General features: G+C 38.3%; 1 protein-coding gene and 3 long non-coding RNA genes across 4 annotated transcripts; 1 reads left to right on the forward strand and 3 right to left on the reverse strand.

Annotated features, from left to right (window-relative positions):
• Nucleotides 1-1248: 1248 nt before the first annotated feature.
• LOC135209038 (uncharacterized) lies at nucleotides 1249-79515 on the forward strand. Its single transcript, XR_010313284.1, has 3 exons — nucleotides 1249-1355; nucleotides 17179-17252; nucleotides 79149-79515. It is a non-coding gene; the product is annotated as an uncharacterized LOC135209038 (long non-coding RNA).
• On the reverse strand, nucleotides 45480-66245 carry LOC135209037 (uncharacterized). The gene is made up of 3 exons (XR_010313283.1): nucleotides 66133-66245; nucleotides 47756-47799; nucleotides 45480-46590 (listed from the first exon to the last, which is right to left on the reverse strand). It is a non-coding gene; the product is annotated as an uncharacterized LOC135209037 (long non-coding RNA).
• Nucleotides 79516-85913: 6398 nt separating the features above from the next.
• On the reverse strand, nucleotides 85914-95669 carry LOC135209036 (uncharacterized). Its single transcript, XR_010313282.1, has 3 exons — nucleotides 95518-95669; nucleotides 87933-87976; nucleotides 85914-86710 (listed from the first exon to the last, which is right to left on the reverse strand). It is a non-coding gene; the product is annotated as an uncharacterized LOC135209036 (long non-coding RNA).
• Nucleotides 95670-121445: 25776 nt separating this feature from the next.
• LOC135209289 (myosin-9-like) lies at nucleotides 121446-122141 on the reverse strand. The gene has a single exon (XM_064241997.1). The coding sequence runs from the start codon at nucleotides 122139-122141 to the stop codon at nucleotides 121446-121448; it is 696 nt and encodes a 231-aa protein (XP_064098067.1).
• Nucleotides 122142-122646: the final 505 nt, after the last annotated feature.

Below are 122646 nucleotides of genomic sequence, written 5' to 3' on the forward strand. Positions count from 1 at the left end.
ATAATTATACATCATGTAGTTATTACATGTGAGGAGAACATATTTTTGGTAAGTCTTGATCCATGTTGGTCTTGACCAGTCTTGCGTGAAAACTAGATTACGTACTTTGTAATTAATTGGTCACATACACTTAATTCATGCGTAAAAAGATCTCTTACACTAAAATTAAATTCACTTGCTATCAGTATTATCAAAAGGATGGAAGACGATGTAGCTTCAACTTTTTGTTTGAGCATTTCGATTGTCCTTTCTTTTCGTCTTTTAGCTGTTGGGACGTTTCTAATAATTTCCAGAGGTTCACTGAAAGACTAAATTGGTGCAAGATGAAGTACCATTTTATTCTCCAGTTAATTTCGGGGAACTTATAAGAAATAACCTGATGGAAGGACAAATAAGATCATTAAAATGTTATTGTAATAAGTGAATTACTTCTTTTGGACATGTCAAGATTAGCGAACCCACTATTTTTCAAACAATGTCATACTACTTTGATTTATATATAGCCTATATATGCATTATATATATATATATATATATATATATATATATATATATATGTGTGTGTGTGTGTGTGTGTGTGTGTGTGTGGTGTGTGTGTGTGTGGTATAACTGAATCACGAAAGTTAGAACGTGATAAATCCATAAAATAAACAACGGATGCTCCGTTGTTTATTTTCCCTCGTGGCATATACCTTTATATATATATATATATATATATATATATATATATATATATATATATATATAATATATATATATTATATATATAAATCCAAGTGGTATAATACTGTCTTGAAAAATAGTGGGTTTACTCATTTTAACACGATCCCTTCTTTTGCAGTTACTTCTGATGAAGTTTGTTTACAAGGACTTCTTGCAAATTAAATTTATTTGTATTAGTACTCTAATTAATTCATTGTTTACTCACTTGGTTTCTTCTGTCTCCATAATTACTATACAGTCGGTTAAACTATCCCCTAACGAGCAAGACAATTACTCGAAAACACGTCCAAGTTCTCCCAAGAACCTTCCCTCATTTGCATAGCCACCTCACCAATTGTTATACGTATTGAAACTACTGAAAAAGACACATTTTGATTGGAAATTTAGTGTTATTTCGCGTTTAGTTGCAAATTCATCAAACATGTTTTTATAACTAGACCGAGCAATCACGAAGGAAAGATTAAACAAAATAATTAAGCCTGAACAGAGGGACAAAAGCCGTACAGCTGGAAATATTGGAATGAACCGTGGGGAAAAGCGGGAGTGGGTCAGACTCAAACGGTCAGACCCTGGCCGGGCCGGCAGTCATCCATAGAACTTGAGTGTGTGAGAAGCAAGAGATACGTGAAACGGTAGGCTTATGTTTTTGGAAATTTCTGCTATTATGGTTCAAAGTAGTTGTGTTTTATTGTTATAGATAAAGCAGCGATTTACAGTTTACATAGATTACTTGCAGTTTAATGGAAATAAATTAGTTGGAAAGCAGCCGGTTATGAATAGTCTAGCTGAAGCAAAAATTGTCGGAAGTTAGGTGGCCTACCATTAGGCTATGTCCCGGTAAGCAGGTTAAATCCAATGACCTTAAAGCCTTTTGCCCTAAGACTTTGTCTTGGGATGTAAAACTTCTTTTATTATAGTTTCACCTTGAATTTAGTTTTAAAAATTTCGGATGTTACAGGCATTCTTGCTTATCGGTAACTTAGCCATCAACGGTGGTTACAGCGCTCTCGTGGTATAGTCTAGTAACCGTAGCCTATCTTCAACTTGAAAAGCTCATAGGTGCTTTTTGTCACTGTTTGGTGAAAATTAGTTGGTTTATTATCAGCTGACTTTGAATACAAAAATTTTAATTAATCTATATATAAATCATGTTTATAAAGCTTACAATTCAGATCTTTTTATGCCTTCTTTTTGTATAATCATTTTAAAGCTATATCTATGCAAACTTATGCTTGTTTGATGTAATTACGTGTATTGTTAACTCTTTGTAGCTATTAGGCTCATTGCTATAAACTAAAATATCTATAGGCTTACAGCATATAGGCGCTTAGGTCTAGCCTAGATTTTTTTTACGGGACAATGAAAATTTATGACAATTTCTCTCTCTCTCTCTCTCTCTCTCTCTCTCTCTCTCTCTCTCTCTCTCTCTCTCTCTCTCTGTATTTTTGTCAATTCGTGGGTTTATAGTACATTCACTTAAGCTAGATTCCTCCTCCTGAAGAGCCTTTTTTTCTCTTTCTTTTTTTTCTCTTTCTTTTTTTAGACAATTATGAGAGTCCTTTTTTGGGGAGCCCTTCTGGCAGATATATATAGCCTAATATTATGGCCAAAACCCTTCATGATTTTCAGTTGGCATATACAAAATTATATATCGATATAGGCCTAGGTCTTTATTAGGTTGAGTAAAACTCACGACTGAATTCTTTTTCTCTCTTCTTATTCATACTCAAGTAATATATTATTTTATCCTGGTCGTATTTCTTAACAGTAGATCCAGACCAATGCAAGATGTTGGTTAAAAAGCTAAAAATGTGAGAAAAAAAGCCCTGTTTAATCAACTTCCAGCTTCATGAAATGAGACCAAACAATTCGTTCAAAATACTAACAAATAATCATATTATAAGTAGCTGAAAGGATAAGAAATAGGAAAGGGTGACGTTCTCGTTTAAGTCTATTTCATGTTTTTTTTTTTTTTTTTTTTTTTTTTCTCAAGAAAAACCTACTGCTTTAATCAAGGGTTGCTCTTTGACGCTACAGGGTGTAACACGAGTGTAGCACATATTTTTGTGGAATGAAGATAAAGTTTCTTTGAACAGAAAATATTTTATAAACATGTATTTTTTAGGCGTCCGTTGTCGGTGCGGGGACTTTTAAAATAACCGTTATCATTATGCTGGGGTCACACATTCACGTATCACGACGGGCGTATGCCCACGTATGTGGATCTTGGGCATCATCGCGGTGAAATGACCTTGAACAGCTGGTAAACAGGACACGGGCTACCGGACGTAAAGCCAGCGACGTAAATTGCGCCGCAAATGTACGCGCAAAAGAGAAAGCAAGGTCGGACGTCTACCTGGAACTTACGCCGATCAACTTCATGTCAAGACCACGCCCCACCGTTGTGGGCTGTGCTGTTGCCAGGGGTATGAGCACATTACTACAGTTTTTATTTTTTTTTTTATTTTTATTCTGTTTTGAATCCGCGAAAGACATCTACAACAGCTGAATATTACAGTTGAAAATTATATGCACACAAAATCGAGATTTACTATCATTGAGAGAGAGAGAGAGAGAGAGAGAGAGAGAGAGAGAGAGAGAGAGAGAGAGGAGATTTTACCAAGATCCCAATATACTTTCTAATTGTACAACAAAAACATTTCAGTAGACGCAATTAGAATAATGGTTGTAAATGAGCACATCACTGATTATATATTAACCCCATTTCTGAATTATATTTATAGCAATAACCAAGTAACCATTCGACAGGGAATACAATCGTAGTTTTAGGAATTATGATTTATGAACGCTTTGGGAGCTCTTATATAAGATTAGCACTAGAATTGTCTTGCTTCGATTTTACCATTCAGACATACACTAAGACTTATAAAACTGTTGACTATGGGCGATTTATATTTAAGCGATATAGAATAACATCTAATTACTTATCAAACATTCTTAAAAATAAATAGAATTCTACGTATTCAAGAATAATATTTTTTTAGATGTATATAGGATTCCTCTTAGATATTTACATTATTTGTTACACCATTATTGTAAGACTGCTATTCAGAAGAAATAAAATATCTTCGACACTTCCATAATCTGAGAATACCGTGTTACCGGGAAAGTGTTCGTGTGTGTGTGTGTGTGTGTGTGTGAAAGTTATTCTAGCAGATTATACTATACGTTTGCTGTCTACAAGTGAAGTCTTTTGTTATTTTTGGCCTAAGCAGTAAAGGTTATTTCAAAAAGGTCTACTAGACATCCTAACAGTTGTCTGTGTCAGAAATTTCCCCAGTATTTTTATATTCGTTATCATTTCCCACTCGCCTTTTATTGAAACCTTGTCTCCATATTCTGAATCGTGATCAGCCACCTGAGACACAGAGAAACAGCCCCAGGGCTATGAAGCCATTAGTCCTGCTCCCACACAAATGGTTCGCACTGCATGGGTCCATAATAAGTACTCGTCCAACCCGGGATTATTCATGGCCTAAAGGAAACCTTACCAATAACACCAGGCCCCAACTCCTCTACTGTTCCTGCGTTGCTAATCATAAATTAATTTCTTACTGAGCAGGTGTGACAGACGACGTATAGGCGGTAGATGCCGGAATCCTGTTGACGAAAATGACCCGGTTGTTGATTTCTGGTTGAGATTTGTGTACCGGAACGCTGGAATACTACCTTGGGAATAGAGCCTGGATTACCCTGTATCCCTCTGACAGATTCCAATTCATTGTTTGATTGATGATAGCGGTCAAAAGTCAGGAGAAAGTGGAAATCGTATTAGGAGCCAGTGCTAAAGGATTATTCCAAAATCCGCCATTGTCAATGAAAGAAATAACTGAGACCGTCAGGTCTTGGGATAATCCTGTGGCCAATATTTTTCAAGTTGATTTTCCACAGATGACCCGAGGGCGCCGACCTGACCTTTTATACCACGCTACAGCGTTGCCATGTCGTACAGGGTTGTAAATGTGTGAATCCTGGTTTTCGCCGTAGGCTTGCAGCGCAATTAGGAGGCCCACGTGCGTTGACGCGGCGGAAAGAAAACGAACGACGGCCGAACAATGCAGGCGTGACCCTGGAGCGCGTACCCCGCAGCAGTCAACCGTGGGTCCCACGTTGCAATGCCTGGAGCTACGTCAGGAGACATTTGGCGTGACCAACCCACGACGTTGTTTGGAACATTTACAAAACTGGAGTGGGAGCTACGCGCCCTAGTGGGCGGAGCTTGAGCACCCGGCACGACACGTCCCGCCGTTCGTTTTACGATTTTACGTGTGTTTTTATACGTTACCATTTAGCGGTTTACTGACGTTGAGCTTGCTTAGCCGAACTACCAATTTCCGCTCAGGCGGGTGGCCGTGCGTGTCGTTTGATACGTGAAATGTTGTGACACTTAGCATTTATGCTGGGGTCACCACATTCACGTATCAACGACGGCGTATGCCCACGTATGTGGAATCTTGGCATCATCGCGGGTGAATGACCTTGAACAGCTGGTAAACGGAGGACCCGGGCTACCGGACGTTAAAGCCAGCGAACGTAAATTGGCGCCCGCTAAATTCCGTACGCGCAAAGAAACAAGCAGGTCGGACGTCCTACCTTGGAACTTACGCTGGAACGTGGGCAGAGTTGTTAATTGAGACTTCATTGGTGGACCAATCAACTTCAGTCCAAGACCACGCCCACCGGTTTGGGGAAATGGGCGGTGCTGTTGCCATAGGGGTGTATGAGAAAGCATTATTACCGTTTTTATTTTCTTTTTTTTGTTTTTTATTTTTTTTTTTTATTTTTATTCTGTTTGAATCCGCGAAAGACCATCTACAACAGCTGAATATTACAGTTGAAAATTATATGCAACCGACAAAAATCGAGATTTTACTATCATTGAGAGAGGAGAAGAGAGCGGAGAGAGCGAGAAGAGAAGAGAGAGAGAGAGAGAAGAGAGAAGAGATTTACCAAGATATTATATTTTCTCAATTGTACCAAAAACAAAAACATTTCAGTAGAACGCAATTAGAACTAATGGTTGTAAATGAGTCAACGATCACTGATTAAGAAAAAATAATATTAACCCCCACCATTTCTGAATTCTTTTATTTATAGCAATAACCAAGCTAACGCAAGGTTCGACAGGGAAAATTACAATAACGTAGTTTTTAGGAAATTTCTATGATTTATTGAAACGCTTTGGGAGCTCTTATTATAGAATTAGCAACTAGAATTTTGTCTTGCTTTCGATTTTACATTCAGACCATACACTAACGACTTTAAAATAAAACTGTTGACTATGGGGCGATTTTCTAATTTAAGCGATATAGAAATAACATCTAATTACTTATCAACAATTCTTAAAAATAAAATAGGAATTCTACGTATTCAAGATAATATTTTTTTTAGATGTTATATAGGCAATTCCTCTTAGATATTTAACATTTTTTTATTTGTTACAAAACCATTATTGGTAAGACCTTGCTATTGCATAAGAAAATAAATATCTTCGACACTTCCCATAAGATCTGAGAATACCGTGTTACCGGGAAAGTGTTCGTTGGTGTGTGTTGGTGTGTGTTGTGTGTGAAAGTTGATTCTAAAGCAAGATTATACTATACGTTTTGCTGTCTACCAAGTGAAGCTCTTTTGTTATTTTTTGGCCTAAGCAGTAAAGGTTTATTTTCAAAAAGGTCTACTAGACATCCCTAACAATTTGTCTTCGTCCAAAGAAATTTCCCCATTAATTTTTATATTCGTTATCCATTTATTCCCAACTCGCCTTTTATTTGAAACCTTGTCCTCCATATTCTGAATTCGGTGATCAGACCACCTGGAGACACAGAGAAACAGCCCCTACGGGCTATGAAGCCATTAGTCCTGCTCCCACTCACAAATGGTTCCGCACTGGGGGGGCATGGGATCCATATAAGTACTCGTCCAACCCGGGATTCTTCATGGCCTAAAGAAGAAACCTTACCAATAACAACAGGCCCCAACTCCTCTACTGTTCCTTGCGTTGCTAATTCATAAATTAATTTCTTACTGGTAGCATGGTGTGAACAGACGACGTATATGGCGGTAGATGCCGGAATCCTGTTGAACGAAAATGACCCGGTTGTTGATTTCTGGGTTTTGAGATTTTGTGGTACCGGAACGCTGGGAATACTACCTTGGGGAATAGAAAGCCTGGGATTAACCCTTGTAGCCCTCTGGACAGATTGCCAATTCATTGTTTGTTTGTTGATGATAGCGGTCCAAAGTCAGGTAAGGAAAGTGGAAATCGTAATTAGGAGCCAGTGCCTAAAGGATTATTCCAAAAGCCTCCGCCCATTGTCAATGAAAATAAAATAAACCTGAGACCGTCAGGTCCTTGGGATAATCCTGTGGCCCATATTTTCAAGTTGATTTTCAACAGATTGACCCGGGGATGGCGCCGACCTGACCCTTTTAATACCACGCTGACCAGCATTGGCCATGTCCCGTACAGGGTTGTAAAGTGTGGTGAATCGGTTTTCGCCCGTAGGCTGCAGCGCAATTATGGAGGCCCACGTTGCTTCGCGGCGGAAAGAAAGAAAACACGGACGGCGAACAATTGGCCAGGTGACCCTAGCGCGTACCCCGCAGCCAGTCCTACCGTGGGTCCCCCACGTGCAATGCCTGGAGCTACGTCAGGAGACATTTGGCGTGACCACCCACGACTTGTTTTGAACCATTTCCAAAACACCTGGAGTGGGCTACTGCGCCCTAGTGGGCGGAAGCTTAGCACCCGGGACGACACGGTCGCCGCGTACGTTTTACGATTTTAACGTGTGTTTTTTACGGTACATTAACGGTTTACTGACCGTTGAGCTGTTGCCAACTAACGAATTTTCCGCTCATGCGTTGGCCGTGCGTGCGTTTGATACGTGAACATGTGGTGACCTTAGCATTAGTGATGGTTTCACAAGGGGGTGGAGTTCGCAGGTGAGAAGTTCGGATCTAGTATTTCTAGTCGCCGCTGGAGATGTAGAAGAGAGCGGAGGTGGGCGTCATAGGGAGTGGATGGAAGAATTATGCCGATGTTTAATAAAGTATCTCCCAATAAAATGTATTCGTTTAGGTTTTTGAAGAAAAAAAAAAAAATGCATGCATCCTTTGAAACCGTTTCCCTCCCTATTGTTGGGGTATTCACTGGCCACCGATAAAAAACAAAACAGAAAAGAGTAAGCCTAACTGAATCTCCTCATACCCATCAAAGATAAGTTTTGCTTATTCCATTAGACAACTATTAAAGACTTCAGTGTTTAAGATTAAAAATCTCTTCCTCTCCATCTAAAGTTTCATTCAACAGACACCAGTCATAACGCCGTATATGCTACGTTATATGATTCCTGGTTCAGCATGTCCGTGACGAGGCACTAGAATTCGAAAGTTCCCAAACAATGAATTGTTGCTCAGCAAACATTTCAACATACCTGTATTGTCTTGCTCTCATGTGGTGCGTCAGAGGTATTGACCCCTCTAGGGCTAGGCCCATGTTTCTAAACTTTGCCGTTCGTTAAACAATTTTATTAATTCATCTATGTATGGATTTCTTTCCGGTTTATTAAAGCACCGAATGCAGTGCAATAATTCCTTTCGCTCATCGAAGGATGTTTCTTAAGACCGAATAACATGACACATTTGACATTAGATATCCCGTGCACATAAATCAAAATCTAATCAAAAGCAATAAGTGCGGTCCCGCACTGGTTCACATTGTTTAAGATATTCGTTTTTTTTTTTCTTTTTGTTTTAAAATTTTGTGATAGCATTTTGTGAGATTCTAATGTTTTTCCTGTAAAATTTAAACAAATGGCAAGTTCAACTACCTTCAAACTTAATATTGAAATGATAATCTAATGTGGACTATGTTTATACTAATACTACCTGACTACCAGGGTGATAGGTGTCTCCTATCTATTTCGTAACTGTATATCTATGGTTTTATGATATGACGTTTTTTGTAATCCACTTCGTTTCGTTTCAACGTCAATTTTGCTATATGGAAAATAAGTTTTAACACAATAACATAACTATAATGTTTCTAAAGATTATCAGTGACTGTTTTTTAACGTCATTACACATGATTTCTTCCAATATTTGAAAAGAAAAATAAGAATAAATAACGGCATGAAATCGTGCGTCAGGCTAGGTGAACGAAAAATTAATGAACCTCTGCCACGAGTTTTTTTTGGCCGACAGTACATTCACTTAAGTTAAGCTAGATTCCCTCCTCCTGAAGAGCCCTTTTTTTCTCTTTCTTTTTTTTTAGAACAATTAATGAGAGTCCTTTTTTTGGGAGCCCTTCTGGCGCAGATATATATAGCCTTAATATTATGGCCAAAACCCTCATGATTTTTCATTGTTTGCATATACGTTAACTTATATTCGTATATAAGGCCTGTAGGTCTTTATTAGGTTGAGTGCAACCTCACGACTGAATGCTTTTTTCTCTCTTCTTATTCATACTCAAAGTAATATATTATTTTATCCTTGGTCGGTATTTCTTAAACAGTAGATCCCAGACCAAACGCACAGATGTTGGTTAAAAAGCTAAAAATTGTGGAAAAAAAAGCCCTGTTTAATTAAAGCTTCCAGCTTCCAATGCAAATGAAGACCAAACAATTCGGTTCAAAATACTAAACAAATTAATCCTAATGCATATAAGGGCCTTGGTAGTCTCAAAGCTTTTGGGGTTTAAATTTCTTGACCCCTAAGATTACTTACACACATTTAAATCGGTGATAATTTTTAATTTTGCAACTAATTTATTCTGCTTCACTTTGGGGGTGGGTCTGGAAATGTAAGAGGGTTGTTAAATCCTATAGCTACCTTTAGAGTTCAAGTGTTAAAGACGGTAAAACTAGGCCTATTAGGCTAGTTTGTTTCCTGACCCAACAAGGAATTGGAGGCTGAAATAATTGCTGCAAATGATCTACTATAGTAATGATTTCCAAATTTGCCAAAAAAAAAAGACACTGAACTAGTCCCTATATTGACGTAAAATGATATTTATTATAGGCATTTATTATTTCGCAATACCTTTGCCTTTTTTTTATTTTCTGAATCATAGGGGAAAAAAATGTTTCCCAGAAACCGCTGTTGAGTTTATTCAGTACCTTAGTATTTTCCTTCTTGTAATGGTAATATTCATTTCTTTGATCATATTATAACTAACTTAATAATAGAACTAATTTGTAACTATAAACCCATGGCAATGTGGGTAGGAAATGCATTGCAACAATATTTGGGTTCCGTTTGACGTCACTGACTCGTTACGAATTGCGCTTGGTTCTACTTGTTCTTCAACTGTAGAGCCTCTATAGGTGGCCGTGATTGTATGCGTTAAAATAGTTAGACGGTTGATTGATTCGTGGACATTAAAACTAGAGGCAAGGTATATCGGGGTCTGCTCAACTGGGCAGTGGGGGACGGAGCTAATAATTGTCGACGTGACCAAGCGTAACTCGTCCATCGCTTATCCATTGAAGTTACTTAGAAGAAACCCATAGTTTTTATAATACATTTAATCCCATATCGCATGGTTTTTTTGTTTTTTTCTTTAATAAAACTCTGTAAAGGATGGTCCCACGGTGCTTTGGATGGTTTTTTTCTAATACCCATTTGTCCCTCAATTAGGTCAACCAAGCCTTGGTTTTGTTAATTTCATATAAAATATTGCCAGTTTTCAACCCCGCACATAGCATAATCTCCAAGCTTTCTTGATATTTGCTTTTTCTTTATTTATTTGCTTACCTATATAATGGTAATGCTGTATTCCTCTTAAAACTCCAATTTTTACCAGCATGACAATTCTTCTCTCTCCTCTCGTCCTCCCTCCCCAGTCGTCTCTTCGTCTCTCTCTCTCAGGTAGTGCTATCAAGATTATAAAATAATTGGATATGAAATGTTTTAGTTTATGTTCACTGTCCTGTTTTCCATATCTCACTTTGGGAAAGCAACCTTTTTTTTTACTTTTTTTTTTTTGTATGCAAAGGTTAGAATGATAGATTGTTATTAATTGTTTTCCCAAATCTTATTTATGAATACTAATTGTTATGCAATAAATACATAGAAAATATGGATACAGGCAGTGTAAAAAAAAAGAAAGAATTAAAAGTATAAGACTCACATCATATATCGATATAAGGTATCAAAGGAATAAGTAATGAAGACGATGATACAGAGGATGTAACTGAAGGGGCGGGGCTAAGATTTCAGCTCTGCAACGAACGCTTATAATTTTTTTTATAATTTTTGCGTGCGCGCTTAATTGTAATTGTGATGTGTCATATACCAATTGAAAGGGCATTCTTTGTACTTTTACGTGGTATATGGCATGATGTAATAAGTTGAAAATTTATGTAAAAATTTTTTGGCAAGTATAGTTACGTAAAATTTAAACATTTATGGTCAGTCTTTGACCTAGAATTCATCGAAAATTTCTGCGAACACCAATCAGTTTTATTTATGCATTATATAGTAAATTTATCAGCTTTATAATATATTTTTCAGTTTATCATCAACCCTTAGTCAGATAAGCTATGAAACGTGAACGTATGTAGGTTGACGGATGAAGTAATTGCACATTTTTGTGCGCGTAGATAATTTTTTCTGTGCGTGCTTGTGGGTTTGAAAGTAATCGTAATTGTAACTTTGTGTCCGTTTATCATTTGAAAGGGCCATTCTTTGTCTTTACCCTAGTAATAGTACGAACAACTGGTAATAAGATAAAAAAATATAAAAATGTCCATCGTAAAAAATAATATAAAAATGTTTTATCCATTAAATAATAGTTTTTCATAAAGATACAGGTCCTTTTGGTCAACAAGGAAGTTTCACAACGGTCGGGGATAGGTTTTAGTACTGAGCGGACCCGATATAGGTACGTACCTTGACTCTGATTAAACCTATTAGTTTTCCCTTAAAAACTGCTGTATCCTGAAGTTGACCCGAAGCAGGAAATGCATTAAGATTTTGCATCCAGGGAACGGGTAATGTATGATCTAAGAAAAATTTTTCACGCCATGTGGGCTAAGTATGCAGAGGTCTACGTCAGACCTTGAAACTCCGGGAGTCTTACTATAGTAAAACCGAAATCGACTGGCAGAAAGGAGGGAAGGTAGATTAATACAGTAGTATCAAATGATATGAAATTCATAGTATATAAATTGTACTGAATAGGGAGCTTTAAAGAATTCTTATATTGGTTTGCCCCGATTCTGTTTTTTTCCAACTGAAAAGTTGTCCATTCTGATAATGTTAAACTATTTGATAATGCTTAACTTTTTACGTAGGCCTGTTTCGTCTTAAAAAAATAGGTGCCTGAAGGCAGTTGGTTATTTAAATTTATGGAATTTATCATAGAGGCCTGGGTATTTTTTTTTTATTAAAAGAATAAAGATCTTCCAGGAAGTTTTACCTCAGTCCTTTTGTGATCCATAAAATCGACTCCCACTCCACCCCCCGACAAAATGTTGGCAACATCTGATTCATTACGTCATTTTGCCTTATATACACTACCTTATCTTGACTATTAAAACTTCGTATATCAACCTGGAAGTAAAAATATGAATTAAGTATTTTCATATGATTGGAAATTCCAAGCAATTACCGAAAAATGGCTGAATGTAATGAATGGAAGCGGTAAGGAAATCGTTATTCATGAATAATTCTGTTTGTTCACAATGACGTCGCTGGGAAATCTTTTCACAGTCTTCCGTAATACTGACACCGAATTTTACCCGAAATATTTCAGTTGAAGTTGAGTTGTGTGAGCATTTCACCGTCGATTATTAAGATACAATCGTCAATCTGAAACATGTTATTATGCTGTGAGTGTTTGACAGAAACAAATGAAACTCAAAAAACGCAGCATAAAATATAAACTGAAATCAGTCACCACTTAAGTCCTATTTTGAGTGTCAGTTTTGGGGAGGAAATTATATCGAGTAGTTATTCCTTCTTTCATTACATACCAATCTACTTATTTCTAAGGCACAAAATTTAACTTGAACAATGACTGAAATCATGCGCTCTCGTTACTTTTTGGTGTACGTATATTATTCATACAGGATTTGTTCCCCATTATGGAAGATAATCGTCTTGGACGGTTAGAATCACTTATTCCTTGTGACATTGAAGATTTCATAATTTACTAAATTAATGATTCTGTATAAATAGTAGCATGGAATAAAAAATTAAATAATTACTTTAATTAAAACGAGTTACTTTGGCTGTTCGGTGAATAGTACGTGGAATATAATTATTATTTTAACTTGTGGAGTAAGCCCGAAAACTACTATTTGTCGTTGTTTTGGGGGTGGGGGGTAGGAAAGCCTAAAAAGGCCTGGATAATGTGTTGCACGTTGATTTAAAGGTACAGGAATTTTAGGATAGAATGTTTATGATTTATTAATTAGAATCAGGATATAAAAATGTGCATGTTAATAGTACAGAAAAATTATTTCTAATAAAATATAACTTATCTTAATTTTCGTTGATGAAACTACGCTCTATTTGACTGTAGATTTTAGCACGCTCCTCGAGTAAGCTTTTGGTCGGATCATGCCTTGTTTTTTTCGGTATTCATTGAGTTTGTGGAATTTTCTATTGAAAAAAAAAAACGTCTACTTCCAGTGTCCTCGATCCAGTGAGACTTAATGTTACAACATGTAATAGGACGAAAATAATTTATATTTTAATTGCCGAAACTTTCATATATGAATGTCATTGGTACTAATTGTTCAATGGATGATAATTTGATTTAGCACAGTTTCATAATTTCCCACTGACCTTGATCATAAATTTGTTCTTTTGTGACTTGTTTTATGGCTAAGAACTTGGGTATCTGTAGTTAAGTACTGCCCTTTGGCCTTTGGTCGGTCTTGTAATTTGTGGCTGGTTTGTTTCAATAGTTTTCCTACTTGCAAGAGACTCTGGTTAATTATAAATTTAGTTGTCGGCCATTCTCGAAGGTTTTCTAGATAACTATTTAATGAATTCATATAATAGCAAAGCATTAAGTAATGGAAATATTTTGGAAAATCCATTTTTCAACACGTATTTCATACTAGCCAAATGTTGCTTGAAAATGCAGTTAGTGTAAAACATACAGAAGAAATGCCTTAGCTCGTTTGATTTCATATCAAACTAAATATTTAACCGTTTAACTTTTTATTGATTTGACTGAGGGAAGTCTGCTCTCGAAACCCAGATTTTTTTCCCCTTAAAGTTCATACTGGTAATAAGTGGCACCAAGGGACCTCGAATATAAGCACCCACTCCAAGTCAAGTTTTTCGAATCTCAGGGATGATAGTACTACGCGGTTGGAAAATGTACTGATAATGCTAATAGCCCAAGTAATGACAAGGAAATTTCGCCTTTATGATCTTATTGAGTGCCAGTAGTTTATTTAACATATAATAGTTATTGTAAACATTGTGAACCCAAGGTGTTTATTTTCATTTTTTAATATTTAACATAATTTCTCATTGTAAGAAATTTTCTGGTTTCATTAACCCCAGAGTTTATCTATATATATATATAATATATGTATATATATATATAATTATATATATTATATTTTTATATTCTATATATATTAGTATTATATATATATATATATTAATATATATATATATATCTATATTATATTAATTTGTTGCCATTTCAGTAGCTTTTTATTTCCACTGGATGACAATATTATGAATAAGGCACAACAGAAACCATGAGCTATTTTGCTGGTTTTAGTGTTTTTTTTTTGTCAGCGTCAACTACCTTCGCATTTAATTTCCGTTGATAGGATGGAAGTCAGAGCTCTAGTATACTTTGGTTCCTAGGCATCTTAGCATTTACTTAACTTTTTGTAGGCTGCTTCGCCGGCAAAGTACCAATATTTAAAAGGTTAATCCAGTCCCAACCACCGTTCATTTTTCTTTCTAGCCAAGTTAAATCTCCCGAAATTTATTTATTGGAAAATATTAAGAAATTGTGGAACATGAAAACTATAATCAATCTTACCATTCCATGAACCAACACTTACCAAACCACCATTTCAAGGTTTATCATAAAAGCTCAGTGGACAACTTGGGTTTTGCTTTAGGGCATTCCCAAGGGCCAAAGCCAACCTGGAACCGGAGATGAGTGTGATATTAACACCAACTTGCAAAAAATTGGGTTTCAAAGCTGTACAATATTTCCTTATCATAATTGTTTAAAACCCCAAAACCTTCCCCTTTTCACCTTGTGGAATGTCCATTATTTTGTTTTGGCATATGTAAAAATTTAGAAGCTATCTTGTCTTGCATCCAAACTGGTTCATGGCATTTGTGAACTTGCATGGCGGTGCCCAACCGAACCTCTTCCATCAGTGCTTTTAACCTCTTGTGAATTCATAAAGTGAAGTCCATTTAGTTTAAGAAAGGAAGTTATAAATTTATAAATTATATTTTTCATAATTATATCTTAGAACTCAAAATAACATTCTTTTTTTTTTAGGCGGAAAAATCTTTAAACATATGACAATCTGATATATATATTATTCTAATTATATATATATTATATATTGTATAAAAAAAATCAATAATTTAATTTTTAAATATATATATATATTATATATATTATATATATACTTATATTATATATATATATATGCCAAACTTTATTACCCCACTTATGTTTTAGTTTACGTTAAATATTATTTCAACTGAAATCTCATTATACAGGTGATACTGGATAATTACGGTTGGTAAGATTTTTCGTTCGTATCTAACAAAATGAAATATTTCATAAATGATTCGGACGAAACCCTTAAAGAAAGCCTGCATAAAAACCAAACAGTTTGCTTTGCATTTTTTATTTTTATTTTACTTTTAGATGATTCTACCTTTCTATAGTTATGAAAAATCCCAACTAATTATTTATTTTAAAGGAAAATAGCGAAGAGAGAGAGAGCGAGAGATAGAGAGAGAGAAGAGAGAGGAGGACGGAGAGAGAGAGAGAGAGAGAGAGGAGAGAAACATAGGATCCCGAAACGATATATTTCGTTAAGTGATGCAGTGTTACGTATCGTGAATGTTAGTTTAGTACACAAGGTAGTTTTCGCGTGGCCTTTCAAAGTTCCGGTCTTAGACTTGTCGTCGTGACGATAAAATTAAGTTAGTCTTCCGCTATCATGTGAATAAGGAGAATCACAAATTACGGTTCACGATCTTGTGCTACGAAAAGATTTTGTGAGTTGGTAATTCCCATTCGTTTTTGTTTAGAACTAGATACCGAAAATTTGTTCGTTTGTAGAGTGTGCGGGCTCCAGTATATTATATTATTATATCAATAAATCTAAGTTTTACCCAACCGATTCCACTTTAAACGTTTGTGTCTGAGTTGTTCAGCGTTGTCATAGTTTCAAAATTTTTTCTTCTCTAGTCAAGTATTTTCAAAATGGATGCTAATGGTTAACATTTTAATAACTGTTTTTGCCCTACCCAGTTTGCCTAAACGGGTTAAGTGAAATTTGATTGTGTGAACGGGGTTATTTGGTTGGCCAACGGCGTTGACAACGGTGTAATGGAAGTCCAGCTCGACTTGACTTTTGTATGCAGTCAGTTATCACAAAGAAAAAAAACCTGCCTGCTTGGGTGAACGATCGGCAAACTGTTGCCACGCGTAGGGGGATTCCCCTACCGTAGGGGAAATCTGGTGTCTAGTGGGTAAGGGAAACCTACGGGGAAAATGATCTTTGTGATTGTGGGGGAGAGGGGAGTGTAGGGGAATTTCACTTATTTCCCTTGTAAATGCCCTTTCTTAAAAATTTTTAGCAGGAAACAAGATGAAATATTAGTATCCGTGAAAAATATTAAACACCCCACTATATCAATGACTTGTGACTTTGAATCGGTTTGGTTTCATTCTAGCCAGTTCCTGATAAGGCTTGTGAGAGGAGCTTTGATTATCAAAGTTGACAATAGGACGTTGTTTTTGGATTTTTGTAATCATACTAAAGTTTACTGAAAAAGGTTACCGGTGTGTTCCCTAAATGATAAAGGATGGAATGTGGATAAGGAGAGCTGGGCCTTTGAAGGGATGGCTATCCAGGGTGGAAGTGACGACATGAAGGAGGCGCCTTGCTTAGAGTATGTTGGATAAGGAAGTGGCGGCAGGAAAATTGTAACTCATTGGTCCATACGAAAATGGTCCTTCCTTCGAACATAACGCTTTTGCTTCAGGAGTGACTGCAAATCTGCTGATTAATAAGTTTGTTGAACGAAAGGATTACTTGTAGGATTAAAGGCAGAATTGAAGATGTTGTTTGCAATGGTAAGATAGACCAAGTTCTTTCTTTAATATTGCCCTTGCAAGGTGAAAGGAACTTTGAAAAATACCACAGGCAGGTAAATTCGAATTCGTTTTACGTTTTTTATTTTCAGAAAAGTGAAAGAATCCGGACTTCTTTCTCTCTGCCTTGAGGCGGCAACTGGAATTGACGTCAGAAGAAAACTGGGTAAGTAGATTTTCTTCCAGTTTTCATTCCATTTGGTCATCCCGCTGTTCACGTCCACTAGAAGTTAATTCGATTGTATGGCCTTTATTGTTACCATATCTAAACATTTGTGGATATTAAAAAAATGTATTGCCATTTTTGTACATGAAAACTTACCCAGGAGTATATAGACTTAAGCTATAGACTCGGTCGTCCCCGACAGAATTTCAAAACTCGCGGCAACACGCGACAGGTAGGATCAGGTAGGATCCACCTTCCTTCCCTCCCGCCGCTGGGGTGGTCGGGGTCTGGAACCATTCCCGTTTTTTTCTAAGGCCCTACTTTAATTTCTGTCGGTCGTTGAACTGGACAACACCTATTGGTTCGTTCCTCCATCTTGGATTTCCTACTCGTTTGCCGAGAATTTTGGATTGGTTTTTTTTGGTGACGTTTATTCTGGTTTTTTCTCTGGCTTGGGCCATACGCTTATTGTGGACTGTTTTTCTCGCTTTGGTTTTGGAACTAAACTCTTTCACGATGTCCTGATGCTAAGGCTTCACCTATGTTTTAGAGTTTTGGTAGTAGGGAAGGTTGCAAGGTTAAGGTTGGCTTGCCTAAATCGGGCACGTATATCTTCATAGTCATTTGCGCTAAATGCAGAGGAGAATGAATGTTCCTTTGCAATAATACCTGTGTTGAGTGCGAGCAACCTTACCAGAGCTTGAAATGGAAAGGAGTTATCTTTCATTGTTTTAGGAAGCCTTGAGAGAGATAGAGTTAAGAAAGGCTTCAGCTAAGGTCTTCTAGTAGAATCTTGTTTCTATAGAACAAGAACGTTAACCTCTCCTACTAACGATTTTATTTTCCCTTCTTAGCCTCAGCCTGCTTCTTTCCCTTTGTTCTGAATCCAAAGATTCTTCTTCAGGAGGGAAAGGAAAATGTAAAGGCTTCAATCAAGAAACTTCAGCTCACGCTATCGGAGCCTCTAAATGAAGGTAAGAGTGGTGATAGTGACTTGTGCAGGTGGTTCCATCATTGCTCCTAGACCTAGACCGCTTCCAAACTTCCCGAGGACCAGGGAAGGAGGAATGTCGAAAGCCGCAGGGAGGATTGTAGAACATCCCCGAACGGTCAGGAGCGTCCCCCTTCGGTAGATCCATGTTGTAAAGTCCCAGGGCTGCCTCGGAATTGCCCAGCAAAAAGGCGGATCCTAAGGGAGTGTTTTTCAGCCTCAGACTCTTCCTCCTCCTAAACGGGAGGATGGAGTTTTCGGCCTCTCTTTCGCGCCCTTTGAAGAGAGCCTGGCAAGGCGCCTAAAGGAAGACGCTGGCTGATTCCAGCTCAGAAAAGCGTTTTCCCGCGGATTGGCCTTCGGTACCTAAGAAGACGAAACAATAGGGAGCCCTTCTCTTCAGGATCCTAACGAAGAAGTTTTTTGATTTAATCTGCAAGAGCAGTTTATCTTCTTTCGTAGGCTCCTTTGCTAAGGAGACTCGACGCAAGGAGGAAAGATGATTCGCTCCCGCCTGTTTAATAGTTCCGCTAAGCGCCCCTCTTTTTGTATAGGAGGAGAAGAACCCTCACAATCTCCATGGGCGTTTTATCGCCTTCGTTCGTCGAGAGAAAAAGAAAGAAAAAAAGAACTCGTCCGATAGGAGTTGTTCTCCTGAGAGGAAGAGTTTCCTTTCGGCCCTTAGTAGGCTTTCTTCTACAAAGCGCCACCTATTGACGGGTAAGGCTTTGTTGAAATCCTTGGTAGACCAGGTAAAGATCCGTAGCCTCCTCTCCTATGATACCGCTGGCGAATCGAGCATGAAGTCTCGATCGGATTTATAGGTTCAAGGAACCGGAGGATAGACAAAACCGCTTTTAAGTATCAGGATTCCTTTGGGTGGGTTCTGCAGGACAGGAGCCAGGCAGGACCGCAAAGAGGTCAACAAGACGCAAGAAAGGGCGTCAAGAGCCTCTCAAGACTACAGGATTCAACCCCCAACAAAAAAAAAAGGGGGAGGGGGGACGTTCATAGTCCTGCTAAGAAGGCAGGTAATCATGGACCGCATGAGTCAGGAGGACGCCCAGCATTCATTCAGGGCGCCATGAGTCATGGACCCGCCATGAGTCAGGGCCGCCCAGGGAGTCAAGGGCTCCGCAGGAGATTAGGACGCCAGGATGGCAGGACCGCCAGGAGTACGTTTAGGCGTCAAGAGTTAGGGCGCCAAGAGCCTGTTAAGCGTTCAGGAATCAGGACAACGGGGATCCTTTTTTCAAGCCGCCCACCTGAATCAGGGCCCGCCAGGAGCTTAGCAAGCGCCGCGAAGACCTGGCGAAACCGCGCAATAACCTAGACAACAAGAGTTCTAGTTAGGCGCAAGAGTGTTTTCGGACAGGCGGAGCCTCCACTCTTCGTATAAAGAAGTTCTAAAACGCTTTCAGCGCTCCCCTTCTCGGGAAAGGAGTTCTTCTCCCACGGGAAGAGGCCAAGATCACTCCCAAACGGTCTCCTTCGGTGGGAATCCGTTGGAACAGGTATCGGAAGAGGAGGAGCCCGTAGATGTAGCAGTTTCTGACTACAAGAGACTTTCACTTTTGCTGCTAAAGGAGTTCGGAGACTCCCTTCATCCTGCTGACCCTCCTTCACCAGGATCTTTGATGTCAAGCACAAAAGCTCTCAAGTCGTCTTCCTTCGTCAAGATGCGCCCTGCTCTTAGTATGAAAAAGGCCTTAAAGACCTTTTCAGAGTGGTTGACTTCCAGAAGGGAAGCGGGCAAAACAGTTTTTTCCTGCCCTCCTTCCAGTTAACAGTAAACCAGAAGGTGGTACGAGACCCAAGGAACCTATGGGGTTAGGCCTCCCTTCATCCGCAGATGCGGATTTTGCTTCCTTAGTGGACTCTTCCAGAGGAAGTCTTTGCTTTCTGCTAAGGCAACATGGGGCATGTGTGAGCTAGACCACCTTCTAAAGGGCCTCTTTAAGACCCTGGAAGTCTTCAACTTTATGGACTCCGGGCTTTGGGAGCGTTAGCTAAGAGAGCTCAGGACACTGACTTTGTCTCCATGGAGGAACTTTCAAGTGTCCTGGCTTGCTTGGACAGAGCAGTTATGGACGGTTCTGTAGAAGGTTGCCTCGCTTTTCGGAACGGGAGTCTTAAAGAAGAGATCGGTCTTTAGCTCTTTTCTAGCAAGAGCCGTATCACCTTTACAAAGAACATCTCTTCTTTTTGCACCGTTATCCCCGCATCTGTTTCCACAGGAGACTGTTAGAGAGGTTTCTAAATCTCTTACGGAGAAGGCAACTCAGGATCTCCTCACTCACTCAGCCAAGAAGTTTAGGCCGGCCGTCCTATAGAGAAAAAAAGAGAGACCCTCTTTTTGTACAGCCCTTTCGAGGTGCCTCCTCTTCTAGGGCCCCTCTTAGAGGTAGCAGACCAGATAGAAGGAGGTAGACCATCTAGAAGGTCCTTCGGGAAGTCTAGATGACAGGGAGGGAGTCCTCCAGACGAAAAGTAGGCGCCAGACTACTCCACTTTGCAAAAGTCTGGGCGCAGAAGGAGCGGACTCTTGGTCCCTCTCGATCCTGAAAAAAAGGATACTTGATCCCCTTCAGGGAAAATCCTCCCTTGACGACAACTCCAAGGGAGTTGACTGCAAGATACTCGGATCCGGTCCGAAAGCTTGCTATTTTGCAAGCAGTGGAACAGAGGATTTCCAAGGAAGCGGTAGAACTGGTTCAAGATCTCCAGTCTCCAGGATTTTACAATCGGCTATTCCTGGTACCGGAAAGCATCGGGGGGATGGAGACCGTTCTAGACGTCAGTGCCCTGAATTTCTTTGTCTTGAAGAAGAAATTTTCGATGGAGACGTCTTCCTCTTTTCTGTCTGCTCTTCGTCCAGGGGACTGGATTGTGTCCCTGGACCTTCAGGATGCGTATTTCCATGTGCCAATTCATCCGGCAGCAAGGAAATATCTGATATTCATGTTCCAAGGGAAAGTGTTCCAGTTCCGAGCGATGTGTTTCGGACTTTCGACTGCCCCTCAAGTCTTCACGGACATCATGAAGAATGTAGCTTATTGGCTACATCTGGAAGGGATCAGGATCTCTTTATATCTGGACGATTGGCTAATAAGAGCCCAATCGGAGAAAAATGTCTGGAGGACCTTATAGTTACTCTAAATTTGACAAAGTCCCTAGGACTTTTAGTCAATCGCGAGAAATCCATGCTGACTCCCCAGCAGAGTATTGTCTATCTGGGGATTCAGATGGATTCTCGGGATTTTCTAGCGTATCCTTCGCAGGAAAGGAGAGAACGCTGCTTAGAAAAGGTGGCAGTCTTCTAAGGAAAGAACATTGTTCCGCGAGGGAAGGATGAGCTTACTGACTCTCCTCGATCGGGAACAGTTCGTGTTTCCTTAGGAAGACTACACCTACGACCCCTTCAATTTTTATCTGAAGGAGAAATGGGATTGGAAGTCCAACATCTGGGAGAAACATTTCCAATCTCGAAGGGATCAAAGAGAATATCCGCGGTGGTTAGATCCACAGAAGCTAAGCAAGGGAATCTCCCTTCTCTTCAGAACCTCGCCTAGCGTTATTTGCAGACGCCTCAGATTCAGGGTGGGGAGCGACCCTAGGTTCGGAAGAAGTGTCAGGCACTTGGGAAGGAGAACAAGTGTCCTGGCACATAAACAAGAAAGAACTAACAGCCATTCATCTAGCTTTAGTTCATTTCGAGGAACAGGTCTCAGGTCTGGGGATTCAGATTCATCGGACAACACAACAGCCCTCGCTTATATAAAGAAACAAGGGGGGACGCATTCCTTTTCTTTTCCCTTTACGAATCAGCAAAGGATCTGCTGATTTGGGCTCAGGAAAGGAAGATCTCTCTTCTCACAACGGTTTGTGCAGGGAGAGAAAAATGTCCGGGCAGATCTGTTGAGCAGAAAAGAACAAGTCCTACCCACAGAATGGACTCTCAATCCTCAGATTGCCAGCAACTATGGCATCTGTGGGGAAGGCCCAATATAGACCTGTTCGCGACCAACAAGAATCACAGATTAGAGAACTATTGCTCCCCGATCTCGGATCCACAAGCAGTAGCAGTAGACAGCTTTCTGCTAGATTGGACGGGCTTGGAGCATACGCCTTCCTCCTTTCAAGATAGTAGGGGAAGTATTGAGGAAGTTCGCTTGCTCGGAAGGAACAAGAATGACCCTCATCGCTCCCTTCTGGCCAGCTCTCGATTGGTTCACAGAGGTGCTGGAGTGGTTAGTAGATTTTCCAAGATCGCTTCCACTAAGGAACGATCTTCTCAAACAACCCCACTTCGACAGGTTTCACAAAAATCTCTCCGCTCTAAGTCTGACCGCCTTCAGACTGTCGAAGGACTTGTCAGAGCAAGGGGCTTTTCACGAGAAGTGGCGAAGGCTATTGCAAGAGCCAGAAGAGTCTCCACATCTCAAAGTATATCAGTCGAAGTGGGAGTTGTTTAGAAGATGGTGTAAGGGAAAGAAAAATATCCTCTCCAGTACCTCTGTAACTGAAATCGCAGTTTATTTTCTCCTATATTTGAGAAAAGACTGTAACCTGGCAGTATCAACAGTGAAGGGTTACAGAAGTATGCTGGCCTCAGTCTTTCGACATAGAGGAATAGATCTGACTAATAATAAAGATCTACATGACCTTATAAGGTCTTTCGAAACCACGAAAGACCATGTAATCAAGAAGCCTAGCTGGAACTTGGATGTGGTCCTCAAGTTCCTAATGTCGGAAAAATTTGTACCGTCTCACGCAGCTTCGTTTAGAGACTTAACGAGAAAGTCATTATTCCTCTTTGCGTTAGCAACAGCTAAGAGAATTAGCGAGTTGCAAGCTTTGGAAGGTAAAGTGGGTTTTAAGAAGGATTCAGCGATTTGCTCCTTTAAACCATTTTTTCTAGCAAAAAATGAAAATCCCTCAAAGCCTTGGCCAAGAAGCTTTGAGATAAGAGGACTATCTTCATTAACAGGAAGAGAACTAGAAAGGACTTTGTGTCCAGTCAGGGTGCACTCAAGTTCTACCTGCAGAAGAAAAAGTTGCTGGGAGGTACAGAAGAAAGTCTTTGGTGCTCTGTAAGAGATCCGAAAAGATCGATTCCAAGAACGCCCTTACATTCTTCATAAAGGATGTAATAAGGGAAGCTCACCTTAAGTGCAATGAAGAGCACCTCAAGGTTCTCAGAGTAGAGCTCATGAGTGAGAGCCATAGCTTACGTCAATGGCATTTCACCAAACGGTCTCCTTCAGCTCTTATAGAGTCTACGTTTTGGAGATGTAATCTGTGTTTGCTCGAATTACCTAAGAGACGTTAAATTTCGTACGAAAAGTGCTTTGCTCTGGGAGCGTATGTTTCGGCGAATTCAGTGCTGGGAGAAGGGGCTGAGGCTAATCCTTCCTAATTTAGTTTAGTGTTTAAATTATCTTTTATTGGTGGTTGTTTTTTATTGGTTAATTGTCAGAGGGAATAGGGAACCCTCTTGCAATTCATAGATTATAACAGTACTAACATGGTCAGGTGATCGGGATTGGCTTCAGTGCTCCTTGTGATTATTTTTAGTAACCTTAACTCTGTCATGTAAGAGGGCGAGTCTCCATTGATATGACAAAAGGTCAAGGCTCTACCATAGCCCATTGGTACGATCCAGAATAGGCTCTGTCGCATAAGCGGGCTAGCCCCCATTGACACATTCAAAGAGTTATTCAACCATAGTTCATTCCTCGTTGAAACTCTTGAGGCAGGCAGACTCATCGACAGTAGTCATGAAGTCTTCAGCCCAATCAGGTAGGAACCATGGATTATTTTATCCAAGAACATAGGTTGTTTTTTCCCTGTTTTTTAATGTATTTAGTTTAAGTATTATTTTGTTTTTAGCTGTCTCTTGCCCGCCACCAAGGGTGCCAATCAGCTAAGTATATATCTGCTGGGTAAGTTTTCATGTACAAAAATGATATTGTTAAGATACAATAAAGTTTTGTACATACTTACCTGGCAGATATATACGATTAATGGCCCACCCATCCTCCCCTCAGGAGACAGGTGGAAGAGAAATTATGGCTTAGAAAACGGGAATAGTTCCAGACCCCGCCACCCAGCGGCGGGAATGGTGGATCACCTGACCTACCTGTCGCGTGTGACGCGAGTTTTGAAATTCTGTCGGGACGACCGAGTCTATAGCTAAGTATATATCTGCCAGGTAAGTATGTACAAAACTTTATTGTATCTTAACAATATCATTTTTATTGCCATATCAAAACATGTCAGCAAGGGCTGAGATGATTTCATACATAGCAAAGACGAAACAACGGTTAGCCAATTTGACGTAAACGGCTCTCTCTCTCTCTCTCTCTCTCTCTCTCTCTCTCTCTCTCTCTCTCTCTCTCTCTCTCTCTCTCTCTCTCTCGAATTCATTGTACCTTCTCCGCATTTTACATCGTTTGCTCTCTTTCTCTCTCTCTCTCTCTTAGTGGACTTTTTTTATACCTAGTTATACTTCACCCACGGGACCATTGTGGATATACAAATAATATATATATATATATATATATATATATATATATATATATACATATATATATATATATATATATATATATATATATATATATATATATATATATATATATATATATATATATTATTACGTATTAGCCGGGTCTTGGGAGAGGCTATATACGTAAAACGGAAATAATTGAGGGGGGACAGAAGAAATTATCGAACTTACCGTAAAACTGATAGTTAGTGATAATTTCTTTAGAGGGAAAGGTCGCCAGAAAACTCAGCTCGTTACTTTACAGCTATTTATTTACAAAAAGGCCCTTGCTGGCCTGGAGAAAGGTAAATGCAGCGTCCACACGTTGGGACTTATGCATCTCTCACAAATGGATAATAGCTGGCTCAAAATGGATTCGTGAAGCTGGTTTCATAAACTTGGGTAATGCAACACTTGCGGGCAGAGAGACATGACACGTGGCTCATGGAATCTGGAAAAGAATCCCAGATTAGACGAGATAAAAGGAAAAAAATGACTTCTTGTTTTGATTAATTAATTCTCTAACACTGGGAGGAAGGAACTTTTAATGTTTCACTGAGGTATGCAATGACTTCATTGGTCTGGGACGATCACACAAGGGAAGCATGCGGCCATGAGGCAGTGAGAGGGAACAAAGGATGAGTTCCCTTTGGGTTGGAAATTTAATTGGGAGAATGAGGATCAAAATGATAATAGGATGGGAGAGACTGGCAATATGCTGTTCCACAAGACGTACCTGGATGTTGTGTTCAGTGTGGACCTTTGTAGAAAAACGTGGCCTCGCTTTGTCGATCGGCGCACCACTCACGCCCTGGATAGGCCTAACAGGAAGGCAGGTGGTTGGACATCCGTCCGAGGGTCACGTCCTGCAGCTGACTGAGGAAGAACCAGGTGTTTTGCTTGGGTGTTGGAAGTCAGCTTAACCCCCCCCACGAGCAAGGCAAATCCTGGAAACAAAGCATACAGCCAGCAGAGGGGTCACAGGAAAGAGCTTAAGATATAGGTCTAAGAAGTACCAATCTGCCTACATCCTTCCCTTTTGAGATACGTCCCTAAAGCTGGCAAAAGACTTTTTCCCCCAACTGGGGAACCCCCTACCTCTGGCTGGCGGGTTTTGGTTCCCGCGTTTCCTAAAAATCAGCTGATATTTGGAGGAAATGGCTGCCATTTTCCAAATCAAATTAATTAATTAATATCTGGGTACGGAACGATCTATAAAACGTCACAGCTCCCCCTGTTAAGAAGGCATTCCACTCCCTTTCGGGCGTGAAGGTCTTGGCTTAAATAAATTGATCGTCTCGACTACCCAGTTCTCCTACTCCAACTTGAAGTTTTTTGAGCAGCGATACAGCTAACTACAGTGGCCTACCTAACTTATAGGTGGAGATGCTAAGTGTACCTAACTTAATTTAGTAATATAGTCTAGCCTTAGTAATAACTACGGGTTGTCTGTGACGACAGTCTACTCTACCCCTATATAATGGTTACTTGAATTCTACTTGCTACTAACCTAATGCCCTGGTACTAAATCATTAGCCTAACCTACTCAATACAGTTAAATGGAGATGCAATCATTCCAGAGTGTGGTACGCACCGCAGTAGTTCAGCGACGGAATTGTTAAAATACATGATGAGAGGTAATGATGCGTGGGGATGATGAGTGGTTAGTGCATTACCAGGATGGAAATGTAATGAGGTAATTATATTTAAGTGAGGGTTAGTATCACCATTTCTAGGGGTTAGAAAGTTAGTTCTGCTGGCAGAGATCAGGCTGGCTACCTTCTCTGGGTAGGTGCCAGGATCACTCTGCAATTGAATGCGACACACTGGTACCTCGGGCACAGGTGTCAAGGAGAGCATGTGGCTCTTTGGTCAGTGTGTTAATGATTTGCTACGTCCCTTCTTCTTCTTCTTATTCCTCCAGGACCTGGCTATACCAGTCCTAGGAGTAGACGGAGGCACCGACTCTGGGGAAAGGCCAGAAACGCCGGCAGGAACAGAGGCAGTGGTAGCCTGAGGGATTTCAGGAGAACACCCTACTTCGGTATCTGCAGCAACCGTCGTAGAGGTGGAACCTACTGCAGGGGAGGCCCTCGCTTCAGCTGCTGCGACAGCCGTCGTAAGGGAAAACTCCAGGCTGACTCCTGGTCGGGCCGTTTTTTCCTGGTTTTCCAGAGGAGGTATGAAGGTTAGGTCTGCCGGAGGTTCATCCTCGGGCGTCAGTGGTGAGGGTGAAGAAGACTCATGGACTTTGGATTGGCCATGGGCTGCGGTAAGCTCCATGCCTGTTGGAGGATCTCCTGTAGGAGGATCCTTGGTTAGGTTAGGCGCCGGCACTAGCTCGGGGCCAGGCGCAGAAGTCAAGTTCTGTGGTGTCTCTACGTCCAGGCTGGACGGAGCTTGGCACTGCCCAGTGCTGCCAAGTGGCACTGGCAGAGAGTTGAGGTCGACTGGACCTGTGGCAGGTACCAGAGGTGCAATACCTCTCAGCGTGCCCTTGGAAATGGGAGACAGAGGCTCCTGTTTCTTGTTGAAGGCTAAGCCTTGTGGAAAATGGACATTGTCCACTGCTGGTAGTCGGCTAGGGCACCTAGGCCAATTAGTAGAGTGCCCTATTACGTTGCAGGTTTTGCAACGGAACTGTGAATGGTCAATCTCCCTCCTTGGTAATGGGGGAGACTGTTGGTGGACGTACTTCTTGGAGGAAGTAGAATTTCGATGACTCCTTGCCTTGGAGTGGTTTGTTGTGGGGTTAGGACCCCTAGGCTTTTTGAAATGTGAGGGAGACTTCATGTCTTGCCCTAGGAGGAGATCGTAACCTCCTGGAATGTAGCTTGCAACTGCAAGGGTACAAATTCTGGAAAAATGAGGTCTGGTGACCCTCAATAGGACAGTCGGAAGGATCAGCTTGATATGGTTGATACCTTCAATGGTTATTAAATGACGTCTATCGACGTTAGCCCCTCGGGGAATTCGATCTCCCCGTATCAGGGAGATTTGAGCGCCAGAGTCGTCATAGGCTCTGACGTGGCTTGGGTGATAATGGCTTTGGAGGGGTGCGATGGTTATAGGGCCCTTAGCTGGGGGTCCTAGGGAAGAAGGATTTGTAACAGCCATTGCGATGGCAGGAATATTAAAATTTGCGCACCCTCCATAGTTGGCAGACATGTGACCCTTGCGGCCACAGTCTCGGCAGAACTTGTTCCAGAACCTCTTCCGTGGCACTGGACGGTAAGGCCGAGATGGCCCCACAGGTTGCGAATCTGTGGAGTCACCAAGGCTGGCAGTGTGCTCTGGCACAGGTGAAGAGTCCTCTCTGGCAGTGATGTGAGGTAGGGAGGTTAAGGAAACCTCCGTTGAATCATCCTCGGAAGCAAGTCCGGGGTTAACTGGTGGGCTTACCTCTTCCAAAGTGGAGGAGGTAGGCGGTAAGATGGTAAGAGGCTGAGATGATGCGGAAGAAACGTCTGGCTCTGACACTGGGTCAGGGCCAGGTTCACAAATAAAAGGGATGTCTGGGACATCGGAGGCACTAGCCTCTGAATCTAAATTGAGGTTTGATTATGAGGCATGCTGCAGGGATCCAGTGCCATCTGGTAGTGGGAGCTGCGTCCAGGGGAGATACGGCTTAAGTAGATCTCGGCCCAATATCACCTGATAAACATCATGAAATTGGTCAACTATGCCCAGGCGGCACAATGTGGTTTCCTTGGTCTCCTGGTCCAGAAAGGGTATTTTTACATTCAGAAGGACCGAAGGAACAGAATAGAGGTTACTGTCAATCCATTCAAACTGAATTTCTTCGCCCGTCTGGATTTTGGCACCCCTAGGCAATGCCTTTTCTTGAAATAAGGGAGACCTGGGCTTTCGGTGTCGGCCATGACTTGCACCCATGATAGGCCGTAGGAGACTGTTCATCAGGCAGGGCTACATGGTAGCCTTGGAGAAGTTCACCCTGGAAGCTCTCCTCCCAAGGTAGAGACCGACTTGGGCACTGGTCGGAATCCACAGCATGCCCACGCACACAACAAGTGGTGCAGAACCTCCGCAACCACCTCTTACCGGGAGTCCAGCTCATGGTCTGGGGCTTAGAAACTAGCCGAGAGATTTCGTCATCTCGGAGAGCTAGCTCATGCTTTCTCTCTTCTTCTCTTTCCTTTCTCTCTGCTTCTCTGGCTTTCCTCTCTGCTTCTCTTTCTTTCTCTTTTCTTGCAGGCGTGCAGCAGCCTGCTGCGCCTTTATCCACTGTCAAGTGCTGGTCCAGTGTAACCAGCCTCCTTGCCCAGAGTTATGAGGGCTCCGAGCTTCTCTAGCTCTCTGGCGAAAGAAAGTCCGGAAGAAAGCAGGGAAGACATTTCCCTTAGGCTGCAGTAGAGGCTCGGAGGAAAATGAAAATAATGGCCAGGAAAGGGTACTGAATGGAATGGGAGTGCCTACTGTGGAAAGTAGCACTCACTTGGAAATGGGTTCTGCGATAATGGTAATGAAAAGTCTGAAAAGACTGGGTGCTCGGTGGCACTTTGTGAATGGCACCTTCTGATGAGTGAAAAAATCGAATGAAGTGTGCGGCGTACGTCACACTTACGGGCGTTCCCAACTTGGGAGACGTTGGAATGGGCTACCTGTAGGTCCAATACAGTGCACGGCACTTATGAGAGGCGTTCCTTGGACAGCACTAGTAGTGCTGGTATTGCGGCACTTTGGGAGGCGTTCCCTTGTTGAGTGTTCCGAAGGATCACTGACCCTTGTACATGGACACTAATGAATTGGGCACTCCGTAAGGACGGACACGCAGGTTTGACAGCACTTAGGGCTGGTATTGCGGCACTTTGGGAGGCGTTCCCTTGGAATGGTCCGAAAGATCAATGATCCTCGTACATGGACACACTAAAGAATAGGGCGTTCCGTAAGGACGGACACGCAGGTTTACTTGGGCGTTCCGTAAGGACGGACACGCAGGTATAATGGCTACCTGTACTGGCCTGTACAGGTGGCAATGGCACTTATGAGGAGGCGTTCCTTGGAGCACTGGTATCGTGCTGGGTGTGTCCGGACACTAAATGCAGTATACTTAAATATACTGAAGTGAAATGGCACTGTTCATGGCAGAGTGTAATGGTGGAGAAGAGAAAGTAAAAGGTGGGAGTACTTCAGCAGCCAGTCGATGGACAGTGTCAAGAATTAGTGGCACTGTAAAATGGTAAGACCTGACGTGCACTGGTGGTGGCCAGTCCTAAACTGGTAACGACTTCCCTGTCTGGAAGTAATGAATTTGCGTGGCACACTGTGCGAATTGTGCTTGCGGTATCGCAAAAGTCTTTTGTGATAAAAGAAAATGAAAGACCACTCGTCGGGCAACGACAGGTAATGATAATTGAAAATGCTCAGTCCCTCGCTGAAGTACTAGGTAAAGGAAATAAATGCTTGCAAACTGCAATGGACACAGGCACGTACGTATCACGCTCAGTGTAAATGAAGACACAAGAGACTAAAATAATGTTAATTCTGCATGCTATAATTAATGGTAAGATGTAGTACTCTTGGCTTCGTAAATACTGGGTTCTGGTTCTCTCTCTCTCTCTCTCTCTCTCGGAGAGGGTGAAAAATGATATATGAATGAACTCCCTTATATTGAATTGAACTACTAATGTTAGTTTAATATGACGCAACTTGCGTTAAATTATCTACTTACGTTAACGTTTAATGAAAGAATTGCTTTTGATAAAGTTTTATGAAAATGATAACGCGCTCGCGGTGAACGATTTTTACGTTAATAGTAGCGGCTTGCGCTTATGAAATGATTTGTGTTTCAATATGAATTTTACAAAGACGCGTTTTACGTTAACAATTCTTGTAATTTATTCTACTTGAAGATTTACGTTAACTTTATGTAAGATTACTAGGTCCCTGTGAACAGTGAAATGACGGTAAGGATTTTAAGATGAAATGTTAGCAAACATTTGTAAAAGAGGTTACGTTAAGTACGAAAGGAAATGAAACTTTCGCTCAGCGAGCGAGTGAGCGATGCGAGGTGAAACACATGAGCGAGAAGAGCGGGTTAGCAGCACGGTGTGCTAGCAGTGATGGCGAATCGCTGATTCTCTGTAAAATGCAAAAGCAATTTAAACAAACACAAAAATTCTAATTTCTTATTCAAGGCGAATTACGTTGAATTTCTCTGCAGAACGATAGATACTAGTACCAAGATTGATATTATTTACGTTAAAACTTCGAGACTTACGTTACTTTGCTTAAATTGTTTAGGTAATGCTTAAAGAGATAACAAACATGGCTGCCGCTGTGAGTGAACCGAGGGCTGGCTGTCAGGCTTGAGAGTGCGCGTGCGCGAAGCTGAATTAAGCTGGGAGGTAAGCGGTTACCAACACTTGGAATGAAAACTAAGTTAAAATGAATTCCCTAACATATCACAGACAAAAGAATTGTACACTTCTTTTGCCGTAACTATTAGCTAGGCTTTCTAATACAGCAATAAACCCTGGCAAAGCACTTCCTAGTTTGATCTGGTTCTTTCTGGCATCTATTCTACACATGTGCTCTGTCCCGTCTGACGAGGACAGCACAAAGTAACAGAGAATTCGCGGGGCAAATTGTTTGCTCGCCGCTAAAATAAAGCTCTGGCGCGTTCGCCGTTACAATAAAATAACATTTCTCACTTCACACTTGTTTAAACACTACGACAATAAAAATACTTAAACGTACCTTAAGCTAACATTGGTTATAGAATAATCATATTAATGAATGGAATACCTTACCGTGAGCCAGTGTGTCTTTCCCTGCAAGTGTGCATTGTTTTGCGCTTTGAAAAACATTTACATTCGTTTTTCAAGGGATAACGCGATTTACAAGCTTTTTATTTTTTTTTAAAAGCAAGCTAGGTTCAAATCCTCGGCGAAGGTCGACAATGTTAGTCGATTTACAAGCCAGGAGACTGGCAAGGTTCGCCAATATTACGTATTAGCCGGGCCTTGGGAGAGGCTATATACGTAAACGGAAATAATTGAGGGAGGACAGAAGGAAATTAATCGAACTTACCGTAAAACTGATAGTTAGTGATAATTTCTTTAGAGGGAAAGGTCGCCAGAAAACTCAGCTCGTTACTTTACAGCTATTTATTTACAAAAAGGCCCTTGCTGGCCTGGAGAAAAGGTAAATGCAGCGTCCACACGTTGGGACTTCTGTATCTCTCACAAATGGATAATAGCTGGCTCAAAATGGATTCGTGAAGCTGGTTTCATAAACTTGGGTAATGCAACACTTGCGGGCAGAGAGACATGACACGTGGCTCATGGAATCTGGAAAAGAATCCCAGATTAGACGAGATAAAAGGAAAAAAATGACTTCTTGTTTTGATTAATTAATTCTCTAACACTGGGGAGAAGGAACTTTTAATGTTTCACTGAGGTATGCAATGACTTCATTGGTCTGGGACGATCACACAAGGGAAGCATGCGGCCCATGAGGCAGTGAGAGGGAACAAAAGGATGAGTTCCCTTTGGGTTGGAAATTTAATTGGGAGAATGAGGATCAAAATAATAATAGGATGGGAGAGACTGGCAATATGCTGTTCCACAAGATGTACCTGGATGTTGTGTTCAGTGTGGACCTTTGTAGAAAAACGTGGCCTCGCTTTGTCGATCGGCGCGCCACTCACGCCCTGGATAGGCCTAACAGGAAGGCAGGTGGTTGGACATCCGTCCGAGGTCACGTCCTGCAGCTGACTAAGGAAGAACCCAGGTGTTTTGCTTGGGTGTTGGAAGTCAGCTTAACCCCCCACGAGCAAGGCAAATCCTGGAAACAAAGCATACAGCCAGCAGAGGTCACAGGAAAGAGAGCTTAAGATATAGTCTAAGAAGTACCAATCTGCCTACATCCTTCCCTTTTGAGATACGTCCCTAAAGCTGACAAAAGACACTTTTCCCCCAACTGGGGAACCCCCTACCTCTGGCTGGCGGGTTTTGGTTCCCGCGTTTCCTAAAAATCAGCTGATATTTGGAGGAAATGGCTGCCATTTTCCAAATCAAAATTAATTGATTAATATCGGGTAGACGGAACGATCTATAAACGTCACAATATATATATATATAATATATATATAATCAATTTCTGACACATCAGGATCGAACCCAGGTCTTTCATAGAAAGGCAGTGGCGCCTCCAAGTGAACCACAAGTCCTGAAATTAGTTGTAACCTAAGTAATACTGTACTGGCAGCATTTATCTTGAATTATCCCGTCTTATGCTAGGCAGGAATCCTGCTTGGGTAAAAGCCTTAGGTAACAGTGGTACCTACTATGGGATTCACAGCCTATGTCCCGGTGTTTTTCCGGAATAAAATTTGATCAACGTACATGACAAAGGTGACACTTGTCACAGGATATCTCACATCCCTACCTAATTTTTTACTGTATTCTGTTTTACGAAAGTTTTATAATTCTGGTAATTATAAGAGTAAAACCGACTTCTTGTTGCCATCGCCAGCAAACTCAGAGGAATGGCTTTCGAAGGTATAATGACGTAACTTATGACGTCATTAATTTGCCTCCACCTCGATGGATAATTGGCTATTCGTGAAAAAGTCTCCACCTCTGGCAACAGTGAACTACAACCAATACTCCTTGTTTACTTTGTAGTAGTGGTAATCTATATAGGATTTATGCCATGAGGTCGAGTACTGAAATCCTTCAAAAAAAGGGTTTCCACAAGTGATCCGAGAAATTACTTTCTATCATTATTTCTCTATTAAAAATTATATAATTATAAATAGATTAACAAAGTCAAGAAAACATTGGAATTTATCGTAACTCCTTTGATATTTTTCCTAATATGACTGTGACGATCATTGTAATAAAGACAATTGCATAGGATTAGATTGGATTATACATAGAATTTAGACTTCCAGCCAAGCACTGGGACAATGACTTATCATAGCGGCCATTCTTGAAGCCTTGACAAGGTACGAATATTTATTCATTTTTTGTTTGTATGGTGCTTTTACGTTGCATGGAACCAGTGGTTATTCAGCAACGGGACCAACGGCTTTACGTGACTTCCGAACCACGTCGAGAGTGAACTTCTATCACCAGAAATACACATCTCTCGCTCCTCAATGGAATGGCCGAGAATCGAACCCGCGACCACCGAGATGGGACGCAAACACCATATCAACCACGCCACTGAGGCGTTGAATAATTATTCAGAATATCAGAGACAGCTGTTTGTCGTCATCACCTTTTTAGTGTTTTCCGCCAGTGGCTTCGGCTTCTTTATTTTGCTCTTATGAATATAATTTATAATGAATACTGCTGAAAATTAGGTAGGGATGTAAAGTATACTATGGCTAAGTAATATCTGTATCAAATGCACAGAAAAGAAGTTATTCCGGAAAACACCGGGACAAAAGCTCTGAATCTCATGTAAGTTCCAACTACATTTATGACTTGTGTGGTTCAGTTGGTAGCGCCCTTGTCTTGCAATTAAGAGACCTGGGTTACAACCCCATGTGAGTCAGTAATGTATTTTTCTACTCGTGATTGTTTTGATTACCTTTATAATGTATAACACACACACACACACACAGCGATTTAAGAAGGATGCAAATTCGTTGTTTCGATGTGCAAGTTTAGCGTCAACCTTTTATGGGGTATAAGGAGAATTCCATCTCCGGAAAAGAAGGAATTGTGCAAAATTTTATGGCCTGGGTATTGGCACGCAAGATTGCCACACTGAGACAGGCGCTAATACCATAACTCGGAGTCAAGTTATATTTAACCGAGTCAAGTTATATTTAACCCTAAGGGGCTTTGTCAGTAGGTTGTATGAAAATTTAAAGCTAACAAGTATCTGAGCTTGGGTATGTAAACGCTCGAACCTTCTTTGGGCAGGGATGTTAGTCAGTCAGTAATTTCAACGATTTTGTCATGAACTGAACTCTTCTGACTTGTATCTCTATAATCATTAGCTCTACCTGCGCCAGTAGCTTGTTGAGTTTGGATGACAAAAAGCGTCTTTAATTTCCGTGCAATCTCATTGTTCAAGAATCTAACAATTCACAGCACAGTGAACGTGATTCTCCTCACACGTACTTTTATGTAAGTTTCAGGATTCCAGAAAATATTGAAGTACACCAAAAGAATTTTGTCCAGCTCTCCGAAGTAACGGAGACTATGGGCATTATCAGCAGAAGGTATTCGTAAGTGGAATCGGCCTTTAGAGGACATTTACATAATCTGGATAAATAATAATTGTTCCAGAAAAAAATCATCACCTTACCCCACTTTGATCAAGGGTCCGTGCTGGTTTGATGCAAGATTAATCAAAGGTACCCAACCAGCATTTTAATAGATGACTTCTGAAACCGTCCCCCTTGTTTTTATCATCTCTGATTGAAAAAAAAGGTATTGCAAAGAAATAGGTGTTTATCAGCATACTTTTGGGAACCTGAACTGACAACTGGGAGGTCTGACAGCTACATAACTATCTAGTTTGTAGGTGTTAATCCTATTTGCCATCAGCTGCAGATCTTAAAGAACAAAATTGTGAAACACTTTTGCGAAACGAAATTGCCCATTTGGTAAGCATGGGCGCTGTTTAAATTGCCTGACATTAAGACTTCAACTACTTTTATGCCAACAGATAATTATCTGATTGACCAAAGTTTACATAGAATGAGAAAATGAAATGATATAGTAGATGTCTGAAGAAAATTATAATCATCAAAGCATTCCACTCTAAACAATGATAAAGAAAAAATTCGTAACCTCTTGGAATTGAGTATAGTCAATGTATTTCTTTGCCAGGATCCCGTAGTCATGAGAAATATATTCTTGAAGTAAATAGCAGCTTTATGTTAAAAGACCCAATGATGGGTTTCCTTCTTCCACTTCAGATATTCATCCTCGTGTATTGGTCATCAAATTTAGTTTAGAAACACATGACATTATATATCTATATATACAAAAATGGATGTATGTATGATTTAGCATCTGGGAAAGAATGCTGTGGGGTTATGACATCACTGGTACCAAAGGCTGTTGTGTGTGGAGTGGGGTAGGAAAGGGTGAAAAGTAAAAGTAACTGAAAACGACAGATATTAGTGTCTAATCCATGGTTTTTGACGTTGCACAGATGAATAGTGACATTCCCGATGCCCTTCAAGTCCACGTTCAGCCTCAATAGAGAGGGAGTTGGAAAGGGGTAGGAAGGGGGTGACAAAAATAACCTAAAATGACAGATATCAGTGTCTACTTCATAGTTTTTGGGCTACTGAGATGAGTAGTGACTCCTAATGCCATGTAAGTCCAAGTTTAACCCTGATAGGCAGGGGTTGAGAAAATTACAAATATTAGTGACTAATCCAAAGTTTTTGAGGTCGCCGAGATGAATAGTGACACTCCCAATGATCTTCAAGTCCAAGTTCAGCCACAATAGGAATGGAGGGCGGGAGGGGAATGACGTAATGGTAACTGAAAGCAACAGGTATTAGTGTTTAACTTATAGTTTTCAAGGTTGCTGAGATGAATAGTGGCACTTCCCGTGCCCTTTAAGTCCAAGTTCAGCCCTGATAGGAAAACGGGGTGGGGTGTGTGAGAATGGATGAAAAATAAATTTGTTCATGAAACTTACCTGACAGATATATATATAGCTGTATTCTCCGAAGTCCGACAGAATTTCAAAACTCGCGGCACACGCAGTGGGCGCAGGTGGTAGTACCCATTCCCGCCGCTGGGAGGCGGATATCAGGAACCATTCCCATTTTCTTCTATTCAATATTTTTTCTGTCGCCGGTCGGTAAACACCTGTTTACAGACCTCCGCCCAGGATTTTTTGGATTGACTCGTTCTAAGTATCTGGATTGACTTTTGGTTTTGACTCTGATTGTTGGATTGGCATACGCGATAGTGGACTGTTTTTTGATTTTGGATTGGCTTTTCTGTGAACGTGATGTCGGGATCAAGTTCAGTGAAGCTTCAGAGTGTGTGTGAGGAGTGATTGCAAGGTGAGGCTACCGAAATCATCGGTAGACCCCCACACAGATATGTATGTGGTGTAGGGGGCATGTTTGTTTGTTGGATGATCGATGCATTGAATGCAAAAGTTTGACTGATGATGGATGGAAGGTGTATGAGTCCATCGGCGTAAGTTGGGAGGCGAGATAGGATCAGGAGGTCTTCCTCCAAGAGCGGTTCTACGAAAGGTAAGGGAAGTAACGTTTCTCCTATTTTAACACCAGTAGAATTTGCTTCACCTAATCCTGTGTTGTTGCCTGAGGGCCCTGGTTCTGTGTCTGGAGAAGGTAATGCCCTTTCTCTGATTCTAGAGTCGTTACGCACTCTAAGAGTCCAAAGTGTTGGCCCTAGAAAACGGCTCACAGTAAGTGTGTGATCGTGCCCCTAGTGTTTGTGGAGGGGGGCGTCAGATCGGCCCCATAATGCCTCTAGGCCTAGCCTCTATCGGACTCCCAGACTCAGGGAGTGGGTATGTCGAAATCCGCAAGCAAGGGAGGGTTACGGGGGCCTCCCCACCGATCTGGCGTCCCTTCGGCAGGACCTGTTGTTAGTTCCCAGGCTGCCAAGGAGCGTGCTCAGGCTCGCATCCTTAGGACTGTTTTTTCGTCCTCCGAGGCGCCCTCCCCGCGCAAGGGGTGGAGCGCTCGGAGAGACTTGCGTCCGTTGAAAAGGACTTTTCCGAGGGAGGACGCTTTACGTCCCCTCTCTCCGTTATCGTTGCGGTCTTCGCCTGCGTCGTATGTCGCGTTTCCTCCACAGAAGAGAGGTAGGACGTCGTCCGAGGACGACGCTGAGAAGCGCTTCTCTCGCGCCTCGGAGAGGCAGGTTGCTGTACCTGTGAGAAGGAAGGAGGCGTCCCCTCGCCCCTCGTCTTCTCGCAGGCGCAGCCCTTCACCTCCTCTTTGTTTCTTCGCCAACGAAGAATATTCTTGTGTCTCTTCAAGACCAATTGTCGGCTTTAATGGCTCAGAAGACTCGCCCAGCAGCAGTTGAGCCTAAACGTAGGAAGGACACTAGACTGCCGGTCAAGAGACGAGGCAGTCCCCTTCTCCGCCTCCTGCGTTTCTGGTTCCTCTGTTCCTCCGCTTGCTTCTCCTTCGGAGCTTCCTCGTTCTCGTTATACGGGTAGGAAGTCTCGTGGACAGGACGCTTTTCTTCCCTCTCGACGTCCTGGTCAGGACGCCTTTGAGGACGCTCGGCAGGACGCCTTGGAGGACGCTTTTGAGGACGCTCGGCAGGACGCTTTTGAAGACGCTCGTCGGGATGTTTTGCTTGACGCTTTGCCTGTTGAGAAGGCTTTCGAGAGCGCCCAGAAGGACGCTTTGAAAGCGAAAGCTGGACGCTTGAGCGGAAAGCGTAAGGACGCTCCTCTAGAGCGAGTAAGAGTAGCCTCTCTTGACGCTCAGCGCGGTCAAGACGCTCTTCGTTCTTCGAGCTCTAAGGATCGACAGAAGGTCGGTCGCTTTGAAGAGGCTGATATCAGTCATCCTCGAAAGCCTTTGTTGAAGGCTCGACCGTTGGGGCGCACGCCCTCTCCAGAGGTGCAATCTCCTTTGCCTCTTAGGGAGGAAGGAGAGCTTAGTAGTCCGGCGGACTCAGTTGAGGAGGAACAGCCTTCAGTTTCGTCTGGGTCCGATTACAAGGTGCTGGTTCGACTGTTACGCTCTTCTTTTGGTGAGAAGTTCCAGCCTGCAGCTCCCAAGTCTCCACCCTCTCAGTTTTCGTCATCTAAGTCGTGCAAGGTCCGGAGTTTGTGGAAATGAAAACTTCTTTGTCCACTAAGAGAGCGTTCAAGAAGTTGCAGGATTGGATGGAACGTCGGAAGGATCAGGGCAAGTCGACTTTCGCCCTTCCTCCTTCAAGACTCAGTGGGAAAGGCGGCATCTGGTATGAGACCAAAGGAGAAGTAGGAGTTAAGATCCCGTCGTCTTCCCAAGGGGACTTTGCTAGTCTGGTCGATGCACAGAAGAGGTCTCTTTTATCGACCGCTAAGATTTCGTGGACGCCAACGGAGATTGACCATCACATGAAAGGTCTGTTAAGGACTCTGGAAGTCTTTAACTTTCTAGACTGGTGCTTGGGAGTCCTGGATCTTCAATTCTAGGAGTCCTGACTCGTTGAGTCTGGGGGAGCTGGTCCAATGTGTTATCCTGCATGGACAGGCCGTCAGGGATGGTTCGGAAGAGTTAGTGTCTCATTTCGGCACTGCTTTTCTCAAGAAGAGACGCTTTTCTGCAACTTTACAGCTAGGTCTGTTTCTACATCGCAGAAAGCGCGGAGCTTCTCTTTGCGCCTCTTTCGAGCCATCTCTTCCCCCAGGCTATGGTAAAGGACCTGGCAGTGAAGCCTACAGGAGAAGGCTACCCAGACCTCTTGGCCCAGTCTTCAAGACGTCCCGCAGTCCCCTCCACGTCGTCTTTTGGACGACCACCTAGGAAGGTTAAACCCTTTCGTGGCGCTCCTCCCTCGAGAGCTGCTCCTCGAGGGAGATGGCTTGCAAGAGGAAGTGGTTCCTTCAAACCTAAATCCTCTAGTGAGAAGATAGTCCTTCAGATGCCGGTCGGAGCCAGGCTAAAGTTCTTTGCGGGGGCGTCGGAGAGAGAGAGATACAGATGCGTGGTCCCTCAGATAGTGGAACAGGGGTACAAGATCCCTTTTTGACCCTCCTCCTCTATCCACAATCTCCAGAGATCTTTCAACGTCATACCAAGGGGAGAAACGTCAGGTTCTTTTAGATCTTTTAGATCAAATGATCAAGAAAAGAGCGGTGGAACAGGTCTTAGACCTGGGGTCACCAGGATATTACAACAGACTTTTCCTGGTACCAAAGCAGTCGTCGGGTGGGCGTCCAGTCTTGGACGTAAGCAGCCTGAATCTTTCATAGAAAGAAAAAATTCAAGATGGAAACGCCTCAGTCGGTTCTAGGAGCCTTGAAGACCGGGCGACTGGATGGTTGTGCCTTGGACCTACAGGACGCATACTTTCACGTGCCTATCCACCCTCTTTCAAGAAAGTTTTCTGAGGTTTATGTTAAGGGACAAAGTTTGGCAATTCCGAGCCCTTTGTTTCGGTTTAAGCACGCTCCGATGGTATTTACCATGCTCATGAGAACGTAGCGAGATGGTTACATTCTGCAGGAATAAGAGTGTCCCTGTATCTCGACGATTGGCTTATCAGAGCATCGTCAGAAGAGAGGTGTGCTGAAGGACCTTCACTTCACGTTAGCCTTGGCGAGGTCCCTGGACTTCTGGTCAACCTCGAAAAGTCGCATCTGACCTCAACACTCCATCGTGTATCTGGGGATTCAGATGATTCAGTGGCTTTTCGAGCGTTTCCGTCCCAGGAACGACAGCTGCAAGGCTTAGAGAGAGTTTCAGCCTTCCTGGGGAAGGAAGCTTGCTCGGCGAGGGAGTGGATTGCAGTCTGCTGGGGACCATTTCCTCCGCTTGGAAAACGTTTGTTTCCCTGGGGAAGACCTACACCTCAGGCCTCTCCAGTTTTTCTAAGCAGAAGAATGGAGAGTCAAAGAGGATCTGGATGCGACCTTTTTGATCACAAATCGGTGAAGAACCATCTAAGATGGTGGTTAGATCCTCGGAAGTTTCGAGAGGGGTTGTCCTAAAGCTTCTGAGCCCCGACCTAGTGTTGTTTTCCGATGCCTCGGTGTGTCGGGATGGGGAGCAAACACTAGGAGGGAGGAAGTGTCAGGCACCTGGAGGGGGGAACAGGTGTCCTGGCACATCAATGTGAAGGAACTAGCGGCTGGTTTTCCTGGCGCTACAGTTCTTCCAGCAAAAGGTTGCAGAGAAAGTTGTCCAAGTCAACTCGGACAACACCACGGCCCTTGCGTACCTAAAGAATCAGGGAGGTACACACTCCCGTCCTCTATTTTACTTAAGCGAGGGAGATTCTGCTGTGGGCAGATGCGAGGCGAATCAGGATCCTGACGAGATTTATCGCAGGAGTCCAGAACGTCAGAGCGACCTTCTCAGCCGACAGGAATCAGATCCTGCCGACGGAATGGACGTTGCACCAGGACGTCTGTCGAGAGCTATGGAGACTGTGGGGACGTCCGTTAGTCGACCTATTTGCGACGTCGAGACGAAGAGGTTGCTCTTTATTGCTCCCCTGTGTTGGATCCGGGAGCAGCCGCTATAGACGCTCTGCTCTGGGACTGGACGAACCTGGACTTGTATGCCTTCCCGCCATTCAAGATCATGGGGGAAGTAGTAAGGAATGTTCGCGGCATCGGAGGGGACGAGGTTGACCCTGATCGCCCCGATGTGGCCCACGCGAAGGAATGGTTCACGGAGGTGATGTCCTTCATCATAGAACTTTCGAGGACTTGTTGCCTGGAGGAAAAAGATCTACTCAGACAGCCCCACACTTGCAAGATATCACCGAAACTCTCCGCTCTGGGTCTGACTGCGTTCAGACTATCGAAAAGTTGGCCAGAGCGAGAGGTTTTTCTAAAGCAGCTGCGAAAGCGATCACCAACGCAAGGAGGACTTCCTCGAGAGCTGTTTACCAGTCGAAGTGGGCTTCCTTCAGGGCATGGTGTAGAAAGGAGGGTGAATTTCTTTCCTTCCCACTACCTCTGTGAGCCATAGCCGATTTCCTGCTATTTTTAAGAAATGTGCAGAAGCTGGCAGTCCCGACCATAAAGGGATATAAGAGTATGCTGTCAGCAGTCTTCCGACACAGAGGCTAGACCTTACTGACAACAGAGATCTTCACGATCTCCTGAGATCATTTGAGACTACCAAGATACCTCAGGCGAGGCCTCCTTCTTGGAACTTAGATTTAGTCCTTAGACTGTTGATGTCGAGTCCTTTCGAGCCTCTCCATGAAGCGTCTCTTAGGAACTTGACGAAGAAGGCTCTTTTCCTAACTGCTCTGGCGACGGCGAAGAGAGTTAGCTAAATTCAAGCCATTTGTAAGCGAGTGGGCTTCAAAGGTGACAATGCGGTCTGCTCTTTGAGTCCCACTTTCTTAGCAAAAAAATGAAAACCCGTCTAACCCTTGGCCAAGGAGCTTTGAAATTAAGGGTATGACAAGCCTTGTGGGCCAAGAACCTGAGAGAGCCCTGTGCCCTGTCAGGGCTCTAAGTTTTATGTCACACGACAAAGGAGGTACGAGGTCCCTCAGATAATCTGTGGTGTTCGGTTAAACGGCCCGATATACCATTATCCAAGAATGCTTTGGCGTTCTTTTCTGAGGGACGTGATTAAAGAGGCTCATTCGTCTTACCAGAAGACCAATTTGAGCCTCTTGCGAGTGAAAGCTCACGAGGTCAGAGCTGTCGCACCTCGCTTGCCTTCCAAAGGAACATGTCGATCAAGGGACATCCTTGACGCCACCTTTTGGAGGAGCAATTCAGTATTCGCCTCACACTACTTGAGAGATGTGAGAACGATATACAAGGACTGTTGTTCTCTTGGGCCATACGTTTCTGCAGACACAGTCTTGGGGGCTGAGGTAGCTCTCTCCCTATCCCTTAGTTAGGTTTAGGTTAGTTTTTTAGTTGTTGTGTTTTTTGTTGTGGTAGTCTTTGGTGAAGACCTCCCATCTCTTAGCTTAGTGTTCAGGGGGTCTTGGATAGTTGGTCAGGTGGTGGTCAGTTGCTTCGTTGCCCTCATATGTATGGCTCTATGCTCTTGTCACGTTGAGGTCACGTCCCCGTTGACAGAGCATCCAGAGCGCACCAGCACTACAGGTCTCCACCTGGCTGGCAACTCTGATTAAGCACAAGCAGGCTTAAGTGACAGTAATCACAGAGTCTACTTTGCTAACAGGTGAGGAACCAAGGTGTACATCATCTACTTAATTTAAGTTTCCTACAAATCTATTCTGTCTCTTCCCACCATCCGAAGGTGGGATTCAGCTATATATATATCTGTCAGGTAAGTTTCATGAACAAAAGTGTTATTGTTTATAATACAATTAAGTTTGTTCATACTTACCTGGCAGATATATATAATTAAGTGCCACCCAGCTCCCCTCAGGAGACAGTGGCACTGATAAAATATGAATAGAAAATGGGAATGGTTCCTGATATCCAGCCTCCCAGCGGCGGGAATGGGTACTACCACCAGGCCGCCCACTGCGTGTGCCGCGAGTTTTGAAATTCTGTCGGACTTCGGAGAATACAGCTATATATATATATCTGCCAGGTAAGTATGAACAAACTTAATTGTATTATAACAATAACATATTTAAAAAATGGATGGATATTAGTGTCTAATCCATAGTTTTTGAGGTTGCTGGAATGTTGGGCAATGTAACTGAAGCAACTATGTTAACAGGAAAGGAGAGATTGAGGGGAAAGAGAGTGAGAAGTGAGTGAGTTCATTGGTTGCCATCCAGAGTTTTTCCTGGGCAGCGCTGGGTTTGGTCAACATAGTATATATATATATATTATATATATATATATATATATATATATGTGTGTGTGTATATATATATATATAGTATAATATGTGTGTGTGTGTACATATATATATATATATATATATATATATATAGTATGTATGTATGTAGTATATATATACTTCACATACATACATACACATATATACAATACAAATGTGTCCACTAAACATGCATATACATATGTATTAAATCACACAAATGTATGTCGACCTTGTATAAAACACTAAGAAGTGTGAGGGATATTGTAAAGAGAGGAGTCTGATCTTTCCTAGATAGTGACCCACAACAAAGTTCGAGGATCGTTATCTAGGACTAATATTACTTGAGGGTCATAATCTTAATGATGTTTACAGTCTCTTATTTTGTTTTTCTGGTAATCCCCAATGGACTTGTACCAAACACGCTGCAAAAGTATGTCGGGTTCAAACCCTTGGGGGTCACTTATCCAGGAAAGATTTGAGGCATCAGATCATTCAACCAGGACAACGTCCAGTTGACATTCTATATCAGTGTCTATTCTATATATATATATATTATTAAAATATAATATATATATAATATATAATATATAATATATTATATATATATATTATATATGTAAATAGATGCATGTATGGATGTGTATGTGTGTTTATGTTCCAGCGTAACTTTGAAATGTATTGAGCAATTTTAACCAAACTTGGTATACATATGACTTACTATCTCGAAAATAATACTATGGGGTAAGATATCACTAACACCAAAGTGCACCAAAGGGGGTTAGGTGGGGTGGGAAGGGCATCCCTGAAATGAGGCTGGTTCTGCACATAGATGTAGTAACCTAATACACTCTATGGAATTATCACACCTCATTTCAGTGTACATATGACTTACTACCTGAAAAAAGATACCGTGGGTTTAAGACATCACTGGCACCGTAGGGGGTGTCCAAGTTCAGCCCTAGAGTAAAGGGGGGTTGAGAAGGGGTGAAATGTAGAATATAAAAAAATGTTGGACAATGTAACTGAAGCAACTATCTGAACAGGAGCTTTTTAACCAAGTAAAGGAAATACCCCAAGTGAGAAAACTAGCAACTTGGGAAGGGCTGGTGTGTTATTCACTTGTAAAATTGGTCAGAAAGGAAGTTGTGGAATGGAATATAGAATTTAGGCCAAAAGCCAAGCACTGTGACCCATGAGGTCATTCGGCACTGAAAGGAGTATTGATTAAGAGGTTTGAAAGGTGTAATAGGAGAAAACCTCGCGGTTGCCCTATGAAATGTTGTTAGGAGAGAGTGGAAGTAAGACGGAAGAAAGAATATGAATGGAGATATAGCAATGGGAATGAAAGAGGTTGCAGCTATGGGCCGAAGGGACGTTGCAAAGACCCTTAAGTAATACTTGCAGTCCACCGCATGAGGTGCACTGTTGGCACTACCTCTGTACGATGAGAAAGGAGATTGTAATTACCACTATGTTCTTGACTTCTTGATTTCCCACTTGTTTGTGGCCATGCTTTTCACTTGAAGCTTTGAAATCCAAAAGGAAACCAATGAAGAAATTCTGCTTGGTAGGAAGGAGTTGAATCCAGTCTGGTTAGAAGATGGAGGTAATCACTAACCATCGCACAGCAGATGAGGTAAGATTTCCCAGAGGCAAAATATAATTTTTTCTTGATACTGACATCATGGGCCATAATATAGAGACTTAGGGTCATATTGACAAGATGAGGAGGTTAAGAAATCATTATAGCATCTGTAATTTATAATAATGGTCATGTCCAGGGTGACCCATTAATTTTTCAGTCTCGACATTTTTGTATATTTTTCCACTGAAAGCCTTAAATCCATAAGGAAATAAAGGAATAACTCTCCGTTCTATATGAGATTCAAAACCAGGCTAGTTTGAAGACGGAGGGATTGAGTTACTGGTGTAGACACATACCCATCCTCACCATGATTGAATGTGAGAGACGGTTTTTTTTTCATTATTAAGGCAGTGATCAATCATCTCAATTTCCTAGTATTCTTAAAAGGCTTTTCTCTGGAAACCTGGACATCCAAAAGGATGTAAATGAAGAAATCATTGGCCGTGTGTGTCGACTACTGATTTTAGTTCCTGTGGTCATTTTTGTAATATAAGAAGTTTATGTTGAGTCTGAAATTCCATATTCATAGTTGCTTTGACAACGGATCTCTGCGATACTTCCCAACACTTCGGAATGGACTTCGAGTAAAATGATACAAACCGTCAAGATTGCAAATAATTTTATTTAATCAAAAGGTAGGTACATAGCTCTTGGAAGAAAACATTTCAGATTTAGTGCTAAATTTGGAAGATAAAATTTCAGATTTAGTGCTGAAAATCAAACAAAAATGTCAGATTTAGTGCTAAATTTCAAGTAAGCTATAGTGCTGATGCTGATGAAGGAAAAAGAGCTTCGAAAAATGTATTCCTGAAGAAGATGGTGAGCCAGGTTGCCGATATTACCATTTGGTGAAGTTGGGCTTCATCCTGTAGGTGGGCTACATTGATCAGTGGATCCTTGTGTGGTGGTCTTTATCCAGTCGACGAATCAGTGGCGACAGTTGTTAGGCCAAGTAAAGAAACTATCATCAGTGGCGGCAGTTGTCATGCCAAGTAAAGTACTATCATCAGTGGCGGAAGTTGTTAGGCCAAGTAAAGTACTATCATCAGTGGCGGAAGTTGTTAGGCCAAGTTAAGTACTATCATCAGTGGCGGAAGTTGTTAGGCCAAGTAAAGTACTATCATCAGTGGCAGAAGTTGTTAGGCCAAGTTAAGTACTATCATCAGTGGCGGAAGTTATCAGGCCAAGTAAAGTACTATCATCAGTGGCATTAGTTGTCAGGCCAAGTAAAGTACTATCATCAGTGGCATTAGTAATCAAGGCCAAGTAAAGTACTATCATCAATGGAGGTAGTTGTCAGGCCAAGTAAAGTACTATCATCAGTGGAGGTAGTTGTCAGGCCAAGTAAAGTACTATCATCAGTGGCATTAATAATCAAGGCCAAGTAAAGTACTATCATCAATGGAGGTAGTTGTCAGGTCAAGTAAAGTACTATCATCAGTGACATTAGTTGTCAGGCCAAGTAAAGTACTATAATCAGTGACATTAGTTGTCAGGTCAAGTAAAGTACTATAATCAGTGACATTAGTTGTCAGGGGAAGTAAAGTACTATCATCAGTGGCATTAGTTGTCAGGGGAAGTAAAGTACTATCATCAGTGGCATTAGTTGTCAGGGGAAGTAAAGTACTATCATCAGTGACATTAGTTGTCAGGCCAAGTAAAGTACTATCTTCAGTGGCGGCAGTTGTTGACCGAGTTGTCGTCGAAACCTCCCTGGATGGAAGAAGGAAATAATATTGTAAAAAGGAGTCATAATCATGGAACAGAAAAAGCGCAAGAATTGGCATCGATAATGACATGATAAACTTTTGGTTCAAAGATGCAAATTTGTGACTTAGAATAAACTTTTTGTTTGGTGAAATAAGGATTATTTCAAAATCCATTGACGAAAATACTCTTGTTCTGTTGCAAGGTGCAAATGTCAGTTTACACTCTGTATTTCTTAAAATATGATTATTAATACAAATAGTAAGAATGAATTAATCTCACTTATTAGTCCTTCCCCTTCAGAAAATTCGACCTAAGCTGTTCGCACTTTCCGTTATTAAGCCGTGAAGTCTTGTACAAGGGGTGAGGCTGCTAGGCCTCCCTCACGGGCACATTGGCCCTCAAGGAAGTTGCGCTTGTTTTCAACAGATGCTATTTGGGGAAGTGTGCCTCTGAAAGCTCAGAGATCAGCAATTGCGGGATTTCCTCGTTTAGTGGCGGCTTTCTCCTCCCCTCAAACGATTCTTGGAATTCATGTCCAGCTTGTGTGTTCCATAGTTACTGTATCTTGTTCTCCTTTTAGAAATTGATCAGACTTCCCTGAGACACTCGCTCCCATTTCAATTCTTCCTTCCTAACGCCTGCGCCACCAACCCCCTCCGCCACCCCCCTATTTTTTACCCTGGACTCCATCCCAGGGAGCTTCCGCCATGTTTAATACTAGCGCCTCGGAGGTGACGCGTAAGTGAATACATACCGGGTTAATATCGATGCTGTCTTAGTGATTATGTTTAAACCTGATTTGTTTTAGATTTTTGTGTAACAATATTGCAGAAATATTGACATTTAGTTATCAAACAAGAGATCAACTAGAGATCAACTAGACACCTTCACATAGGAAGGGAGGAAAACTATTCTTTAGAGGACTGAAAGACGACTTTTCACGGAAAATCCTGGACTCGGTGAATTTAGTCGGCTGAGTTCAAAAATGCAGCCAGTACCAAATAAGATGTGGGTTTTAATTTATTGACATCAACAATGCGAGTGTAGAAAAACAAAAGACAGAGGTATCTGGGCATATATTATATTATAATAAAAGGCTAGCAGAGAACTTCAGAAATAATTGATTCTTATCTGGTGATAATACTTTTTACATAAAAGAAAATCTTACCAAGGGATGGTCATTCCTGATGTTTCACTGCTACCCCACAGGCTCTATAAAAGAAAGAGAAACTGCCGTGAGAAGAGAAAAAGCTTTCAGTATATAACTATTTATTACATTATTTATCACTATATATCATTCGAGCTACAAATGTCCTTTAATATCTAATTCGCTCCAAATGTCCTTTAATATCTAATCAGGACCGACAGTGACATACCGATTCGGTATGGCACTGTCAGTCCTGATTTCGTGCCTCTCCGCAGGACGGTGGTTCGATCCCATGAGGGGACGAAATTATTATCAACTAAAAAATTCCCCTTTGGTACATATATGAAAATATATCAATTCCGAGGTAGAGCGAATTAGATATTAAAGGACATTTGTGTCTCGAATAATTTATATGAATCACGTTGATGTGATAATTATTCATCACTATTATATATATGTATATATATATATATATATATATATATTTATATATATATATATATATATATATATATATATATATATATATATATATATATATATATATACACAATTAAATCAACACAGAATTTGCCAATAGAGGTGGAATGTTAGTAACACAAGATAGCAGAAAGGGTGGAAGGTTTGTTCATATTTCCCAAAAGTCATATACCGTAAATCGTAAAAGTATCAACCAGACAATCAAGAAAACATCATCATCCTCTAGTCAGGACTCGGAAACAATTGTGGAAAGGAAAAGGATTTTGAATGATGACTGATATTGAGAGGCGAGTGCCGGTGGGTTCAAACTGGGATGATCTTATGAATAAAATTATAATCTGATAGCAATAGCATGGAGCAGACCCATTTGCCAACACAGTGTTACATTTTTTGAGTCTAGTTTCACCCCATATATGTTTTGAGCCAAGAAAACCCTAGACTTAGCGCATCTCTTTCCTCACGTGATGCTTCTTGTACTTGTAGTTCGAAGTGGAACAGCTGAGCTGTCGTTTTATCCAGTCAACGTTTTTTGTAACTCACAAATTGTGTTAGTACAAAACTCAGATCCAAGAAGAGACGATAATTTCCATTCGTAAATAATTTTTTCATGCATTCGTAATGTTACTTCACTGCTGTCATTCCTCTTTTAGGCACCAATTTTCAGTTTGCTGTATTCATCGAAATCGTGCCCTGACTCTTTCTTGCGTGGTGGTCACACTGACGCTTTGTCAATGGAAATCAATGAGGTAATCAACGGTTGCAAGTGTGTATTTTCATATGCAAGTGGATGGGAATTAGCGTCAATCTATTCTAGACGGCTCATTCTCTCAACTTTGTCTATTTCTACTTTGATGACAACAAATAACTTCATGATGCATCATTTGATAAAAACTTCCTAATTTGTGTGTACCCAAACAAAACACTGTTTTGCCTATTCAGTACACAATTTCAAGACTCCGAGTTTTGATCATATAATAAATAAGTTTGATGAAATCCACCTGTTTAAAATTAATTTGATCTCCCTTAAATTTACGAACATGAGATATAATAGCAAAAAAAAAAAAAAAAAAAAAAAACTCTTAACCCAAATGCAGTGTCATTGAAAATACACAAGAGAAATATTGAAGTATAGCAATTGATTCATAGAGGAAATATCGTTCATAAAAACTTTTTATGTCCGGCAAAAACTTTTGAGGATAACATTTTTTTTTTTTTTTTTTTTTTTTTTAATTCCTTAAAAAGACGCCCACCCCCCCCCCCTCCCCCCCCCCCCCCCCCCCCGGCTTTTTTTTTATCCGGGGCGATGTTTGTTTTTTCCCCTTTTTTGTTTTTTTGGGGTTAACAAAAAAAAAATTGGGTTATAAAACCCTGTGAACGTTTACCACATCACATTTTTGAATAAGGGAGGGCCATTTTCTTTTCCTAATTTGCTCTTTACAACTTCGCTCTTTAACTTTCTGTAAAGAGTTTTCCGGGGAGTAGCCAACGTATTTTTGAAATGAATAATAATTTTGTTAAATTTCAGGGAGAGTTTTTTTCGGTATTTCAGCTGCTCTAACAGAACTGCTGCGAAAGTTTGTAATCAAAAAGAAATCGGAGGGATTAAATTCCTTTTTTTTTGTTTTTTTGATTTTCCTTTTCATCGTAATGTCAGGTGTACTACGGCAACTGCAATCTATAATCCACACACATCCACCAACAATATTTATTTCAATAATTTGTTTCTTTTAACGGACTAAACAGACCTTATTTTTTTTCAATAAAATCATCCACATTTTTTTCGGTCCTGAATATATATTAGGTGCCAATACTTTTTATTTGTTATTTCAAAATCAAAAAATATAGGCTTATAAGACAATGGCTGTCAATTTCTATATATATATATATATATTAATATTCGTATAATATATATATATATATTATATAATTATCAATATTATAATATATAATATATCTGAGGGTATATAATATATATTCGTTATATCCATTATAGATATATAGATATAATATTATATATATCTTTAATATATTATCTAATAATTATCGAATATCTATATATATCTATATATAAATATATCTTCTAATATATCATATATATATTATATATAATATAGTATCTATATATATATATATATATTATATAGATATCCTACTATATATATATATATAATATTCTAGTTATATTTATATATAGATATATATTATACTATATATATAGATTCTCTTATATATATAATTATATATATATATATTATTATATATGGATATATATATATATAACTATATATATAATCATACTATTATCTAATTATATATTATATATATATCTCTATAATATTAATATATTATGATATGATAGAGAGAGAAGAGAGAGAGAGGGAGTAGAGAGAGAGACGATAGAGAGAGAGAGAGAGAAATTGAAATTGTTACAATGAAAAATATTGCCTAGTAAAACCCTGTAAAATGGCTATTATTCGCCTTACTAGTGGTAAAGCAAATGTAAATATTGGCCACGAACCTTTTCCTTTTTCCTAAAAAGCCATCAGTACGAAAGTAAGAATGGTCGATAACAATAAAATACGAAAAAGAACACGGACAAGCAGAAAGGGGTCACTGTTGAGAGGTTAATAATTCCTGAAACTAAGAACAGGACGGCCTATCGGCAGAAGTAATTCTCATACCAGGCACATCCCCAAAAGAAAACAAAGCAGAGTTGACAGGCTTCATCTTGGCTTCTGCCACTGGGACGATCTTCAGCTGGATTTCTAAGAGCGGACCTAAGCTTTGGTGCTCGATTCATGAAACCCCACCGAAGAAATGCCGAACGCTGAGCTTGGGACCCGCTCCCGTAATATATAGCGAGATTCGCTCGTGTTTTGCCCTCGTTCCCTAATTGTTCTTGACTATCGTCAGCAAAACACTTGTTTGGCTCATAGTGTTTAAAATGTTGCACGTGATCGTGAACCAACGTGACTTTGGCTGGTTTACATGCAAAAAAGCCGGTATGATTTTTTATGTAATGAGGAAGTGGTCTTGGTTATGATTAAATGGTTTGGCCTTGGTACGGGCCCACACCAATGAACAATTTGTAATTTTATTTAACTTCCCGCGAATATAGATTTTGCTCGACATAACCTTCTTGAACCAGTTAGATAAATAGAAACAAAGAAGACAATTCCGGGTATTCGAAATTTTAGGGCCCAAACCTTATTCTTTAGTAAGACGGGTGGATGCAAATTAACTCATGAAGCTTTAAAAAAGCACATTTGACGCTTTGGCGCCCCTGAACCCCCCCCCCCCCCAAACCCCCCACCACTCCCGGGCAAAAGGGACGATTTAATAGGGACTCCCTCCTTATCAAATAATAATCTGATTCTAAGAGTTTGTCAATTGAAATTGATTCAATATAAAGTAAAAAATTTTCAAATAGTTTACCATCAGTTTCTCACAGTTATAATAATTATGGAAGTCAACAATCACTGAGTCCTAAGGAAATTCTACGTTTACAGCCACTTCTGTCAATATTTGTAGTCCTACTTATTGTTTGCCATAATTTCGACGTCACAGTCATTCCCAGAAAAACATTTTTTTTCAAACTTCGATGGTCACAATCAATCCAGGTTATCATTTTGTTAATTTCGATCTCACAATCATTCCATGTTATAATTTTCTTAATTTCGATGTCACAATTATTCCGGGTTATCATTTTTGCTAATTTTCGATGTCACGATCAGAACAGGTTATAATTTTCCTAATATCGATGTTACATTCATTCCAGGTAATCATTTACTTAATTTCGACGTCACAATCACTCCAGGGTATCATGTTCCTATTTTTGATGTAACAATCAGAGCAGGTTAGAATTTTCTTTATTTCGATGTCACAATTATTCCAGGTTATTTTCTTATTTTCGATGTCACAATCAGAGCGTATTATCATTTTCTTAATTTCGATGTCGCAATCATTCTAGTTTATCATTTTCTCAATTTTGATGTTACAATTATTCCAGATTATAATTTTTTAAATTTCGATGGTTACAAATCATTATCCAAGGCCTATTATTTTAGTTCATTTCGATGTTCCAACAAATCGTTTTAGGTTAACCATTTTCTTAATTTCGATGTCACAATCATTGCAAGTTACAATTTTCTTATTTTCGATGTCACAGTCAGAAAAGGTTATAATTTTCTTAATTTCGATGTCACCATCACTCAAGGTAACCATTTTCTTAATTTCGATGTCACAATATTTCTAGGTTATCATTTTCTTAATTTTGATGTCACAATCCATTGGCATGGTAGTCATTTAGTTTAATTTTGATGTCAGCCAAGATAACTCTAGGGGCTTCTAGGTTATCATTTTTTTAATTTTGATGTTAAAATCATTCCAGGCTATAATTTAGTTAATTTCGATGTCACAATCGTTCTAGGTTACCATTTTCTTATTTTCGATTTCACAATCATTGTAGGTTATAGTATTCTTAATTTTGATATCACAATTATTCCAGGATATCATTTTCTTAATCTCTATGTCACATTCATTCAAGGTTATAATTTTTTAAAACTTTGATGTCACAATCATTTCATGGCATCATTTTCTGTTTCTGTTACAATCAATCCTGGTTATCATTTTGTTGTTAATTTTTTTGGTGGTCCACAATTACTCCTGGTTATCATTTTCCCCAATAGGCGGATGTTACAATCATTCCAGGTTTTTCTTCTTAATTTGTATGTTATAATCTCTCCAGGTTATCATTTTCTCAATGTCGATGTCACAACATTCCAGGTTATCATTTTCTTAATTTCGATGTCTCAATAATTTCATGTTATTTTCTTAATTACGATGTCACACTTAGCCTACTCTCGGTTATCATTTTCTTAATTGCAATGCCTCAATCACTCTAGGTTATCTTTTTTTTTTTTCAATTTTGATGTTACAATCATTCTAGGTTATTATTTTGTTAATTTCATTGTCACAATAATTTTAGGTTATTATTTTATTTCGATTTCACAAGCACTCCAGGTTATCATTTTCTTAATTCGATATCACAATCACTCCAGGTTATCATTTTCTTAATTTTTTGTAAAATTTTTTGATGATACGATAGCTTACCTTGTAAATTTCATTGGCTCAGTCACTGTCACTTATAAATTTCGATAATATAATCAATCCAACTAATGAAGTTTGATTACATAGCCACTGAGGCTTGTAAATTTTGGAAAGGCAATGTGTCCAGCTTGTAAATTTCGATGATGCATCACTCCAGCTTTTGTAAAGTTTGATTACATAGCCACTGTAGCTTGTAAATTTTGACAGGGCATTATCTCCAGCTTATAAATTTTTAATTTTGTTGCAATCCCCACGCCATCTTTTTTATTTTAAGAGAACAATACTTTTGGTCTTTAAAATCTTTAACATCGAAGTACTGCAGCCTATAAACTTAGTTAGAAAGTTTATTCAGCCTCCATGAAGACTAAGCCCATTATGTAACTATTCACAAATTCGAACGCCACTGGTCATGAATGGATACTTTTTGAACCCAAGAGTGGACAGTAATGGATTTATTTACAAAATCATCTTTAAATATATCTTGTCACTTAGTAATGAGCAATCTCTAGTTTATTCGCAGCGAATAACCAGTTTAAATTGAATGAACAGATGGTTTGAGGTAAAGAACGGTAAAAGATTTACTTATTTTTAATTTAGTTTCTTATGTACAATTAAAATTTTTCGTTTGGACCAAAGGTGAGTTTCCAGGGGACATGATTTTTTTTTTTATCAATAGCTTAATTTTCCAAAATAAGAATAAATTAACAGGATATTTCCATTGAGTGTCCGTTATTCTCTCTCTCCTCTCTCATCTCTCCTCTTCTCCTCTCTCATCTCTCTCTCCTGTTGTGTGTGTGTGTGGTGTGTGTGTGTGTGTGTGTGGTGTTGTGGTGTAATAACAAGCAGCAGTTACAGTTAATTCTTTCTACGATAATGTCGGTTTTTCAAGGGCCATTTCTTTCAGTTAGAATATTGTAAAACATAATGGGCTATATTGATTTCCTGAAACTCTGGGGGTGGGGTTGTTTGGGGAAGGTTGGGGGTGGGATGGGACCCTTAACCCCTTCACTGGTAGAACTTCCTCATACACAGCGCAATCCGGTAAGTGACGAGACTTCAAATATATCAAGGTTATAATACACATATGGGGAAAGAATATGTTATAATAGGATTTATTTTTTGTGTGATTTGACTTCTTATGGATTAGTTCCCCATTCCGTGTAAATGCTATCCCAAAGAAAAAGATCTATATTTCTAATCGTTCTCCAGCGTCCCTTGAAGTTCATTATATAAATTCACCACTCCTTTTTATAAAAAAAAAAAAAAACTTTCCATGTATCACATAGGGTCCTACTTCCCTTTTTCCTTACCATGCCGGGATAACTCAGTACGACATAGTACATTTTATTATTTTGTTAATATACCTACCAAACAAATTCAAGTATAAAGTAAATATATAAAACATAATTTCCTCCAATATTTTTTATTTCGTCTTTAAATTCAATCGAAGGTCCAAAATTGGGTGGAAAACAACCACAATTTTTTTATGAGGATTTGAATACAAACTATTTAAATTTTTCACTGTGTCGCCTCAGGTAAGGGGGGTTAGTGGTGTCAGTGTAACTCCAAATTGGTGCACTGTAGGCCATTGCCTAAGGTTCTTTGTAGCGTCTCTTTGGGGGCCCCTTTTAGCTGCAGGCTCTTTGCATTCCTTTTTCTGAACTCTCCGTTTCATGTTTCTTCCTTCCTTCCATTGTGACTTTCCAACTCTCCTCGAACAATTGTCCTCATTTCATAGCTGAATAGACCTCGTAGGTTCCCAGCGGTTTGGCCTTTGGCCTGAATTTTATAATCCCAATCCAATCGAATTCATATTGCCGCTGACCCCCAGTGGTTACTTCGTACCCCGCTGTTTGGTCCACCCCTGAATTGTAAATGCTCAGCCAAAGTCGAAACAACTGTTAGTCGATTTTGATTTGAACGGGTTTTTTCTTGTGATTTTCGTTCTAGTTGCCCCCCCCCCCCCCCACCCCCCCCCCTCTCTCCTCTCTCTCTCTCTCGTCTCTCGAGTGGTACCTGTTTTTTATGCTTGCCTAATCATTAGAAAATACATAATAAATAGTTCTAACCAGATTGCTATGATGAATTGCTTACTTTCATGAATTAGGAGTTTTAAGAAAGAAATATGAACCATCCAAAGTCTTCAATTTAAAACTTATTCTTTGTCAACTCTCAGTGTGTTCCGTACATGGTTTCTTAGCACTTGTTTCCCAATGAACATTTGTGCTTTATTGTATGGAATCCCGAAGAATGTTTCCTTAAAAAATAGGCCAGTAAAAAGATAAACTATAGGCCTATTAAACTTTGCTAGAGGCCTCAGTTTCACTGGTTTACTAGAGAAATTGAGGCAAGCATAAAAATAGCTTTTAGGTCTTAGCCTAATTTTGGGGTGCTGATGTCCAGATTCGAATCAAGTTTTTCAGTCATCACCCTCTAGACTTTGAGATATACATTTATATATGCAACATAACTATATGTAACCATGGATAGTTCGATTGCTACCAAAGATTGAGTCCCTATATAGGACATTGTGTGCTTTTCTAATTAGAAATTTTAGGAATTGTGGTCTTTTTAGAAAATTGACATGCCGTATTTTTTACTAAAGGCATCTTTCAACCCTGTCAATGCAATTCTGGCCTATCCCAGATCGCCTAGGGGGGGTGGGGGTGAGAGCAAGACGGTTCGTATCGTGCCTGGTGGAACACAGTGTCCAAGAAAATAATTCCCTCTGTTTGGACATGGAACAAGGTTGCTTATCTTCTTCCTCTTCATGTCAAGCTTGGTTTAATGAAGAATTTCGTGAAGGCCATGGACAGAAATGGCGCTGCCTTCCAACACTTGTTCACAGCTCTGAGTTCTGCTAAACTCAAGGAGGGCATCTTCGTCAGTCCTCAGATCCGGGAGGTGCTGCAGGATATGGACTTTGAGGAGCTTCTTACCTTAAAGGAAGTGAGAGCATGGAAGCATTTGAGTCAGTCTGCAATGACTTCCTCGGTAACAAACGGGTACCAGATTACCAAGAGTGTAGCGAGAAGTTGTTGCAGTCTTATGAGGATATGGGATGCCGAATGTCACTCAAAATTCACTTTCTCCACTCCCACCTCATCTTCTTCCCTGCAGTGAGTGATGAGCTTGAAGAAAGGTTCCACCAAGATAATACTAAGATGAAGAGCAACTAACTACCAAGGCAAGTGGAAACCCAGCGTGATGGGGACTTCTGCTTGATGCTTTTGCGTGACAACCCGGAGGCAAAGTACACAAAATCATTCCCCCCTAGAAAAAACAGAAAAAGAAAAAAAACACTTTTGTCCGCTGTATTATGATTTGTGTGTATTGTATTATCCAAATAGATTTAGTTCCATCGGTGTTCTATATCTATGTTTTTTTTCTGTAATATGCCTTTGTAATAAATGTAATATACACATTATATTTTGAATTTATATGCGTTATAATTAAAAGGAGATGTGTGAGAGCGAAAACACTAGAGGTGACAGAGCAAAACTGTACAGAAATTTGAATTCACCCGATCAAAATTAGTCAAAGAACACCTATTCACATCCTTGCCTCAGAGTAAAAAAATAAAAATAAAATTTTAACCAGTGATTATTAAATTAATAGACATGAAACAATCTTATAGGGTTAAGTCGAGGAGTTTGAGTCAAATAATTAACAAGGAATTGGTGTTGGTATGTGGGTGCGAGAGAGGGAGAGGGAGAAAGATTGTTTATGAAACCTGTCTAGTTATGCTTTCTCCAAGGACTATTGTGGAATTACAATATATATATATATATATATATATATATATATATATATATATATATATATGTAGGCCTAGGGTTTTTTGATTAATAATATATTGCCAATATGTTCGCTGTGACCTATGGAATGTGAAGAACAGTGGAGAAGCAACGACCCGAGAAAGCTGAACAATGGGTTTCTATGGATGGCGTGAGATAAAACTGCTTAGTTAGACAAGTCAATGTACGATAGTTTATTAACTCTTCTCAAAGTGCCCTTGTGAGGCGCTAACGAAGCGTGCATTCGTATGTGCGTGTGTGCCTCTTCTATTCATAATGTATTTCTAGCCAAGTCTATGGGAAGACTTGCACAAAGATTCGTGGGAGGAAGGAAGGGCCACGATGGCGGTGCCTAAGTGTTTTTTGGAATAGTGAGTGAGATATTCCGGCTGCATGGGTGAGTTAAATCACTTTAGCCAAAGGGATGGCTTGTTGTCTGTTTGACATTTTTTGTAATATTCAATCTTTAATCTCTGATTGTTAAACTTGTGTGTGTACTTACGGGATGTGTTCTGTGTCTTTGAAACAGACGGTTCTGGCAAAGGGGGGACCGAGAGTCTTAGGGGGACAGAGAGTCCCAGATGGGACAGACATTTTGGTGTGACTACATTTACTGTTTAGACATTTTGATAGTGGGGTAACTTGAAGTAAGTTAGTCTGTAAGACTTGATTAATTCATTATTTATTCATTGTTAATAAATTTATTTTCTTATGATGCAACTCTCTCATTTTAATTACCTGTTAGAGTGGAGAGAGAGAGAGAGAGAGAGAGAGAGAGAGAGAGAGAGAGAGAGAGAGAGGGGGCTGTGTGTATTAGTTTGCCTTGGACGCTCGAGTTACAAACGTTTTACCAAATGAATAATGGGAATATCCCCCCATTACATATATATATATATATATATATATATATATATATATATATATATATATATATATATATATATGCATGTATATATATATGCCATATCACACCACCGTGACTCATATATACGCACTAAGCTACAAAGGTTCCTTAATAGCTAATGTGTTCTACCTCTGAATTAACATATATTTTCGTATATGTTAACCGAAGGGGAATTTTTAAGTTGATAAGAAATTCGTCGGCTCATGGGTGCGAACCCTGAACCAAGATTTCAGGAGGTACAGTGAAGGTCATTTACTCACAAGGCTATCACAAGAGGTATAAGTTAACGCCACTTCTCACCTACAAGTCCTTGTTCCCGTAGGTGGACCTCATGTGGTGCACTCTAGGCATTACTCTTTGGCTCTTAGCTGCAACCAAGTTCGTTCCTTTTACAATACTTCCTTTCATATTCTTTCTTCATCTTACTTTCCACCCTCTCCTAATATTTGATTCAGAGTGCAACTGCGAGGTTTTCCTCCTGCTTCACCTTTCTAATCTTTCACTGTCAATTTCCATTTCAGCATTGAATGACTTCATAGGTCCCAGTGCTTGGCCTTTGGACTAAATTCTATATTCTAAATTCCAAATCTCTGTTTCGCTCAGGTATTCTTTGTTTTAGAGTCGGCATCAACCCACCTTTATCTTGATAACTTTGTATTGCTTTTATTGCATGTAGCCTTATTATGAGTCTTATCACATCATCGTGATTCATATATACGTCTCATGATAGCCTTGTGGGTAAACAGAGCTTCACTGTAGGCCCTGAATTCTTTGTTCCGTGGTTCGCGCACATGAGCCGCCGCTGCAAAGGCCCTCAAGTAATTCTTCCACTCCACCACATAAGGTGCACTGTCACCACTAACCCCCTTACGGTGAAAAAGGAGGATGTAATTACCATTATGCTCTTGACTTCTTGATTTCCTGCTGTTTTTGGCTGTGCTTTTCACTTGAAGCTTTGAAATCCAAAAGGACACCAATGAAGAAATTCTGGTTAGAAGATGGAGGTAAACGGTAACCATCTCACCGGAGATCAGCTAAGATTTCCCAGAGGCAAAATGAAACCATTCTCAACACACTAGCACAATGGATCAAAATATAAAGACTGTTAAGGTCACATTCACAAGATGTGGCATCTGTAATGTACAATAATTGTCATGTCTATAGTGACCCATTAATTCGTCAGTTTTTGTATATTTTTCCACTGAAAGCCTTAAAATCCATAAGGAAATAAAGGAATAACATCTCAATTCTATACGAGATTCAAAACCAGGCTAGTTTGAAAACCGAGGGTTTGAGTTACTGGTGTAGACACATACCCATCCTCACCATGATTATGTGGATGTGCGAGACGGTCTTTTTTTCTTCTTTTTTTTGCATTGTTAAGGCAGTGATCATTTGTCTCCTCGATTTCCTAGTATTGTTAAAAGGCTTTTCTTGAGAAACCTGGACATCCAAAAGAATGTAAATGAAGAAATCATTCTGGCTTGTGTGTTGACTACTGATTTCAGTTCCTGTGGTCATTTTTGTAATATAAGAAGTTCATGTTGAGTATAAGATTAAATATCCAAAGTTGTCATCTCAGAATGATAAAGCTAAGAGTTTTACCTATGGTTATTTATAATTACATGGAAAAGATGGATGAAGAATCAGGTGTGAAGCCACTGCATGGAACGTGAAGGTCCAGCAGTTTGCTTTGACAATGGATCTCTGCGATACATCCCAACAATTCGGAATGGACTTCGAGTAAAATGATACAATATGCTTGCAAGTAATTTTCATTAATTAAAAGGTACATAGCTTTTGGAAGATAACATTTCAGATTTAGTGCTACATTTGGAAGATAAAGTTTCAGATTTAGTGCTGAAAATCAAACAAAAATGTCAGATTTAATGTTAAATTTCAAATAAGTTTTAGTGATGATGCTGATGAAGGAAAAAGAACTTCAAAAAATTCATTCCTGCAGAAGATGATGAGCCAGGTTACCGGTATTACCATTTGGTGAAGGTGGGCTTCATCCTTTTGGTGGGCTACATTGATCAGTGGATCCTTGTGCAGTGGTCTTTATCCAGTTGACGAATCAGTGGCGCCAGTTGTTTGGTCAGGTGAAGTACTATCCTCATTGGCGGCAGTTTTTCAGACAAGTAAAATACTTGCATCAGTGACGGGAGTTGTTGGGCTAGGTGAAGTACTTGTATCAGTGGTGGGAGTTATTAGGTCAGTTGTATCCATTGCGGCTGTTGTTGCCAAGTTGTCGATGAAGCCTCCCTGGAAGAGGAAGGAAATAATATTTAAAAAGCAGCCATAATTATGGAACAGAATAAGCGCAAGAATTAGCATCAATAATAACATGATAAACTTTTGGTTCAAAGGTGCAATTTTGTAACTGAGAATGAACTTTTTGATTTGTGAAATAAGGATTAATTTCAAAATACATTTAGGAAAGTACTGTTGTTCTGATGCAAGGTGCAAATGTCAGTTTACATTCTGTATTTCTTGAAATATGATTATCAATAGTTATAGTAAAAATGAATTCATTTCACTTATCAGTCCTTTCCCTTCAGAAAATCAGACATATGCTGTTCGCACTTTCCGTTATTAAGCTGTGAAGTCTTGTACATGGGGTGAGGCTGCTAGCCCTTCCTCACGGGCACAGTGGCCCACAAGGAAGTTGTGCTCGTTTTCAACAGATGCTATTTGGGGAAGTGTGCCTCTGAAAGCTCAGAGATCAGCAATTCCGGGATTTCCTCGTTTAGTGGCGGGTTTCTCCTCCCCTCAAACAATTCTTGGAATTCACCTCCATCTTGTGTGTTCCATGGTTACTGTAGCTTGTTCTCCTTTTAGAAATTGATCAGACTTCACTGAGATACTCGCTCCCATTTCAATTCTTCCTTCCTAACCCCTGCGCCACCCCTCCTTTTTATACTCTGGACTAAGCAAGGTCAATCGTTTGAGAATAAAATTCAATGAAGAGAAAATTGCTGATTTGATTGCAGGTAAAATCGAGCTCTTACGAGGATGGGAAACGTCACGAGTCTCAGCGTTTGAGGTCGTCTCTCATTAATCGGTCGAATTCAGTGGGAGATTTTGGGTGCAATATTTTACAACCTTTGGAAAATCTGCCACTGGATTGTTTTAGGAAGGTTCGAAAAACTTTACTGTTTAGTGACTGCGACTTTTCAAAACAACCTAACATGAGTGAATATATTTCTTTGTTAGATACAGCCATAAGAAGCGTCTCTTTAATAAGGCGAACTTGACAGTCATACAAAAAACAAGCGAGTAACTGAGACGAGACTGTCATATGAAAAAGAGGACGTGAGCCTGTTTTAGGGCAAATGATTTTTTCCTCGTGTTTTGGTTGTGGGAGCTTAGTTGGGGGAAAGGGTAGTGTTGTTTGGTTAGGGGAAAGGGTAGCTCTGTTTAGGGGAAAGGGTAGTGTTGTTGGGGGAAGGGTAACGTTGTTTTGTTGGGGAAAGGGTAGCGTTGTTGGGGAAAGGGTAGCTCTGTTGAGGGGAAAGGGTACCGTTGTTCGGGAAAGGGGTAGAGTTTATTGTGGCACCACTGATGGGGAAATGCAGCGTTGATTGTGGTAACGTTGTTTGGTGAAGGGGCAGCGGTTTGTGGTGTGGGCATGAGTGGCAACACTTGATGTAAGGTATTTTGCTTGCACTTTAGCTTTATATCGATTTTTATTTACTGTTGAATGACGTAATTACAATATTTTTTCTGCTTTCATGACTTCGACCAGAGATTTTGTTGCAACACAAAACTTGAAAGTCCTGAGTGGGAGGCATGACATAGGTTCACGTTTCATTGTTTTGGTTTAAATCTTTAGTGTCTCGGCTTTCATCAGAAAAGAATCGCTGTAGATCAACGATAATCAGACTTTTCTTGCATTAAAAAAAATTTAAATCGGGATTTTTTTTTCGGAAGGAACTGTTAAAATTTAGGCCCATGATATTTATCATTATTTTAAAGAAAATTGGCTTAGCTTTCAATGAAAAAAATATATGTTTCTGATCTCTGTAGTTGTACAAATAATAACCGACAGCATTTTTAAAATTTAAAAACGGTGCGATGCCTTCTTCTTGTATGAATTAGAATCCTGGAGATTTTGTCTCCTCGATTCACTTATTTGTCGAAAAAACAGAGAAAATGGCAAGAAATGTGTCATTGATTTAGGACATAAGTATAGAGACCATGATATTGAAGGAAGTTAGAGTAGTTGGAGTGATTAAAAGGAAAGGACCAAAGAGGGCCATTGTAAACTCCGAAACGGACTAATTTTTATATTAATGCGTTGAAAAACTGAATCATTTACGTTCAATTTGCGTTTATTTCAATTAAGAGTAGTGTAACTAAAGAAACGTTATAATGATGACAGCAGATTGATAAATCATATGAGGCAACCCAGTGCAATGTAACCCTTTTCACCATTTATGACAAATAGACTTGTTTTTATGACCTTTGATGCGCCCTGTAACCTCTGATGCGCCCTGTGAACTTTGATGTGCCCAGTTACCTTTGATGTGCCCTGCGCAATCATCAGGAGCAAGTGAGCGCATACAGGAAGTTAGTGATTGAACTTTTGAAAAGTGCTATATGTGGGGTGAATGAAGAAACTTGCAACAGACTGTGGAATCTGGTGTTTAATGCTCTACTGGTCACGATAGTGGCTGTAGAGACCAACAAAGTGACTAAGTGTATGTTTCATTATACTGTTTTAGAAACTGTTTAAGAAATAACTTCAGCTAAACGTGAGCTAAACGTGACTTAGTTTGTAGCTTTTTAAGGTCAGAAAAAGTATTTCTGCAGTATTGCTAAACAAAAATCTAAAACCAAATCAGGTTTAAACAAAATCACTAGCACAACATCGGTATTAACCCGGTATGTATCCACCTACGCATCACCTCCGAAGTGCTGGTATTAAACATGACAAAAGCTGAATGGTACACCGTGTTTAGTACTAACCTATGTGGGATTAAAGATATCGTTTATTAATATATAGAAATCGATGTATATAATACTTTGATCCTCGAGGGGCTAGTACTAATGACTTCATCCCATGGAACTTCCGCCATGTTTAATAGTAGCACCTTGGAGGTGATGTGTAAGTGGATACATACCGGGTAATACCGATGCTGTCTTAGTGATTATGTTTAAACCTGATTTGTCTTATATTTTTGACTAGCAATATTGCAGAAATATAGACATTTAATTTTCAAACGAGATAAACTAGATAACTTAACATAGGAAGGAGGAAAACTATTCTTTAGTGGACTGAAAGATGACTTTTCACGGAATATCCTGGAAAGATCGGAGGTGCCTCAAAGGTACACTTTGGTACTCCGGCAATAGTGTCGACATCTGCACTAGACTTCGTGAATTGAATCAGCGGAGTTAAAAAACGCAGTCAATACCAAATAAGATGTGTTTTAATTTATTGACAACAACAATGCGAGTGTAGAAAAACAAAAGACAGAGGTATCTGAGCATATATTATATTATAATAAAAGGCTAGTAGAGAACTTCAGAAATAATTGATTCTTAGCTGGTGATAATACTTTTTACGTAAAAGAAAATCTTACCAAGGGATGGTCATTCCAGATGTTTCACTGCTACTCCACAGGCTCTATAAAAAGAAAAAGAAACTGTCGTGAGAAGAGAAAAAGCTATCAGTATATAACTATCACTATCTATATATATATATATATATATATATATATATATATATATATATATATATATATATATATATATATATATATATATATATATATATATATACATACATAACATATATGTATACATATATATATATATATATATATATATATATATATATATTATATATATATATATATATATATATATATATATATATATATATATATATATATATATATATTTATATTCATAAATTAACACAATTTGCCAATAGTGGTGGAATATTAGTAACACAAGATAGCAAAAAGGGTGGAAGGTTTGTTCATATTTCCCAAAAGCCATATAATGTAAATCGTAAAAAGCATCAACCAGACAATCAATAAAACATCATCATCCTCTAGACAGGATTTTGAATCATGAATGAACACTCAAATATTGAGAGGGGAGCGCGGGAGGGTTCAAACTGAGATGATCTTATGAATAAAATTATAATCTGATAGCAATAGCATTGAGCAGACCCATTTGCCATCACAGTGTGATATGTTTTATCTTCTTCCATCATTTGGTGATTTCCAGGGAAACACACTTTAAATGGAGTCTAGTTTCACCCCAAATTTGTTTTGAGCCAAGGAAAACCTTAGGCTTCTGCATCTCTTTCCTCACATGATGTTTCATGTACCTGTATTAGTTTGTAGTTGAACAGCTGATCTGTCGTTTTATCTAGTCAACGTTTTTTGTAAAACACAAATTAGGTTAGTACAAAATTCAGATACGTTCAAAATTCAGATCCAAGAAGAGACGATAATTTCCATTCGTAATCTTTTTTTCATGCATTCGTAATGTTACTTCACTGCAGTCATTCCTCTTTTAGGCACCAATTTTCAGTTTGCTGTATTCATCGAACACGTGCCCTGACTCTTTGTTGCGTGGTGGTCACACTGACGCTTAGTCAATGGAAATCAATCGGGTAATCAACCGTTGCAAGCGTGTATTTTCATATGCAAGTGGATGGGGATTAACGTCAGTCTATTCTAGACGGCTCATTCTCTCAATTTTGTTTATTTCTCATTATGATGAAAACAAATAACTTCATGATGTATCATTCGATGAAAACTTCCTAATTTGTGTTTACCCAAAGAAAATAAACCACGATCAACTGTACATAGAATTGTTTAGCCTGTTCAGTTCACAATTTCAAGACTTCGAGTGTTGATCATATAATAAATGAGTTTGATGCATTCCACCTGTTTAAAATGAATTTGATCTCCCTTTAAAATTAGGAACCACTTAACCGCGTTTTGTCTCTGTGCTCTGCTTCTGATCATCTGTAATTCTACAGCTATACTGGACATCTTCATAGGTCTATTGCAGGAAATATAGCATATAAGGAAGATTGGAAATTTTTAATATATGGTACCAGGAAGGTATAACTGACAGAATCTCATGAGTTTGAGGGAGATTCATTGTCTGAAACGATGCACAGGACTTTTAATGTAGAATTTGCTGAGGGAAAATTTCATGAGAGGAAATTGCAAAAAATAAATTCTTAGCCAAAATGCCGTGTCATGGAAAACACAAGAAAAATACTGAAATGTAGCAATTGATTCATAGAGGAAATGTCATTCATAAAAACTTTGTCGAAAAAATTTGAGAATACATTTAATCTAAAGACGCTCTATGCGATGTTTCTTCGTGTTGTTATAAAAACTATGAACTTTAAACTCACATTTTTTAATGAGGGAATTTTATTATCCTAATCTGTACAACTCGCTCTAAAATGCTATAAAGAGTTTCGGGAGTAGCCAACGTATTTTTTAAATGAAATAATCATTTTAAATTTCAGAACAGTTTTTTGATATTTCGGCTCCTCTAACAGAAATGCTGCGAAAGGTGTAGAAATCGAGCGAGAAATTCCATTCGATTTTATTTCCTTTCATCGTAATGTCAACTACTACGGCTACTGAATTTATCAACACACACACAAAGTATTTATGGCATTTCTTATTCTTTTACTGCAAAACAGATCTTATTTTAAGAGAATCAACCACACTTTTCCTCTAAATACATATTAGCTACTCCTATATTTAGTAAAAAATATATCTTTTAAGACATAGCTGTTGATTTCTATATTTTATATATATATATATATATATATATATATATATATATATATATATATACTATATACATATATATAGAATTAAAACTGTTAAAATAAAGATACTGCCAGGTAAAGCTTGTAAAATCGCTATATTTGCCGTACTTGTGAAAAGAATATAATATTGCCAGCAACGCTTCCCCAAAAAGCCATCATTACGAAAGTAAGAATACCGATAAGAATAAAATACAAAAAAAGACGCGGACAAGCAGAAAGGGGTCACATTGAGAGGAATAAGTCTGAACTAAGAACAGGACGTCTATCGGTAGAAGTAGTCTCATACCAGGCACAGCAGAAACAAAGCAGAGCTGACAGACATCATCTTGGCTTCTGCACTGGGACACTCTTCAGCTGTGCTTCTAAAGCGACTAAGCTTTGGTGCTCGATTCAGGAACCACCGAAGAAATGAGATGCTGAGCTTGGGACCGGCTCCCGTATATATAGCGAGATTCGCTCGTGTTTGCCCTCGTTCCTAATTCCCTGACGATCGTCAGTAAAACACGTGTTGAATGCGCACGTGATCGAACAACGTGACTTGGCTGCCTGCATGCAGAAAAACCGGATGATTTTTATGTAATGAGGAAGTGGTCTGTTATGACAAAGTGTTGGCCTTGGTACATGGCACACAGTGAACATTGTAATTTAATTAACTTCCCGGATATAGATTTTGCTTGACATAACCTTGAACCAGGTAGATAAGAGAAAACAACGAGGCAATTCGGTATTCAAAATTTAGGCCAAAACTTATTTTTCAGTAGAGACGTTGATGCAGATAACTCATGAAGTTTTAAAAAAGCACATTTGACGTTTGGCGCCCTAACCCCTTCCCCCTCCCCCCCAAAAAAAGGGACGATTTATAGGGATTCCCTATCAAATATAATCTGGTTCTAAGTTGTCAATAAAAATTTCAATTGTTCACCATCAGTTCTCACTTTATGATAGTTATGGAAGTCATAATCACTGAGTCTAGAGAAATTCGGTGTTACAATCACTCTTTCAATATCGAAGTCACTGTTATTTGGTTAATTTCTATGTCACAATCATTCCAGATTATCATTTCCTCAAATTCGATGTCACAATCATTCTGTTATAATTTTCTTAATTTCGATGTCACAATTATTCCAGGTTATCGTTTTCTTAATTTCTACGTCACCATCATTTAAGTTTCTCATTTTATAATTTGATGTTACAGTCAGAACAAGTTATCATGTTCCCAATTTCGATGTCGCAATCATCCCAGGTTATCATTTTCTTAATCTCGATGTCACAATAATTCTAAGTTATCCATTTCTTAATATCCATGTCATAATCATTCCACGTTATTTTGTTATTATTTCGATGTCACAATGACTCCTGGTTATCATTTTCATAATTTCGATGTCAAACTCATTCCAGGATATCATTTTTGGTAATCTCGGTGTCACATTCTTCAAGGTTATCATTTTTTTAACGTCGATGTCACCATCATCTTGTGTATCATTTTCTCAGTTTCGATGTTACAATCATTTCTGGTTATTATTTGGTTAATTTTGATGTCACAACTACTCCTGGTTATCATTTTCCCAATAGCAATGTTACAATCATTCCAGGTTTTTTCTTTATTTCGAGGTTACACTCACTCCAGGTTAACATTTTCTTAATGTCGATTTCACAACATTCCAGGTTGTCACTTTCTTAATTTTAATGTCACAGCCATTCCAGGAAATTTTCTTAATTTCGATGTCACAATCACTCCAGGTTATCATTTTCTTAAATCGATATCACAATCGCTCCAGGTTATAATTTTCTTAATTCTTTATATTTTTTGATGACACGATAGCTTACCTTGTAAATTTCGTTGGTGCAGTCACTGTTGTTTATAAATTCCGATAATATAATCATTCCAACCAATGAAGTTTGATTACATAGCCACTGAGGCTTGTAAATTTTGACAGGGCATTATCTCCAGCTTATAAATTTTAATGATGCAATCACTCTATCTTTTTTATTTAGAGACACTACTTTTGTCTTTAATTAAAATCTTTACATCGAAAGTACTGCAGCCTATAAATTAGTTAAAATTATTCACCTCATGAAGACTAAGCTCATTAAATTCGATCGCCACTGGTCATGAATGATACTTTTGACCAAGATTGTACAGATAATGATTTATTTTCAAAATCAACTTAAATATATCTTCACTTCACGACCTTTCACTTTGCAGAGCGTCACTAGTTTCAAAGCAACATAGTTTACATTGAATGAACAGAGGTTTGCGGTAAAGAACTGTAAAAGAATTAATATTTTTATCAGTTTATTGTATAATTAAAAGTCTTATTTTCCAGTGAGTTTTCAGGGTATATAAAATATTTTTTTGCCAATAGCTAATTTTCCAAAGTAAGAATAATGACAAGATATTACACGAGTGTCGGTATCTCTCTCTCTCTCTCTCTCTCTCTCTCTCTCTCTCTCTCTCTGTGTGTGTATGTTTGTGTGAATGTAATGAAAAGCAGCAGTTACAATAATTATTTCTCGATAATGTCGATTTCAAGGGCATTTCTTCATATAGATTATGGAAACATAATGTGTATATAATTTCCTGAAACCTTGGGGTTGTTGGTGGGGATGTTGGTGGGGGTGGGGGGGGCGGATGGGACCCTTACCCCTTCAGCTGGTAGAACTTCCTCATACACAGCATTCAAAAGTGACACGTATAGAAAGAATATGTGTAGGATTTATTTTTTGTGTGAATTTGATAATTATGGATTAGTCATATGTAAAGGCTATCACTAGAAAGATCTATATTTTTATTGTTCTCCATTGTCCTTGAGTTCATTATATTAATTCACCATTCCTTCTAGCAAACAGAAAAAAAGAAAACTAAGAAAAAAAAACATTCTTCGTAGTCACATAGGCCTCCTTCCTTTCCATTGCCATATCGGGATATCGAGTACAACGTGGTACATTTAATATTTTGCATATTCCTGCACAAACTAAGTATAAGTAAATATATAAAACTATTTTCAATATTTTTTTATTGCTTTAAATTCAATACAAAGTCAAACTGGTGAAAACAGCCACAATCTTTTTCAGGAGTTGAAAAAATATTAAATTTTTCATTGTGTCGCCTCGGTAGGGGGGTTAGTGCTGTCAGTGCACCTCCGTTCATATTCTTCTTCCATCTGACTTTCCACCCTCTCTAACAACTATGAGATTTTCTCCTGTTACGCCCTTCAGACCTTCTTACTGTCCATTTACTTTTCAGAGCTGAATGACCTCGTAGGTCACAGCGCTTGGCCTTTAGCCTGAAATCTATAATCCAATCCAATCATTGTGTCGCGGATCTCCTGGAGCCTTTTGGACCCCCATGGTTCTTTGGACCCCAGTTTAAGAACCAGTGAATTGTAGTGCTTACCAAAGACGAAACAATTGTTAGTCAATTTGATGTAAACGTGTTTCTTATGATTTCTTTTGAGTTGCCTCGTACTCTCTCTCTCTCTCTCTCTCTATCTCTCATTGTACAGTAAGTTCCAGAAGTGAAGCGACAAATCTCAGAATTGATCGTACTTCTTTTGAAACTCATGGGGTTGCCAGTTAGTATATTTTATTCCAATTATTGTCATCCTATTTATCTGATAATACGTATCAGTGAATTAACTGTATAAGCACACAAAGTATTTCCCCAGTGAATGATCAATGTTAGTTCAGTAATTGTTTGTTAAAAAAAAAAAAAAAAAAGAATTTCCCCAAAGAAACTTGTGCGGCTTTCAAAGTGTGATATGAAGTGTTCACCATAGAGTGGCAGCAGGAAACCGTGCATAAGCATTGGCCTAATATTTGTAAATTAACTTTCTACTTTTATGGCGTTATTATGATTCCTTTTGATAAAGCACAGAGAAGTTTAGCATCTGATTAAATGAAATATAAATAAGACAAGTTGGCGTAAAAAAAAAAAAAAAAAAAAAAAAAAAAAAAAAAAAAAAACAAAAAAAAAAAAAAAAAAAAAAAAAACGAAATCCAAGTTATGTGCGCGTTTAGCGTTGGTTACAGGGTTAGGCCTATTTCAAGAATCAAGGAAATATATTTTTCAGCTTGTTAGTAATAATTTCATGGAATTTCTCGATTGAGCAAATTTTTGCATGCAGAATTGCGTTCAGGGTCGCACCAAACAAGTATTTTCGTAGGTTTCCCAACCTTTTTTTTTTTTTTTCAGTGCATAAGTGAGACTATTCTTGAACATACGATCCGGAGTGTGAATATGCTTGGCGAGCATTATTTTAATTAGAGTATCCCCTGTTAAGCCTCTCTCTCTCTCTCTCTCTCTATCTCTCTCTCTCTCTCTCTCTCTCAGGGACGTTTTTATCTATAAGGAATAACCAGAGGTCTGTTTTAAGAATCGAGCACAGGCCTATTGGTCATGCTCGGGTGCTTCTTATACTATATATATATATAATATATATATATATATATATATATATTATATAATATATATATGCAGTCAAGTATTATTGATAACAGAAATTTATGAGTTTTTTTGTAGATATATATATATATATATATATATATATATATTATATATATATATATATATATATATATATATATATATATATATCTACAAAAAACTCATAAATTTCGTTATGCAATAATACTTGACTGCATGGATCGAACGGATTACTGGTTGTCAGTGGAAGTATGAATTTGGGTGATATCACTCCCTTATGATACGCCCACTTACGCAAATTCAGTCTTAAATTTCACGGTTGGGGATATGATTCGAAGATTTGAGGTAGTAGGTTGAAGTGAAAAAGGTGGAGTTAGTATTGTGGGGTAGAGGTAGAAAGGTGGGGGGGGGGGGGGGGGGGGGGTCTGTCTGTCGTCTCCCTACTTAACCAGATTTTTTTTTGGTGGATTTTACGGATGTTCTGGTTGCTTGCGACCGACTTTCTTATTTTTTATATAGCGAGTCTGTTTCCCAGGTGCAAGGACAGGTTCTGGTGTCGGTCCTGAAGGGTTCTATCTTTGCCTAAAATAAACAGACAGTGGCCCTGCATTGTAAGCCTTGCAATGCCCGGAACTAGGCCTAGTCACCTGAAGGTAGCAGCAGAGGTTAGAGCCTTTCTCGAAGATGGTGTTTTATGCTCGGTCCCAGAAGCTAGAATCAGAACTACCAACCTCCCCCAACTTCTCCATTGAATCTAGGTGCATTCATGGTTGATTATGTTTAATGTCGCGGAGATTTTCCTTTCACATTTCTATTGATAATTGCCATGGTTTTATGCATCTTCGCTAAAATAATTGATAATAAACACTATAATATTAAATATTTGTTTCCACATTGCTCGAAATATACATTGGTAATGTTGGGTAATTCGTGTTGAACGAGAATTTCAAATTGTTTCGTTTCTATAGTTTGAAGTAATTGCTATACTTTAAAATAATTACTATTACCATAATTTTTTCTTATGATTGTTATAAATATCATAGATTTGATATTTGTGCATCATATGTTAGCTTTATTTTGCTTGATAGAGGTTTCACTGTAGAAAAAAAAAATATTTTTTAGCTACGAGTTCTAGTTGCCAGTTAGTGAATTTCGAACGAAATTCTCTGAAATTTGTCGCTTCAGTTTTGGAACTTACTGTACCACTGCATATAAAGGCCGGATTGTATATCGTATGCCTATAACAATAATTGATTCTCTGATGAGAAATTTAAAAAAATGTAAGATAAAATTTCATCTCTCTCTCTCTCTCTCTCTCTCTCTCTCTCTCTCTCTCTCTCAGTGGACCTGTTTTATGCTTGCCGTATCATTAGAAATACATAATAGTTAATCCAACCAAAGCGCTATGATGACAACTACTGTCATGAATAGGACTAAGAATATGAACCATCCAACGCCCTCACTAAACTTATTCTTTATCACTTTCAGTGCGTTACTTACGCGTTCCTTACACTTGTTCCCATGAGCAATTTGTGCTTTATGGAGGAATGCCAAGAATTTTCCTGAAAAATAGGTTAGTAAAAATGAACTATAGACCTACTAAATATGCTAGTAGAATTGATATGGGGGTCGCCTCAGTTTTACTAGTTTTCAGAGAAATTGAGGTAAACATAAAAATAGTTGTAGCTATAGCCTAATTTTGGAGTGCTGACTTCAGATTCAGAATCAGTTTTCACTCATCACCTCTAGATTTTGAGATACACATGTATATATGTTCATAAATATGTACATGTATTCATTGCTACCAGATGAGTCCTATATAGGACATTATGTGCTTTTCTAATTAGAAATTTTAGGAATTGTGGTCTTTTTAGAAAGTTGGCATGCCCTATTTTTTACTAAAAGCATCTGTCAACCCTGACATGCAATTCGCCTATTGACCAGTAGCCTACTGGGGGTGAGAGCAGATGGTTCGTATCGTGCCTGGTGAACACAGTGTCCAAGAAAATCCTCTGTTGGACACGAACAAGGTGCTTCTTCCTCATCTTCATATCAAGCTTGGTTTAATGAAGAATTTCTTCGTGAACGGCCCATGGGACAGAAATGGCGGGCGCCTTAGCCTTCCAACACTTGTTCACAGCTCTGGGTTCTGCTAAACTCAAGGAAGGCATCTTCATCAGACCTTAGGTCCGGGAGGCGCTGCAGGATATGGACTTTGAGGAGGTTCTTACCTTAAAGGACCTGAGAGCATGGGAAGCATTTGAGTCAGTGTGCAATGGCTTCCTTGGTAACACACTGGTACCAGATTACCAAGAGTGTAGCGAGAAGTTGTTGCAGTCTTATGAGGATATGGGATGCCGAATGTCACTCAAAATTCACTTTCTCCACTCCCACCTCAACTTCTTCCCTCTGAAAAACTCTGGGCAGTGAGTGATGGGCATGAAGAAAGGTTCCACCAAGATAATACCAAGATGAAGAGCAACTAACTACCAAGGCAAGTGGAAACCCAGCGTGATGGGAACTTCTGGTTGATGCTCTTGCGTGACAACCCGGAGTCAAAGTACACAAAATCATTCCCCCCAAAAATAAATAAATAAATAAATAAATAAATAAAAATAAATAAAATTAAAAAATAAAACGAAAAAGAAAAACCTCACTTCTGTCTGCTATATCAGAATTTGTGTGTATTGTATTATCCAAATAAATTTAGTTCCATCAGTGTTCTGTATCTATGTTGTTTTTTTCTGTAATATGCCTTTGTAATAAATGTAATAAACACATTAGATTTGGAATTTATCTGCGGTATGATTAAAAGGAGATGTGTGAAAGCAAAAAAACTAGAGGTGATAGAGCAGAGCTGTAAAGAAATGTAAGGTGGAAAAACGCCTATTCACATCCTTGCCTCAGAGTAAAAATTTTTTTTTTTTTTTTGTTTTTTTTTTTTTTGAACTAGTGATTATGAAATTAATATTCATGAAACAACTTTATAGGGTTAAAGTTGAGGAGTTTGAGTAAAATAATTAACAAGGAATTGGTGTTGGTATGTGGGTGCGAGAGAGGGAGAGGGAGAAAGAGTTTATGAAACCTGTCCAATTATACTTTCTCCACGGACTAATGTAGAATTACAATATATATATATATATATATATATATATATATATATATATATATATCTATATATATATATATATATATAGATATATATATATATATATATATATATATATATATATATATATATATATATATATATATATAAGTATGGAGACAGGAGCAATTACTCAGGGGATAGACCATATTGGAGTAGGGAGACGCGTTCTGTCTTTCATCCATTTATTAGCGCCGACGTTTTCGTATCAGCTTGATACATTTTCCAGGCTGAAAACGATTACACATCAATTGCGTATAAGTAAAAAGATACACACAATGTTTACCAACACCAAAATTAAAAAACCTTTTAATAAATTAAGAATAAAAACAGAGTAAAAACAGAAACACAGAATACAGTGAAAGGGCTAGGAGCGAATACAGAGAAACAACAAATTAATTAAAAAATAATAATATATAGAAAAATATATAATAATAATAATAATAATAATAATAATAATAATAATAATAATAATAATAAATAATAATAATAATAATAGAACGAACAAGACACCTACCCACAGCGGTAGCGTAAGGAGAACTGACACGAAAAATTGTTATGGAAGGAAGTGTAAACAAAACAACAACTAATTAGGCAATAAACAGTTGGGTGGAAGACGATTGGTGGTTAAGAGAAGGTACAGTTAGCTTAATCATTATTGATTCAAGGGTGGTTAGTTCGTCTATATGTCGGGTTCTTCCTACAATATTAAAATGACTGGCATCTATGTGTGTTTTGCAACTTTTACTGTGATTTCTTATGTTAGATTGTTCTGGATTTGATAGTCGACAACCCGTTCTATAGCTAATCTTGATGAGAGGAAAATTCGGACTTTTAGCAGCCTCCTGGTGCAACCGATGTAAGTGCCGAGATCACATCTGGGACAATTATACTATAAACGACACCGGAGGCAAATAGGGGGCTGATCTTATCCTTGACTTGAAGAGTGAGCCGATAGTTCGGGGGTTTGGTATGGGAATTAGTTTCAAATTAAGGGCAGGCAATTGCTCATTGAATACGTTGATGCATTTTTTCCTAAATTTATTATTATGGAGAAAGGGAAATCTAGCAAACATACTGAGCTTAGGGACACTATGGACTATTGGGGGTGGATTGAATTTCAGATTAAGTAGCTTATTAAGGGATCTAGGAAAAATTGCTGGAGGGAAATAATTATCCTTAAAGTAATCAGCAAGGAAAGTCACTTCAGTATGAAAAGTAGACCAGCTTGATGTCAGATTAATGGCTCTATGGAGGAGAGTTGACACGGAATTCATTTTAAAGTGAAAAAAGCATGAGCTATAAAAATTGGTCCCCCAGGCCAGTAAAGGTGCTCTTTCTATAAATACCAGTATGAAAGCCAGACTCGTCCTTGGATATCCTCACATCAAGGAACGGAAGTGAATTCTGTGTTTTTGTTTCAACGGTAAATCTAATGTTATGGTGTTGGTTGTTTAAATACTCAAGAAAGGTATCAGCATGGTAATTACATCTGAACAAGGCGAAAGTGTCATCTAAGCAGCGTCTATAAAAGAGTGGGCGGAAATTAGGTGGGCATACATTTAGAGCTCGCTCCTCCAGGGAGCACATAAATATGTTAGCAAAAGTAGGACCCAGAGGGCTTCCCATGGCCATCCCCTCAGTCTGCTCAAAAACCGTATTATTAAAAACAAAGGGCGTATCCAGCACGGCTAATTCTAAAAGCAACTTGAATTGAGTTCTATTGAAATTGTTGAACAAGCAATCGTCGGTGGGAAATAGCCTGTCTAAAATGATGTTGATAGTCTCGACAACGGGAACATTTGTAAACAGAGATTCCACGTCAAAGCTCGCCATGTACAGATCTGAGTCCTGCGTGATAATGTCATCTTTAAAGGAGGCCGAGTTTATTAATGTATATTTGTTGTGAGTCAGTGGTTGGATTAAAGGGACAAGAAATTTGGCGAGTTTATAGCTAGCAGTGTTAATGGAAGAAATGATGGGTCTCAAAGGAATTCCTTCTTTGTGTATCTTTGGCAGTCCGTACATAAGTCCATATGTAGATCCTGTTACAAAAAGGTCCTGATACATATTTTCATCTATTGCTTTGGTTTGTTTTAGTTCTAAGAAATCTGTTGATTTTATCTTCGGATTTAGTAATATTGTAAAGGTCTGGGTCACCAACTTTGGTAAATTTTGAAGAGTCGTTTAAAATGTCATTCATTTTTTGTATGTAGTCATGTCTGTCAAGGATAACTGTACCTTTACCTTTGTCTGGACGAGTAATTATTACATTTTTATCTTTGGCTAGGTTTTTCAAAATGTCATAATCATTCTTGGTAAAAAAAAGGAGCCCATCTAGTTTTAAGATTATTAAAAGAGCTGTGGGTAAGGGCTGAGAATTGTGATCTTAAAAACTCTATATTTTTGCAAAAGGGAAGTTTAATTATTCTCTGAAAAAGTATCTCGAGAGGCAAAAAGAATTGCTGATAATTTGGGGGATAGTTGGGGAGGCAAAAGTCTAACCATAAGGACAGTAGTAATTCCTCTCTCTTCGAAAGTATTCGTTTGGAAAAATTGAACCCAGAATGAATTTTATTATTAAATAAAGGAACGGTAATGCCTAAATTTCGAAGTTTTGTGAAATGTCTATCTTCAACGGTCCGAACAAAGGAGGAAATAGCCTTATTAAATAAATGGTTAAAAATGATAGAGTCCAACAATGTCAGCGAATTGAGTACACCAGTCCTGAATCTCGTCATTTGGTCATGAGCGCGATGAAGTTCCTTGGTCTATGAACGTATTTCCAGCTCAAGGAGGTTCCTAGTAGCATCAGTGTAAAACTCAGAGCTGTACAGGGAGGCTTTGTAAACTTTGAACTTTATAAAATTAGGCACTATATTATTGAATTGACAATATCTCAAAAAGTTGAGGTCGAGGTTGATTTTGTTGTATTTCTTGGTGTTTCTCCAAGGAACGGCAGTTGGCTAAACGCTGTGGATCGTATCTCGTTCGTATTAGCGAGTGGAAATCCTCCACTCTGGAACGAAGACGGAGATGAAACTGGCTGTAAAGAGGAAGCTTGCGAAAGTCATGGTGCCAGCGAATCGTAGTCCAGCAGGTCAATCCAGCATAGAAGTATGGAGACAGGAGCAATTACTCAGGGATAAACATATTGGAGTAGGGATACGCGTTCTGTCTTTCATCCATTTATTAGCGCCGACGTTTCGTATCAGCTTGATACATTTTCCAGAATGAAACGATTACACATCAATTGCGTATAAGATAAAAGATACAGACAATGTTTACCAACACCAAAATTAAAAACATTTTTAATAAATTAAAAATAAAAACAGAGTAAAAACAGAAACACAGAATAACAGTGAAATAATAATAATAATAATAATATAATAATAATAATAATAATAATAATAATAATAATAATAATAATAATAATATATTAGCACGAACAAGACACCTACCCACAGCGGTAGCGTAAGGAGAACTGACACGAAAAATTGTTATGGAAGGGAGTGTAAACAAAACAACAGGTAATTAGGCAATAAACAGTTGGGTGGAAGACGACTGGTGGTTAAGAGAAGGTACAGTTAGCTTAATCAATATTGATTCAAGGGTGGTTAGTTGTTCTATATGTCGGGTTCTTCCTACAATATTAAAATGACTGGCATCTATGTGTGTTTTGCAACTTTTACTGTGATTTCTTATGTTAGATTGTTCTGGATTTGATAGTCGACAACCCGTTCTATAGCTAATTCCTTGATGAGAGGAAATTCGGACTTTTAGCAGCCTCCTGGTGCAACCGATGTAAGTGCCGAGATCACATCTGGGACAGTTATACTTATAAACGACACCTGAGTAATTGCTCCTGTCTCCATACTACTTATATATATATATATATATATATATATATATATATATATATATATATATATATATATATATATATATATTAATGAAAAAGAAGCACCTAAACATGTACTTGGCTTGCCTTACTTTTGTGAATTTGAAACCATAAATTTAATCAATATTTAGATTTTTTAATGCAAATGATGTGTTCTCTTATAACAATACCATTAAAGGTATGCTAATCAAGAATAGTCCGGTAAGAAATAACATCATTATTTACAAAATTCCTTGTAAGGAGTGCCCGTCTTTTTATGTCGGTCAATCAAGCAAAGATTTAGATGTACGAATAAAGCAGCATATGTATTCAATTAGAGCAGCCCAGACTTCAAATGCTTTTTTTGTCCATCTGTGCAAAAAATCTCATTGTATAAATTTGGGCAATAGCTCTGTAATTGCTAGGTCTAATGATTATATTTCAAGAAATTTACTGGAATCAGCAATTATATCTGACTTCTCATCTGGAAAAAATCCGGTGGGGGTAAGACATCACTGGCACCATAGGGGGTGTGGGTGGGAGTGTGTGACATGTAAAAACAAGTAAGAATGATAGATATTAATGTTTAATCCATAGGTTTTAGGTCGCTGAGATAAATTGTCATACTCCCGATGCCCTTTAAGTCCAAGTTCAGCCCCAGAGGAATGGGTGGCTCAGAAGAGGTGAAATATAGAAGATAAGAAATGTTGGGCAATGTAACTGAAGCAACTATCTGAACAGGAGCTTTTTAACCAAGTAAAGGAAAATACCCCAAGTGAGAAAACTAGCAACTTGGGAAGGGCTGGTGTGTCATTCACTTGTAAAATTGGTCAGAAAGGAAGTTGTGGAATGGAATATAGAATTTAGGCCAAAAGCCAAGCACTGGGACCCATGAGGTCATTCAGCATGAAAGGAGACGATTAATGAGAGTAACTCACACCCTTGGGAAATCCAACCCTTTTGCATTTACCTACCCAAATACCTTAGCCAAATCCCTGATTAACGTCCTTCCAACAAAAGACATCGCCCAAAGACTCTGGGGTATATGAGATCCCATGCCAGGACTGTGACCAATCTTACATCGGATTTACAGGTAAATCACTTCCCCAGAGATTAATACAACACAAACGGTCAGTTAGGTATGGACAACAGAACTCGGCTATTTTCAATCATATAAATGAACATAACCATAGAATAAACTGAATATGTCACGTGTAATTTTTATAGCAGCAACTGCCGGTACAAGAGTCAAATGATGGAATCGGCCTTAATAAAAGAGAAGCAGGTAATGAACATCTCAAAAGGGAATTGGACATCCGACATCGTCGACGCAGTGTTCATTCAACCAACGCTTAAGAAGATTAAAGGAAGATTATCAGCGGGGTGACCTAAATTGGCTTACTTGTGGACGAATCTCTTGGTATAAATACCACCTTTTCTGTAAACTTTTCTCATTATATACCTGAGAGAGAGACAGCAGTCTCTGAAATATAGTACTTTTCTCTCTACATTTTGGTGTTTTTATGGGCTCCTTTTATTAGATATATATATATATATATATATATATATATATATATATATATATATATATATATATATATATATATTGTAGGAAGATATAATCGTGAATTGAAGCCAACCAACTGCTTGGAGGCTTCCAGGGTTCGGTCTTATTCGTCCGCTGTCAGTTTTTTTTTTTTTTTTTTTTTTTTAATTCGTTGAAAACACACACACACAGAGTTGAGTTTGTGTTCTGGAGGAGAGAGAGAGAGAGAGAGAGAGAGAGAGAGAGAGAGAGAGAGAGACATACTTTGTGTTTATAATAATGGCTGTTTACGTTATTTTCAGAAAAGTGATGGAATCCGGACTTCTCTCTGCCTTGACGTGGCAACTGGAGCGACCCCAAAAGAAAACTGGGTAATTAGATTCCTTCCAGTTTTCATTCCTTTTGGTCATCCTGCTGCTCACCGCCCACTATTAGCTAATTCGATTATATTACCTTTATTGTTACCATATCTAAACATTTGTAAGTATTCGAATGTATTGCCATTGTTGTAAGGGATGAGATTTCATACATAGCATAAACGAAACAACCGTTGGCCAATTTGATGTAAACTGCTCTCTTTCTCTCTCTCTCTGTCTTTCTCAGTGGACTTGTTTTAAACCTGTTATACTTCATCTGCGGGACCATTGTGGAAATACAATATATATATATATATATCTTATATATATATATATATATATATATATATATATATATATATATATAGATATAATGTGTGTGTGTGTGTATATACATATTGGAGTGGGGGGACGCGTTCTGTCTTTCATCCATTTATTAGCGCCGACGTTTCGTATCAGGTTGATACAGTTTCCAGGCTGAAACGATTACACATCAGTTGCGTATAAGTAAAAAGATACACACAATTTTTACCAACACCAAAATTAAAAATCTTTTTAATTAATTAAGAATAAAAACAGAGTAAAAATAGAAACACAGAATAACAGTGAAAGGGCTAGGAGCGAATACAGAGAAAAAAAAATATAATAAATAATAATAATAGAACAAACAAGACCTACCCACAGCTGTAGCGTAAGGAGAACTGACACGAAAAATTGTTATGGAAGGGAGTGTAAACAAAAACAACAGGTAATTAGGCCAAATAACAAGTTTGGTGGAAGACGACTGGTGGTTAGAGAAGGTAACAGTTAGCTTAATAAATATTGATTCAAGGGTGGTTAGTTGTTCTATATGTCGGGTTCTTCCTACAATATTAAAATGACTGGCATCTATGTGTGTTTTGCAAATTTACTGTGATTTCTTATGTTAGATTGTTCTGGATTTGATAGTCGACAACCCGTATATAGCTAATTCCTTGATGAGAGGAAATTCGGACTTTTAGCAGCCTCCTGGTGCAACCGATGTAAGTGCCGAGATCACATCTGGGACAATTATACCTGTAAACGACACCGGAGGCATACAGGGGGCTGATCTTATCCTTGACTTGGAAGAGTGAGCCTATAGTTCGGGGGTTTATGGGAATTAGTTTTAAATTATGGGCAGGCAATTGCTCATTGAATAGGTTGATGCATTTTTTCCTAATTTCAGATTAAGTAGCTTATTAAGGGATCCAGGAAAAATTGCTGGAGGGAAATAATTATCCTTAAAGTAATCAGCAAGGAAAGTCACTTCAGTATGAAAAGTAGACCAGCTTGATGTCAGATTAATGGCTCTATGGAGGAGAGTTGACACGGAATTCATTTTAAAGTTGAAAAAAATGAGCTATAAAAATTGGTCCCCAGGCCAGTAAAGGTGCTCTTTCTATAAATACCAGTATGAAAGCCAGACTCGTCCTTGGATATCCTCACATCAAGGAACGGAAGTGAATTCTGTGTTTTGTTTCAACGGTAAATCTAATGTTATGGTGGTTGGTTGTTTAAATACTCAAGAAAGGTATCAGCATGGTAATTAAACATCTGAACAAGGCGAAAGTGTCATCTAAGCAGCGTCTATAAAGAGTGGGCGGAAATTAGGTGGGCATACATTTAGACTCTCCTCCAGGGAGCATATAAATATGTTAGCAAAAGTAGGACCCAGAGGGCTTCCCATGGCCATCCCCTCAGTCTGCTCAAAAACCGTATTATTAAAAACAAAGGGCGTATCCAGCACGGCCAATTCTAAAAGCAACTTGAATTGAGTTCTATTGAAATTGTTGAACAAGCAATCGTCGGTGGGAAATAGCCTGTCTAAAATGATGTTGATAGTCTCGACAACGGGAACATTTGTAAACAGAGATTCCACGTCAAAGCTCGCCATGTACAGATCTGAGTCCTGCGTGATAATGTCATCTTTAAAGGAGGCCGAGTTTATTAATGTATATTTGTTGTGAGTCAGTGGTTGGAGTAAAGGGACAAGAAATTTGGCGAGTTTATAGCTAGCAGTGTTAATGGAAAGAAAGGATGGGTCTCAAAGGAATTCCTTCTTTGTGTATCTTTGGCAGTCCGTACATAAGTCCATATGTAGATCCTGTTACAAAAGGGTCCTGATACATATTTTCATCTATTGCTTTGGTTTGTTTAGTTCTAAGAAATCTGTTGATTTTATCTTCGGATTTAGTAATATTGTAAAGGTCTTGGGTCACCAACTTTGGTAGATTTTGAAGAGTCGTTTAAAATGTCATTCATTTTTTGTATGTAGTCATGTCTGTCAAGGATAACTGTACCCTTACCTTTGTCTGGACGAGTAATTATTACATTTTTATCTTTGGCTAGGTTTTTCAAAATGTCATAATCATTCTTGGTAAAAAAAAGGAGCCCATCTAGTTTTAAGATTATTAAAAGAGCTGTGGGTAAGGGCTGAGAATTGTGATCTTAAAAACTCTATATTTTTGTTTTTGCAAAAGGGAAGTTTAATTATTCTCTGAAAAAGTATCTCGAGAGGCAAAAAGAATTGCTGATAATTTGGGCGATAGTTGGGGAGGCAAAAGTCTAACCCTAAGGACAGTAGTAATTCCTCTCTCTTCGAAAGTATTCGTTTGGAAAAATTGAACCCAGAATGAATTTTATTATTAAAAAAGGAACGGTAATGCCTAAATTTCGAAGTTTTGTGAAATGTCTATCTTCAACAGTCCGAACAAAGGAGGAAATAGCCTTATTAAATAAATGGTTAAAAATGATAGAGTCCAACAATGTCAGCGAATTGAGTACACCAGTCCTGAATCTCGTCATTTGGTCATGTGCGCGATGAAGTTTCCTTGGTCTATGAACGTATTCCAGCTCAAGGAGGTTCCTAGTAGCATCAGTGTAAAAAACTCAGAGCTGTACAGGGAGGCTTTGTAAACTTTGAACTTTATAAAATTAGGCACTATATTATTGAATTGACAATATCTCAAAAAGTTGAGGTCGAGGTTGATTTTGTTGTATTTCTTTTGGTGTTTCTCCAAGGAACGGCAGTGGCTAAACGCTGTGGATCGTATCTCGTTCGTATTAGCGAGTGGAAATCCTCCACTCCTCTGGAACGAAGACGGAGGAGAAACAGGGCGGCAAAGAGGAAGCTTGCGAAAGTCATGGTGCCAGCGAATCGTAGTCCAGCAGGTCAATCCAGCATAGAAGTATGGAGACAGGAGCAATTACTCAGGGATAAACATATTGGAGTAGGGATACGCGTTCTGTCTTTCATCCATTTATTAGCGCCGACGTTTCGTATCAGCTTGATACATTTTCCAGGCTGAAACGATTACACATCAATTGCGTATAAGATAAAAGATACACACAATGTTTACCAACACCAAAATTAAAAACATTTTTAATAAATTAAGAATAAAAACAGAGTAAAAACAGAAACAGCAGATAACAGTGAAATAATAATAAATAATAATAATAATCTAATAATATAATAATAATAATAATAATAACTAATAATAATAATAATAATAATAATAATAATAATAATAATAATATAATAGTAGTAGTAGAACGAACAAGACACCTACCCACAGCGGTAGCGTAAGGAGAACTGACACGAAAAATTGTTATGGAAGGGAGTGTAAACAAAACAACGGTAATTAGGCAATAAACAGTTGGGTGGAAGACGACTGGTGGTTAAGAGAAAGGTACAGTCAGCTAATCAATATTGATTCAAGGGTGGTTAGTTGTTCTATATGTCGGGTTCTTCCTACAATATTAAAATGACTGGCCATATATGTGTGTTTTTGCAACTTTTACTGTGATTTCTTATGTTAGATTGTTCTGGATTGATAGTCGACAACCCGCTCTATAGCTAATTCCTTGATGAGAGGAAATTCGGACTTTTAGCAGCCTCCTGGTGCAACCGATGTAAGTGCTGAGATCACATCTGGGACAGTTATACTTATAAACGACACCTGAGTAATTGCTCCGGTCTCCATACTACTTATATATATATATATATATATATATATATATATATATATATATATATATATATATAAAATATATATATATATATATATATATATATAATATAATGAAAAAGAAGCCCCTAAACATGTACTCGGCTTGCCTTACTTTTGTGAATTTGAAACCATAAATTTAATCAATATTTAGATTTTTTAATGCAAATGATGTGTTCTCTTATAACAATACCATTAAAGGTATGCTAATCAAGAATAGTCCGGTAAGAAATAACATCATTATTTACAAAATTCCTTGTAAGGAGTGCCCGTCTTTTTATGTCGGTCAATCAAGCAAAGATTTAGATGTACGAATAAAGCAGCATATGTATTCAATTAGAGCAGCCCAGACTTCAAATGCTTTTTTGTCTATCTGTGCAAAAAATCTCATTGTATAAATTTGGGCAATAGCTCTGTAATTGCTAGGTCTAATGATTATATTTCAAGAAATTTACTGGAATCAGCAATTATACAAATCACTAATAAAAATACCTAAATGCTAATGTGGGATTGTACCATTTGGACCTATGTATTTGTAAAATGTTTATGATGGACCTTAAAATAAATGAATTAACTACTAATTATTTAGTCCCACATGGTTGTAGTTATTAATTTATTTTTTCTCTCTCATGCTTGCTATATGTATATCTTATGTTCGCTTCTCACTCATTGTCTGAACACTTGTAAATTTCATGGGCGTTTTTTCATTTCTTTAAAGTGGATTGGATCTTTTGTTAATCCTGTAGTGTCCGTTTGTATATGTTTACCTGTACTGTGTTTCTCATTGTTCTGATCAGTCTTGCCTATAGTGAAGGGTCGTTAAAATGAAAAGATCTCGGCAGTTCTCGTTTTTTCATTTTCCTCCATGGCATTACCTTTATTTATACATAGCATCACGTTTTATATATGTCGTGATCAATTTATTCATATAAATGGATGTATGTGCGTGTATGTATGTATATTGTTTCAGCATAAATCTAAAATGCATAGAGCAATTTCAACCAAACTTGGTATATATATGACTAACTATCTCAAAAAGAATACTATGGGGGTAAGACATCACTCGCACCAAAGGTCACCAAAAGGTGGGGGGAGGTCGGTAGGGGTGGGAAGGGCCTCCCTGAAATGAGGCTGGTTCTGCACTTACAAGATGTAGTAACTAAATAGACTCTACGGGATTATCATACCTCATTTCGGTATACATCTGACTTCTTATCTGGAAAAAATCCCGTGGGGGTAAGACATCACTGGCACCATAGGGGGTGTGGGTGGGAGCGTGTGACATGTAAAAACAAGTGAGAATGATAGATATTAATGTTTAATCCATAGGTTTTAGGTCGCTGAGATAAATTGTCATACTCCCGATGCCCTTTAAGTCCAAGTTCAGCCCCAGAGGAATGGGTGGCTGAGAAGGGGTGAAATATAGAAGATAAGAAATGTTGGGCAATGTAACTGAAGCAACTATCTGAACAGGAGCTTTTTAACCAAGTAAAGGAAAATACCCCAAGTGAGAAAACTAGCAACTTGGGAAGGGCTGGTGTGTCATTCACTTGTAAAATTGGTCAGAAAGGAAGTTGTGGAATGGAATATAGAATTTAGGCCAAAAGCCAAGCACTGGGACCCATGAGGTCATTCCGCACTGAAAGGAGTATTGATTAAGAGGTTCGAAAGGTGTAATAGGAGAAAACCTCGCGGTTGCCCTATGAAATAGTTGATAGGAGAGAGTGGAAGTAAGATGGAAGAAAGAATATGAATGGAGATATAGCAATGGGAATGAAAGAGGTTGCAGCTACGGGCCGAAGGGACGTTGCAAAGATCCTTAGGTAATACTTGCAGTCCACCGCATGAGGTGCACTGTCGGCACTACCTCTGTACGATGAGAAAGGAGATTGTAATTACCATTATGCTCTTGACTTCTTGATTTCCCACTTGTTTTTGGCTGTGCTTTGCACTTGAAGCTTTGAAATGCAAAAGGAAACCAATGAAGAAATTCTGCTTGCTAGGAAGGAGTTGAATCCAGTCTGGTTAGAAGATGGAGGTAAACACTAACCATCGCACAGCAGATGAGGTAAGATTTCCCAGAGGCAAAATAAAATTTTTTCTTGATACTGACATCATGGGCCATAATATAGAGACTTAGGGTCATATTGACAAGATGAGGAGGTTAAGAAATCATTATGGCATCTGTGATTTATAATAATGGTCATGTCCAGAGTGACCCATTAATTTTTCAGTCTCTCGACATTTTTTGTATATTTTTCCACTGAAAGCCTTAAATCCATAAGGAAATAAAGGAATAACTCTCCGTTCTATATGAGATTCAAAACCAGGCTAGTTTGAAGACGGAGGGATTGAGTTACTGGTGTAGACACATACCCATCCTCACCATGATTGAATGTGAGAGACGGTTTTTTTTTTCATTATTAAGGCAATGATCAATCATCTCAATTTCCTAGTATTCTTAAAAGGCTTTTCTCTGGAAACCTGGACATCCAAAAGGATGTAAATGAAGAAATCATTGGCCGTGTGTGTCGACTACTGATTTTAGTTACTGTGGTCATTTTTGTAATAGAAGAAGTTTATGTTGAGTCTGAAATCCCATATTCATAGTTGCTTTGACAACGGATCTCTGCAATACTTCCCAACACTTCGGAATGGAATTCGAGTAAAATGATACAAACCGTCAAGATTGCAAATAATTTTATTTAATCAAAAGGTAGGTACATTACTCTTGGAAGAAAACATTTCAGATTTAGTGCTAAATTTGGAAGATAAAATTTCAGATTTAGTGTTGAAAATCAAACAAAATGTCAGATTTAATGCTAAATTTCAAGTAAGTTATAGTGCTGATGCTGATGAAGGAAAAAGAGCTTCGAAAAATGTATTCCTGAAGAAGATGGTGAGCCAGGTTGCCGATATTACCATTTGGTGAAGTTGGGCTTCATCCTGTAGGTGGGCTACATTGATCAGTGGATCCTTGTGTGGTGGTCTTTATCCAGTCGACGAATCAGTGGCGACAGTTGTTAGGCCAAGTAAAGAAACTATCATCAGTGGCATTAGTTGTCAGGGGAAGTAAAGTGCTATCATCAGTGGCATTAGTTATCAAGGCCAAGTAAAGTACTATCATCAGTGACATTAGTTGTCAGGACAAGTAAAGTACTATCATCAGCGGCATTAGTTGTCATTACAAGTAAAGTACTATCATCAGCGGCATTAGTTGTCAGACCAAGTAAAGTACTATCATCAGTGACATTAGTTGTCAGGACAAGTAAAGTACTATCATCAGTGACATTAGTTGTCAGGACAAGTAAAGTACTATCATCTGCGGCATTAGTTGTCAGGCCAAGTAAAGTACTATCATCAGTGACATTAGTTGTCAGGCCAAGTAAAGTACTATCATCAGCGGCATTAGTTGTCAGGCCAAGTAAAGTACTATCTTCAGTGGCGGCAGTTGTTGACCAAGTTGTCGTTGAAACCTCCCTGGATGGAAGAAGGAAATAATATTGTAAATAGGAGTCATAATCATGGAACAGAAAAAGTGCAAGAATTGGCATCGATAATGACATGATAAACTTTTGGTTCAAAGATGCAAATTTTTGACTTAGAATAAACTTTTTGTTTGGTGAAATAAGGATTATTTCAAAATCCATTGACGAAAATACTCTTGTCCTGTTGCAAGGTGCAAATGTCAGTTTACACTCTGTATTTCTTAAAATATGATTATTAATACAAATAGTAAGAATGAATTAATCTCACTTATTAGTCCTTCCCCTTCAGAAAATTCGACCTAAGCTGTTCGCACTTTCCGTTATTAAGCCGTGAAGTCTTGTACAAGGGGTGAGGCTGCTAGGCTTCAATCACTGGCACATTGTCCCACAAGGAAGTTGCGCTCGTTTCCAACAGATGCTATTTGGGGAAGTGTGCCTCTGAAAGCTCAGAGATCAGCAATTGCGGGATTTCCTCGTTTAGTGGCGGCTTTCTCCTCCCCTCAAACGATTCTTGGAATTCATGTCCAGCTTGTGTGTTCCATAGTTACTGTATCTAGTTCTCCTTTTAGAAATTGATCAGACTTCCCTGAGACACTCGCTCCCATTTCAATTCTTCCTTCCTAACGCCTGCGCCACCAACCCCCTCCGCCACCCCCCTATTTTTTACCCTGGACTCCATCCCAGGGAGCTTCCGCCATGTTTAATACTAGCGCCTCGGAGGTGACGCGTAAGTGAATACATACCGATGCTGTCTTTGTGATTATGTTTAAACCTGATTTGTTTTAGATTTTTGTGTAACAATATTGCAGAAATATTGACATTTAGTTATCAAACAAGAGATCAACTAGAGATCAACTAGACACCTTCACATAGGAAGGGAGGAAAACTATTCTTTAGAGGACTGAAAGACGACTTTTCACGGAAAATCCTGGAAAAATCGGAGGTTCCGCAAAGGTACATTTTGGTAGTACTCCGGTAATAGTGTCGACAGCTGCACTAGACTCGGTGAATTTAGTCGGCTGAGTTAAAAAATGCAGCCTGTACCAAATAAGATGTGGGTTTTAATTTATTGACATCAACAATGCGAGTGTAGAAAAACAAAAGACAGAGGTATCTGAGCATATATTATATTATAATAAAAGGCTAGCAGAGAACTTCAGAAATAATTGATTCTTAGCTGGTGATAATACTTTTTACATAAAAGAAAATCTTACCAAGGGATGGTCATTCCTGATGTTTCACTGCTACCCCACAGGCTCTATAAAAGAAAGAGAAACTGCCGTGAGAAGAGAAAAAGCTTTCAGTATATAACTATTTATCACATTATTTATCACTATATATCATTCGAGCTACAAATGTCCTTTAATATCTAATTCGCTCCATCTCGGAATTGATATATTTTCATATATGTACCAAAGGGGAATTTTTTAGTTGATAATAATTTCGTCCCCTCATGGGATCGATCCACCGTCCTGCGGACAGGCCCGAAATCAGGACCGACAGTGCCATACCGAATCGGTATGGCACTGTCGGTCCTGATTTCGTACCTGTCCGCAGGATGGTGGTTCGATCCCATGAGGGGACGAAATTATTATCAACTAAAAAATTCCCCTTCGGTACATATATGAAAATATATCAATTCCGAGATGGAGCGAATTAGATATTAAAGGACATTTGTGTCTCGAATGATTTATATGAATCACGTTGATGTGATAATTATTCATCACTATTATATATATATATATATATATATATATATATATATATATATATATATATATATATATATATATATATATATATATATATAGACAATTAAATCAACACAGAATTTGCCAATAGAGGTGGAATGTTAGTAACACAAGATAGCAGAAAGGGTGGAAGGTTTGTTCATATTTCCCAAAAGTCATATACCGTAAATCGTAAAAGTATCAACCAGACAATCAAGAAAACATCATCATCCTCTAGTCAGGACTCGGAAACAATTGTGGAAAGGAAAAGGATTTTGAATGATGACTGATATTGAGAGGCGAGTGCCGGTGGGTTCAAACTGGGATGATCTTATGAATAAAATTATAATCTGATAGCAATAGCATGGAGCAGACCCATTTGCCAACACAGTGTTATATCTGTTTTCCTTCATTTGGGGATTTACAGGGAAACATGCTTTAAATTGAGTCTAGTTTCACCTATATATGTTTTGAGCCAAGAAAACCCTAGACTTAGCGCATCTCTTTCCTCACGTGATGTTTCTTGTACTTGTAGTTCGAAGTGGAACAGCTGAGCTGTCGTTTTATCCAGTCAACGATTTTTGTAACTCACAAATTGTGTTAGTACAAAACTCAGATCCAAGAAGAGACGATAATTTCCATTCGTAAATCCTTTTTTCATGCATTCGTAATGTTACTTCACTGCTGTCATTCCTCTTTTAGTCACCATTTTCAGTTTCTGTATTCATTGAAATAGTCCCTGACTCTTCTTTCTTGGTGGTCACACTGACGCTTTGTCAATGGAAATCAATGAGGTAATCAACGGTTGCAAGTGTGTATTTTCATATGCAAGTGGATGGGAATTAGCGTCAATCTATTCTAGACGGCTCATTCTCTCAACTGTGTCTATTTCTACTTTATTGACAACAAATAACTTTGTGATGCATCATTTGATAAAAACTTCCTAATATGTGTGTACCCAAACAAAACACTGTTTTGCCTATTCAGTACACAATTTCAAGACTCCGAGTTTTGATCATATAATAAATAAGTTTGATGAAATCCACCTGTTTAAAATTAATTTGATCTCCCTTAAATTTACGAACCATTTAACCACGTTTTGTCTCTGTGCTCTGATTCTGATAATCTGTAACTCTACGGTGATACTAGGCATCTTGTATGGAACACAGCATATAACGAAGATTGGAAATTTTTAAAATATCTGGTACTAGGAAGATATTACTGACTGAATCTCATGAGGGTGAGGGAAATTCATGTCCGAAGCGACACAAAGTCTTTTTAATGTAGATTTTGCCGAGGGAAAGTTTCATGAGATATAATTGCAAAAAAAAAAAAAAAAAAAAAAAAAAAAAATCTTAACCCAAATGCAGTGTCATTGAAAATACACAAGAGAAATATTGAAGTATAGCAATTGATTCATAGAGGAAATATCGTTCATAAAAACTTTTATGTCGAAAAACTTTGAGGATACATTTAATCTAAAGACGCTCGATCCGATGTTTCTTTGTATGGTTATAAAAACCTGTGAACTTTACACTCACATTTTTGAATAAGAGACTTTTTCTTTACCTAATTTGCTCTTTACAACTCGCTCTTTACTTCTGTAAAGAGTTTCGGGAGTAGCCAACGTATTTTTGAAATGGAATAATAATTTTAAATTTCATGAGAGTTTTCGGTATTTCAGCTGCTCTAACAGAACTGCTGGGAAAGGTGTAGAAATCTAGGGATAAATTCCATTTTCTTTGATTTCCTTTCATCGTAATGTCAGGTACTACGGCAACTGAATCTATAATCACACACACACACAATATTTATTTCAATAATTGTTCTTTTACGGCTAAACAGACCTTATTTTTTCAAGAAAATCATCCACATTTTTCTTCTGAATATATATTGGCCACTATTATATTTAGCAAAAAATATATCTTATAAGACATGGCTGTCAATTTCTATATATATATATATATATATATATATATATATATATATATATATATATATATATATATATATATATATATATATATATATATATAGAGAGAGAGAGACCTTACCTTACAGACCTTACATCTTGTTCGGGTTGCCCCACCCCAGGTCCCTCAGTGTGAGGCACCTCTAATGTCTACCAGAGAGTTGCTAGTACATCTTCCGGTATATTTTGCATCTTCCCAATCTTGGATGGTCTGGGATGCAGTTTAGATATTTGTCGAGCTTATTCTTAAACACATCTACGCTCACTCCTGATATATTCCTCAGATGAGCTGGCCACGCATTGAATAGACGCTGCATTATCGATGCTGGTGCGTAGTGGATTAATGTCCTGTGTGCTTTCCTTATTTTTCCTGGTATATTTTTGGGCACTATTAATCTACCTCTGCTTGCTCTTTCTGATATTTTTAGTTCCATGATATTTTCTGCTATTCCTTCTATCTGTTTCCATGCCTGAATTATCATGTAGCGTTTCTCTTCTCCTTTCCAGACTATATAATTTTAAGAATTGTAGTCCTTTCCCAGTAGTCTAGGTCCTTAACTTCTTCTATTCTAGCTGTAAAGGACCTTTGTACACTCTCTATTTGTGCAATATCCTTTTGATAGTGTGGGTACCATATCATATTGCAATATTCAAGTGGACTATACGAACATATGTTTTATAAAGCATAATCATGTGTTCAGCTTTTCTTGTTTTTGAAGTGCCGTAACAACATTCCCATTTTTGCTTTACATTTTGCCAACAGAGTTGCTATTTGATCATTGCATAACATGTTCCTATTCATCATCACACCAAGGTCTTTAACTGCTTCCTTATTTGTGATGGTCTCATTATTAGGTCCCTTATATGCATATAGCTTTCTTTCTCTGTCCTCCATAATTTATTGATTCAAATTTATCAGAGTTAAATACCATCCTATTTACCTCTGCCCAATCATATACTTTGTTAAGGTCTCTTTGTAGAAGCGTTCCTATCTTCATCACAAGTAATTTCTCTACTTATTCTTGTGTCATCTGCGAAACTACTCACTACCGAATCCTTAACATTATTGTCTATGTCTTCAATCATATTAACAAACAGTATTGCACTAACACCGTACCTTGCGGCACACCGATATTACCTTGGCTTCATCCGATTTCTCGTCGTTTGCAATAACTATCTGTTTTCTGTTGTGTAAAAATTCTTTTAACCATCTTCCTACTTTATCCACGATATTGTGTTTTCTAATTTTCTTCGCTAATATATTAGGTCTACTTTATCAAAAGCTTTTTTTTTTGCAAAGTCTAAATAAACCACATCTGTTTCATTTCCGCTTTTCATATTTTTGAATATGTTTCACGGTGGACTAACAGTTGGGTTTGTGTACTTTTTCCGGGTACGAAACCATGTTGTCCTTTATTAAACAAATTATTTTTTATTAAATGTTTAACATAATATTTTTCTTCATTACCCTTTCATACACTTTCATTATATGTGATGTTAGACTCACAGGCCTATAATTACTTGCCTCTAGTCTTGATCCACTTTTGAAAGTAGGGTAATACGCTAATTTGTGCTCATCATATATCTTGCCTGTATCTACACTTTGTCTTAATAATATTGCAAGTGGCTTTGCGATAGAATGAACTACTTTCTTTAACAAAATAGCAGGAATTCCATCAGGCCCTGCAGCAGCTCCATTTTTAATTTCATTAATAGCCTGCACAATATCAGCTTCATTAATATCTATGTCAGCTAAATATTCACTATTTTCATCCCTTACTTCTATATCATTATCTTACATTATCTATTCTAGGGGTGAATTCTCTCTTATATCGTTCTGCCAGTATGTTTGCAAATTTCCTTTTTTTCATTCGTTAATCTCCCTTCAATTCTCAGAGGGCCTATTTCTATTCTTCTTTTTATTCATCTTCTTCGCATATGAGTATATAGTTTGGGGTTTTTGCTTGATATTTAATAGGGTTTTTTCTTCTTCCAAGTCCCGTTTTTCATTTTCTTTTGATTGTATAATCTTTTTTTCTGCATTTTCTATCTTACTTTTTAGTTCTATAACTTCCATGCATTTTTTTTCTTTTGCAAGACCTTTTTTCCACTTTCTGATTTTCTGGAACAAGATTCTTCTGTCTCTTGTATGCATGAATGATGTTTACTTTTCTTCTTCGGTATATATTTTTCCACTATTATCTCCAATATTTTATATAATATCTCCGTATTTACCCTTATGTCATCACTTACGAAAATGTTATCCCAATCTTTGTTTAATTCTTCATTAATTTCTGACCATTTTATATTTTTACTGTAGAAGTTGTATTTTTTCCATATCCTTCCCACTTTTTCATTTCTTGCTTATCTCTATTTTCACTTGCTTTGGAATGAACTGTTAATTCTATGACATTATGGTCTGAAATACTCGCATTATAAACTATTATTTCTTTAACATAATTCATCTCGTTCACAAATACTAGGTCTAAAGTATTTTCCTTTCCTTTCTTGTTGGCAGGTGATTTATTTGTTGAATGTTGTATTCTAGTAGCATATCTAATAGCTTTTCAAAATTGCCTCTTATCTTCTGCACTACTATTACTCTCTTTTTTATATGTATAAGTACAACCACAATCTCCTATCGTTCTTCCATTCTAACGAAAGGAAAGTTGAGTCACCAGATAGGAGAATAGTCCAGTCCTTGTGATTTCTACATATATCATCCAATTTTTCAAAAATTATTAAGTCAAATCTCTTTAGTATTAGGAGGTCTATATATTACTATGTTCATCAATTTTTCAGATTCAAATTCTACCGCTATTAGTTCACATTCTGAGTTACTATATTTCTCATATATTTTTCCATTGTGTGTCTCCCCTATATATTGCGGTTCCCCCAATTGATTCAAAACTATTTTTTTCTATCTTGATCTATAAGTTTTGGAACCCGTTTTCCCCCCCCTTGATTGTATCATTCATTCCCAGTCTCTTTGGGAATACCAGGTTTTGGGCACTTATATTCATTATATCTATTTTCTTTTCATTTTGGTTAGTTCTTCTAAGTACTCTATTTTTCTTTTTGAGTTACTCGTAACTAAACCTGCGCATTCACACTATGATGGTTTGCGTGTTTTCTCCTTCATTTAATACTGATAGTAATAAGGATTTTCCCATGTCTCTTTCTGTTCTGGTATGTTGTTCTTTTTTTCATTTCCAGAAATTCTGACATTAAAAAATCCAACTTTTCCATAATATTTGATCTTTCCTTCATCATAATTATTCATTTTGTGTCTGAATCTGCAATTTTCTCCGTTTCTGCAATATCCTCTTGCATAATAAAATACAGTTATTATCTCTTGAGTAGAATTTCGGAGCTGATGCTTTGAAATTCTTTGCTGACACCTCTGCATATCTCATTGGTGGTTTGCTTTTCTCTTTTACCTGATATTCTTGATTTCTCTCTTTATTTGTTTCTTTCTTATTTTGGATTTTATTACTTGGTTGGTTATTTATTTGATTATGATTCATGGCTACAGGGTGCATATATTTGCATTTTTTGTCGAACTTACATCCTTTTCCTTCTTTTAGGTTTTTTACATATTTTTGGATGCAGATCTCTGCAATCATCCCCATATCCATCTAAGTATGCACATTTACCATATTTCATAGTTTTGACATATCTTAGGATGTTTGTAGTAACATCTTTCTCCAAATCTGCAATTCCTCTTTTCAAAAGGTTTGCAGATTTTGTCTTCTTGTCTATTTTTCCTCTTTCCCGTCATTGTATAGATCTGGGTAGAGCCTCTTCGGGATTTGCTTTTCTGTTGTCATATCGTAATTTATTTCTTCGTAGGTATGCTGCTTTATTGCCTCATAGTAGTATCAATGAGTATCTCTGCATCATACTTTTATCTTGTTCTTTGTTTTCCTTATTTTTTCTGTCATTTCATTTTTGTTTACTTCTCTTCCGTTTTCCTCTTCTTCTTTTTCTTCTTCTTCTTCCTCTTCCTCTTCTTCTTCATCCTCAATATTTGTACATCAATCTTGATTTAATAACATTGTCTATCCATGATAGACATGTTGAACAAAAAATTCTTGTATCTTTTCTCAAATCTTGTATTACCTCAGCACACTGGTATGGGTCGGAATGTTTGCATGCAGCACATTTTCTGATTAGGTTTTGTGGATTGACTATGCTATACCAAACCTTACACAGTTTGCATGCTTTTGGCATTCTTTTCCTAATGCATCAATTAGTATATTCACAAGATTCACCTTATTCATTTTCTTTGTCGGAAATATGTTGGTTTATGTATATTTTTCTTTATGAGTCTCTTGACCACTTGGATTTTTGTTTATTTGGAACTTCTTCAATTATTTTCAAGATGTTTCATTAGATTTGTTCCAGTTTTGAAGGATTATATCCTTCTAATATATCTATGAATGCTTTTGTATCTTTTTGGTTAGGACTGTTGCTGATTTCATAGATGAGAAATGCCAGTTCCCTTCCTGCTACCTCATCGTATTGCGAATCTGCTAAACACGCTAAATTACGCCACCTTTTCCCGCAGTTGGAACTTACTGCCATCTTGTTCTGATTTATAGTATTACACTGATAAACTAACTTAGAAGACGCTTATCCTACTATTTTCACACTAATCTTATCACCGATAGTTCACGAACACTTCTAGATATTTCTCAAATTCTAGTCGTATGTTAAACTTGTGATATCTGTTGATTATTGTGACTTCACGCGGGTACGTCTCACCAAGCAAGATGGCTACTACGAGAGAGAGAGAGAGAGAGAGAGAGAGAGAGAGAGAGAGAGAGAGAGAGAGAGAGAGAGAGAGAGAGATTGAAATTGTTACAATAAAAATATTGCCTAGTAAAGCCGTAAAATGGCTATTATTCGCCTTACTAGTGAAAAGAATGTAAATATTGCCACGAACGCTTTCCCTAAAAAGCCATCATTACGAAAGTAAGAATGGCGATAAGAATAAAATACGAAAAAAGACACGGACAAGCAGAAAGGGGTCACATTGAGAGGTATAAGTCTGAACTAAGAACAGGACGCCTATCGGCAGAAGTAGTCTCATACCAGGCACAGCAGAAACAAAGCAGAGTTGACAGGCTTCATCTTGGCTTCTGCACTGGGACGATCTTCAGCTGGGCTTCTAGAGCGACTAAGCTTTGGTGCTCGATTCAGGAACCACCGAAGAAATGAGACGCTGAGCTTGGGACCAGCTCCCGTATATATAGCGAGATTCGCTCGTGTTTGCCCTCGTTCCTAATTCATTGACGATCGTCAGGAAAACACTTGTTGGCTCATGGTGTTTAATGCGCACGTGATCGAACAACGTGACTTGGCTGGTTACATGCAAAAAAGCCGGATGATTTTTATGTAATGAGGAAATGGTCTGTTATGATAAATGGTTGGCCTTGGTACGGGCCACACAATGAACATTGTAATTTATTTAACTTCCCGGATATAGATTTTGCTTGACATAACCTTGAACCAGATAGATAAGAGAAAACAACGAGGCAATTCGGTATTCAAAATTTAGGCCCAAACTTATTTTTCAGTAGAGACGTTGATGCAGATAACTATGAAGTTTTAAAAAAGCACATTTGACGTTTGGCGCCCTAACCCCTTCCCCCCAAAAAAGGGACGATTTATAGGGATCCCTACCAAATATAATCTGGTTCTAAGTTGTCAATTGAAATAAGTCAGTATAAATAAAAAAATTCAATAGTTTACCATCAGTTCTCACATTATAATAATTATGGAAGTCACAATCACTGAGTCTAGGAAATTCGACGTTACAATAACTCTTTCAATATTGTAGTCACTGTTATTTGCATAATTTCGACGTCACAGTCATTCCAGAAAAACATTTTTTCAATTTCGATGTCACAATCAATCCAGGTTATCATTTTGTTAATTTCGATGTCACAATCATTCCAGTTTTTCCTTTTTTTTAGCTTCAATGTCAAAATCACGAGAGGTTATTATTTTCTTAATTTCGATGTCACAATCATTCCAAGTTAGCATTTTCTCAATTTAAATGTTGCAATAATTCCGGGTTATCAATTTTGTTAATTTCGATGTCACGATCAGAACAGGTTATAATTTTCCATATACCGATGTTACATTCATTCCAGGTAATCATTTACTTAATTTCGACGTCACAATCACTCCAGGGTATCATGTTCCTATTTTTGATGTCACAATCATAACAGGTTATCATTTTCTTAATTTCTATGTCTCAATTATTCCAAGTTAAAAAAATTTAAATGTTGATGTCACAATCATTCCAGGTTATCATTTTGTTAATATCGATGTCACAATCGTTCTAGGTTACCATTTTCTTAATTTCGATGTCACGATATTTCTAGGTTATCATTTTCTGAATTTTGATGGTAAAATCATTCCAGGCTATAATTTAGTTATTTTCGATGTCACAATCGTTCTAGGTTACCATTTTTTTTTTTTCGATTTCACAATCATTGTAGGTTATAGTATTCTTAATTTTGATATCACAATTATTCCAAGATATCATTTTCTTAATCTCTATGTCACATTCATTCAAGGTTATAATTCTTTAAAACTTTGATGTCACAATCATTTCACGGCATCATTTTCTCAGTTTCTATGTTACAATCAATCCTGGTTATCATTTGGTTAATTTTGGTGTCACAATTACTCCTGGTTATCATTTTCCCAATAGCGATGTTACAATCATTCCAGGTTTTTCTCAATAATTTTATGTTATTTTCTTAATTACGATGTCACACTTAGCCTACTCCAAGTTATCATTTTCTTAATTGCAATGCCACAATCACTCTAGGTTATCTTTTTCTCAGTTTTGATGTTATAATCATTCCAGGTTATTTTTTTTTTTGTTAATTTCATTGTCACAATAATTTCAGTTTATCATTTTCTTAATATCGATGTCACAATCATTGCAGGTTACGATTTTCTTAATTTTTTTTTATGTCGGCTTATATATTTTGATGACACGATAGCTTACCTTGTAACTTTCATTGGCTCAGTCACTGTCGCTTATAAATTTCGATAATATAATCAGTCCAACTAATGAAGTTTGATTACATAGCCACTGAGGCTTGTAAATTTTGACAGGGCATTATCTCCAGCTTATAAATTTTAATGATGCACCCACTCCATCTTCATTATTTAGAGACACACTACTTTTGTCTTTAAAATCTTTACATCGAAAGTACTGCAGCCTATAAATTAGTTAAAATTATTCACCTCATGAAGACTAAGCTCATTATGACTAATTCACAAATTCGAACGCCACTGGTCATGAATGATACTTTTGACCACGAGTGTACTGATTTATTTTCAAAATCAACTTAAATATATCTTCACTTAGTAAAGCATCTCTAGTTTCACAGCAACACAGTTTAAATTGAATGAACAGAGGTTTGCGGTAAAGAACGGTAAAAGATTTAATAATTTTTATCTTCCAGTGAGTTTCTAGGGGACAAAATTTTTTTTTCTTGTCAATAGCTAATTTTCCAAAATAAGAATAATGATATGATATTACACGAATGTCGTCATCTCTCTCTGTTCTCTCTCTGTGGTGTGTGTGTGTGTGTGTGTGTGTGTGTGTGTGTGTGTGTGAGTGTAATAAAAAGCAGCAATTACAATAATTCTTTCTCGATAATGTCGGTTTCAAGGGCATTTCTTCAGTTAGAATATGTAAACATAATGTGTATATGATTTCCTGAAATCGGGGGTTGGGGTTGTGGAGGTCGGATGGGACCCATAGCCCTTCAACTGGTAGAACTTCCTCATACACAGCGCATCCGGAAGTGACGAGACTCAAATATATAAGGTTATATGCATATAGGATTTATTTTTTGTGTGAATTTGATAATTATGGATATGTCACGTGTAAAGGCTATCACAAGAAAGATCTATATTTCTATCGTTCTCCATCGTCCTTGAGTTCATTATATAAATTCACCACTCCTTCTAGCAAAAAAAAAAAAAAAAAAAAAAAAAAAAAACTTTCTATAGTCACATAGGCCTACTTCCTTTTCATTACCATACCGGGATACTCAGATACGACATAGTACATTTAATATTTGTATATTCCTGCACAAACTAAGTATAAGTAAATATATAAAATATTTCCAATATTTTTTTATTGCTTTAAATTCAATAGAAGGTCAAATTGGTGAAAACAACCACTATTTTTTACAGGAGTTGAAAAAATATTAAATTTTTTATTGTGTCGCCTCGGTAGGGGGGTTAGTGGTGTCAGTGCAACTCAAACGGTGCACTGTAGGCATTGCCTAAGGTTCTTTGTAGCGTCTCTTGGGCCCCTTTAGCTGCAGACTCTTTCATTCCTTTTTCTGAACCTCCGTTCATATTCTCTTCCTTCCATTGACTTTCCACCCTCTCTAACAATTGTTTCACAGTGCAACTATGAGGTTTTCCTCCTGTTACGCCCTTCAGACCTTCTTACTCTCCATTTCCTTTTCAGAGCTGAATGACCTCGCAGGTCCCAGCGCTTGGCCTTTGGCCTGAATTTTATAATCCAATGCAATCGAATCATTGTGTCGCGGACCCCCATGGTTCTTCGTACCCCTGTTTGGGAACCACTGAATTGTAATGCTCACCAAAGACGAAACAACTTTTAGGTAATTTGATGTAAACGGGTTTCTTATGATTTCGTTCGAGTTGCCTCGTTCTCTCTCTCTCTCTCTCTCTCTCTCTCTCTCTCTCTCTCTCTCTCTCTCTCTCTCTCAGTGGACCTGTTTTATGCTTGCCCTATCATTAGAAATACATAATAAATAGTCTAACCAGATTGCTATGATGATGACTACTTTCATGAATAGGTCTAGAAATATGAGCCATCCAAAGTCTTCATTAAACTTATTCTTTGTCACTCTCAGTGTGTTCCTTACATGTTTCTTACACTTGTTCCCATGAACAATTTGTGCTTTATGTAGGAATCCCGAGAATGTTCCTTAAAAATAGGCCAGTAAAAAGATAAACTATAGGCCTATTAAACATGCTAGAGCCTCAGTTTCACTGGTTTACAGAGAAATTGAGGCAAGCATAAAAATAGCTTTAGTCTTAGCCTAATTTTGGGGTGCTGATGTCAGATTCGGAATCAGTTTTCAGTCATCAACTCTAGACTTTGAGATATACATGTATATATGCACATAAATATGTACATGTATTCATTGCTACCAGATGAGTCCTATATAGGACATTGTGTGCTTTTCTAATTAGAAATTTTAGGAATTGTGGTCTTTTTAGAAAATTGACATGCCTTATTTTTACTAAAAGCATCTGGCAACCCTGACTGGCCTAACATGCAATGCGGCTGGTGACAGTAGCCTACTGGCGGTGAGAGCAGACGGTTCGTATCGTGCCTGGTGAACACAGTGTCCAAGAAAATCCTCTGGTGGACATGAACAAGGTGCTTCTTCTTCCTCTTCATATCAAGCTTGGTTTAATGAAGAATTTCGTGAAGGCCTTGGAGAGAAATGGCGCTGCCTTCCAACACTTGTTCCCAGCTCTGAGTTCTGCTAAACTCAAGGAGGGCATCTTCGTCAGACCTCAGATCCGGGAGGTGCTGAAAGATATGGACTTTGAGGAGCTTCTTACCTTAAAGGAACTGAGAGCATGGGAAGCATTTAAGTCAGTCTGCAATGGCTTTCTTGGTAACACACTGGTGCCAGATTACCAAGAGTGTAGCGAGAAGTTGTTGCAGTCTTATGAGGATATGGGATAACGAATGTCACTCAAAATTCACTTTCTCCACTCCCACCTCAACTTCTTCCCTCTGAACCTCTGGGCAGTGAGTGATGGGCATGGAGAAAGGTTCCACCAAGATAATACTAAGATGAAGAGCAACTAACTACTAAGGCAAGTATTTCAAAAGCCAGCATGACGGGGGACTTTTGCTGGAAGCTCTTGCTTGACAACCTGAACGCAAAGTACACAAGATCATCCAAAAAAAGTAACTTCTAACTGTCTGCTGTACTATGATTTGTGTGTGTATTGTATTATCCAAATAAATTTAGTTCCATCAATGTTCTGTATCTACGTTGTGTTTTTCTGTAATATGCCTTTGAAACAGATGTAATAAACACTTTATATTTTGAATTTGTATGCCGTAGAATTAAAAGGAGATATGTGAAAAAAAAAAAACTAGAGGTGATAGAGCAAAGATGTTCAGAAATGTGAAGTGAATAAACACTTATTCACATCCTTGACTCAGAAGAAAAAAAAATTATATTTTGAATTTAAATTCAGTATAATTAAAAAGGGATAGGTGAAAGCAAAAAAACTAGAGGTGATAAGAGCAAAACGGTACAGAAATCTGAATTCACCACATCAAAATTAGTGAAAAACACCTATTCACATCCTTGCCTCAGAGCAAAAAAATTTTTTGTAAAACCAGTGATTATTAAATTAATATTCATGAAACAATTTTGTAGAGTTGGAGTCGAGGAGTTTGAGTAAAATAATTAACAAGGAATTGGTGTTGGTATGTGGGTGCGAGAGAGGGAGAGGGAGAAAGATTGTTTATGAAACCTGTCTAGTTATGCTCTCTCCACGGGCTAATTTTGGAATTACAATATATATATATATAATATAGTAATATATAGGTTATATATATGTATTTGGTATAATAATATATTATATATATATATATATATATATATCTTATATATTATTATAATATTATAATGTATATCTATAAATATATATGTATGTATATATATTCATATATATATATATATATATATATATATATATATATATATATATATATAATATATGATATGTATGTATGTATGTATGTGTATATGTATATATGTCATATCACACCACCGTAACTCATATATACGCACTAAGCTACAAATGTTCTTTAATAGCTAATGCGTTCTACCTCTGAATAACATATTTTTTCGTATATGTTACCCGAGGGGGAATTTTTAAGTTGATAAGAAATTCGTCGGCTCATGGGTGCGAACCCTGAACCAAGATTTCAGGAGGTACAGTGAAGGTCATTTACTCACAAGGCTATCACGAGAGGTATAAGTTAACGCCACTTCTCACCTACAAATCCTTGTTCCCCGTAAGTGGACCTCATGTGGTGCACTCTAGGCATTACTCTTTGGCTCTTAGCTGCAACCAATTTCGTTCCTTTTACAATACCTCCTTTCATATTCTCTTTCTTCATCTTACTTTCCACCCTTTCCTAACATTTGATTCAGAGTGCAACTGCGAGGTTTTCCTCCTGTTTCACCTTTCAAACCTTTCACTGTCAATTTCCATTTCAGCACTGAATGACTTCATAGGTCGCAGTGCTTGGCCTTTGGCCTTAATTGTATATTCTTTGTTTTAGAGTCGCCTTCAACCCACCTTTATCTTGATAACTTTGTAGTGTTTTTATTGCATGTAGCCCTATTATGAGTTTTATCACATCATCGTGATTCATATATACGTTTCATGATAGCCTTGTGGGTAAAGAGAGCTTCACTTTAGGCCCTGAATTCTTTGTTCCGTGGTTCGCGCACATGAGTCACCGCTGCAAAGGCCCTTAAGTAATTCTTGCAGTCCACCACATAAGGTGCACTGTCACCACTAACCCCCTTACGGTGAGAAAGGAGGATGTAATTACCATTATGCTCTTGACTTCTTGATTTCCTGCTGTTTTTGGCTGTGCTTTTCACTTGAAGCTTTGAAATCCAAAAGGAAACCAATGAAGAAATTCTGGTTAGAAGATAGGGGGAAACGGTAACCATCTCATCACAGATCAGCTAAGATTTCCCAGAGGCAAAATGAAACCATTCTCAACACACTAGCACAATGGATCAAAATATAAAGACTGTTAAGGTCACATTCACAAGATGTGGCATCTGTAATGTATAATAATTGTCATGTCTACAGTGACCCATTAATTCGTCAGTTTTTGTATATTTTTCCACTGAAAGCCTTAAAATCCATAAGGAAATAAAGGAATAACATCTCCGTTCTATACGAGATTCAAAACCAGGCTAGTTTGAAGACCGAGGGTTTGAGTTACTGGTGTAGACACATACCCATCCTCACCATGATTATGTAGATGTGCGAGACGGTCTTTTTTTTTCTTTTCTATTTTTTGCATTGTTAAGGGCAGTGATCATTTGTCTCCTCGATTTCCTAGTATTGTTAAAAGGCTTTTCTTGAGAAACCTGGACATCCGAAAGGATGGAAATTATGAAATCATTCTGGCTTGTGTGTCGACTACTGATTTCAGTTCCTGTGGTCATTTTTGTAATATAAGAAGTTCATGTTGAGTATAAGATTAAATATCCAAAGTTGTCATCTCAGAATGATGAAGCTAAGAGTTTTACCTATGGTTATTTATAATTACATGGAAAAGACGGATGAAGAATCAGGTGTGAAGCCACTGCATGGAACGTGAAGGTCCAGTAGTTTGCTTTGACAATGGATCTCTGCTACACATCCCAACAATTCGGAATGGACTTCGGATAAAATGATACAAAGTCATGCTTATAAATAATTTTCATTAATTAAAAGGTACATAGCTTTTGGAAGATAACATTTCAGATTTAGTGCTACATTTGGAAGATAAAGTTTCAGATTATTGCTGAAAATCAAACAAAAATGTCAGATTTAATGTTAAATTTCAAATAAGTTTTAGTGATGATGCTGATGAAGGAAAAAGAACTTCAAAAAGTTAATTCCTGCAGAAGATGATGAGCCAGGTTTCCGATATTAGCATTTGGTGAAGGTGGGTTTCATCCTTTTGGTGGGTTACATTGATCAGTTGATCCTTGTGCAGTGGTCTTTATCCAGTTGACGAATCAGTGGCGCTAGTTGTTTGGTCAGGTGAAGTACTATCCTCATTGGCGGCAGTTTTTCAGACAAGTAAAATACTTACATCAGTGATGGGAGTTGTTGTGCTAGGTGAAGTACTTGTATCAGTGGTGGGAGTTATTAGGTCAGTTGTATCCACTGCGGCAGTTGTTGACAAAGTTGTCGATGAAGCCTCCCTGGAAGAGGAAGGAAATAATATTTAAAAAGCAGTCATAATTATGGAACAGAATAAGCGCAAGAATTAGCATCAATAATGACATGATAAACTTTTGGTTCAAAGGTGCAAATTTGTGACTGAGAATGAACTTTTTGATTTGTGAAATAAGGATTAATTTCAAAATACATTTAGGAAAGTACTGTTGTTCTGATGCAAGGTGCAAATGTCAGTTTACATTCTGTATTTCTTGAAATATGATTATCAATAGTTATAGTAAGAATAAATTCATTTCACTTATCAGTCCTTTCCCTTCAGAAAATCCGACATATGCTGTTCGCACTTTCCGTCATTAAGCTGTGAAATCTTGTAGAAGAGGTGAGGCTGCCATCCCTTCCTCACAGGCACAGTGGCCTACAAGGAAGTTGTGCTCGTTTTCAACAGGTGCTATTTGGGGAAGTGTGCCTCTGAAAGCTCAGAGATCAGCAATTACGGGATTTCCTCGTTTAGTGGCGGGTTTCTCCTCCCCTCAAACGATTGTTGGAATTCGCCATGGTTACTGTAGATTGTTCTCCTTTAATAAATTGATCAGACTCCACTGAGTTATCGCTCCCATTTCAATTCTTCCTTCCTAACCCCTGCGCCACCCCCCCCTTTTTTTTTATCCTGGACTAAGCAAGGTCAATCGCTTGAGAATAAAATTCAATGAAGAGAAAATTGCTGATTTGATTGCAGGTAAAATCGAGCTCGTACGAGGATGGGAAACGCTACGAGCCTCAGTGTTCGAGGTCGTCTCATTAATGGGTCTAATTCAGTTGGAGATTTTAGGTGCAATATTTTACAACCTTTGGAAAATCTGCTACAGGATTGTTTTAGGAAGGTTCAAAAAGCTTTCCTGTTTAGTGACTGTGACTTTTCAAAACAATCTAACATGAGTGAATTTATTCTTTGTTAGATACAGCCATAAAGAGCGTCTCTTTAACAAGGCGAACTTGACAGTCATACAAAAAACAAGCGAGTAACCGAGACGAGACTGTCATTTGAAAAAGAGGATGTGAACCTGCGTTTTAGTGCATGTGATTTTTCCACGTGTTTTGGTTGTGGCAGCTTAGTTGGGTGGAAAGGGTAGCTCTGTTGGAGAAAGGGGTACTGGTTTGAGGGGAAAAAGGGGGTAGCTGTTTTAGGGGGGAAACGGGTAGCTTTCCTGGTTTCGGGGGAAAAGTTAGGCTTGTTGGGGGAAATGGGGTTTGGCTCTGTTGGAGGGAAAATAGCGCCTTTGAGGGGGAAAGGGTAGCTCTTTTTAGGGGAAAAAGGGTTTAGCGTTGTTGGGGGGAAATGGTAGCTCTGTTGAGGGGGAAAAGGGTTAGCCTTTTGAGGGGGGGAAAGGGTAGCTCTGTTTAGAGGAAAGGGTAGCTCTGTTTTGGGGAAAGGGTAGCGTTTTTTGGGGAAAAGGGTAGCGTTGTTGGGGAAATGGTAGCGTTGTTTGGGGAAATGGTAGCTATGTTGAGGGGAAAGGGTAGCTCTGTTGAGGGGAAAGGGTACCGTTGTTCGGGAAAGGGGTAGAGTTTATTATGGCAGCGCTGATGCGGTAAAGGGCAGCGTTGATTGTAGTCTGTGCATGAGTGGCAGCACTTGATGTAAGGTATTTCGCTTGCACTGTTATTCTGGTAGCTTTATATCGATTTTTATTTACTGTTGAATGACGTAATTACAATATTTTTTCTGCTTTCATGACTTCGACCAGAGATTTTGTTGCAACACAAAACTTGAAAGTCGTGAGTGGGAGGCATGATATAGGTTCACGTTTCATTGTTTTGGTTTAAATCTTTAGGTTAGAAGATTATTTACAGGACTTTATCACTTCTGCATCATGTTTTTTGAAAAGAGGGGTTTTCCCTCGGTAGGGGTTAATGGCGTGTTGCCTGAAGTCTTGTAATCTCTTGATGAGAGGGCTGTTGTCTACATGTGAACGTTACTTAAGGTTCTATTTTTGAAAGTGACGGAAATAAAGAGGGCTTTTGTCTTCTTTTGCCGAGAGAGGACTGTAAAGAGTTGACCCCATAGCTACCAATGACCATCACCGAGTACAGTGACTCGGCTTTCATCAGAAAAGAATCGCTGTAGATCAACGATAATCAGACATTTTTGGCACTAAAAAAAATTAGAATCGGGATTTTTTGTTCGGAAGGAATTGTTAAAATTTAGGCCCATGATATTTATCATTATTTTAAAGAAAATTGGCTCAGCTTTCAATGAAAAAAAATATATATTTCTGATCTCTGTAGTTGTACAAATAATAACCGACAGCCTTCGTCTTGTTTGAGTTAGAATCCTGGAGATTTTGTCGCCTCGATTCACTTATTTGTCGAAAAAACAGAGAAAATGGCAAGAGATGTGTCATTGATTTAGGACATAAGTATAGAGACCATGATATTGAAGGAAGTTAAAGAAGTTGAAGTGCTTAAAAGGAAAGGACCAAAGAGGGCCATTGTAAACTCCGAAACGGACTAATTTTTACATTAATGTGTTGAAAAACTTGAATTATTTACGTTCGATTTGCGTTTCCTTCAATTAAGAGTAGTGTAACTAAAGAAACGTTATAATGCTGACAGCTGATTGATAAATCATATGAGGCAACCCAGTGCAATGTAACCCTTTTCACCATTTATGACAAATAGACTTGTTTTTATGACCTTTGATGTGCCCTGTGACCTTTGATGCGCCCTGTGACCTTTGATGCGCCCTGTGACCTTTGATGTGCCCTGTGACCTTTGATGTGCCCTGTGACCTTTGATGTGCCCTGTGACCTATGATGCAACCTGTGACCTTTGATGTGCCCTGCGCGATCATCAGGAGCAAGTGAGCGCATACGGGAAGTTAGTGATTGAACTTGTGAAAAGTGCTATTTGCGGGGTGAATGAAGAAACTTGCAACAGACTGTGGAATCTGGTGTTAATGCGCTACGGGTCACGATAGTGGCTGTAGAGACCAACAAAGTGACTAAGTGTATGTTTCATTATACTGTTTTAGAAACTGTTTAAGAAATAACTTCAGCTAAACGTGAGCTAAACGTGACTTAGTTTGTAGCTTTTTAAGGTCAGAAAAAGTATTTCTGCAGTATTGCTAAACAAAAATCTAAAAGCAAATTAGGTTTAAACAAAATCACTAGCACGACATCGGTATTAACCCGGTATGTATCCACATACGCATCACCTCCGAAGTGCTGGTATTAAACATGACAAAAGCTGAATGGTACACCGTGTTTAGTACTAACCTATGTGGGATTAAAGATATCGTTTATTAATATATAGAAATCGATGTATATAATACTTTGATCCTCGAGGGGCTAGTACTAATGACGTCATCCCATGGAGCTTCTGCCATGTTTAATAGTAGCACCTTGGAGGTGATGTGTAAGTGGATACATACCGGGTTAATACCGATGCCATCTTAGTGATTATGTTTAAACCTGATTTGTCTTAGATTTTTGACTAGCAATATTGAAGAATTATTGACATTTAATTTTCAAATGAGATAATCTAGACAATTTCACATAGGAAGAAGGGAAACTATTCTTTAGAGGACTGAAAGACAACTTTCCACGGAATATCCTGGAGGTGCCGCAAAGGTACATTTTGGTACTCCGTCAATAGTGTCGACATCTGCACTAGACTCGGTGAATTGAATCAGCGGAGTTAAAAAATGCAGCCAATACCAAGTAAGATGTGTGTTTGAATTTATAGAAAAACAAAAGACAGGTATCTGAGCATATATTATAATAAAAGGCTAGTAGAGAACTTCAGAAATAATTGATTCTTAGCTGGTGATGATACTTTTTACATAAAAAAAAAAAATCTTACCGAGTGATGGTCATTCCAGATGTTTCACTGCTACTCCACAAGCTCTATAACAAGAAAAATCTTTCAGTATATAACTATTTATCACTTTATACACACACACACACACACACACACACACACACACACACACATATATATATATATATATATATATATATATATATATATATATATATATATATATATATATATTCATTCATTCATTCATTCATAAATCAACACAGAATTTGCTAATAGTAGTGGAATATTAGTAACACAAGATAGCAAAAAAGGTGGAAGCTTTGTCCATAATCCCCAAAAGCTATATAACGTAAATCGTAAAAAGCATCAACCAGACAATCAAGAAAACATTATCATCCTCTAGTTAGGATTTAGAAATAATTGTCGAAGGGAAAAGGATTTTGAATAATGAATAAAGACTCAAATATTGAGAGGGGAGTGCGGGTGGATTCAAACTGGGATGATCTTATGAATAAAATTATTATCTGATAGCAATATTATTGAGCAGACTTATTTGCCATCAGAGTGTTATGTTTTATCTGTCTTCCATCATTTAGTTATTTCCATGAAACACGCTTTAAATGGAGTCTAGTTTCACCCCATATTTGTTTTGAGCCAAGAAAACCCTAGACTTAGCGCATCTCTTTCCTCATGTGATCTTTCATGTGCTTGTAGTTTGTAGTGGAACAGCTGATCTGTCGTTTTATCTAGTCAATGTTTTTTGTAACACAAATTGGGTTAGTACAAAATTCAGATCTTAGAAGAGACGATAATTTCCATTCGTAAATAATTTTTTCATGCATTCGTAATGTTATGTCCCTGCAGTCATTCCTCTTTTAGGCACCAATTTTCAATTTGCTGTATTCATCCAACTCGTGCCCTGACTCTTTCTTGCGTGGTGGTTATACTGACGCCTTGGCAATGGAAATAAATCGGGCAATCAACGGTTGAAAGTGTGTATTTTCATATGCAAGTGGATGGTAAATAGCGTCAATCTATTCTAGACTACTCATTCTCTCAACTTTATCTATTTCTACTTTGATTATCTATTTCTACTTTGATGAAAACAAATAACTTCCTGATGCATCATTTGATAAAAACTTCCTGATTTGTGTGTACCCAAACAAAACACTGTTTTGCCTGTTCAGTACACAATTTCAAGACTCCGAGTTTTGATCATATAATAAATAAGTTTGATGAAATCCACCTGTTTCAAATTAATTTGATCTCCCTGAAATTTACGAACCATTTAACCGCGTTTTGTCTCTGTGCTCTGATTCTGATAATCAGTAATTCTACGGTGATACTAGACATCTTGTACGGAACACAGCATATAACGAAGATTGGAAAATTTTAATATATGGTAATAGGAAGAATCTCTTGAGGGTGAGGGAAATTCATTGTCCGAAGCGACGCACAGGCTTTTTAATGTAGATTTTGCCGAGGGAAAGTTTCATGAGATATAATTGCAAAAAATAAAATTCTTAACCAAAATGCCGTGTCTTTGAAAATACACAAGCGAAATATTAGAGTAAAGCAACTGATTCATAGAGGAAATATCGTTCATAAAAACTTTGATGTCGAAAAACTTTGAGAATAAATTTCATCTAAAGACGCTCGATTCGATGTTTCTTCGTATTGTTATAAAAACCTGTGAACTTTAAAATCACATTTTTGAATAAGGGACTTTTTCTTTTCCTAATTTGCTCTTTACAACTCGCTCTTTAATTTTGTAAAGAGTTTCGGGAGTAGCCAACGTGTTTTTGAAATGGAATAATAATTTTAAATTTCAGAAGAGTTTTCGGTATTTCATCTTCTCTAACAGAAATGCTGCGAACGGTATAGAAATCGAGCGATAAATTCCATATTATTTAATTTCCTTTCACCGTAATGTCAGGTACTACGGCAACTGAATCTATAATCACACAAACACACAATATTTATTTTAATAATGATTGTTTTACAGCTAAACAGACCTTATTTTTTAAGAGAATCATCCACATTTTCTTCTGAATATATATTGGTTACTATTGTATTTAGTAAAAAAATATGTCTTAAGACATAGCTGTTAAGTTATATACATATATATTACGTATATATATTATATATATTGAGAGGTACAAGCCTGAACTAAGAACGGGATGCCTATCGGCAGAAGTAGTCTCATACCAGGCACAGCAGAAACAAAGCAGAATAGACAGGCTTCATCTTGGTTTCTACACTGGGACGATCTTCAGCTGGGTTGCTCGAGCGACTCTGAAGCTTTGGCGCTCGATTCAGGAACCACCGAAGAAATGCGACGCTGAGCTTGGGACCGGCTCCCGTATATATAGCGAGATTCGCTCGTGTTTGCCCTCGTTCCTAATTTCCTGACGATAGTCAGGATAACACTTGTTGGCTCATGATGTTTAATGCGCACGTGATCGAAGAACGTGATTTGGCTGGTTACATGCAAAAAAACCGGATGATTTTTATCTAATAACTAACTGTTGGCCTTGGTACGTGCCACAGTGAACATTGTAATTTAATTAACTTCCCGGATACAGATTTTGCTTGACATAACGTTGAACCAATCAGATAAGAGAAAACAAAGAGACAATTCGGGTATTCGAAATTTAGGCCAAAACTTATTATTTAAAGTTCTAAAAAAAGCACATTTGAATTTGGCGCCCTAACTCTGCCCCCCCCCCCCCCCCCCCTCTAAAGGGAAGATTTATAGGGACTCCCTATCAAATATAACCTAGTTTTAAGTTGTCAATTAAAACGAGACAATATAAATAAAAAAATTTAATATCAATGGTTTACAATCAGTTCTCAGATTATAATCATTATGGAAGTCACAATCACTGAGTCTAGAGAAATTCTATGTTACAATCACTCATTCAGCATCGTAGTAACTATAATTTGGTTAATTTCGATGTCACAATCATTCCAGATTATCTTTTCTTCAATTTCGATGTCACAATTATTCCAGGTTATCATTTTGTTAATTTCAATGTCAGAATCAGAACAGGTTGTCACTTTCTTAATTTCGATGCACAGTCATTCCAGGTTATCATTTGCTTAATTGCGATGTTGCAATCACTCCAGAGTATCATGTTCCTATTTTTGATGTCACAATCAGAGCAGGTTATAATTTTCTTAATTACAATGTCACAATTATTCCAGGTTATCATTTTCTTATTTTTGTTGTCATAATTAGAACAGGTTATCATTTTCTTAATTCGATGTTTTAATTATTGCAGGTTATCATTTTCTTATTTCCGATGTCACAATCAGAACGTGTTATCATTTTCTTAATTTCTATGTCACAATCAATCCAGGTTATCATTTTCTTTTTTCGATGTCACAATCATAACAGGTTATCATTTTCTTAATTTCGATGTCTCAATTATTCCAGTCTTATTGAAAGATATTGCTGCGTGGCAGGAAATCCTCTTGGACAGTTTCATAGAAGTCATACCAACGTAAGAGCCGGGACATCCACGGACGGGGCATAAGAATTGGTAGACTACATGCGATTGTTTCAAGAGCTCTCTTGCTTGGGGGGTCGGGTTGTTCTTAATAATAAGGTCCCGGGTACGTCGATTTTGGTAATAAATTACGAGTTCGAGTTCTTTGTCGGCTTCGATAGGGGTCACATTCTCTTTGATGATTTTTCTCAAAGCACCTTCGTCGTCACGGTGACGTGCTTGCATTCTAGCTTTGTAATACAGCTTGATGTTCTCATGGGGGTGGGGCTGTGGTCTCTCACTCTCGCCATATCACGGATCCAGCGCTGTTCGGACTTCTTTATCAATAAGTCGATTCGGATACCCGTCAATAACGAGCATCTGAGTGACTCGGTCGAGTTCTTTGTGAGTGTCCTGCCAGGAAGAAGAGTGCGTGAGGGCCCTCCGAATGTAGGTCCTGACTGTGGTGTTCTTGAACCGCGCAGGGCATTCGCTGTCACCATTCAGACAAAGCCATAAGTTTGTTTGCTTTGTATACACCGAAGTTTTTATACCATCGTCGGTCTTGGAGAGGAGGACATAGAGAAAGGGGAGCTGGCCTTTGTTGCTGAATTCGACGGTATAATTCAGCGAACTGCTGTGTGCAGTCGTCGAATTCAGCAACGAAGGTCAACTCCCCTTTCTCGATGTCCTCGTCTCCAAGACCGACGATGGTCTACAGCCTGCTCCGACCCAATGCCGTGATAATGCTCGGATGATACCGAGAGAAACGTTGGCCACTAATTCGTCATATTTTGACCTATTTGTCTATCTTTTTACTGTGACAAATAAATTTGTTAGCTGTATCCCTGAAATTGACTCCTCCTGATGAGTAATATCGGCGCAATACTCGCCAGTTGTAATAGCAGAGAGAAAGCAATTATTAGAAAAATAGAGAAGACTATTTACAAGTTAAATGCAGCTGGTGCAGCAATATCGTTCAATAAGACTTGTTTGAAAGAGGGTCTCCTTCCAATATATATCAATTATTCCAAGTTATCATTTTCTTATTTTCGATGTAAAATCAGAACAGGTGATCATTTTCTTACTTTCGATGTCACCATGACTCCAGGTTATCATTTTCTTATTTGCGATGTCACAATCATTCCAGGTTGTAATTTTTAAAAATTTTGGTGTCACAATCATTTCAGTTTATCATTTTCTCAATTTCGATGTGACAATTATTCAAGATTATCATTTTTTAAATTTCGATGTTACAATCATTCCAGGCTAGCATTTAGTCAATTTCGATGTCACAATCGTTCTAGGTTACCATTTTCTTAATTTCTATGTCACAATCATTTCAGGTTATCATTTTCTCAGTTTCGATGTTACAATCATTCTTGTTATTCATTTGGTTAATTTTGATGTCACAATTACTCCTGGTTATCATTTTCTTAATAGCAATGTTACAATAATTCCGGTTTTTTTTTCTTAATTTCGATGTTACAATCACTCCAGGTTACCATTTTCTTAAATATCGATATGACAACATTCCAGGTTATCATTTTATTAATTTTGATGTCACAACCACTCCAGGTAATTTTTTAAATTTCTATGTCACAATCACTCTAGGTTACCATTTTCTTAATTTCGATGTCTTAATCATTTTATGTTATTTTCTTAATTACGATCACCTTACTCCAGGTTATCATTTTCTTAATTGCAATGCCACAATCCCTCTAGGTTACCTTTTTCTCAATTTTGATGTTACAATCATTCCGGGTTAATATTTTGTTAATTTCATTGTCACAATAATTTCTGGATATTATTTGCTTTATTTCGATGTCACAAAACACTCCAGGTTATCATTTTCTCAATTTCCATGTCACAATCATTCCAGTTTATTATTTTGTTAATTTCGATGTCATATTAGGTTATCATTTTCTTCATTTCGATGTCACAATCATTTCAGGTTATCATTTTCTCAGTTTCGATGTGACTATCATTCCAGGTTATTCTCTTAATTTCGATGTCACAATCCTTTTTGGTTATTTTCTCAGTTTCGATGTCACAATCATTCCAGGTTATAATTTCCTTAATTACCATGTCACAATCACTCCAGGATATAATTTTCTTAATTTCGATATTACAGTCAATCGAGGTTATCATTTTCTTAATCTCCATGTTACAATCACTCCAGGTTATCATTTTCTTAATTTCGATGTCAGCTTATATATTTTGATGACACAATAGCTTACCTTGTAAATTTCGTTGGCGCATTCACACTCTGTTTTAATCGATAATGTAATCATTCCAACTATTAAAGTTTTATTTCATAGCCACTGTAGCTTGTAAATTTCAGTGATGCAATCACTCCATGTTGTTGATTTAGAGACACAATACTTTTACCTTTAAAATCTTTATATCAAAAGCATTGCAGCCTATAAATTGGTCAAGATTATCCACCTCATAAAGACTAAGCTCATTATGACTCAATTCACAAATTCAAACGCCACTGATCATGAATGATACTTTTGACCAAGAGTGTAGAGATAATGATTCATTTTCAAAATAAAATTAAATATACCATTACTTCTCGGCCTTTCACTTTGTAGAGCGTCACCAGTTCCACATCTACACTTTTTACATTGAATGAACAGAGGTTTCAATAAAGAACTGTAAAGGAATTAATATTTTTATTAGTTCATTGTATAATTAAAATTCTTATTTTCCAGTGAGTTTCATAGGACATTAAAAATTTTTTATTTTGTCAATAGCTAATTTTCCAAAGTAAGAATAATCACATATACGAGTGCCGCTCTCTCTCTCTCTCTCTCTCTCCAAATGAAATCCAAGTGGTCAAGAGACTCATAAAGAAAATATATATAAATCAACATATTCCGACAGAGAAAATGAATAAGGTGAACATTATTGTGAATATCCTAATTGATGCAATAGGAAAAAGAATGCCAAAAGCTTAAAAACTGTGTAAGGTGTGGTATAGCATAGTTAATCCACAAAACCTGATCAGAAAATGTACTGCATGCAACATTCCGACGCATCATGTGCTGAAGTAATGCAAGATATGAGAAAAGATACCAGAATATTTTGCTCAACAAGTCTATCATGGATAGACAATGTTATTAAATCAAGACTGAATGTACAAATAGTTGAGGATGAAGAAGAAGAGGAAGAGGATGAAGAAGAAGAGGAAAACGGAAGAGAAGTAAACAAAACTGAAGTGACAAAAAAAAAAAAAAAGAAAACAAAGAACAAGATAAAAGTATGGATGCAGATATATTCATTGATACTACATATGAGGCAATCAAGCAGCATACATACGAAGAAATAAATTACGACATGACAACACAAAAGAAAATCCCGAAGAGGCTCTACCCAGATCTACACAATGACGGGAAAGAGGAAAAAATAGACAAGAAAGACAAAGTCTGCAACCTTTTGAAAAGAGGGAATTGCAGATTCGGAGAAAGATGTTACTACAAACATCCTAAGGTATGTCACAACTATGAAATATATGGTAAATGTGCATACCTAGACGGCTATGAGGATGATTGCAGAGATCTACATCCAAAAATATGCAAAAACCTAAAAGAAGGAAAAGGATGTAAGTTCGACAAAAAATGTAAATATATGCACCCTGTAGCCATGAATCAAAATCAAATAAATAATCAATCAAATAATAAAATCCAAAATAATAAAGAAACAAACAAAGAGAGTAACAAAGAATATCAGGTGAAAGGAAAAAACCAGCCATCACCGCGATATGGAGTGTCAGCAAAATATTTCCAAGCATCAGCTCCAAGATACAATTCAAGAGATAAGAACTGTATTTATGATGAAAGAGGATATTGCAGATATGGAGAAAATTGCAGATTCAGACACAAAATGAATAATTATGATGAAGGAAGATCAAATATTATGGAAAAGTTGGATTTTTTAATGTCAGAATTTCTGGAAATGAAGAAAAGAACAACATACCAGAACAGGAAAGAGACATGGGAAAATCCTTATTATTACCCATATTAAATGAAGGAGAAAACACGCAAACCATCATAGTGATGAATACGCAGGGTTTAGTTACGAATAACTCAAAAGGAAAATAGAGTACTTAGAAGAACTAACCCAAATTGAAAAGAAAATAGATATAATGAATATAAGTGAAACCTGGTATTCCCAAGAGACTGGGAATGACGATCAAATAAAAGGGTTCCAAACTTATAGATCAGATAGAAAAAAATAGGAATCAAGGGGGAACCGCAATATATGGGAAAGACAAAAAACAAGGAAAAATATATGAGAAATATAGTAACTCAGAATGTGAACTAATAGCGGTAGAATTTGAATCTGAAAAATTAATGAACATAGTAATTATATAGACCCCCTAATACTAAAGAGTTTGACATAATAATAGAAAAATTGGATGATATATGTAGAAATCACAAGGACTGGACTATTCTCCTATCTGGAGACTTTAACTTTCCTTTCGTAGACAGGAAAGAACGAATAGGAGATTGTGGTTGTATTTATACATATAAAAAAGAGAGTAATAGTAGTGCAGAAGATAAGAGGCAATTCGAAAAGCTATTAGATATGCTACTAGAATACAACATTCAACAAATAAATCACCTGCCAACAAGAAAGGAAAATACTTTAGACATAGTATTTGTGAACGAGGTGAATTATGTTTAAGAAATAATAGTTTATAATGCGAGTATTTCAGACCATAATGTCATAGAATTAACAGTCCATTCCAAAGCAAGTGAAAACAGAGATAAGCAAGAAATGAAAAAGTGGGAAGGATATGGAAAATACAACTTCTACAGTAAAAATATAATGGTCAGAAATAAATGAAGAATTAAACAAAGATTGGGATAACATTTTCGTAAGTGATGACATAAGGGTAAATACGGAGATATTATATAAAATATTAGAGAAAATAGTGGATAAATATATACCGAGGAAGAAAAGTAAACATCAGTCATGCATACCAAGAGACAGAAGGATCTTGTTCCGGAAAATCAGAAAGTGGAAAAAAAGGTCTTGCAAAAGAAAAAAATGCATGGAAAGTTATAGAACTAAAAAGTAAGATAGAAAATACAGAACAAAAGATTATACAATCAAAAGAAAATGAAAAACGGGACTTGGAAGAAAAAACCTTAGTAAATATCAAGCAAAACCCCAAACTATTATACTCGTACGCGAAAAAGATGAATAAAAGAAGAATAGAAATGGGCACTCTAAGAATTGAAGGGAAATGGAAAAATGCAACATATTGGCAGAGCGATATAAGAGAGAATTCACCCCTAGAATTGATAAAGAAGATAATGATATAGAAGTAAGGGATGAAAATAGTAAATATTTAGCTGACACAGATATTAATGAAGTTGATATTGTGCAGGCTATTAATGAAATTAAAAATGGAGCTGCTGCAGGGCCTGATGGTGTCCCTGCCATTTTATTAAAGAAAGTAGTTCATTCTATCGCAAAGCCACTAGCAATATTATTAAGACAAAGTGTAGATACAGGCAAGATTTATGATGAGCATAAATTAGCATATATTACCCCTACTTTCAAAAGTGGATCAAGACTAGAGGCAAGTAATTATAGGCCTGTGAGTTTAACATCACATATTATGAAAGTGTATGAAAGGGTAATGAAGAAAAATATTATGAAACATTTAATAAAAAATAATTTGTTTAATATAGGACAACATGGTTTCGTACCCGGAAAAAGTACACAAACCCAACTGTTAGTCCACCGTGAGAACATATACAAAAATATGAAAAGCGGAAATGAAACATGTGGTTTATCTAGACTTTGCAAAAGTTTTTGACAGGGTAGACCATACTATATTAGCGAAGAAAATGAGGAAACATAATATAGTGGATAAAGTAGGAAGAGGGTTAAAAGAAGTTTTACACAACAGAAAACAGATAGTTATTGGAAACGATGAGAAATCGGATGAAGCTAAGGTAATATCCGGTGCGCCACAAGGTACGGTGTTAGCTGCATTACTGTTTGTTATTATGATTGCAGACATAGACAGTAAGGTTAAGGACAAAAATATGAAAAGCGGAAATGAAACATGTGGTTTATCTAGACTTTGCAAAAGCTTTTGACAGGGTAGACCATAATATATTAGCGAAGAAAATGAGGAAACATAATATAGTGGATAAAGTAGGAAGATGGTTAAAGAAGTTTTTACAAACAACAGAAACAGATAGTTATTGGAAACGATGAGAAATCGGATGAAGCTAAGGTAATATCCGGTGTGCCACAAGGTACGGTGTTAGCTGCATTACTGTTTGTTATTATGATTGCAGACATAGACAGTAAGGTTAAGGACTCGATAGTGAGTAGTTTCGCCGATGACACAAGAATAAGTAGAGAAATTACTTGTGATGAAGATAGGAACGCACTACAAAGAGACCTTAACAAAGTATATGATTGGGCAGAGGTAAATAGGATGGTATTTAACTCTGATAAATTTGAATCAATAAATTATGGAGACAGAGAAGGAAAGCTATATGCATATAGGGGACCTAATAATGAGACAATCACAAATAAGGAAGCAGTTAAAGACCTTGGTGTGATGATGAATAGGTACATGTTATGCAATGATCAAATAGCAATTCTATTGGCAAAATGTAAAGCAAAAATGGGAATGTTGTTATGGCACTTCAAAACAAGAAAAGCTGAACACATGATTATGCTTTATAAAATATGTTTGTAGTCCACTTGAATATTGCAATATGATATGGTATCCACACTATCAAAAGGATATTGCACAAATAGAGTGTACAAAGGTCCTTTACAGCTAGAATAGAAGTTAAGGACCTTGACTACTGGGAAAGACTACAATCCTTAAAATTATATAGTCTAGAAAGGAGAAGAGAACGCTACATGGAAACAGATAGAAGGACTTGCAGAAAACATCATGGAGCTAAAAATATCAGAAAGAGCAAGGAGAGGTAGATTAATAGTGCCCAAAACTATACCAGGAAAAATAAGGAAAGCACACAGAACATTAATCCACTATGCACCAGCATCGATAATGCAGCGTCTATTCAATGCGTTGCCAGCTCATCTGAGGAATATATCAGGAGTGAGCATAGATGTGTTTAAGAATAAGCTCGACAAATATCTAAGCTGCATCCCAGACCATCCAAGACTGGAAGATGCAAAATATACCGGAAGATGTGCTAGCAACTCTCTGGTAGACATTAGAGGTGCCTCACACTGAGGGACCTGGGGCAACCCGAACAAGATGTAAGGTCTGTAAGGTAAGGGAAGGTTTCTCTCTCTCTCTCTCTCTCTCTCTCTCTCTCTCTCTCTCTCTCTCTTGTTCAGTAAGCCACCTCACGAGAGAAATCTGTTGTAATGAGAGAGTACTTTCGTCTAATTTACTGTGGTTTTAATTTCGCCTGGTAACTGCAGACGTGTAAGTTTGTGTTTCCTGAATAATTTTGTGAATAATGTTAATTTTGTGCCACTTTCATATTGAAATTTGTTTGTTACGTTTTGTACAGAATTATTCTCATGAAATTGCAAATTATAATTGACGGTTTTTTTCGTTTATGTTCGTCATGTCTCTTTGAATATCATCAACGATGTGTCATATGAAAATAGAAAGATATACTATCGTGCGTCTGCCGAGTGCTTTGTCTTATTAATCCATCATCTTTTAGTCTGTTTCATTTTTGTATTTTTTTAATCAGATCGTATTATAAAGACATTTTTCCCTTTACGGCGCCAATTTTTATTCTTTACCAATTATCGACTTTTTCCTCTTTTTAAACTCTAATTTTTTTCATTCTTGAACATTTATCACGATTCTTCCTCCAATCAGTATAAATTTCATTCTTAGCCGTATCATTTCCATGACATTCTCTGAAATGCATCGGTTATGATTATTCACATTTCAAAACTTCATGAAATTTGCCCTCTTTCATGAAATTACATAACTCCATTCTCTATCCATTCCTCTCTCAAGCATTTTTTCTCTCTCTCTCTCTCTCTTTCTCTCTGCCTTTCACATTCTCAGCCTTTCATAACTTCACGAAACTTCATTCCACTAATTTTATTGTTACATCTTCCAATCACTTCTCTATCATCAGGCATTTCTGGTTCGTCTCTGTATAGAATACTGCGAGGCTGTGAAGTACAGGCCACAGAGGGGGTAGGACCCTTTGTGGCCTGCACTCCACTGCTCCACCTTGGTTCAGCTGGAAAAGTCAGCAACCAGCACATGTTATAGATGGCACCAATGACGTAAAGGCAACTTACGAGGAGTGTGCTGTGTGACTGGCTGGTGACCTGGCTGGCTAAACCAAAGTGGGGCTGTGAAGTACAGGCCTCAAAGGGGGTGGGACCCTTTGTGGCCTGCACTCCCCTGCTCCACCTTGGTTCAGCTGGAAAAGTCAGCAACCAGCACATGGTATAGGTGGCACCAATGATACAAAGGAAACTCACAAGGAGGGTGCTGTGTGATTGGCTGGTGACCTGGCTGGCTAAACCAAAGTGGGGCTGTGAAGTAGAAGCCACAAAGGGGGTGGGACCTTTTGTGGCTGCACTCCACTGCTCCACCTTGGTTCAGCTGGAAAAGTCAGCAACCAGCACATGGTTACGTAGCACCAATGATGCAAAGGCAACTCACAAGGAGGGCGCTGTGTGATTGGCTGGTGACCTGGCTGGCTAAACCAAAGTGGGGCTGTGAAATACAGGCCACAAAGGGGGTGAGACCCTTTGTGGCCTGCACTCCACTGCTCCACCTTGGTTCAGCTGGAAAAGTCAGCAACCAGTACATGTTATAGGTGGCACCAATGATGCAAAGGCAACTCACAAGGAGGGTGCTGTGTGATTGGCTGGTGACCTGGCTGGCTAAACCAAAGTGGGGCTTTGAAGTACAGGCCACAAAGGGGGTGAGACCCTTTGTGGTCTGCACTCCACTGCTCCACCTTGGTTCAGCTGGAAAAGTCAGCAACCAGCACATGGTATAGGTGGGACCAATGATGCCATGGCAACTCACAAGGAGGGTGCTGTGTGATTGGCTGGTGACCTGGTTGGCTAAACCAAAGTGGGGCTGTGAAGTACAGGCCACAAAGGGGGTGAGACCCTTTGTGGCCTGCACTCCACTGCTCCACCTTGGTTCAGCTGGAAAAGTCAGCAACCAGTACATGTTATAGGTGGCACCAATGATGCAAAGGAGACTCATGAGGAGGGTGCTGTGTGATTGGCTGGTGACCTGGGTGGCTAAACCAGAGTGAGGCTGTGAAGTACAGACCACAGTGGGACCCTTGTGTCCTGCACTCCGGTGTTCCACTTTGGCTAAGTTGGCAAGGTCAGCATGCACCATGTGGAACATGTGGCACCGGAGATTCACAGACAAGTAATAGAGAGGGTGTTCTGTGACTGGCTGCTGATCTCGCAGGTTAGACCAAGGGAAGGCAGCAGGAAGCATGCTTCAAAAGGTAGGGGGGGGGGGGGGGGGGGGGGGGGGGGGGCACCAGGCCACCGGGTGGGGGAACCCAGTGGGAAATGTGTACCTACCTTGTGTAGCATGCTCTCTACTGTTGCACCATGGTTTGGCCTGCAAGGTCAGCAGCCTGTCATGGAACACCCAGCACTGTGTAGCCTGCATCTCCTGCTGCACCTTGGTTCAAACAGCAAGATCGGCAATCGCCACGTAGTATAGGTGATGGACAGACAAGTGATAGTGAGGGCATTCTGTGACTGGCTGCTGATCTTGCAGGTCAGACTGAGGTAAGGCAGCAGGAAGCATGCTTCACTAAGTAGGGGGGGGACACAGGCCACTGGGTGGGGGAACCCAGTGGGAACTGTGTGCCTACCCTGTGTAGCATGTTTTTTGCTGCTGTGCCTTGGTTTGGCCTGCAAGGTCAGCAGCCAGTCATGGAACACCCAGCACTGTCAGGTGCCTGTGTGCCACTATAGTCACCTGGACCACAAAGTCCAGGCCGCCACTGGATTAAGAGCACCTCTCCATCCGAGTGCTGCATCAAAAGCAGGATCCTTGTCTATTCTTCGGCCATAGGAGATTAATCTTCCACATCTCTTGGTGACCAACAGCTTCCATCCTTAGGGGCAGATGTCCCAGCCATGCTGCTATAGCTCTTTTCAGCACTACTTTGTCCTTTTAAAATGTCCTCCACAGTATTATTTACGGCTGACCACTGATTTTTTAAGTATCCTCTTTTCTCATCCTGGTCACAGCAGTACTCCTGGTGACTTCCATTTTCTTGTTCATTTCTTTCACCCTCTTCCTTTCCTGTATTTTCTAACAGGTTATTTCTGTGAGTAATTCCGTTGAAAAGCCTCATCAACAAGAATTTATCTTGCTTCCTCAGAGCTTCTGCCTGCTTTCTTCGCCAAATTTCATTCTGCTTGCTTAGTTCCTCCTTTGCCTTATCTCCTCTGCTGCTGACATTTCTTTTGTAACTCTTCACATTTTTCTGTGAGCTCTTGCAGCTTCTCTAGGTTCTGTTTATCAGTTCTCTCTCTCAATCTTTCTTTCACATCAGATTTCTCACATTTTTTAATCCACATATTCAGTTCTTCCTCCTTTTCCTTCATTGCTTGTCGCCATTTAACTTCCATTGTTAGTTTCAACTCTTGTTCCTCTTCCCACAACTTCTCCATTCGGTGGCTGCAACAGAGGGCCTCTTATAATTTATCTTCCAAGGACTCTTTACTCTTTTCCAGTTTTCCTTCTTTCACCAGCAAGTCCTTGAGTTCTTTTTCCAATAGCTCCTTTTCTTCCTTTAGTGCAACTTCTTTCGCCGACAAATCTTTGCAGGAAGCATACAAGTCCTCGACCATTTCTTCATAATCATTTTTCAGCTCAAGCTTTTCTTCTCTCTCTTTCTTTAGGAGCTTTTCCAATTCCTCCACTGTATTCAGGCTCTCTCCTAGTTTTTCTGCCAGATATTCTTTGTCTTCCTTTAGTGCAACTTCTTTCGCTGACAAATCTTTGCAGGAAACAAACAAGTCCTCTACCATTTCTTCATAATCATTTGTCAGCTCAAGCTTTTCTTCTCTCTCTTTCTTTAGGAGCTTTTCCAATTCCTCCACTGTATTTAGGGTCTCTCCTAGTTTTTCTGCCAAATATTCTTTGTCTTCCTTTAGTGCAACTTCTTTCGCCAACAAATCTTTGCAGGAAACAAACAAGTCCTCTACCATTTCTTCATAATCATTTGTCAGCTCAAGCTTTTCTTCTCTCTCTTTCTTTAGGAGCTTTTCCAATTCCTCCACTGTATTTAGGGTCTCTCCTAGTTTTTCTGCCAAATATTCTTTGTCTTCCTTTAGTGCACCTTCTTTCGCTGACAAATCTTTGCAGGAAACAAACAAGTCCTCGACCATTTCTTTATAATCATTTGTCAGCTCAAGCTTTTCTTCTCTCTCTTTCTTTAGGAGCTTTTCCAATTCCTCCACTGTATTTAGGGTCTCTCCTAGTTTTTCTGCCAAATATTCTTTGTCTTCCTTTAGTGCAACTTCTTTCGCCAACTAATCTTTGCAGGAAGCATACAAGTCCTCGACCATTTCTTCATAATCCTTTGTCAGCTCAAGCTTTTCTTCTCTCTCTTTCTTTAGGAGCTTTTCCAATTCCTCCACTGTATTTAGGGTCTCTCCTAGTTTTTCTGCCAAATATTCTTTGTCTTCCTTTAGTGCAACTTCTTTCGCCGACAAATCTTTGCAGGAAGCATACAAGTCCTCGACCATTTCTTCATAATCCTTTGTCAGCTCAAGCTTTTCATCTTTTTCTTTCTTCAGGAACTTTTCCATTTCATTTTCTTTAGACAACAAAGCCTGTATTTTTGCATCCTTTCCCTCAATCTCACTTAGACAAGTTGTGAGCTGTTCCTCC

Source organism: Macrobrachium nipponense, chromosome 37, assembly GCF_015104395.2.
Source record: "Macrobrachium nipponense isolate FS-2020 chromosome 37, ASM1510439v2, whole genome shotgun sequence".
Classification (NCBI taxonomy): Eukaryota; Metazoa; Arthropoda; class Malacostraca; order Decapoda; family Palaemonidae; genus Macrobrachium; species Macrobrachium nipponense.

Coding starts and splice junctions, on each gene's coding strand:
- LOC135209289 (XM_064241997.1), bottom strand. CDS start 122,141: ATGGTCGAGGACTTGTTTGTTTCCTGCAAAGATTTGTCAGCGAAAGAA.